At 43.1% G+C, this 121,896-nt stretch overlaps 3 protein-coding genes across 8 annotated transcripts; all 3 read right to left on the bottom strand.

Moving 5' to 3' along the window:
• Positions 1 to 2,659: 2,659 nt before the first annotated feature.
• Positions 2,660 to 69,570, bottom strand: LOC110508829 (choline transporter-like protein 5-A). 3 transcript variants are annotated; one of them, XM_090224961.1, is made up of 23 exons: positions 69,446 to 69,556; positions 40,560 to 40,636; positions 30,749 to 30,797; positions 15,701 to 15,774; positions 10,947 to 11,031; positions 9,971 to 10,055; positions 9,444 to 9,572; positions 9,191 to 9,251; positions 8,986 to 9,109; positions 8,784 to 8,867; positions 7,921 to 8,033; positions 7,636 to 7,767; positions 7,281 to 7,380; positions 7,079 to 7,171; positions 6,773 to 6,860; positions 6,392 to 6,654; positions 6,116 to 6,210; positions 5,918 to 6,021; positions 5,669 to 5,742; positions 5,501 to 5,571; positions 5,247 to 5,335; positions 5,070 to 5,154; positions 2,660 to 4,778 (listed from the first exon to the last, which is right to left on the bottom strand). In XM_090224961.1, exons 7-23 carry the CDS (start codon positions 9,570 to 9,572, stop codon positions 4,684 to 4,686), a joined length of 1,800 nt encoding a protein of 599 aa, XP_090081087.1. In that variant the 5' UTR covers positions 9,971 to 10,055; positions 10,947 to 11,031; positions 15,701 to 15,774; positions 30,749 to 30,797; positions 40,560 to 40,636; positions 69,446 to 69,556; the 3' UTR covers positions 2,660 to 4,683. The 3 variants fall into 3 exon arrangements, with proteins under 3 accessions (XP_090081087.1, XP_021445346.3, XP_021445347.2); XM_021589671.3 differs by lacking the exon at positions 15,701 to 15,774 and having other exon boundaries at positions 69,446 to 69,570; XM_021589672.3 differs by lacking the exon at positions 40,560 to 40,636 and having other exon boundaries at positions 69,446 to 69,570.
• A 6,241-nt stretch (positions 69,571 to 75,811) lies between these two features.
• LOC110508828 (epidermal retinol dehydrogenase 2) lies at positions 75,812 to 91,484 on the bottom strand. Of its 4 annotated transcripts, none has more exons than XM_021589669.3 (7): positions 91,325 to 91,484; positions 85,769 to 86,100; positions 85,204 to 85,335; positions 84,849 to 84,948; positions 84,074 to 84,218; positions 82,037 to 82,162; positions 75,812 to 77,035 (listed from the first exon to the last, which is right to left on the bottom strand). In XM_021589669.3, exons 2-7 carry the CDS (start codon positions 86,087 to 86,089, stop codon positions 76,939 to 76,941), a joined length of 921 nt encoding a protein of 306 aa, XP_021445344.2. In that variant the 5' UTR covers positions 86,090 to 86,100; positions 91,325 to 91,484; the 3' UTR covers positions 75,812 to 76,938. The 4 variants fall into 4 exon arrangements, with proteins under 4 accessions (XP_021445344.2, XP_021445345.2, XP_036822229.1 ...); XM_021589670.3 differs by having other exon boundaries at positions 75,812 to 81,135; positions 91,325 to 91,461; XM_036966334.2 differs by having other exon boundaries at positions 91,331 to 91,439.
• A 5,256-nt stretch (positions 91,485 to 96,740) lies between these two features.
• LOC110508827 (proenkephalin-A-like) lies at positions 96,741 to 101,234 on the bottom strand. The gene is made up of 3 exons (XM_036966924.2): positions 101,164 to 101,234; positions 100,798 to 100,938; positions 96,741 to 98,133 (listed from the first exon to the last, which is right to left on the bottom strand). Exons 2-3 carry the CDS (start codon positions 100,933 to 100,935, stop codon positions 97,600 to 97,602), a joined length of 672 nt encoding a protein of 223 aa, XP_036822819.1. The 5' UTR covers positions 100,936 to 100,938; positions 101,164 to 101,234; the 3' UTR covers positions 96,741 to 97,599.
• Positions 101,235 to 121,896: the final 20,662 nt, after the last annotated feature.

The following is a 121,896-nucleotide window of genomic DNA, read 5'->3' as shown; positions in this document are numbered from 1 at the left end:
AAGTTCTTTGAGAGACTAGTAAAGGACCATATCGCCTTCACCCTGCCTGACACCCTTGACCCACTCCAATTTTCTTACCGCCCCAATAGGTCCACAGACAACTCAATCACAAAAGGCGAGGTCAGTACAGGTGCATCAAAACTGGGACCGAGAGACTGAAAAACAGCTTCTATCTCAAGGCCATCAGACTGTTAAACAGCCATCACTAACATTGAGTGGCTGTTGCCAACATACTCACTGAAATCTCTAGCCACTTTAATTTTAAAAAATTGTATGTAATAAATGTATCACTAGGCACTTTAAATAATGTTTACCCTACATTACTCATCTCATATGTATGTACCGTACTTTATACCGTCTACTGCATCTTGCCTATGCTGTTCGGCTATCGTTCATCCATATATTTTTTATGTACATATTCTTATTCATTCCTTTACACTTGTGTGTATAAGGTAGTTGTGAAATTGTTAGATTACTTGTTAGATATTACTGCATGGTCGGAACTATAAGCACAAGCATTTCACTACACTCGCATTAATTTAACATCTGCTAACCATGTGTATGTGACAAATACATTTTGAGTTGGTAGGCTCGAGCTACTGAAACGAACCATCGTTGTACCAGAGAGGAAGAGGGTTCCAACACGGCCTGTCTCCCTCGAGCAGGTGGCGTGTTTTCGTTGTTTTAGCCCTCCATGCAAGGGCTTTTTGTATGGCGGTCAATGAGTGTTGAATTTGGTCAACAAAACAATGTATGGTTTATTTGATCGAGTTGAAGTTTCCAAATGTTTAAGTTGTTATGAGTGTATTGATTCATTACACTCTCATTCCATTAATATGGAGTTGGTTCCCCCCTTTGCGGCTATAACAGTCTCCACTCTTCTGGGAAGGCTTACGACTAGATGCTGGAACATTGCTGCGGGGACTTGCTTCCATTCAGCCACAAGAGCATTAGCGAGGTCGGGCACTGATGGGCGATTAGGCGATTAGGCCAATTCATCCCAAAGGTGTTTGATGGGGTTGAGGTCAGGGTTCTGTGCAGGCCAGTCAAGTTCTTCCATACCGATCTGAACAAACCATTTCTGTATGGACCTCGCTTGGTGCTCAGGGGCTTTGTCATGCTGAAACAGGAAAGGGCCTTCCCCAAACTGTTGCCACAGAATAGTCTAGAATGCCATTGTATGCTGTAGCGTTAAGATTTCCCTCCACTGGAAAAACAGCCCCAGACCATTATTCCTCCTCCACCAAACTTTACAGTTGGCACTATGCATTCGGGCAGGTAGCTTTCTCCTGGCATTCGCCAAACCCAGATTAGTCCGTCGGACTGCCAGATGGTGAAGTGTGATTCATCACTCCAGGGAACGCGTTTTCACTGCTCCAGAGTACAATGGTGGCGAGCTTTACAGCACTCCAGCCGACGCTTGGTATTGCGCATGGGGATCTTAGGCTTGTGTGCGGCTGGTTGGCCATGGAAACCCATTTCATTCAACTCCCGACGTTGCTTCTGGAGGCAGTTTGGAACTCGGTAGTGAGTGTTGCAACCGAGGACAGACGATTTTTATGTGCTACGTGCTTCAGCACTCAGTGGTCCTGTTGTATGAGCTTATGTGACCTTCACGGTTGAGTTGTTGTTGCTCCTAGACATTTCCACACAATAACAGCACTTACAGTTGACCGGGTCAGCTCTAGCAGGGCAGAAATTTGAAGAACTGACTTATTGGAAAGGTTGCATCCTATGACAGTGCCACGTTGAAAGTCTCTGAGCTCTTCAGTAAGGCCATTCTACTGCCAATGTTTGTCTATGGAGATTGCATGGCTGTGTGCTCGATTTTATATACCCATCAGCAACAGGTGTGGCTGAAATAGCCTGAATACTCTAATTTAAAGGGATGTCCACATACATTTAAAGGGATGTCCACATACTTTTGTATATGTAGTGTATAAGTAGGTCACTTGAAATCCCGGCAACTTTGAGAACTATACCAGAGTTGTCTTGAGACGGCTATGCATATTAATGGAATGTGGCTAGTAGCATAGCATCTCTCTACATTGAATACAGGCGGTTGATGTCAACAACCCTCATTGAATATTTAAAAAATATGACAATAAATGAGATTTGTCCACCAATCCAAAAAAGGATAGGCAGGAGCTAGACAACCCACTGTGCCGCTTTGTGGACAACGACTCCCATTGTTAGGGTGGAGAGACGAGTACCTTGTCAGAATTTCCATAATCTTTGGTTGAACTCTTGATCCAGCACTGGAAATAAGGGGGTGATTCAATCCGGATCGAGGAAGTTCAGCTCTACAGCTGGGATGAAATTTAAAGGCAATGTTCCCACTTTAGTGGAGATTGCATTCACGGTAAACGCTGCATATTTTGGCTCAATCGTAAATTACCTTAACATTTCTATAGGAGAATCTGTAACGCCTTCTGCTTCAGCGTTTCAGATTGAATAGAGCCCTCAGAGTTGAAAAGAAACTCAAAATGAGGAAGAATAGACGGGTAATTGGGATTTATGGATTCTACAGTGATTTTGATGTTTTACCTGCAATAGCTGTAGATTTGCACAACATTTCAATATTGCCCATGTTTTCACACTGTAGAAATGGTTGGTGTAAACGCATTACATGGCACATCAAATGCTGTAAATCACATGGAACTATTCAAATTTATTTTATTTATAAATGTCACTTCACATTCTCATTGACTAAATTTTACAAAAGAAAATCCCAAATTAAATATACATTAAATATTCATCCCAAAATGTAGAAAAGAGCATGTACATGTAATTGACATTATAAAAACATAGCACTTTTTTCATCTGTACTACCACTGAAGTACAAATTCTACCAAAATGACATTGACATCCTTCCATTGCCAGGAGTCTAAAAAGGTGTTTAGCCTAAAGTAAAAGCCTCCATTATCAACCAGCTAGGCACATTAACTAGAACCTGCAATTAAGTCGTACATAAAACCTTATGCTCAGCTAGGTAAACAGCATTTATTTTTCAATGGATCTTAAATTGCATTGACACAGACTTATCTGAATCTCCATAGGATCTGCCTTAGCCTTCTGTTTAATATAGTGGATGCTTTCGACCAGTGTTTTGTACACATTCTCTGTATTTGATAGTCTCCCCAAGTATTTGCCAGAACTGGGGTGGTCATCCAGGTAAAATGAAAAAAATCAGCACTTCAGACAACTGTAATCCACCATACAGCAACCAAAGCTAGGCATAGGGATTTTTGTTTGCTTGCAGGTTTTCCTATCACACAACATACAGTATGTCTGGATTATGGAGAGTAGTCCATTGGCCAGGGAGTAACACCATTCAGTTGTAATTAGATCCTATCAGGACCAAGAGATGACATGACTTCAAAATCAAATCCTGATTTGAAAGTGAAACCATCCGGTTTTGACGAAGTTGAAACAATAGGATTCAATATTCATACAGTAGGACAGGAGCATATCAGATATACAGAAGCCCTTATTCGGAACAGCTAGTCCCTCCAAACATACATCAAAGGAGGTTGGTGGCACCTTAATTGGGGAGAACGGGCTCGTGGTAATGACTGGAGCGGATCAGTGGAATGGTATCAAATACATCAAATACATGGCTTCCAGGTGTTTGATGCCATTCCATTTGCTCCGTTCCAGACATTATTAGGAGCCATTCTCCCCTCAGCAGCCTCCACTAACATACATGTACAGTGTAGTATCACACACACACACACAATACAGGCTACCCGTGCTGTACCTGAGCCCATTTGTGGGTGTAAAGGTGACCACAGTTTCACGTTTTGACCGCAAACTGCACTGTTGACTGCAGTAGTGTGACAGGGTCAAATTTCTCATGATTGTCCTTGACACTGTTGCTGCTTAGCCTTTAGTGGCTAAGTATTTGGAACTCCATTAGTAATGAATATGGACTTTGAGTAGCATAAATCAACTAGTTTGAGCATTAGCTAAAAGACAAAGTCCGCAGAACAAGAGTTGGTCAGACTACCATTTAGGGTTCAGTCAGAGTCTGCTGCACTTTTCTTTGCATTAAGGTCCCTTGTTCATGTAAACTACAGTTACAGTACAGCTGCTGCGGATGAATGAAGATGGTAGGGACAATAGCAGTGTCCTGCAGGTTGGATATGCATAGCCTCTGATGTGTTTGGAGCAAACCAGAAGTCTCTAAATCTCTCTCTCACTGCACCAGAGAGTTACGAGCTTGTTGGATTATCTGAACAAGTCACAGTGAAGTCTGACCACCTGACCTTGTTCCAAAAGAGTTGCTGCCTGCAAATTCCTAGTCTTGAGGTAAGGCAGTAGCAAAGTCTTCATGCTTAATAGTCACACTATTAGTCTCATTGTCTGTGTCCTGTACTTCTAATAATTATTTGAATGATCACAAATGTCATAGTCAATGTAAGAGTTCTTAAGAGGAGTCTCAGCATCCCTCAAAATCCCAGTCAGTGTTCATTCTGAAGAGTTGAGAAGGTTCTTGAGTTGCAATAGTCACAGCCAGTGGTCTCATCGTCCATTAGAGACTGATATTACTTGCTAGCTGATAGACAGCATAGTGTAGGTAGCTAGTGTTCAGCTCTGTTCAGTTGAGTTGAGTTTAAAGCATGCTAAATATCTCAGAAGAGTAAAGCTATTAGTTTGTAGGACAGTTTTGTTTTGTGTCCCTCAGTGGTGGTCAGTTTTTCTCAGAATACTGTGAAGCCCAGCGGACATGAGGAAAGGCTTCTCAGAGCTCCCATCATTCCTCTCCAAGTCCTCACCTGGAGGGGTGTATGGGAGGAGTGGAGAAAGGGAGAGGAGAGAAGGGTTAGAGGTGCTCAGATCAAATGTGAAGCAAGTGAACAGCCATGGGGGTTTTTACAGTTGTAAAGCAGCCAAAGCATTGATATTGGGATCGACTGAATAGCCAATCAAAGATGCCAGAGGTCAGGATGAGAGCAGGCGTATTCTTTCAGATGTGATTTTTTTTGCATTCAACCGTAATGAATCATCAACCAATACCACCGTGTTTTGGAAGCATATCTATGGAGGAATACACAGGTTTTACTTACAGAAACACAGAAACAGTGTGTCTACACACATTGCATATACACTGAAGAATCCATGAGCGATCAAATAGGACCCGAATATCACCGTCTGCCAATGAGAAGACACGATAATATACCATCAATACCCAGCTGAATGTAGGATATACCCACTGCTATACCCTTTCTATTTGGGCCTCTTACCAGTAACGGTACCCAGTAGTAATGCAAGGTCGGCACTTCTTCCTGAAAGATGGGCATTTTGTGTGTGAAGAAAAAGAAGGCTATGACGCCTGAAACACACAAACAACATTGTAAATACCCACAGATACGCTTCATCAAATATTTATACCTTTGACTGATTTCAGTCAAAGACAATATAAATTCTATTAATAACCTTAGACTAAAACGGTTAGAAGTCACAAGAACAAAAATATATGTTTTTTGCAATGACTCACCTACACTCCCTGCTATTAGCACTTTCCCCAGGAACAGTAGGAAGTCAGTCACTCTGTCCAGCACCGCCACCCTGCAGTAGAGAGGGGGGAACCCGGTGAGGTTAGCTCAGTAAGGTGCCACCAACTGGGTAGCCTAACAATCCAGCCCCTGGCTTCAGAGGGCCTTACCTGACTACGTTTCTCATCAGTAGGCAGAAGGCATCTCGAGCTGACATGCAGAAGCCCTTCCCATATATCGCAATCTAGAGTGAACACACAGACCATGGTACCATATTGAGTTACACTATAGCCTACAATTGAGTTGTGCGGTCATATTCAGCTACCCCTGACTCTGTCGCTAAATTAGCACCACTTCACACCGAGGAACTACTATGTAAGTGTCAGTGCATATGGACGCCCACAAACCACCATACTCACCATAATGTAAGCATTTCTGTTCATGAACTTGACGAAGCGCTCTAGACACCAGAAACAGCATTTGAGGCAGCAGAGCACGAAGCGTGCTGCCACGTTATTGGCACCTGAACACAGACCATTAGTGACGAGTTACTCCAGAGTCACATTCAGGACTAGATGATGTAATACTGTACTATACTGTCCTAAAGCCAAACTGACCTTTGAGTTTAGAATCTAGATACTCCAGGATAATTCGGGCCATCTGAACCACGGCCAGAATTAGAGCACCAAACGCAAGTGAGCCTGTGTGATACCTGTAACCCAGATGATCACACACGCACATCTGCTTTAGTCAGTCTATCATTAATAAAAATCATCAACTCCCAAACCCTCTAAACACATGGTTCAAACAACTCCTGAGCCCTAATGAAAGTCACTTTTCCAGTAACCCTGCTAATCAACTGTATTTGTGGTCTGGTATGGAAGGCTCCTTACCGTATGGCCCTGCTAAATGAAGAGAACAGGGGACAGGGGGGGATGTCCTGGGGCTTCCTCCGGGCCCAGTAGTAGGAAGCGAAGGCTCCAGCCAGGGTACACTGTCCCAGGGCGATGGTGAAGTTGACCAGCCACAGGAAGATGAGCAGGTTGGACAGCTGGAGGATGAAGAGGTAGCGGTGGTAGGGCGTCTCACCGCCGTAGAACGCAAATGTACACTGGGCTCCCGGACACGCCTTAGACACGTTGGTCTTGTTGAACGTCTGAGATGGAAATAGTGAAAATACCGGATTACCATCCATGCAAATCTGGGGTACTCAACCCGAGTTTCTGTGTGTGTCTGCAGGATACTTAGATTGAGTGGAGAAAAAGGGGACTTACCTCAGGATTACATGTCTTGTTTGCGTACATGCAGTTGGGCTCAGCAGCCATTACTTTATAGATGGCATCTCCAGAGGAGGCCAGGAATCTGGGTGTAATGCTGATTAAGGTTAAAAAAAAATTGCTCTTGTACAACAATACACAATAGAACACCACTTTCTTCAATTAATTATGTGTCTCTGTACTCCATAAGGCATTCAATACAACAACTGTATAGCATCTGGGAGTTGATGGTTATCATGAACAAAGAAATGCAAAAACAGCGCCCTCGAGTGGAGAAATACCACACCAGTAAGAGTAAGATACACAGAGGTGACGGCAAAATAGGAGCTGCAGACGGCCAGCAGCAGGAAAGTGATGATTGGATAGAAGAGTGTTGACATGATGTAGCTGACGGCCCTAGAGACCAGAGGCACAAGAAGAACATCAGTCATTGAAAATATACTCTTGAACTAAATGAAGAAATAAAGTGAGAGAACGCGGAAACTGTTACTATTAGTTGACTTACTTGCTTCCCTCTCTCAGTAGAGCGATAGCCACCCGTACTCTCCTCCTCAGGAAGATAAGAATGATCAGGATAGAGGCTTCTATGGTACCCAGAGCTATCACTAACAGAGAGAGTGGGGAGGAGAGACAGCAGAAAGTTAGCGAGTCTGAGCCAAACCATAGTATCAATCCTAACCAAACATTTTCTCAATTTGTAATGTGTAAAGTAAATGAAAGAATGTATTACAGAACAACCATATACTTTGAGAAATGTTTTACTTTTACTGAAACTGGTCATCAGCCTAAATGCTTTGAAAGAGACTCAGCCCTGAGATAAAGCTGAGAGAGAGATCGTCATGAGAGAGGTGATGACTCACAGAAGATGAGCCATGTCTGGCTGAGCTGCAGGTAAACCATGACATCTGTCTGGAAGCCGATGTCTACGATGGTCACATCTGCCCCGGGCTGCTGCCTCAGCAGGGAGAACTCCAGGTAACAGTGCCATATTCCTACAGAGTCACAGAAAGCAGAGGTTAAAGAGGTGAGAAGACACTGGTAACACACGCGGCTACGCACGCACGTACGTACATATGCACAGTTGCACATATTCACACAACCGCTTAAACACGCACGCAAGCAAACAGGCACACACACATACTGACCGTATGCAATGACCAGTATGACTGCAATGATGGTGAACCAGAGGAGGAGTCCGGCAGTGAAACGTAGCAGCAGGATGAAGATCAGACTGACCACCAGAGCCATTACCAGACCTCTGGAAATATAATATACAGTACACTCTCTAAATATAGCATTTTACAGTACCGTAAAAGTACCATACAGAACAATTCATTGTCCCTTATAATAACTCAAACCAGTGTATCTCTGCCAGTAAGAGTTCACACATGAAAAAGTACTATAAATACTATAGTATTACCCATTAGTGTTTTTGTAGACTTTACTGTAGTATTTACAGTTAACTGTAGTATAAATTCTGTAGTAAAATAAAAGCGTAGTATATACTATAGTAATTAATGTAGTGTTTTTGTAGACTTTACTGTTGTATTTACTATAGATCATGTTTTTTTTAACATTTTCTTTGATGAAGAAGTGCAGGCTAGAGAAATACTAAAAGAGCACATTTTCCATAACTTGTGGTAGGTAGGTAGGTAGGTAGGTACGTAGGTAGGACTGGGGTCTGAACTGATAGTTCATAGCTACTATTCTTTTCTATAGCCTGTAGGGTACACAATATATGGGCTATACTTGGCATTTAGGTTCCTCACTTATGGGTGGAGGGGAATGTACTGGGTATATGCAAATTCAATACTGAAGTATTTATTATTGGGTTTATGCGGACATTACTGTAGTATTTTTGTAGATAATACTGTAGTGTGTGGTAGATTATATACTAAGTATTACACATGATAGAGGGATACTACAGGATGTAGTAAAGTATTCTACAGTTTACTACAGAATCCTATAGTAAGTACTGAAGTATTCTAGTTTTCATGTAGGTTCTTACATTAAGATCCAGTTCCATGAGGCGGCGTAGTCCTCCACAATCTTCATCCCAACCTCCTTAGCATCCACCAGACCTGTGATGCCACTTTAGGAGACAATACTATTCTAAAACTGCCGTTCTTACAGAAATGTCTCTGTGTGTTTGTGTGTGTATGCATGAACACGCACCTCAACATGTGTGTGTGTCGGTCTTTGTAACTCACTTGGCAGCGTCTCTTAGTTCAGTCACACTGCGGGCTGTGTCCAGGGCATCTTTGAAGTGGGTTCTTTTGGCCACCGTCAGGGTTCCATTCAGAGTGATGAAGTCAGGAAAACAACGCTGCAGGACTAGTAGACAAGACAATTCAGTACCATCACTTCACAATAGCCTGCCAGTTGCCATCTCCCCCCCCCCCCCCCTGTACTTACATGGTCTGCTAGGCACAATCATCGATGGACAGTCCTCGTCTCGTAACACTTGTGCAATGGGCTGAAAATAAAAAGCAAAGATCAAGATGTTGCATTCAATGGAAAGTTCACATCCTAACAGTATCCTGCCTACACACTGCCTTTGAGAACCAGTATACTCACACATGCAAACAGCTTACATACATGGTACACATCCTAACAGTATCCTGCCTACACACTGCCTTTGCTTACAGCTTACATACATGGTACCTGCCTTTGTTGGGTTGTTGAATCCTGGTTTGCAGAACTGCCTGTAGTAGTCCCAGGGCGCGGCAGTGATTTGGTATTGCAACTGCACATCTGTATAGGTGGAAAATTTGTCCGGGCACTTGGAAACACACATCTGTTAGGAAACACACACACATACACACATTTTTATTAAAAGTCAGTAAAATGATATCACAGGAGGCTGGTGAGAGGAGGACGGCTCATAATAATGGCTGGGATGGAGTAAATGGAATGGTATCAAACTTCTGAAGAAGGCAGAGTGATGCCAAAACGTTGGTGATTTACCCAATAAATTACTGGGAGTGCGACTATATTTATTTTTAATATCAAACTCATGGAAACCACGTGTTTGATACCATTCCATGAATTCCATTCCAGCCATTACTATGAGCCCCAAGGTAAACTCATTCCGTGGCTGATATGACCCCCATGTCTGAACAGCCACTACACTTAAATACTTCATTACTCTGTTATTTTTTCTCTGATATCATTTGACCAATATGTTATGAATACCTGAGTGGTCGGGCACTGTAGGTTGATGAGGACAGCAGGGTTGGCACATTTCAGGATGTTGAAGTAGAACAGTGTGGATTTTTTTCTATAGAAAGAACAAACATTGACATGGTTTAGAAGCGATACAGTTCTACCACTAGGTGGCTGTGGAGCACAGAGGACAGATTCAGAGAAAAGCCGTCATATAGTCGGACATACAGTGATGTTAAAAAAGACTAATATCCCTCTTCATTTTTGTCAATTGTAGCCTGTATGCTCCAGTGTTTCAGTATAACGGGTGAGAGAGGGGTGTAGTCTCTTCTCTACACGTGTTTCAGGCTAAACTCCATCACAATCCCATAATCCTGGGAGAAAAACACAGTGCTAATTATGAGCTGCTGAGATCTGAGGGCCCTGGCTAGCTGGGAGTAAACACACTACTCCCTATCTCATAGCCCGGTCCCACAAACTGCCTTATCACAGCTTTACAGCCGTCGATAAAGAACGAATCCTCGCCATGGTTACAGCCTGTCAATCACGCTTGAGTTCTATGAGGGGAATTCAACACTGAGCAGTTTAGTGTGGGGATGCAGTATTAGACTTTGGATTCACTGGGTTTGATTTCACTGACAATGGGAACTGTGTGTGGGGGTGAGGTGCATTTTAATTGTAATGGGCAAATGGTCAATTGAATAGCATTGAAGTGCTTAGATAAAGAACCAGCCAATGGTTCAGAGGGCCACACTAGGGCTAGATGGAAGTTTAAAGTTAACAACAGATCTAGGATCAGATGATCCTTAACTGAATTCAGGGGGATGAAAAAGTATCTGACGCTGTATCAGTGGTAGTGGAAACCTCTGACAGGTGTGTTAATTGGCAAGTAAGCACCAATTAATAGCAGCAAATAAGGCACAGGGGAATTATCATGACCTCAAAAGGATCTAAGGCCTATTTAGTACTAATGGTATGCTAATCACTCACTAGAGTAATTACTCACGCGTTTGGAGTGCCCTTCTGCCCACAGAATTGTCCGTAGCTGTCTGTAGGGTAGATCACCTTCCTGGGGTCACCTTGTAGCCACGCTGGAGAAAAAAAAGAAGGAGTGAGAGAGAGAGAGAGAGAGAGACACAGAGAGACAGAATGAGAGAGAAAGAAGCAAACAGATCGAGAGAGAAATGGAGAGAGAGCGAGAGAGCGAGAGAGAGAGCCACAAAGAGTGAGAAAGAAGGAGATGGAGAGAGGAAGCGAGAATAAATCATCCTCTTTTACCTCTGTTTTCTAATACCGAAATAAAATAAATATAGATGAAAAGTCTGGATAGACTGAAGTCTTATTCCCACTCCCTGAATCAAAGGGTTCAGATTCTTTTGTATCGGAGAATCTCAACGTGTTCTTCAGCTCCTCTGGCAGGGTTTTAAAGACGAGGTCATTGTGTGTCTAACTGCTGCTCTGCTGTAAAAAACGCAATCACACTTCTCATTCCAGAGGCTACTGCTCTTCTCAGGCTTATTTTCTGCATCGTTTACAGCATTGTTCAGAAAGCATACAGGAAAGGAGATTTCGCTTTCTAAGACACCACGTGTGTGTGTGTGTGTGTGTATGTGTGTGTGTATGTGTGTGTGTATGTGTGTATACGTGCATGTTTGTCTGTGTGTGTCGATTCGTTTTGATCAATAGTAGTACCTTTTCTCTATGAATGAGAGGCTGTCAGTGACTACCTCAGTCGAACAGTCTCAGTCGAACCTCAGTCGAACAGTCTCAGTCGAACCTCAGTCGAACAGTCTCAGTCGAACCTCAGTCGAACAGTCTCAGTCGAACCTCAGTCGAACAGTCTCAGTCGGACCTCAGTCGAACAGTCTCAGTCGAACCTCAGTCGAACAGTCTCAGTCGAACAGTCTCAGTCGAACAGTCTCAGTCGAACAGTCTGAGTCGAACCTCAGTCGAACAGTCTCAGTCGAACCTCAGTCGAACAGTCTCAGTCGAACCTCAGTCGAACAGTCTCAGTCGAACCTCAGTCGAACAGTCTGACTAACGGAATCATTATGATAGTATTCCAGAACCATCAGATTCTAAATGGAATGCTTCTGTACAGTATCTGAAACACGTAGTGAACGACAGACTTCTAAGGAGATATAGCGATGGATGGGCATGTGCCGACCTAGCCCTGTTGATATATGGTATGGTTGCAGCTGCTCTACAAATCAATGCGAATCAGTAATTATGCTGAATAAATCATACACTGAATGATGTCAGAACGAATCTTCCTAGTATGGTCAACGTTTACTGTAAATCAGCACAGCCAGAGGATTTCCCCCAAACCACACAAGATGCCTCAGGGATGAGAGATAAATGGTGTGTGTTAGTGATGCCGGCTGTTTGTTCATCCACATCTGCTGCAATTCCTAATAACCCATCCGCAACCTCTTGACTATATGTGATAAAGTTCAGATCTGAGGCCCGCACCTGACCCTAACCCACTAATGGGGCGATAGAAAATGCACTGTTCAGTCAGAGACGGCAGAATCATTTGACAGGGGGTGCAGTATTGTTTTTGTTGTTGCCGGTTTTAAGGAAATGAAAAGCAGTGAAAACGACCCAACATGTTTCTGATAAGATTTCAGTTTCGGCTTGGATGCATATTTAATGTGGTAGATATACTATCAGCTTTTATGATGCTGATAAGATAGCACCTTTACAGATGGTCCCTAACTTCACGTTCTGAAATAAATCAATAATATTTCTCCACTCCTGTTCCTGTGTCAATTTACATTTGATGTATACATTTTACTGCAAGAAATACATAATTCAGCAGGAGTTAATATAAAGACAATGTGAGAGGTTATAAACCTCCAGTCAGTGTCCAGATGTAAGTTTCCATTTAACTCATCAGAACAGTAGGTTGAAGACCCCATCTTGTGACTGTCTAATTTGTATAGCGCCTCACAATCATCACACATAACATAGTCTGCTATCCTCCTCTTTTACCACTTCACCTCATCTTTCCCAAACATTACTTTTCTGGACCCTCATTCTCTTTATTTTCAACTCTCCATTTCGTAGCTTTTCTCTTATTGAATTCAACTCTGACATTGTCATTTTTGCCTCAGTGGATCGACGTTAAGATTCTGCCCAAGTTCCCAAAAGCATTTGGCGATTGGCGTGTATTTGGCACACGTACAGTAAGGCAATAAAGCTTAGGCTTACGCACTTATAGCAGATCCAAAATTATAAGAAAAAAAACCCAATGTAGCCTATAGATATGAATTGCACAAGAATTATACATTTATGAACTTTTAAAGCATTGTTGTTCAGCTTGCTACCCACCCGCACTTCATCCATACAATATTTTATGACCCTAAACCCGCCTGCGGATATAACCACAGGGACTGCAGGTTATGAGTCAACCCGAAAATCCTGTGTGTGTGTGTGTGTGTGTGTGTGTGTGTGTGTGTGTGTGTGTGTGTTTGTCTGCGCGAGAGAGAAAGGCCAAGGCAAAGAAAAAGAAAGAAGATTGAAGTGAGTGAGTGTTCCTGAGAGGATGAAGTCATTATGGATGTTTGTGTGGTGTAGATGGGCATGGAGTGGTGTAGATTGTAATAAGGTGTGTGTGTGTGTGAGTGAGTGTGTGTAATTTTGCACGTGTGTGTATTTTGTGTGGGTTTATGCATATGAAGGAGGGGGAGGGGGGCTCTCCTCTCCTGATGGCATGAGGTCATTGGTAGCTGGCAGGCGGTATGAAGAGTTAAGAGTGACTTCATCATCACTCCAATATCAAGCTCTCTAAACGCTCTATTGGTTTTGACTGCCAGCATCCCTGCTGCTCTTTAAAGAATGAGATCACACTAAAATATGAGACCAGAGCTCCACACGCCTTTACCGAGGTGAACTCAAACTAAAACATGAGATGGAATGGCCGTGGCATATTGAAAAATAATGAACTCATACAAAAATATATGAGTCTATAGCGCTGGGTTGCAGCAAAAGGGGGCAACTTATATTATAACGGTTCTGTATGACAAGGTTAAATAATGACATTGGAAGGAATAAGGCCAGATCGGCAATTAAAGGTCATGGGGTAGCTGATGGCCAGTAAGTTGCTTCTATGACCTTGAATCAGCTGCATCAAAGAAGGATTAGGATTGGGATGCTCCTCATCTCAAAGTTTCAGAAGCTGAATATATCAACAACAAAAAACAACTGATGCCTGCATTCACTTATTCTGAAAATTGTAGGGATTTATTTGTGTGCTGCCAAGGCCATTCTCTGGTTGAATTTGGCTACAGGACTAAATGTATGTTTTTATAGTGTGCAACTGAGGACTGCAAGTTAGGTTTTGATTGAATGAAGCTCTACGTTCTCAAAGGCAATGTCACAGTAGAAAACGTTCTCTTTTTCAACAGAGACCCCATGTTGAGACTGTCAAAAGGCCTGAACCAAAAGGATTTTTGAACAATGGCTTCTATCTTCTCTCTCTCCCTACCTGTTCTTTTCTGAATATCACTTTATTCAACACTGACCAGATATCAGTCATAACCCAACTCTACTACAAGAATCAATACACAGGATTGCTGTATTTTCCCTTTCTGCGTTTTATCCTTCTCTCTTTTCTCAACGATACATCTTCCTTTTATTGAGCTACAGTTGGGCATAGGGAGTAGGGCTGCCTATAACATCTAGTGGGGATGGTAATATAATGGGAACAATTGATTGCATTAATGAGTAAGTATTCACAAGGGGCGGAGGGGGGGGGGGGGGGCGCTAACAGGAGAACAGCATGCATAGTAAATAGCTGCTTTTATTCAATGTTGAAGCAACTTTATCTTCAGTGCAGTCACTCCAAAACCTACCCTTTTAATTCTTTAGCTGCTTACCATTTCTGAGATCATTACTATGAGAAAACGTACACAACTTTTGAAGCAGAACCAATCATTGAGCGATGGATTGATCTTTAGCAGAAGAGGGGAGAGCAAAATAATAGAGATAAGAGAGGGAAGCCCAGAAGCGCTTCATAGAGCTGTGGGAGGGACATGAAAACAGTCATTTCTACCATCTTTCAGAGGTGATGTGAACCCAACGTCTTCAAACAGTCTCTGAATAGAACAGATGCTACACACCTCTCGCTCTCTCTTTGTATCTCTCTCCAGCACAATGTATGATCTCTAGCTATGTTCACCATTTCTCTCTCACACTTGCTACTTTCTTTCTTTCTTTGCTACTATTTTTTTGCTACTTGTTTCTTTGACACAAACACGTCCTTTCTTGTGTTTATCTTACTACTCCGCCGGCTAACTAAGTAGTTAGAACCGACTGCTATTCGGTTTTATCTTTCTCTAACACGGTGGTGAGTATTGATGGTGGGATTTCAGAGTCCTCTGATCAAAGGTTCATCTACTGACTCCCACTCATGGGCCAGTGTGTTTGGGTTTGGGCCAGTGTGTTTGGGTTTGGGCCACTGTGGCATTATCATTGCTTACAATACAAATGTCTAAACACAACTCATGTAGCATCTCCTTTTCATTGCTTGTTTACACTGTTTTGAAAGTAACAGAACTTTGACTCCACTAGGGTGATGAAATAAAGGATAATGCTCGTCTCACATTGGCATAATTCCTAGACATTTGGGAATGCAAGACAGCTGGACATCGAGTTTTGTCCAATGCATGTAGACCTATACATCATGAAGAGTTGTGAGTTTCCATCTATAGACATCCTTACACTGTCCTGGTAATATAGTGGTTAGGGTCCACTCACCCACAGTCCCCAGTGCTATGTATCCAAGGATGACGATGACGAAGATCACACAGCAAAACAAGTCTGTGCAGCTTCTGTAGTGAGGGAAAAACACAAAGGGAAAAAGAGGTAGATACAGAGAATCTCAATTGCACACTACTTCTCAAAACCCATTGGATGAGAAAGCGAGAGGTCCCTCCCTCTGACCTTCTTCTCCAATGGGTTTTGAGAAAGAGGCAAGGGGAGAGGATGCGAGGAGTATGCAATTAAGATTCTCCCATTGAGATAGGGAGAGAGAGAGAGAAAGAAGAAGAAAAGGTCAATATCCTTGAGGCTTTCAACACCCTGAGAGAGAGGAACGAGAGGACAGAGAGATGAGAGAGGGTGTAAAGAGAGAGAGAAACGAGAGGACAGAGAGATAAATACACACCAAGGCCATGCTCATTATTCTGGTAAAGATCAAACAGCTGCAGAAGGGACCATGGTGATGATGAGATGCTTTCACAACGGAAATTAAATATTAACCTCAACAATCTGCTGCTATGACTCTCTCTAGACACATCACATTCCCATACTCTCTTTCCCAGGGTTTGGCAATCAGAATGGCTCTTGCAGTGTGTATACCTGTGTGCCAAGTGCTTACATCTTTCTATCCAACCGGGGACGGAAAAGGGTCACATATCCACAAACAGTAGTGCGTGTGTACACATGTGCTGAGGAAAATCAGCAACCTACAGTACCAGTCAAAAGTTGGGACACACCTACTCATTCAAGGGTTTTTCTTTATTTTTACTATATTCTACAATGTAGAATCTACAATGTAGAAAATTGAGTAGGTGTGTCCCAACTTTTGACTGGTACTGTAGGTCGCTGATTTTCCTCAGCACATAGTGAAGACATGAAAACTATGAAATAACACACATGGAATCATGTAGTAACCCAGAAAGTGCTAAACAAATTATATTTTATATTTGAGAGTCTTCAAAGTAACCACCCTTTTGCCTTAATGACAGCTTTGCACACTCTTGGCATTCTCTCAACCAGCATCATGAGGTGGAATGAATGCCTGGAATGAATTTCAATAATCAGGTGTGCCATGTGTTACGTTCCCCAGTTTATGTGTTGTAGTTTGTGTATTTGCATGTGTTTTATTTCAGGAAATGGCTTCCTGAAATCCCTCAAGCAGCTGATTGGTCGACTCCAGGGCTAATTGGAGAGCTGACCCCGCCCCCTCGTCAAGACACAGCTGTCTCCAGTTACATTCATTCTGAAGCTATATAAAAGCCAGTGTTCTGTTCAGGAGAGAGAGATTTTGGAGGTAGGGATTACTGAGAGAGATTTGCTGGGAGGTCATTGCAAAGCGATTGTTTGTGATAGAGATTTTGCTGAGGTCATTGCAGAGAGATATTGCTAGAGGTTGATTTTGATGGGAGTTCATTGCTGGGAAGTTGGTATTTTTTGTGAGTTTGTTGCTCAGATAGAGCTTATTTGATGTACTTTGTTTCTTAGTTTGTTTGTGAAATTGTTTAATATTCTGTTTCATTTGTTCCCAGGGGGAAAGGGGAAGGCACCTTGGGAGTGCTTAGGCAAGAGGCCCGCGGGCATACATATACCCATAGTATATTCACTGTCTAGGCACACTAGGTAAGACCTGGGCGGACCACCCCCTATATTTTGGTTAGGGCACCAGGTGGTGCTAAATTAGGTAAAAGTGGTTAGGCAGGTAAGATAAGGAGAGGGGGGGGCTTTGGGATTTACTTTCTTTGCTTTGGTTCCGTCCAGCCCCTTTTCCACATATTACCGTGTAAAGGAATAAAGTCCTTGTAAACGGTACCACATTCTGTCTGTTGTCATTCTTACTCGCACCTACAGTCCATACCTTTTTCACTTCACAGAGAGTTTAGTTGTAGCAGGGTGTTGCGTTCCCTCTTCATAGAGGCGTGCGTAACACCATGTTAATTTGTGGAATGTCTTTCCTTCTTATTGCATTTGAGCCAATAATTTGTGTTGTGACAAGATAGCCATATTTGGTAAAAGACCAAGTCCATACTACAGCAAGAACATCTCAAATAAGCAAAGAGAAATGACAGTACTTTATTATTTTATTTCACCTTTATTTAACCAGGTAGGCTAGTTGAGAACAAGTTCTCATTTCCAACTGCGACCTGGCCAAGATAAAGCAAAGCAGCACGACACAAACAGAATTACACATGGAATAAACAAGCGTACAGTCAACACAATAAAAAAAAAAGTCTATATACAGTGTGTGCAAATGGCGTGAGGAGGTAGGCAATAAATAGGCCATAGTAGCGAAGTAATCATAATTTAGCAGATTAACGCTGGAGTGATAAATGAGCAGATGATGATGTGTATTGGAAGCAATTTTGTAGATGACATCGCCGAAGTCGAGGATCGGTAGGATAGTCAGTTTTACTAGGAAAAGTTTGGTGGCATGAGTGAAGGAGGCTTTGTTGCGAAATAGAAAGCAGATTCTAGATTTGAGTTTGGAATGGAGATGTTTAATATGAGTCTGGAAGGAGAGTTTATAGTCTAGCCAGACACCTGGGTAGTTGTCCACATATTCTAGGTCAGAACCGTCCAGGATAGTGATGTTAGTCGGGCGGGCGGGTGCAGGCAGTGAACGGTTGAAAAGCATGCATTTGGTTTTACTAGCGTTTAAGAGCAGTTGGAGGCCACGGAAAGGGGTGTTGTATGGCATTGAAGCTCGTTTGGAGGTTAGTTAACACAGTGTCCAAAGAAGGGCCAGATGTATACAGAATGGTGTTGTCTGCGTAGAGGTGGATCAGGGAATCACCCGCAGCAAGAGCGACATCATTGATATATACCGAGAAAAGAGTCGGCCTGAGAATTTAACCCTGTGGTACCCCCATAGAGACTGCCAGAGGTCCGGACAACAGGCCCTCCGATTTGACACACTGAACTCTGTCTGCGAAGTAGTTGGTGAACCAGGCAAGGCAGTCATTTGAGAAACCAAGGCTGTTGAGTCTGGCGATAAGAATGTGGTGATTGACAGAGTCAATGGCCTTGGCCAAGTCGATGAAGACGGCTGCACAGTACTGTCTTTTATTGATGGCGGTTATGATGTCGTTTAGTACCTTGAGCGTGGCTGAGGTGCACCCGTGACCAGCTGGGAAACCGGATTACACAGTGGAGAAGGTACGGTGGGATTCGAAATGGTCAGTGATCTGTTTATTAACTTGGCTTCCTGCCCTGCCTTTAGAGAGGCAGGGCAGGAAGGATATAGGTCTATAACCGTTTGGGTCTAGAGTGTCACCCCCTTTGAAGAGGGGGATGACCGCGGCAGCTTTCCAATCTTTAGGGATCTCGGACGATACGAAAGAGAGGTTGAACAGACTGGTAATAGGGGTTGCAACAATGGCGGCAGATAGTTTTAAAAAGAGAGGGTCCAGATTGTCTAGCCCAGCTGATTTGTACGGATCCAGGTTTTGCAGCCCTTTCAGAACATCTGCTATCTGGATTTGGGGGGGGCTGTTGGCCGGGGTTGGGGTAGCCAGGAGGAAAGCATGGCCAGCCGTAGAGGAATGCTTATTGAAATTTTCGATTATCATGGATTTATCGGTGGTGACCGTGTTACCTAGCCTTAGTGCAGTGGGCAGCTGGGAGGAGGTGCTCTTGTTCTCCATGAACTTTAGTGTCCCAAAACTTTTTGCAGTTAGAGCTACAGGATGCAAATTTCTGTTTGAAAAAGCTAGCCTTTGCTTTCCTGACTGACTGAGTGTATTGGTTCCTGACTTCCCTGAACAGTTGCATATCGCGGGGACTATTCGATGCTATTGCAGGCCACCACAGGATGTTTTTGTGCAGGTCAAGGGCAGTCAGTTCTGGAGTGAACCAAGGGCTATATCTCTTCTTAGCTCTACATTTTTTGAAAGGGGCATGCTTATTTAAGATGGTGAGGAAATTACTTTTAAAGAACAACCAGGCATCCTCGACTGACGGGATGAGGTCAATATCCTTCCAAGATAACCGGGCCAGGTCGATTAGACAGGCCTGCTCGCAGAAGTGTTTTAGGGAGTGTTTGACAGTGATGAGGGGTGGTCGTTTGACCGCGGACCCATAGCGGATGCAGGCAATGAGGCAGTGATCACTGAGATCCTGATTGAAAATAGCAGAGGTGTATTTGGAGGGCAAGTTGGTCAGGATATCTACGAGGGTGCCCATGTTTACGGATTTAGGGTTGTACCTGGTGGGTTCCTTGATGATTTGTGTGAGATTGAGGGCATCTAGCTTAGATTGTAGGACTGCCGGGGTGTTAAGCATATCCTAGTTTAAGTCACCTAACAGAACGAAGTCTGAAGATATGTGAATTGATTGCCCCTCATCTATGGTGTTCAGGGCACAGCTGGGAGTTGAGGGGGGTCTATAACAGGCGGCAACAGTGAGAGACTTATTTCTGGAGAGATTCATTTTTTTAATTAGAAGCTCAAACTGTTTGGGCATAGACCTTGAAAGTATGACAGAACTTTGTAAGCTATCTCTGCAGTAGATTGCAACTCCTCCCCCTTTGGCAGTTCTATCTTGACGGAAAATATTGTAGTTGGGTATGAAAATCTCAGAATTTTTTGGTGGCCTTCCTAAGCCAAGATTCAGACACGGCAAGCACATCAGCGTTGGCGGAGTGTGCTAAAGCAGTGAGTAAAACAAACTTAGGGAGGAGGCTTCTGATGTTGACATGCATCAAACCAAGGCTTTTTCGATTACAGAAGTCAACAAATGAGAGTGCCTGGAGACACGCAGGGCCTGGGTTAACCTCCACATCACCCGAGAAACAGAGGAGTAGGATGAGGGCACGGCTAAAGGCTATCAAAACTGGTCGTCTAGTGCGTTGGGGACAGAGAATAAAAGAAGCAGATTTCTGGCCGTGATAGAATAGATTCAGGGCATAATGTGCAGACAGGGGTATGGTGGGGTGCGGGTACAGTGGAGGTAAGCCCAGGCACTGAGTGATGATAAGAGGTTGCATCTCTGGACGTGCTGGTTATTCATGTGTGGGGGGTGGGACAAAGGAGGAATCTGAGGCATGTAGAGTGAGTGTCACGACTTCCGCCGAAGTTGGCTCCCCTGCCTGTTGGGGCGGTGCTCGGCGGTCGTCGTCACCGTCCTACTAGCCACTACCGATCCCTTTTCCGTTTGTCTGTTGGTTTTGTCTTATTAGTTTCACCTGTGTGTATTTTAGTTAATTAGCGTCCTTATATAGTAGGTTGTCCCGCCCTTGTTTTGGGCGGGATTGTTTTTGTTATCCTGTTATATGGTGGTTTTTCGTGTGTTTTATTCTCCGGACTATTTTGGTCCTGTGTTAGGGCTGGGTATTTTATTCGCCCTGTGTGTTGGCGTGACCGTTGTTTGTGCGCCGGAGAATAAACTGACAAGTAACTGAAACCTGCTCTCTGCGCCTGATTCCACCCACCTTAGTAATTTGTGACAGAATCCCGCACCCGAACAATGGAATCAGCAGGAGCAGCCGCATCTCCTCTCCCATCAATGGAAGAGAGGGTCCTCCATCACACCAGGGTGCTTCACCGGATTGGTTCGGCCATGGACCAAATGATGGAGAGGATGGATCGATGGGAGAGGAGTGGCCTTCCCACCTCATCTCCAGCACCCCCTTCTTCAGCACCTCCTGTTCCTGCGACCACATCTGGCTCCGGGGCTCTTCGGCTGACGCTCCCACGGGAGTATGACGGAACGGCGGCTGGGTGCCAGGGTTTCCTTCTCCAACTGGAACTATACCTGGCTACCGTGCGTCCTGCTCCCTCCGGAGAGGAGAGCGCGAGCGCCCTCATCTCCTGCTTGACTGGGCGAGCCCTCGAGTGGGCCAACGCAGTGTGGAATGGCCCGGACTCGGCGAGGGATAATTACCCAGAGTTCACCCGCCGACTTCGAGCTGTGTTTGACCATCCACCAGAGGGTCGGGCGGCGGGTGAACGGCTGTTCCACCTGCGTCAGGACACGAGGAGCGAACAGGACTTTGCTCTGGAGTTCAGGACCTTGGCCGCAGGAGCAGGGTGGAACGACAGGGCCTTGATCGATCATTTCAGATGCAGTCTCAGGGAGGACGTCCGCAGGGAGCTGGCATGTCGGGACACCACCTTCACACTGGATGAACTCATTGACTTGGCTATCCGTCTCGACAACCTGCTGGCTGCCCGCGGGCGTTCGGATCAGGCCCTGTCATTTCCACTTCCCAGCCCTCCTGCCCCTATCCCCATGGAATTAGGAGGGGCGGCTTCGAGGGGGACCGGAGGAGGAGTGTCCTCCTGTACCAGTTGTGGTCGACGAGGGCACAAGGCCGACTGGTGCTGGAGGAACTCGTCTGGGAGTCGGGAGGGCAGGCGGAGCACTGCTCGATCACCCCAGGTGAGTAAGCACCAGACTCACCCAGAGCTTCCTGTCGGTCATGTGTATGTGTTGACTTCTTTCCCTGGGTTTTTTCCCCCTCTACAGCATAAGGCGCTAGTCGATTCAGGCGCAGCTGGGAATTTCATGGATCGTGGGCTTGCGTTAAGGCTAGGGATTCCCCTGGTGTCGTTAGACCTACCTTTCCCCGTGCTGTCTCAGCGCTCGGGCGTGCCACCCAAGCTCCGCCCGTGTGCTTTCTTTTCGAGCAAGCTCAGTCCAGCGGAGCGAAACTATGACGTGGGGGACCGGGAGTTGTTAGCTGTAGTCAAGGCTCTGAAGGTGTGGAGACATTGGCTTGAGAGGGCGAAACACCCTTTTCTCATCTGGACTGACCACCGTAATCTCAAGTATATCCGGGCAGCGAGGAGACTAAATCCACGTCAGGCTAGATGGGCCATGTTTTTTTACCAGGTTTCGGTTTACCATCTCATACCGGCCAGGCTCCCAAAACACCAAAGCCGACGCGCTGTCCCGCCTCTATGATACCGAGGAGCGGTCCGTTGAGCCAACTCCCATCATTCCACCGTCATGTCTCGTGGCACCGGTGGTATGGGAGGTGGACGCGGAGATAGAGGAGGCCTCACGGTTGGAGCCGGCCCCCCCTAACCGTCCAGTGGGGACTCAGTATGTGCCGAGGGGGGTCCGGGCCAAGCTGATCCGGTGGGCTCATACTCTCCCCTCCTCGGGTCATCCTGGCATCGAGAGGACAGTGCGGAGTCTGAGAGGGAGATACTGGTGGCCCACGCTGGCTAAAGACGTGAGATTTTATATGTCCTCCTGCTCAGTGTGTGCTCAGAGCAAAGCTCCTCGGCACCTGCCTAGAGGGAAGTTACAACCCCTCCCCGTTCCACAACGGCCGTGGACACACTTATCGGTGGACTTTCTTACCGACCTTCCCCCGTCCCAGGGAAGTACTACGATCCTGGTCGTTGTGGATCGGTTTTCTAAGTCCTGTCGTCTCATCCCGTTGCCCGGTCTCCCTACGGCCCTGCAGACTGCGGAGGCCTTGTTTACCCATGTCTTCCGGCACTATGGGGTGCCTGAGGACATCGTTTCTGATCGGGGTCCCCAATTCACGTCCAGAGTGTGGAGGGCGTTTATGGAGAGACTCGGGGTCTCGGGCAGCTTAACCTCAGGTTTTCACCCCGAGAGTAATGGGCAGGTGGAGAGCGTAAACCAGGATGTGGGCAGGTTTCTGCGGTCCTATTGCCGGGACCGGCCTGGTGAGTGGGCAAGGTATGTTCCTTGGGCTGAACTCGCTCAGAACTTCCTACGCCACTCCTCAACTAACTTGTCCCCTTTTGAGTGTGTGTTAGGTTACCAGCCGATCCTGGCCCCATGGCATCAGAGCCAGACCGAGGCTCCTGCGGTGGAGGAGTGGCCTCGTGGACTGGGAGGGGTACGGTCCGGAGGAGAGATGAAGGGTTCCGGTGGGGGACATTTTGGACCCTTCTCTCCTGAGAGATTTCCACCGCCTCCACCCGGATCGCCCTGCACCTCGTCCTCGAGGCCGGTGGTGGCAGCGCGCTGCGGGGGCCGCGCGTCGGGGGGGGGGGGGGGGTACTGTCACGACTTCCGCCAAAGTTGGCTCCCCTGCCTGTTCGGGCGGTGCTCGGCGGTCGTCGTCACCGTCCTACTAGCCACTACCGATCCCTTTTCCGTTTGTCTGTTGGTTTTGTCTTATTAGTTTCACCTGTGTGTATTTTAGTTAATTAGCGTCCTTATATAGTAGGTTGTCCCGCCCTTGTTTTGTGGGGGATTGTTTTTGTTATCCTGTTATATGGTGGTTTTTCGTGTGTTTTATTCTCCGGACTATTTTGGTCCTGTGTTAGGGCTGGGTATTTTATTCGCCCTGTGTGTTGGCGTGACCGTCGTTTGTGCGCCGGAGAATAAACTGACAAGTAACTGAAACCTGCTCTCTGTGCCTGATTCCACCCACCTTAGTAATTTGTGACAGAGAGACTAGCGGCTCCACTGTAAACTAAAACAATGATAACTATCCTAAACAACAGTATACAAGGCATATTGACATTTGCGAGAGACATAAAGCGAGGCATAAAGCAATCACAGGTGTTGATTGGGAGAGTTAGCTAAGACAACAACAGCTAATCAGCTAAGACAACAACAACAGGTAAAATGGTGATGAATGGGCAGAGAGGGTCGGTTAACTACACGAAGGGCCTGAGTTCGGGGCCGGCAGAAAAACAAGAAAAATAAACAAAATGGAATACCGTGATAAATGACCAGTCCAGCAGGCATCAGCTATGCAGCCAACTGATCATATGGTCCAGTGAACAGCAATAGATGGAACGGGGATGCTGTGGGGTAGTCGTTACTATGCTAGCACGCAGGAGACACGCCATTTAAAGTTAGCAGGCCAGGGTAAGTAGAAGCGTCTGCTCCGACATCCGGCAATGGCCAGTTGAGGGCACAGCGGATGGAGTTACGTCTGCGGCCCAGTCGTGGTTGTACTGCGGTACCACTTGAAGACATGAAGGTCAGTCAATGCGGAAACGTTCAAGAACTTTGAAAGTTTCAAGTGCAGTCGCTAAACAAAATCAAGTGCTATGATGAATCTGGCTCTCATGAGGACCGCCACAGGAAAGGAAGACCCAGAGTTACCTCTGCTGTAAAGGAATAGTTCATTAGAGTCACTAGTTCATTGGAATTGCAGCCCAAATAAATGCCTCAAAGAGTTCAAGTAACAGACACATCTCAACATCAACTGTTGAGAGGAGACTGCGTGAATCAGGCCTTCATGGTCCAATTGCTACAAAGAAACCACTACTAAAGGACACCAATAAGAAGAAGAGATTTGCTTGGGCCAAAAAACACGAGCAATGGACATTGCATGGAGGATGTGTGATGTTGTGGGAGTACTTTGCTGGTGACACTGTCTGTGATTTATTTAGAATTCAAGGCACACTTATCCAGCATGGCTACCACAGCATTCTGCAATGATATGCCATCCCATCTGGTTTGCACTTAGTGGGACTATCATTTGTTTTTCAACAGGACAATGACCCAACACACCTCCAGGCTGTGTAAGGGCTATATGACCAAGAAGGAGAATGATGGAGTGCTGCATCAGATGATCTGGCCTCCACAATCCCCCGACCTCAATCCAATTTAAATGGTTTGGGATGAGTTGGACCGGCCGCAGAGTGAAGGAAAAGCAGCCAACAAGTACTCAGCATATGTGGGAACTCCTTCAAGACAGTTGGAAAACCATTCCGGGTGAAGCTGGTTGAGAGAATGCCAAGCGTGTGCAAAGCTGTCATCAAGGCAAAGGGTGGCTACTTTGAAGAATCTGAAATATATTTGTTTAACACTTTTTTGGATACTACATTATTCCATATGTGTTATTTCATAGTTGTGATGTCTTCACTATTATTCTACAATGTAGAAAATAATAAAAATAAATAAAAACCCTTGAATGAGTAGGTGTGTCCAAACATTTGACTGGTACTGTATCTAGCGTCATGTTTAATATATCTTAATCAGCTTATATTTCAATTGAATGCATAGAAATCCCTGCCTGGCTTCCCAGTTGACTACTTAGAGAGCACTGAGGTAATGCCTGATTAAACAGACCATGACTGTCAGGGAGTGTGTTCAAGGAATAGAGACCAGGTTGTGATTGGCAGCACTGGGACAGGACTGTTAGAGGGTCATGTGTGTCACTGAGGTTATATTGCGGCGTCAGTGAGAGGCCTGGTGTTAAGCTGCACAGCAGGCTTTCACAAACATACAGCACAACGCTCCCTACTGCTCCCCAGCGCTCAATAATTCAGCCTTTAGCTGAGCTCAGGCAGCACTCTCCCCTGGTCTAACAGAAATGCATAGACACACAGAACCGTACACACACACACGGTGAGCAAGAATGTGAGGAGTGGTGGGACAGGTTGAAGTTAACTCTGTCTTTCCTAATCAATCAAAATGATTGTTCCTCTCCTTCTCCATGCGAAATAAACCCTCCTGCCTCCTAGTAGGTCTGTCCGGACTAGTCAGTGTTTTCCTGCTCTGTTTATGCAGTTCTGTCCTTTCCAATCCTCTGTAACGACCCTGCTTGATGCTGAATCTGCTGCGCTGCACATTCTGTCCTCTCCTCTTAACTCTCATTCACCAGCTGTTGAGCAGAGTTAAACACACTGACATTAGAGCAGAAACCTTGGCTAAACTCAGGCAGGGAGAGATGTAGAAGAGAAAGTGTGTTTGTGTGAGAGAAAGAGCTAGTTGTTCTAAAAACCCGGAGGACACTCAACAGGGCTGTGCTGCTTGCTGAGTCGCTGTTATGGACTCTAATTTCACAGGACAGTTTGAAAGGAAAGAAACAGTCAGTGAGAATTGATGCGACCTGGGATTCAATAGCCTGATCCCTGATCTGTTCGTGCTCTTTTGCCAACTTGTAACATTGAGTGACAAGCAGTTGGAAAGAGAACAAACAGATCTGAGATTCAATAGTCGACTGGTTTAATCTACGGCCATCTCTAAAATCACTTCATTAAACGACTCCATATCTCTCACTCAAAATAGACATTGAAGAGATGGAATTCATTTCTAGTTTCTAATTAAAACCGCTGATCCATTGATTCTGCAGGACTACTTTATATCTCTGAATCGGAACTCGGTTAATGATTCTAACTATGGCTGTGAACGGTAAAGAGAAGTTGATTAATGAATCCCAGGTCGCATCAATTCTCACTGACTGTTTCTTTCCTTTCAAACTGTCCTGTGAAATTAGAGTCCATAACAGCGACTCAGCAAGCAGCACAGCCCTGTTGAGTGTCCTCCGGGTTTTTAGAACAACTAGCTCTTTCTCTCACACAAACACACTTTCTCTTCTACATCTCTCCCTGCCTGAGTTTAGCCAAGGTTTCTGCTCTAATGTCAGTGTGTTTAACTCTGCTCAACAGCTGGTGAATGAGAGTTAAGAGGAGAGGACAGAATGTGCAGCGCAGCAGATTGGCTGTGAATGGTAATGAGAAGTTAATTAATGATTCTAACTATGGCTGTGAATGGTAATGAGAAGTTAATTAATGATTCTAACTATGGCTGTGAACGGTAATGAGAAGTTGATTAATGATTCTAACTATGGCTGTGAACGGTAATGAGAGGTTAATTAATGATTCTAACTATGGCTGTGAACGGTAATGAGAAGTTAATTAATGATTCTAACTATGGCTGTGAACGGTAATGAGAAGTTAATTAATGATTCTAACTATGGCTGTGAATGGTAATGAGAAGTTAATTAATTATTCTAACTATGGCTGTGAACAGTAATTTGACAGCTGGTGAAAAATGGTCTTGAAATTATACCTGCACAAAACAAGAACAGTTCAATATTTTTGTACTGTATGACTTTAAAACAGATAAACCACTTTCACAACCAATTTCTATGACTTCAAAACACCAAACATTCATCAAACAGGCTAGGTTTTCTGCATTCTCTATTTGCGCTAGTCTACTATTTGCGCTAGTCTACTGCTAGTCTACTGTAAATGAAAAAACAGAATAGACAAGATAAACAGACTAGCCATAACTTTGCCACTACCAACAAACTGCAGGTAGTACGTTTGCCACGGGTCTCTTTAGGACAAAAGATAAACAACAGCATTTACTGATGAAAGAGCAAGCGACACAAGCAGGTGTTTCCAGGTGTGAGTCAGCAAGTCTCTCCTGCATATCCTCCTACTGTGTTAGAGGTGAAAAGGGCATTGAACTGGTAAAGCTGGCAAAGCAGCACTCCAAAGCAGCACTCCAAAGCAGCACTCCAAAGCAGCACTCCAAAGCAGCACTCCAAAGCAGCAGCCTCGCTGCTTTAATATAACAACTAATTTGGTAGGTTCCCATCCACATCCAGATGGATACACCGAGTTGAGTCTGCAGCTTTGCAAAAACTCTAAAAGAGTTTGTCATCTGGGGAGGATCTCTGTATTGCTGGAACAAAGCCAGTGTGTCATCAGTAGTTCCTTTAGCTAATAAGATATCAACTGAGGCCTGAAATTACTGCTGGGGTGAAAACACTGATACAGAGAAATCCTAAAATAATCAAATAGAACAAGATAAAAGCTGGATGCCCAGAAACTTACTGTGTTTCTAAAACGTTTTGGTAATGGAATTATTTGAGTGTAATTTTTGCCACCAAAAGAGCTTCACAAGCAGCACCACACACACACACACAAGCTAAATCTATAATTGCATCTCTGCAGCTCCCTGCTCTGACTAAGGGAAGCGTTCAGTAGACGATCAGAGGAAGTGTTAAAATGGCAGAATTTTCTACCACGTCATTCCCCTGATCACCAATTAACAACATAGATTCCCCACAACACAACTCCTTCAGCAGAGTCCCACAACAAGACCCATCCATCCACCCACTTTCAACACCAACACACTGCAATCCTCACAAAAAAACAAGCCACTCCAGACTCTTTTATTCAGCCACTCTTTTCTCCTGGATGGGTTTTGTCAGTGAGGTCTAATTAAGGATTTAAAGGGTCCTCCTCATTTCTTATTTACACATACAACTCTACTCCGCTCCCCGCCACCCATCTCTGTCTGGGTTAGTGGGGCTCTTCTAGCCAACTGACCTGGTTCCAGTTCCAGCCGGTTTGAACTGCAGCCACACTGATTGCAGCCAGTTACCGGAGTTTCTAATAGCCATCTATTTCCTCCCTGCTTTTCTCCCTCTTTTCTTTGCTTTTATCTGTGACGCTGTCAGACAGGAGGGGGGGGGGGGGGGTGTTCTCTCCAGCTTCTCTCAGATTTAATGCTCTGTCTATGAGATTGGTAGGGAAGGGAGGGTCTGTATCGTCAATGAATGTTGGCTAGAGAATCTCAAATGTTTGGGTTTGGTTTATAATGGAATGGAGGTTTGGTTACTGCTTCTGACTGTTGTTGTGATGTAGTGGCAAATAATTGTATAACATGGATGGTATTAGAATAGATATAGAACATGTATATCTCTGTGGGTAATAGTCTGTCTGAACATTTTGAAACACCATATCCTATTATTGAATACTGTGGAATAATCTTCAGTTATGTCACCAAATATTAATCTCTTATATTACCTGAAATGTAATTGGTCGACACTGGGTTAAGCACAACTGACATTTCAGAGGGTCTGTATGAGTTTAGGCTTAGCTCACAGTAAATATTAGCTTTAAAGTTACTATTAGCTATAGCCTATAAATGTAATTTCCATGACAGTGTCATTTTCATTTCAGTCAGAGACCAGAGCAGACCATGGGTTCTGTCTCAAATCACACCCTATTCTCTGATTAGTGCACTACCTTTAAAAGGGTAAGGGACGTTGCCCTTAATTCATTTACATTTTCTATTCTATATCAAAATCCGACTACTGTCAATATAGCAAAGGGACTAGCCTGCCAGCAGGGCAGTTCCATGGTGACTACAGCTCTCTTGTGAATGTGTGTCTTTAACATTGATGTGTAGTATTAAAAGTTGTGTCGTACATCACCAAAGCCTTAAAGCATGTGTACTACAGTACATCACAAGTGGGACAGCCATTTGGCAGCACACTCTCCTTCATAATCACTCCTAGCTATTGGGTGTGTTCGAGTAGTAAGACTAACGAAGCTGACTGTAGACGAAAGTCGATGAGTGAAGTCTGTGACAGCCAAAAGTCAGAGACGGTTGTGGTTTTCAAACAGCAAGGCTCAGATCTGCATGGCAGTGTTACTTTATAAATGTTTAAATACAAATGTTCAATACTCCCACATCATACACTCACTGAATACATAACGTGTGTGCAAATAATTGGTTGGAGAGAGGTCTCAAATATAACTTTCGTTTGTAGCCCCTGTAGCTTTAGAATTTTGGCAAAGTTGGTTCCTGTTTCAGTAATGTCTTTGATCACGTTCGCGTGGTTCAACAAGAAACACCCTAATGAGTGGTTGACAAATAGCGCCTCCCACAATGCAGGTGATGGCTGCATGGTGCAGTTACTGAGACGCAACAGCGACTTCATCAAAATCTGCATGAACTTTGATCACATGTTTAGTCCATGCAGTCGACATTGTAGGCGCAAGTCGGAACATTGGTATCCCCATAATGCAACACACTGAAAGTTGGTGAACAACGATGGTCACGACTAGACAAAATGTATCCGCTCGAACGTGCCCATTGGCAGCAGTGTATTGAAGAGGTAGCCTTGCAAGCCGCCTGATTTTGCAAGGCTACATGAATGTTCGCTGGCTGGATCAGGTGGCTTGCGAGGCTAGTGAAGAGGCACTGAATCTATATGAAAACGCTCACGGTCTGGAAATGGGATTACACATTCAAATCTTAATTTTACCCTGCTTCTCACAGCAGAAAAATAATCCTGCAGCAACAGGAAAAGTGAATAATATGTGGATTATAATTCATGGACATTTTTACAGGGGTTGATACAAGTCAAGTCTGAAATTGTCAAATTGAAATTACAAACTTTTTAAACCTTGAATACACTACAATTTGCATTTCCTGTTGTGCAGGAAAATTCTCTGTGACATCAGAGTGATCAAATTAAGATAATAGATCTGTAGCAACAAGCCCTCAGTCACAGCAATGAAACAATCAAGACGCACAGTTAAACTGTGATAATGCAAAAGCAAAGTGAAACATTACCTGTTGCAGATTGGTCCTCTAAATGTTGGGTCAAACTTCCGAGGTTCTCCTGAAGAAGAGACATTTCCACATTAGTCAAAGTGATGAAGTGATACGAAGAATAACGATACGAAACATGATTAAGCAGGTGTCGGCTAAGCTAACTCAATGGCCGAACAGCAAGACCCAAAGCATGAATAGGTCCATAGACAAGAAGTGTAGAAACTCTGTAGTGTATTGGTCTTTGAAAAATAAATTATAATAAGATTGAGAAGTTCAGGACCAGAGTTTGAATTGATTGATTGAATTTATTTGACAATTTTTTAAATACATACATACATACATACATACATACATACATACATACATACATACATACATACATACATACATACATAAGGGAGCTCCAGCCGGTGACGCCTCCACATACAATTTAAGAAAATCATCAAAGATAACACAATGAAGCTTAAAAGCTTATTTCCATTATGGTCCTTTTGGAGGAGGGAGGGGGGGATGCAGCAAGGTGTTCTGCTAATAAATTCTGTATGGGTCTCCACCGGTATAGTTCCACTTGGTAGGAGATATGGTGTGTGGAGAGAGTAGTGTGTGCGAGCAACAGGTGAACCGCTTAAGAATCAGTCACTTTTTTTTCAATTTTTGCCTAAAATTACATACCAAGTTCTAACTGCCTGTAGTTCAAGTCCTGAAGCAAGGATATGCATATTCTTGGTACTATTTGAAAGGAAACACTTTGACGTTTGTGGAAATGTGAAAGGAATGTAGAATAATAACACAATAGATCTGGTAAAAGATAATACAAAGCAAAAAACAACCGTTCTTTCGGTTTTTTTTTGTACCATCATCTTTGAAATGTAAGTGAAAGGCCATAATGTATTATTCCAGCCCAGGCGCAATTTAGATTTTGGACACTAGATGGCAGCAGTGTATGTGCAAAGTTTTAGACTGATCCAATGAACTATTGCATTTGTATCAAGACTGCCCAAATGTGCCTAATTTGTTAATTAATAACATTTCATGTTCAAAATTGTGCACTCTCCTCAAACAATAGCATGGTATTCTTTCACTGTAATAGCTACTGTATATTGGACAGTGCAGTTAGATTAACAATAATTTAAGCTTTTGGCCAATATCAGATATGTCTATGTCCTAGGAAATGTTCTTGCTACTTACAACCTCATGCTAAATCGCATTAGCCTATGTTAGCTCAACAGTCCTGTGGATGGGACACCAATCCCAAAGAAGTTATTAAGAGATTGAAGCAGAGAAAGAGTTTGTGATTCTGGGCAAAAAAATTACTTCACTGTGGGTTGTTGAAGGTGACTTTTCTGAGTTTGTGTATTCACATTTTCACTCAGGTGAATGAACTATTTTATTCTCCTCTCTGGTTTCTGTCATCTTGTCTGAATAATGCAGTTGGATTTTGCAGAGTCAGTTTTTTCCCCCTCCTTAATTTACCAGGAAAGTTGACTGAGACTAGTTACAGGAAATGAATGAGCCATTTGGAAGCTGGGGATGATTAGGTGGCCATGATGGTATGAGGGCCATATTGGAAATTTAGCCATGACACCAGGGTTAACACCCCTAGGATAAGTGATATGGGATCTTTAGTGACCACAGAGAGCCAGGACACCCGTTTAACGTCCCATCCAAAAGCCAGCACATTAGACAGGGAAATGTCCCCAATCACTGCAATGGAATATTTTTTTGGAGAGCAGAGGAAAGTGTGCATCCTACTGACCCTCCAACACCACTTCCAGCAGCATCTGGTCTCCCATCTAGGGACTGACCAGGACCAACCCTGTTTAGCTTCAGAGGCAAACCAGCAGTGGGATGCAGGGGGGGGGGGGGGGGGGGGGGGGGGGTGAAATAATTGTGTTGAATGAGCAAAGCATTAAAAAAATATTCAGTTGATTGGCAGGACACATTTTGTAGAAAGAGCACCTAAATTCAAGGTGCCTTTAAAATAACTACTGCCATGCAGTACCTAAACTACAGTATACATACTTACTGCTGTCCAGCTACCATCAAACTACTCCCCCGGATAACCAGCATCTCCAACAGCATTCATTCCGCTGTGAAACAACATGAACCCTGACCCAAGATGGAGTAGGTAACTGAATAATCCACATTTCTCAAGATTAAGTGAAAGCTTGTGTAAACTACAGTACAGTAACTCAATAACTGTCCCAGTTTGTGCATCGTCCCTCCAGTCTGCTAAGCAGAGGGAACAGAAATAGGCCAGATAGTGTTACTCTAATTTCTTATTTATCACTTTCATAAACGGATAAATCCATAAGGGTATCAAAAGAGAAAAGGCCACTGTGGAGAGTGTGGGAGTTGATGATCAGGTTTTCCTGGCAAGGATCCTAGATCCTCTTTGTATGTCACTGTGATCTTTTCAGAATATGAGTAGGATCAAGAGATATTCCTGACGTGACCTCGACAGACATTCATATTCACAACAAAAACGAACACTCTTTCTCTGTCCGTCTCTCCTCCTATCCATCTTAAAGCCACTCTTCCTATTTTCCTTTCTTATCCATCTCAGCTAGTCTCAATACCTCAGGCTTACCTTGGAGTGGCTGTCAGCACCAGAAATCGATTTTTCTAGCCTAGACAGCTGACCCCCTGACCAAACTGCTGTGTGCAGTTGCATATATATGTGTGTGCGTGCTTATTCATTTGTATGTGTCTGAGCGCATGTGTGAGTATTCGTGCATGTGTGTAGAGAAAGAGCAGCAATATTGTGTTTCCCCCAGTCAGGCAAGACTACAGCGAAGAAGCACGGTGACTATTGATCGGATGTGCAGGTCCAAACCCCGCCAAGTGCCTGCTGGCTTGGCCCACAGACCCATATCATCCTTGGATTGATCTTTGTATGTGGCTGGGGAGAGAGCCTATACAGATTGGAAAGAGTTGTAGCAGAAGCACCGCAACAAGATTTTCATTTCCATAATACAGTGCCTTCAGAAAGTATTCACACTGCTTGACGTTGTCCACATCTTGCGGTGTTACTGTCTGAATTTAAAATGGCCTACACACAATACCATTATGTCAAAGTGAAATTGTTTTTTGTAATTATAAAAAATTTAAACATTTTAAGCTGAAATGTAAGTGAGTCAATAAGTAGTCAACCCCTTTGTTATGGCAAGTCTAAATAAGTTCAGGTGTAAACAAGTCACATAATAAGCTGCATGGACTCCCTCTGTGCAATAGTGTTTTAAATTATTTTTGAATGACTACCTCATGTCTGTACCCCACACATACAGATAATTGTAAGGTCCCTCAGTCGAGCAGTGAATTTCAAACACAGATTCAACCACAAAGACCAGGGAGGTTTTAAAATGCTTCGCAAAAAAGGGAACCTTTTTTTTTAGATTGGAAAACATTTAAAAAGCAGACACTGAATATACCTTTGAGAATTGTGAAGTTATTAATTACACTTTGGATGGTGTATTAATACACCCAGTCACTACAAAGATACAGGCGTCCTTCTTAACTCAATTGCCGGAGAGGAAGGAAACCACTCAGGGATTTCACCATGAGGCCAATGGTGACTTTAAAACAGTTACAGAGTTTAATGGCTGTGATAGGACAAAACTGAGGATGGATCAGCAACATTGTGCTTATTCCACAACACTAACATCATTGACAGAGTGAAAAGAAGGAAGCCAGTACAGAATAACAAATATTCCAAAACATGCATCCAGTTTGCAAGAAGGCACTAAAGTAATACTGCAGAAAATGTAGCAAAGCAATTAACTTTTTGTCCTGATTACGATGTGTTATGGGTTGTATTGGATTTGCCCCAAACATTACTGAGTACCACTCTCCATATTTTAAATCATAGTGGTGGCTGCATCATGTTATGGGTATGCTTGTAATCGTTAAGGACTGGATAATTTCTCAGGATAAACAAAGAAACGTTATGGAGTTAAGCACAGGCAAAATCTGGTTCAGTCTGCTTTCCACTAGACACAGAGAGATGTCCTTTCAGCAGGACAATAACCTACAAGGCCAAATGTACAGTTGCTTACCAAGAAGACAGTGTATGTGCCTGAGTGGTCAAGTTACAGTTTTGACTTAAATCTGCTTGAAAATCTATGGCAAGACCTGAAAATGGTTTATAGCAATGATCAACAACCAATTTAACAGAGCTTGAAAAAAATGCAAAAAGAATAATGGGCAAATGTTGCACAAAAGAGATGTTTTAGAGATGTACTCAGAAAGACTCACAGCTGTAATTGCTTCCAAAAATGATTATAACATGTATTGACTCAGGTGGTTGAATACTTATCTAATCAAGAGATTATTATTTTACAATTTAAAAAAAAATACATAAAACAATGGAGTATATCATTGACAAAAAATGACAAACTTTGTAGCACAACATGTGGAATAAATCGAAGAGTGTGAATACTTTGACGGCACTTTATGTACATTAACTTTTCAATTTACATTCGCAACATGTGTGAATGTCATGTGACGAGAGGGTACGGTGGCTTGGCAACAGACAGCTAAAATGTACAGTAAATATCCCAGTATAGCCTCTAACCAGTACACATGCTTTTAACCCTTAAGAGTCTAGACTATTAGATGGCAATACTAATACTACTACTAAGCTAACGTATGGAATTGTTTTAATATGGTCATAAGATGGACCCTTTAGCTATATGATTTTGAGTTTTAGGACCTCTGTAGGTATCCCCCAAAAATGTGTGATGAAACATTTGGTCTTACTGCTATCAGCCCATATAAACGCATTGAATAATACATCATACATGGCAAAAGATAGTCCAGAAATGAAATCAAAAGTAAGTATGGTTTGAGGTGTCTGAAATGCATCAGAGATATACAGGAAAGAATTAGGTACACAAAAAAAAGTTACATGTGTAACCCTGGTTCCCCAAAAAACAATTTGAGTCTATTCATTTTTTACCATACTGTGAAGCATTCAACACCATAGTTCCCTCCAAGCTTATCACTAAGCTTAGGACCCTGGGACTGAACACCTCTCTCTGCAACTGGATTCTGAAATTCCTGATGGGCCGCCCCCAGGTGGTAAGGGTAGGCAACACATTCGCCATGATGACCCTCAATACGGGACCCCTCAGGGGCACGTGCTGAGTCCCCTCCTGTACTCCCTGTTCACCCATGGTGGCGCACGACTCCAACATCATCATAAAGTTTGCTGACGACCCGATGGTGGTTGGCCTGATAACCGACGACGATGAGACAGCCATATAGGGAGGAGGTCAGTGACCTGGCAGTGTGGTGCCAGGACAAAAACCTCTCCCTCAATGTCAGCAAGACAAAGGAGATGATTGTGGACTACAGGAACCTGAGTCTGAGCATGATCCCATCCACATCTACGGGGCTGTAGTGGAGCGAGTCAGGAGCCTCAAGTTGATCGGTGTACACAACATAAAGGAATTATCATGGTCCTCACACCCCAACACAGTTGCAAAGATTGCACGAGCACGCTTCTTCCTCCTCAGGAGGCTGAAAAGATTTGGCATGGGCCCTCAGATCCTCAAAAAGTTCTAAAGCTGCGCCATTGAAAGCATCTTGACTGGCTGCATCACCGCTTGGTATGGCAACTGCTTGGCATCCGACCACACGGCGCTACAGAATGTAGTGTGTACGGCCCAGTACATCACTGGGGCCGAGCTCCCTGCCATCCACGACCTCTATACCAGGCGGTGTTAGAGGAAGGTCCTAAATAGCTACCTGGACTATCTATTTTGCACTAACTGGTACCGTTTATGATCTATCCTGTTGCCTAGTGACTTTATCAGTACCTACAGTACAGTGCATTTGGAATGTATTCAGACCGATTTACTTTGTCCACATTGTTACGTTACAGCCTTATTCAAAAATGTATTAAATAGTTTCCCCCCCTCATCAATCTACACACAATACCCCATAATGACGAAGCCAAAACAGGTTTATAGAAATTTTTGCAAACGTATCAATAATAAAAAACGGAAATATCACATTTCACATCACATCACATTTTCACATCACAAGTATTCAGACCCTTTCAACTGTGTTGAAGCACCTTTGTAGCAATTACAGCCTTGAGCCTTCTTGGGTATGACGCATCAAGATTGGTGTAACAGTATAATTTTAAACCGTCCCCTCGCCCATACCCGGGCGCGAACCAGGGCGAACTTCTGCACACATCAACAACTGACACCTACGAAGCGTCGTTACCCATCGCTCCACAAAAGCCGCGGCCCTTGCAGAGCAAGGGGAACTACCACTTCAAGGTCTCAGAGCAAGTGACGTCACTGATTGAAACGCTATTTAGCGCCCACGCTAACTAAGCTAGCCGTTTCACATCCGTTACATTGGCACACGTGTATTTGGGGATTTCCTCCCATTTCTCTCTGCAGATCCTCTCAAGCTCTGTCAGATATGATGGTGAGCATTGCTGCACAGCTATTTCCAGTTCTCTCCAGAGATGCTTGATTGGGTTCAAGTCCCAGCTCTGGTTGGGCCACTCAAGGACATTTAGAGACATGTCCCGAAGCCACTCCTACATTGTCTTGGCTCTGTGTTTAGGGTCATTGTCCTGTTGAAAGGTGAACCTTTGCCCCCGTCTGAAGTCCTGAGCAGGTTTTCATCAAGGAGCTCTCTGTACTTTGTTCCATTCATCTTTCCTTCGATCCTGACTAGTCTCCTAGTCCCTGCCTCTGAAAAACATCTCCACAGCAAGATGCTGCCACCACCATGCTTCACTGTAAGGATGATGCCAGGTTTCCTCTAGACATGACACTTGGCATTCAGGCCAAAGAGTTCAATGTTGGTTTCATCAGAACAGAGAATCTTGTTTCTCATGGTCTGAAAGTCTTTAGGTGCCTTTTGGCAAACTCCAAACGGGCTGTCGTGTGCTTTTTACTGAGGAATGGCTTCTATCTGGCCACGCTACCATAAAAGCCTGATTGGTGGAGTGCTGCAGAGATGGTTGTCCTTCTGGAAGGTTCTCCCATCTCCACAGAGGAACTCTGGAGCTCTGTCAGAGTGACTATCGGGTTCTTGGTCACCTCCCTAACGTAGGCCCTTCTCCCCAGATTGCTCAGTTTGGCCAGGCGGCCAGCTTTGGAAAGAGTCTTTGTTGTTCCAAACTTCTTTCATTTAAGAATGATGGAGACCACTGTGTTCTTGGGGACCTTCAATGCTGCAGAAATGTTTTGGTATCCTTCCCCAGAAATTGGGCACCCGAGCAGCACAGCGGTCTAAGGCACTGCATCTCAGTGCTTGAGGCGTCACTACAGACACTCTGGTTAGAATCCAGGCTGATTCACAACCAGCTGTGATTGGGAGTCCCATAGGGCAGCACACAATTGTCCCAGCGTTGTCCGGGTTTGGCCGGTACACGCTGTCATTGTAAATAAGAATTTGTTCTTAACTGACTTGCCTAGTTAAATAAAAGGTTACACATACAGTTGAAGTAGGACGTTTACATACACTTAGGTTGAAGTCATGAAAACTCTTTTCATCCACTCCACAAATTTCTTGTTAACAAACTATAGTTTTGGCAAGTTAGTTAGGACATCTACTTTGTGCATGACACAAGTAATTTTTCCAACAATTGTTTACAGACAGATTATTTCACTGTATCACAATTCCAGTGGGTCAGAAGTTTACATACACTAAGTTTACTGTGCATTTAAACAGCTTGGAAAATTCCAGAAAATGGTGTCATGGCTTTAGAAGCTTCTGATAGGCTTATTGACATAATTTGAGTCAATTGGGGGTGTACCTGTGGATGTATTTCAAGGCCTACCTTTCAACTCAGTGCCTCTTTGCTTGACATCATGGGAAAATCAAAAATAAATCAGCCAAGACCTCAGAAAACAAAATTGTAGACCTCCACAGGTCTGGTTCATCCTTGGGAGCAATTTCCAAATGCCTGAATGTACCATGTTCATCTGTACAAACAATAGTACGCAAGTATAAACACCAAACACTGTTTGGCCATAATGACCATCGTTATGTTTGGAGGGAAAAGGGGGAGGTTTGCAAGCTGAAGAACACCATCCCAACCATGAAGCACGTGGGTGGCAGCATCATGTTGTGGGTGTGCTTTGCTGCAGGAGGGACTGGTGCACTTCACAAAATAGATGGCATCATGAGGCAGGAATATTATGTGGATATATTGAAGCAACATCTCGAGACATCAGTCAGGAAGTAAAAGCTTGATTGCAAATGGGTCTTCCAAATGGACAATTACCCCAAGCATACTTCCAAAGTTGTGGAAACATGGCTTAAGGACAACAAAGTCAAGGTATTGGAGTGGCCATCACAATGCCCGGACCTCAATCATATAGAAAATGTGTGGGCAGAACTGAAAAAGCGTGTGTGAGCAAGGAGGCCTACAAAACTGACTCAGTTTCATCAGCTCTGTCAGGAGAAATGGGCCCAAATTCACCCAACGTAGTGTGGGAAGCTTGTGGAAGGCTACCCAAAACGTTTGACCCAAGTTAAACAATTTAAAGGCAATGCTACCAAATACTAATTGAGTGTATATGTAAACTTCTGACCCACTGGGAATGTGATGAAAGAAATAAAAGCTGAAATAAATCACTACTATTATTCTGACATTTCACATTCTTAAAATAAAGTTGTGATCCTAACTGACTTAAGACAGGGAATTTTTACTAGGATTAAATGTCAGGAATTGTGAAAAACTGAGTTTAAATGTATTTGGCTAAAGTGTATGTAAGCTTCCGACTTCAATTGTATGTGCCTCGACACAAACCTGTATTGTAGCTCTACGGACAATTCCTTTGACCTCATGGCTTGGTTTTTGCTCTGACATGCACTGTCAACTGTGGGACCTTTTATAGACAGGTGTGTGCCTTTCCAAATCATGTCCAATGAATTGAATTTAGCACAGGTGGAAAAAGTCAAAGGGTCTGAATACTTATGTAAATAAGGTTTTTCGGTTTGTATTTTTTATACATTTGCAAACATTTCTAAAATCTTGTTTCCACTTTGTCATTATGGGCTATTGTGTGTAGATAATTGATGAAATCATTTATACCATTTTAGAAATAGGCTGAAAAGTAACAAAATGTTGAAAAAGTCAAGGGGTCTGAATCTTCCCGATATCATGTATCATTGTGTATTTATTCCTCCTGTTATTCTTTTATTTCTCTTTTTGTTCTCTCTGCATTGTTGGGAAGGGCCGTAAGTAGTCTACACCTGTTGTTTACGAAGCATGGGAAAAATAATATGTCATTTGATCATTTCCTGGTATGGACGCCATGTTGTTGCCAAAAGAAGACATCACAGTTATACGGCCTTATGATGAAGATATCAAGTATCATGTCCCCTCTGTCTATAGGCATGTTTGTTCAGCAAAACCTTCTCTGCAACACAGTAAATGTGTTCAGTGCTGAGGACTCAGGCCTAGTAAACACACCCAGTCATTCAGACCCTGCATGGCTCAGGCTGTGTCACACAGTGTAACTCAGTGACTTTAATCCTGACTCTTCTGTAACAATCCCATTAGCAACACCATGGCAACAATCTGTGCTGGTGTCTCCTAAATCCCTGTTTAGTTTGGCCTGCCGCACTTGTTTACATTAGCCTTATGTTCCTCAGTACAACACACAAGTCAGGGCTACAGGTCAAAATGGACCAAGCAAGGTCTATAGGTCAAGCAAGGTGAGACTAACAGGGGTGTGAGACACACCAGTCTTAAACATCTTGATAAGACAGTGGACCTTTACAGCCAAGGGAGGTGACAGTAAGGCAGGCTTGCACAACAAGATCTTCAAGTGCATGTTTGTTTACTTACAGTGATGTATTCGTAGATGTCCAGATCCCACTGCTGCCACCAAATGTAAGACAGTGGACTCGATCTTACAGGAAGGCCTGTCAAGTTACAGTACTTCAAGTTAGTATTCGGTATGAGTTCCCTCTCTGAGTTCTCCTTACTTACCTGCTTTGAGTCTCCCCACACCTCACGCACCACACGTTCCCCAGCACATTAACTACCAGGAAGTCTCCCGGGTTTAATATTGCTTTAATTCCCTGGTCTACAATAAAAACACACATTAGGACTATTATTGCATGTCAGGGGCAGCCCAGAGGAATCACAAACCGCCAATGTTCCTCCTGCAAGCAGATTGCTGTGTAGCGGTGTGCAGAGAGGATGATGAGGAGGAGTGGAGTGGTTCTGCTCTGGGCTGGCCAATCTCATGGTCAGACGCTCACAGTCAAGTGGGTGCTAAGGGTTCTCACAGCTAAATGGTCACGGTCAGACAGATTGACCGTGGGTGGAGTTGTGTGGTTGAGTGGTCAATTGAGTGTAATGAGATGTGTTGAATGTAGTGCAACAAGAGTAGAAGTTGCAGTGACACAGCAATTTCTACCTGGCGCATCACAACACACAGGTGTTGTAAAAAAAATTAAAAATAAAACGTTTTGTTGTTGCAGTCTTTCAGTTAAAAACATTTCCGGGACATAAGCCTCAACGTTTTTTTCTTCACAGAAGTGCAGCTCCCAATACTGTGGTTGTTGTTGTTGCGTTTCATGGTCAGGAGGGGTTAACCAAGCGAGTTACCGGTCGTGAAGGCCACAGGACACGCTGTCTACGACTGAGGGTTAACAAATCCCGTTGAAAGTTAATGAATGAGGGAGAGACATTGACTTTCACTACATTCCTCAACAGCTATTTAAAAGATGTCCGCTTGTTAATTAATGTGTTATAGCTAGCTTTAAAATGCAAATGACTGAAGTTGGAATAGATGCCCAACATCTCTAAGATAGCTTTCACACATGACAACATTCCAGGTAGGCCTAATGAACATGTAGCACTTTTATCCCAGGTCTTTTACCTGAGACACTGACGACAGGACGACTGCAATGGCTCAGTGCTACAACAGTAAAACCCACTTACAGCTAGCTACCTTCAGCGGAGATACAGAGGGACTTGATATTGTAACAAAGACAGAGGAAGCTTATTCCAATGTGTTGGTCTCCCCTCCCAGTACAAGCAGTGATAGATTGAGGTGCTTTGTTCCAGACAATCTGAATCAAACACCAACACCCAGCGTCAACGACTCTCCACCTACAGAAGCCAGATGGGCTCATTCAATCATAATAACACAGTGAGGTAGAGGAAAAACACTTAGTCCTGTCTTGGCTGTCTCCACTTCCGGCCCTCTGAAATACATCACACAAACACACACAGACAGACAGACATAGCCCCATTGAGATAGAGATACAGAATGACATGTTGAAAGGTGTTGCTGTACTACCATGATCAACTCTCAAATATTGTCATCAATCGACAATGTCTCTGTGCTTAATCAAAGAACTGAAATTGGAACATTAAGTTTGCAGTTCAATGGTTTGTTTGCTTGGAAGCTTTGTTGGTAATGGATCAAAAACTAGCTTGTTGGGGAATCTGCAATAGTGGAGAAAATTAGTGTAGAATTGCTATGGGGAGCAAAAAAACATAAGTAGTCGAATAGTGGAGGTAGTAGAAATTAAAGTTATAGAAACACGACTGAATAGAATAGAGCTTGGTGGTGTTCACATTCCATCAGTCTAAAGTGGCTCCATGTAAAATGTGTGATTTAGGCATTATAAACTGTTAGCCATCATAGACCCTTTCCTCTATTTTCTAGTGCCTTTACAAGTACACTTTCTGAAGTGTGAATTTAGAGCAGGTCTTGCTGTGTGGTATATAGAGTGTGATACACCCAGCTGTGTTTGTAATAACATTTTTCCTTTCTCCTGCACCAAACGTGAGGGAATATAATGCTGTCTAACAATTCATTTTACATGGAGGGTAACAGTCCCTCTTATCATGCTGGCACAGGACGTCTTACCCATTAATAACAGAGTTTCATCTCTGCTGATTTTGGGGCTTATCGCTCTCTCTTTATTTCCCTCTGTCACTCACTCTTACATTATCTATAGTATTTCTCTCCTTCTTGGCCTTTATCTCCCTCTCCCCTTCTCTGCTCCATGCATTTATTTGGCTTCGGAGTTTCATCCACACAGTGGAGTATTCTGGGTAAGAAGAATAAATGAGAGGTATCCATCCATGACGACGGTACAGTAGGTATAAATATATAAGCTGGACCTAACTCATCTGACACCTGCGAGGCAGGCACTCAGAGCACTGTGGGGTAGCTGTAGTCTCAGACCCCCTGAGTTTATCCACTGCTGGGCAATACAATGGGATACAGTGGAGGTTAAAAGTCAGATACTTTCACCTTCGAAATCAAAGCAGGGTCAGAGTTCAAAAGCACCATCTGGACCATGGATGGACAAGATGGCCGCCTTGATGTAACACCACACATTCTGGCTTTTAGAAAATCAACAACTATAAGTTGTCTTATTGACTGAGGCTCACTGACTGTACAGCCCATTGACTGCAGAATACACTGGCTGTATTAGTGCCTTTGTAAGCAATCCAGTCCATGTTTGTGCTAATTGTACCAGTTGGCCTCAAGTGGAAACAGGCGAAGTTGGCTGTCACACTGAGTACCACCTGCTAATGTATCTTGAAGCCTCACGCTTCAGCCAGGAAGAGTATGTCAAGAGCAATGAATGTAGAGAGACAGAACCAGACTAAGAGAACTTGAAGGAAACGTCCAGGTATAAGTCATTTTATACTAGATCACCATTACCTTGAAGTGTTTAACATTTCTATACATAGCAATTTAACCCTTGACGATTACCCAGACCACCCTTGACGATTACCCAGACCACCCTTGACGATTACCCAGACCACCCTTGACGATTACCCAGACCACCCTTGACGATTACCCAGACCACCCTTGACGATTACCCAGACCACCCTTGACGATTACCCAGACCACGCTTGGCTTTTAGTTGCGGTTTCATATACAGTGTCCAAGTTGATGAGACTGACAACTCCGGATGACATTGACAAGTCCTGCAGAGACTGAGGCTGTGCCAATATGAACACCATATCCATAGGGCCATTTCAAAACTGCCTCTACAGCTCTAAGGTAGAAAAAAAAAGAGAAGAATCGTGAGAAAAACACTTGAGAGATGGAGCTCCACACAGTAATGGGATCTAGTTTGTTAGCACGTATTAAAGTTGAATATGATGCAGCCTGTTCTAAACTAGGTCACATCCACTGGCTGTGTAGATCATTGTTATGGCAGAGGGAGAAAGTATACTACTCTTTACCTTTCCTTTTCCCTTCCCCTCATATATACACACACACACACACACACACACACACACACACACACACACACACACACACACACACTGTCAGTCATAAGAACAGAAGTGAACATTTTGCCTGTCCTGGGAACGTTTATTTTACGGTTGCAAGGATGTTCTGAGAATGTTTTACTCTGGTTCCTTGAAAGTTTTATTGTTACTCTGAGAACTGAAATTATAGGTTATTTAGAGGTTTTTTAATAACTTCCTTAAACATTTTACTGGATGTTTCAATAAGACTTTTAATAACACTGCTAGCTTACTGTGTGTGATTTAAAAAAAACTCCAAGCACAGATAGGACACATGGATTTTGGTGTTTTTTTTAATGGAAAGTTTTCTAAACATTCTCAGAACATGACTTTAAATAGAACCCTGAGGAAACCTGTAAGAAACGTTATCCTGATGTACTGAAATTCCCACAGAAGAACGTTGTTTCTTAACGTTCTATGAACTATTTGAGAACATTCCCAATGTCAAACCAGTTGGAGAATGTTCCTAGAACATGACCAAAATGTAAATGAAATGCAACCATGTTCGAACTTTTAGGAAACGTTCTGTTTAAGTAATGAAATACCAAGAAAATAACTTATTTTGTCAAGTTCCTTAAATGTGATGAGAATGTTCAAAAGCCAGGTAGCTATTTTGCACCATTCCGCAAAAGGTAGGATGTATGCAAAATAACTATAGGACAACCACTCTCGACAACTCTAACAAACATATGGTTCTCAGAACGTTATGTGCTAGCTGGGACAGTATGTGTAGCAGTTTAAATATTGATTGTTGTCAAGTCACTTTCAAAAAAATATGCCGGATCCCTCCATATTTCATATTTTCAAAAATCAACGGATGACAAGCTTCTGATTCTTCATTATGTCGATAACAGTGCCTTGATTAGGCGTAATGGGCAGTGCTCTATTTGACATGATACAGGATCATTAACTATCAGCCATTAGACATTGATTAAAAACCATCAATTACTGTGTATAAAACATTAAGAACACCTGCTCATTCCGTGACAGACTGACCAGGTGAATCCAGGTGAAAGCTATGATCCCTTATTGATGTCACTTGTTAAATCCACTTCAAATCAGTGTAGATGAAGAGGAGGAGACAGGTTAAAGAAGGGTTTTAAAGCCTTGACACATTTGAGACATTGATTGTGTCTGTGTGCCATTCAGAGGATGATTGGGCAAGACAAATGTAAGTGCCTTTGAACGGGGTATGGTAGTAGGTGCCAGGCGCACAGGTTTGTGTCAAAAACTGCAACGCTGCTGGGTTTTTCACGCTCAACAGTTTCCCCTGTGTATCAAGAATGGTACACCACACAAAGGACACCCAGCCAACTTGACAACTGTGGGAAGCATTGGAGTCAACATGGGCCATCCCTGTGGAATGCTTTCGACACCTTATAGAGTCCATGCCCCGATGAATTGATGCTATTCTGAGGGTAAAAAGGGGGGTACAACTCTATATTAGGAAGGTGTTCTTAATGTTTTGTTCAGACTCACTCACTACCAAAGCATATACTCCTGTTTGTACACATGCCTTAGCCAAGTTTAAACATGTAAGCTAGAGCACTGACATCTCCTTGTCTGGGTCTCCAGTGTCACTATCGATGTGACAGAGCTGAGGAAAGAGAATCCCTGAGCAGGAAGGTTAATCTGAACAAGTAGTGAGGTCCCCTAGACAACCTAAATCAGTGTCACCACTCGCTGAAGTGGTAGGCTTCTACTGTAACTCTGTCTCTGTCAGTCTCTTCTTCATTGATTCATTTCCAGTCTCCACTGTCCTCCTGTCTGTCTATCCTCCCGTTGTCTGTCCGCCTGTCCTCCCACCTGTCCGTCCGCCTAGCCTGTCCTCCCGTCTGTCCGTCCACCTAGCCTGTCCTCCCGTCTGTCCGTCCGCCTAGCCTGTCCTCCCGTCTGTCCGTCCGCCTAGCCTGTCCTCCCGTCTGTCCGTCCGCCTAGCCTGTCCTCCCGTCTGTCCGTCCGCCTAGCCTGTCCTCCCGTCTGTCCGTCCGCCTAGCCTGTCCTCCCGTCTGTCCGTCCGCCTAGCCTGTCCTCCCGTCTGTCCGTCCGCCTAGCCTGTCCTCCCGTCTGTCCGTCCGCCTAGCCTGTCCTCCCGTCTGTCCGTCCGCCTAGCCTGTCCTCCCGTCTGTTCGTCCGCCTAGCCTGTCCTCCCGTCTGTTCGTCCGCCTAGCCTGTCCTCCCGTCTGTTTGTCCGCCTAGCCTGTCCTCCCGTCTGTTTGTCCGCCTAGCCTGTCCTCCCGTCTGTTCGTCCAGCTAGCCTGTCCTCCCGTCTGTCTGTCCGCCTAGCCTGTCCTCCCGTCTGTCCGTCCGCCTAGCCTGTCCGCCTAGCCTGTCCGTCTGTCCGTCCGCCTAGCCTGTCCTCCCGTCTGTCTCCCATCTGTCTGTCCGCCTAGCCTGTCCGCCCGTCTGTCTGTCCGCCTTGCCTGTCCGCCCATCTGTCTGTCTGCCTTGCCTGTCCTCCTTGCCTGTCCGCCCGTCTGTCCGTCCGCCTAGCCTGTCCTCCCGTCTGTCTCCCATCTGTCTGTCCGCCTAGCCTGTCCGCCAGTCTGTCTGTCCGCCTTGCCTGTCCGCCCATCTGTCTGTCTGCCTTGCCTGTCCTCCTTGCCTGTCCGCCCGTCTGTCCGTCCGCCTAGCCTGTCCTCCCATCTGTCCGTCCGCCTAGCCTGTCCTCCCGTCTGTCCGTCTGCCTAGCCTGTCCTCCCGTCTGTTCGTCCGCCTAGCCTGTCCTCCCGTCTGTCTCCCGTCTGTCTGTCCGCCTAGCCTGTCCTCCCGTCTGTCTGTCCGCCTAGCCTGTCCTCCCGTCTGTCCGTCCGCCTAGCCGCCTAGCCTTTCCTTCCGTCTGTCTGTCCGCCTAGCCTGTCCGCCCGTCTCTCTGTCCGCCCGTCTGCCTTGCCTGTCCGCCTTGCCTGTCCGCCCGTCTGTCTGTCCGCCTAGCCTGTCCGCCCGTTCCCCTAGCCTGTCCGCCCGTCTGTCCGTCCGCCTAGCCTGTCCTCCCGTCTGTCCGTCCGCCTAGCCTGTCCTCCCGTCTGTCTGTCCGCCTAGCCTGTCCTCCCGTCTGTCCGTCCACCTAGCCGCCTAGCCTTTCCTTCCGTCTGTCTGTCCGCCTAGCCTGTCCGCCCGTCTGTCTGTCCGCCCGTCCGCCTTGCCTGTCCGCCTAGCCTGTCCGTCCGCCTAGCCTGTCCGCCTAGCCTGTCCGTCCGCCTAGCCTGTCCTCCCGTCTGTCCGTCCGCCTAGCCTGTCCTCCCGTCTGTCCGTCCGCCTAGCCTGTCCTCCCGTCTGTCCGTCCGCCTAGCCTGTCCTCCCGTCTGTCCGTCCGCCTAGCCTGTCCTCCCGTCTGTCCGTCCGCCTAGCCTGTCCTCCCGTCTGTCCGTCCGCCTAGCCTGTCCTCCCGTCTGTCCGTCCGCCTAGCCTGTCCTCCCGTCTGTCCGTCCGCCTAGCCTGTCCTCCCGTCTGTCCGTCCGCCTAGCCTGTCCTCCCGTCTGTCCGTCCGCCTAGCCTGTCCTCCCGTCTGTCCGTCCGCCTAGCCTGTCCTCCCGTCTGTCCGTCCGCCTAGCCTGTCCTCCCGTCTGTCCGTCCGCCTAGCCTGTCCTCCCGTCTGTCTGTCCGCCTAGCCTGTCCTCCCGTCTGTCCGTCCACCTAGCCGCCTAGCCTTTCCTTCCGTCTGTCTGTCCGCCTAGCCTGTCCGCCCGTCTGTCTGTCCGCCCGTCCGCCTTGCCTGTCCGCCTAGCCTGTCCGTCCGCCTAGCCTGTCCGCCTAGCCTGTCCGTCCGCCTAGCCTGTCCTCCCGTCTGTCCGTCCGCCTAGCCTGTCCTCCCGTCTGTCCGTCCGCCTAGCCTGTCCTCCCGTCTGTCCGTCCGCCTAGCCTGTCCTCCCGTCTGTCCGTCCGCCTAGCCTGTCCTCCCGTCTGTCCGTCCGCCTAGCCTGTCCTCCCGTCTGTCCGTCCGCCTAGCCTGTCCTCCCGTCTGTCCGTCCGCCTAGCCTGTCCTCCCGTCTGTCCGTCCGCCTAGCCTGTCCTCCCGTCTGTCCGTCCGCCTAGCCTGTCCTCCCGTCTGTCCGTCCGCCTAGCCTGTCCTCCCGTCTGTCCGTCCGCCTAGCCTGTCCTCCCGTCTGTCCGTCCGCCTAGCCTGTCCTCCCGTCTGTCCGTCCGCCTAGCCTGTCCTCCCGTCTGTCCGTCCGCCTAGCCTGTCCTCCCGTCTGTCCGTCCGCCTAGCCTGTCCTCCCGTCTGTCTCCCATCTGTCTGTCCGCCTAGCCTGTCCTCCCGTCTGTCTGTCTGCCTAGCCTGTCCTCCCGTCTGTCTGTCCGCCTAGCCTGTCCTCCCGTCTGTCCGTCCGCCTAGCCTGTCCTCCCGTCTGTCCGTCCGCCTAGCCTGTCCTCCCGTCTGTCTCCCATCTGTCTGTCCGCCTAGCCTGTCCTCCCGTCTGTCTGTCTGCCTAGCCTGTCCTCCCGTCTGTCTGTCCGCCTAGCCTGTCCTCCCGTCTGTCTGTCCGCCTAGCCTGTCCGCCCGTCTGTCTGTCTGCCTAGCCTGTCCGCCCGTCTGTCTGTCCACCCGCCTAGCCTGTCCTCCCGTCCGTCTGTCCGCCTAGCCTGTCCTCCCGTCTGTCTGTCTGCCTAGCCTGTCCGCCCGTCTGTCTGTCCGCCCGTCTGTCTGTCCGCCTTGCCTGTCCGCCCGTCTGTCTGTCCGCCTTGCCTGTCCGCCTTGCTTGTCCGCCCGTCTGTCTGTCCGCCTAGCCTGTCCGCCCGTCTGTTCGCCTAGCCTGTCCGCTCGTCCGCCTAGCCTGTCCGCCCGTCCCCCTAGCCTGTCCGCCCGTCTGTCTGTTCGCCTAGCCTGTCCGCTCGTCCGCCTAGCCTGTCCGCCCGTCCCCCTAGCCTGTCCGCCCGTCCCCCTAGCCTGTCCGCCCGTCCCCCTAGCCTGTCCGCCCATCTGTCTGTTCGCCTAGCCTGTCTGCCTAGCCTGTCCGCCTAGCGTGTTCGCCCGTCTGTCTGCCTAGCCTGTGCCATGTGGGACTTCAAAGAGAGTTGACACACGGTTGTGTCTCAGCTTATTGTGTATAATACAGTAGCTAGTTACAGAGTTACAATAACAAGTTACAATATGATATTGTATATACTAAACAAGTGGTTATAGCCTGCTCAGATACGATCAAATTAAGGCACTGTCAGGGCCTGCCTGGGGCACCTATAGTATTGATAAGGGATGTCTACAAACACTATTTCTGGTGGAAGACGAAGAGTTTAACTGGATCAAGTATGTGCACAAAGGCAAATATTGGCTCACAAAGTAAATATTTGTTTACATAGAATTAGAGAAATAGGCTAATTATCCAAAATACAAAACTAGAGAGCCTAAACAAAGTAAACATGGTCTTTTAAAGACATCTTCTTGGTTGTATCTGAGTGTAATAATTTGAGTGCCTGGGAGGTAAATGAGATTAACACATAGAGTCTTAAAGTAATAGAGAGTGAGTGGGTGGCAGTGTAGCCCACAAAACAGGATAGATACGGAGTTGATCTTCACTGGTACAGTATAACAAGACTGTGTGTGAGTGAGTGATACCCTCCTACACAGACCTGTTGAAGACTCCACTCTCATGTATTTTCACAGTTAAACATTGTATCATTACTTCCCGGGGCCACCTGTATGTAAAATATATGCACATTTGACTGTTAGTCGCTTTGAAATAAAGCATCTGCTAAATTACATTTATTATGTTAGAGAGAGATTCAAATAATGTTTTGTCAAAGTGGAGAGCACCCATGGCCCTTCTTTAAATCAGCAGTGTCATATCATATTACCCTCGCCCACACTACAGCATGACGCGCACACACACACACACATCTGAATGAGACCCTCTGCACAAAACAAATCAGGAATCAAAGCCTAATTAGGCACCAGATTGCTGCTTAATTTCTCTCTTTTCAACAGAAGACTGGCAATTAAAAACTGCAGTAGCATCTAAGCTGCTGAAACAACAGCTTTTTACATGAAAGGATGTGAAGATTTATTAAGGGGGTGCTGGATGATTGAGAAGGAGGACAGACAGTGCAGTGAGCCTTGTGGTTGGCAACTTGTCCAACCATTTGTGAGGTGTGTCTATATTTCTCTGGCATCGTCACTCAAAATGTGTGTGCACAAGACAAAGGCGTGTGTTTGTGCGTGGATGTGCATACGTCTGTGTTTCCCAAAGCCAAGAAAGTGTTGACAATCTGAAACATCAGCAACTCCAGCTCTCACTCACTTATCATCCCTGTCAATCATACAGGCTATCACACAACATTTCAACATGAATGAATTGAAAGTCTTGAGACAACCTAAGTGAAGAGATAACCCACTGGACGGACGGACGGACAGATACACACACACACACACACAGGTTGAATCAATGTTGTTTCCATGTCATTTCAATTAAATTACATTGAACAAACGTTGAATTGATGTCTGTGCCCAGTGGGAAGACAGTGACAGGGAGGATGTAGATCCCCATCATCATTGTCCTGCTGAGGTTTGATTGTGAATGAGTGCTCTGGTGGGTGTGCAGTGTGTCTCTGTTCCAGCTAGAGGCGTCGCTGGGGGAGAGAGGTCGCCTCAGGAGAGAGAGACAAGGCCTCCAGGGCTTCGGAAGAACACACGGAGAGAGAGAGAGAGAGAGAGAGAGAGAGAGAGAGAGAGAGAGAGAGAGAGAGAGAGAGAGGCTGTCAACGCGAGCCTTTGAGACTGTCTGACGCAGAACGAAAACAGAGATGTAAGGAGATGGGGGGGCTGGCTAGAGGAGTTTTGAATAATAAGAAAAACAGAACAGAAACAATATCAAAGAGTTTTAAAAAAATGGGGGAAAAATATCAAGTGGAGTATTTGGGGGAATAAAGAGGGAGAAAGAAAAGAGAGGCTATTACATAAAAACTAAGGCTCTGGGCCAGTCAAACTCTCCTGATGCCAACTGGTAACGTTATACAAAATCTAGCTGGAAAACGTGATGAGGTCAGCTTGTATTTGTGTGAAAAGGAAATGGAGCACTTTGTTAGATACAACACCTTATTTTACATTTATATTACTATGCGTTCCCCAGGGTGAAATGAATGTACCCCGTAGTTAAACATTTAGCAATCAATTTGTAATAAATGGCACACACACGCAAAGTCACACATAGCAATAATGACACAATTATGCAATTCTAGAAAGTCATTCAGTGCAAAGAGTATCTCTAATTGAACCGCTATTGATTTTGTGAAAACCAAAAGCAATTTCTTATTGCACAGAATGTGGCAGTGTCATTAGATTACTCTACTCAGAGCCTCCGTTTCACTCATTTTGGCATTCTCATTATTAGCATGCACTGAAAGGAGGCCATTACTGCAACACAAAGCACCATCCTCAATCAGCTGTGAAAATCTATTTTGTTTTGTGTACGTGTGTAAGCCCTGCACTACCAAGGGTATTTGAATTAAGAGTAGGATGCATACCCTGCAAAGTTACGAAATACGCATTTCTTCCAAAATAAGTCAGATAGCATCATTTAGACAGAGACATACATTTTTTTACATACACTATATAAAACAAAAGTATGTGGACACCCATTCAAAACAAATATATATGTATAAAAATTAAATAATAATAATAATTTTAAAATCGGTGGATTCGGCTCTCAGTCACACCTGTTAGTGACAGGTGTATAAAATCGAGCACACCGCCATGCAATCTCCATAGACAAACATTAGCAGTAGAATGACTTTACTGAAGAGCTCAGTGACTTTCAACGTGGCACCGTCATAGGATGCCACATTTCCAACAAGTCAGTTCATAAAATGTCTGCACTGCTAGAGCTGCCCTGGTCAACTGGAAGTGCTGTTATTGTGAAGTGGAAATGTCTAAGAGCAACAACGTCTCAACTGCGAAGGCCACACAACGGGACCGCCGGGTGAACAATGACTGTATGTCAGGACCTTCATCAAATTGGTTTCCATGGCCAAGTGTCGGCTGTAGTAGGGTAAAGCTGCCACTGGACTCTGGAGCAGTGGAAACACGTTCTCTGGAGTGATGGATCAGGCGTCACCATCTGGCAGTCCGGCGGATGAATCTGGGTTTGGTGGATTCCAGGAGAACACTACCTGCCCCATTGCTTAGTGACAACTGTAAAGTTTGGTGGAGGAGGAATAATGGTGCAAGGCCCCTTAGTTCCAGTGAAGGGAAATCTTAAGGCTACAGCATACAATGACATTCCAGACGATTCTGTGCTTCCAACTTTGTGGCAACAGTTTGGGGAAGGCCATTTCAGGTTTCAGTATGACAATGCCCCCGTGCACAAAGCGAGGTTCACACAGAAATGGTTTGTCGATCAGTGTGGAAGAACTTCACTGGCCTGCACAGAGCCCTGACCTCAACCCCATCTAACACCTTTGGGATGAATTACAATGCCGACTGCGAGCCAGACCTAATCGCCCAAAATCAGTGCCCGACCTCACTAATGCTTGTGTATGAATGGAAGCAAGTCCCCAAAGCAATATTCCAACATCTAGTGGAAAACTTTCCCAGAATAGTGGAGGCTGTTAGAGCAGGAAATGGGGGACAAATTCCATATTAATGTCCATGATTTTGGAAGGGGGATGTTCGAAGGGCAGGTGACCATATTATTTTGGTCATGTAGCGTATTTCAATATATGTCTCTGGCAATATATCTGGCATTACGCATGTAGACAGAAACCACAAAGCAGAATAGAGTATTGCACCTTCTCTGTCACTGTCCATTCTCAGACAGCCCTGACCTTTAGAGCTGTGAGTTTAGTAGTACACTGGAACGCTACCTCTGGTGATATAACCAAAGATATCCCCCTGCAGTATCTGTCAACTCCACACTAAGGTCACCTCCAGTAATAACATACAGTTCTGTCTCATCTCAGCACAGAGTGTGACTCACCTCCAATACTGACATACAGCACTGTCTCCTCTCACCTCCAAATAGGGTTGCAAAGGGTCAGAAACCTTCTGGTAAATTACTGGAATTTTTCCATAGGAAGTTTGGGAATATTGCTTAAATTCATAAAAAAAAGTTAGCTTAAAACAGTGAACCTTTTTTGTGGGATACACATAAGGCAATTCTAGGTCTTGTGGCATATTTTGTTTAAATTATCCCCAATTCAATGGAATTGCAACCCTCTACATGCACAGTGCATTCTTCCATCACCTGTGCAGTGCACTCTTCTATCGCATGTACAGCTGATTCTCAAGATCTTGCACACTAATGAGATGCTATTGAACCCACGCTATTACACTGTCTGAGCCAAGGACTACATGCTTTCCGGTAAGTTTTAATTACAGTACTGGGTGGGGTGGATATATTTTATATGACATACATTATTTTTTGTTAACTAGTAAATAGTAGCCTACAGCAAAGTGTTTTAAAATCATTTCTAACTTGTTAACAATTTCTGCTAGTTCGTTTTTTCTACCATGTGGGTTTTAGCTTGCTTGAACCTGCTAACTGAGGAGTGTTAATTCACCTGTTTCCATACATGTTAAAACATTTATCTTACAAAGGAGTTGATTAATCTAACTGCTTAACTATTTATCTGTACATGGAATTGTATTTGGGTTTCTTCTTAACTCATTTTTTTTCTAATCTTTACAGGAAAATGCCACGGGCACATTTCACTGCAGCTAATATAGAAGGAAAAGCTGTGTACATTTGCAAATACTGTGCCCAATTATATGCGAAGAATGCAACAAAGATGCAGAATCATCTGGGCAAGTGCATCAAGTTCCCTCAGAGCACATAACCTCTGACAAAAGTCCCTCTACCTCTATTCGAGGTGAAAATTATGAATCAGACACCTTATCGATAGCAACAGCTGGAATCAGAAGTTTTTTTGACTCAATGGAGGAAAGTAGTCAGAGAAATTCTGATGAGTGTCTTGCTCGAGCTGTGTATGCAACTGGTTCCCCTATGATGCTCACAGGCAATGTGTATTGGAAGAGATTTCTGAATGTTCTTCGCCCAGCATATACCCCTCCAACCAGACATGTTTAATCTACTCATTTGCTGGATGCAGAGTTCAGAGTTTAAGTGAAGGTCAAGCAAATCATAGAGAAAGCAGACTGTATTGCAATCATCTCTGATGGGTGGTCGAATGTTTGTGGGCAAGGAATAATTAACGACGTAATCTCCACCCCACAACCAGTATTCTACAAGAGCACAGACACACCGGTCTCTACATTGCAGATGAGCTGAAGGCAGTCATCAATGACCTTGGACCACAGAAGGTATTTGCACTGGTGCCAGACAATGCTGCGAACATGAAGGCCGCTTGGTCTAAAGTGGAGGAGTCCTACCCTCACATCACACCCATTGGCTATGCTGCTCATGCATTGAATCTGCTCCTCAAGGACATCATGGCACTGAAAACAATGGATACACTCTACAAGAGAGCCAAGGAAATGGTTAGGTATGTGAAGGGTCATCAAGTTATAGCAGCAATCTACCTCACCAAGCAAAGTGAGAAGAATAAGACACACTGCCCCAGACCATGATGGACCCTCCACCTCCAAAATCGATCCTGCTCCAGAGTACAGGCCTCGGTGTAACGCTCATTCCGTCGACGATAAACGCGGATCCGACCATCACCCCTGTTGAGACAAAACCGTGACTCGTCAGTGAAGAGCACTTTTTGCCAGTCCTGTCTGGTCCAGCGACAGTGGGTTTGTGCCCATAGGCGACGTTGTTGCCGGTGATGTCTGGTGAGGACCTGCCTTACAACAGACCTACACGCCCTCAGTCCAGCCTCTCTCAGCCTATTGCGGACAGTCTGAGCACTGATGGAGGTATTGTGCATTCCTTATGTAACTCGGGCAGTTGTTGTTGCCATCCTGTACTTGTCCCGCAGGTGTGATGTTCGGATGTACCGATCCTGTGCAGGTTTTGTTACACGTGGTCTGCCACTGCAAGGATGATCAGCTGTCCATCCTGTAGCGCTGTCTAAGGCGTCTCACAGTACAGGCATTGCAATTCATTTGATGGCCACATCTGCAGTCCTCATGCCTTCTTGCAGCATGCCTAAGGCATGTTCACTCAGATGAGCAGGGACCCTGGGCATCTTTATTTTGCTGTTTTTCAGTCAGTAGAAAGGCCTCTTTAGTGGCCTAAGTTTTCATAACTGTGACCTGAATTGCCTACCGTCTGTAAGCTGTTAGTGTCTTAACGACCGTTCCACAGGTGCATGTTCATTAGTTGTTTATGGTTCATTGAACAAGCGTGGGAAACCTTTTATAACAAACCCTTTATAATGAAGATCTGTGAAGTTATTTGGATTTTTACAAATTATCTTTGAAAGACAGGGTCCTGAAAAAGGGACCTTTCTTTTTTTGTTGAGTTTATATCCAATGCAAAAAAACATATACATTTAAATGGTATTAATTTCTATACATTTCAGTTAATTCTCATATATTTTCGTTAGTTCCCATATATTCTCGTTAATTCCCACGGAAAGTTTCCACCTCTGAATATTCCCCAAAATGTGCAACCCTATCTCCAATACTGACATACTGCCTCATCTCATCACAGAGTGTAACTCACCTCCAATAATAACATACAGTTCTGTCTCCTCCAATAATAACATACAGTTCTGTCTCCTCTCACCTCCAATAATAACATACAGTACTGTCTCCTCTCACCTCCAATAATAACATACAGTTCTGTCTCCTCTCACCTCCAATAATAACATACAGTTCTGTCTCCTCTCACCTCCAATAATAACATACAGTTCTGTCTCCTCTCACCTCCAATAATAACATACAGTTCTGTCTCCTCTCACCTCCAATAATACCAACAACATACAGTACTGTCTCCTCTCCAATACTGGTATGCAGTACTGTCTCCTCTCCAATACTGGCATACAGTACTGTCTCCTCTCCCCTCCAATAATAACATACAGTACCATCTCCTCTCCCCTCCAATACTGGCATACAGTACTGTATCCTATAACCTCCAATACTGACAGCTACTCTCTCTCCTGCTACTCATTGTACCACAACACCTGTTACAAAAATCTTAAATTCCAAACATCCACAGTACAGTATGCAAACGCATGTAGAATCACGCATGAATGCAGGAGCATAGATCAGGCACGCACATACCATTCCCTTAAACACACTCCCACCCCCATCCATGTAAACTCAATGGCAGGGAGGGGGCAGAGGACTACTGGTGTGTCTGGCAGGTGGCTCCAGCAGTCCAGGACAGCCTGCCCCCCTGGGGTGCCTCGTTCCTGGGTACCCTCCACGCTCCGCCAACCTTCTCTGATCCATCCCTTAGGGAATCCCCTCCCCGGCTAGCTCCCATTTTCCCACTGCCTCCTCCTTTTGACTTTGTGATGCCTTCTCTCTGCAGTTAACCATCACAGTCATGTCAAACTGTAGCCTGACACTTTCCTCTGTTAACTACACTTCTCCTCTCTTTGACTTTGTGATGCCTTCTCTCTGCAGTTAACCATCACAGTCATGTCAAACTGTAGCCTGACACTTTCCTCTGTTAACTACACTTCTCCTCTCTTTGACTTTCCTCACTCGCTGTCTCCCCTGTCACTCTGCAGAATAATACCACTGTAATCCAAAGTTCCTCGGTGGTTAAGTTACAACTTGCCCATCACATTGAAATGAGTCATTTACTCAAATAACTATGAGACATCAGACAGAAAATAAACATAACGTAACACCAAGCACAAGATTCAGTCAGGACGCAGCCATCACAGAAGGGTCTATAGTCCACAGCTTGTGCTGTAACCATATCCATAGAACAGTGTTATTGTGACCAGCTGCTTAGTAACCGATGACAGTGTCTGTAGGAGAGAGACCTGAGGGGCTGACGGTTGTCTGTGTGTTACTGTTAAAACTTCTTTGGGATAGCGGGCAGCATTTTCACTTTTGGATGAATAGCGTGCCCAGAGTAAACTGCCTCCTACTCAGTCCCAGATGCTAATATATACATATTATTATTAGTATTGGATAGAAAACACTATGACATTTCTAAAACTGTTTGAATGATGTATGTGAGTATAACAGAACTCATATGGCAGCCAAAAACCTGATAAAAAATCCAAACAGGAAATGGGAAATCTGAGGTTTGTAACTTTTGAACCTATCAAATACACAGTGGGATATGGGTCATTTTGCACTTCCTAAGGCTTCCACTAGATGTCAACCGTCTTTAGAACGTTGTTTCAGGCTTCTACTGTGAAGGGGGTCAGTCACGCGCATTCACATGAGGTAGCTCTCGTTTCATTGCTTTTCTACAGACAATGGAATTCTCTGGTTGGAATATTATTGAACATTTATGATAAAAACATCCTAAAAATTGATTCTATACATAGTTTGATGTTTCTACGACCAGTAATATAACTTTTTGGAATTTTCGTCCTACCTTTCCGCTGGAAGTTGCACGCACGTTTCGATTTGTTTACCAAACGCCCTAACAAAAGGAGGTATATGGACATAAATGATGAACCTTATCGAACAAATCAAACATTTATTGTGGAACTGGGATTCCTGGGAGTGCATTCTGATGAAGATCATCAAAGGTAAGTGAATATTTATAATGCTATTTCTGACTAATGTTGACTGCGCAACATGGCGGATATTTCTTTTGGCTGGTTTGGGCTCTGTGTTCTGTACTCAGATGATTGCATGGTATGCTTTTTCTGTAAAGTTGTTTTGAAATCTGACACAGCGGTTGCATTAAGGAGAAGTGTATCTAAAGTTCCATGCATAACACTTGCATTTTCATCAACATTTATAATGAGTATTTCTGTGAATTGATGCTGCTCTCTGCAAAATCACCGCATGTTTTGGAACTACTGAACATAACACGCCAATGTAAAATGAGATTTTTGGATATAAATATGCACTTTATCAAACAAAACATACATGTATTGTGTAACATGAAGTCCTATGAGTGTCATCTGATGAAGGTCATCAAAGGTTAGTGATTAATTATATCTCCATTTGTGCTTTTTGTGACTCCTCTCTTTGGCTGGAAAAATGGCTGGGTTTTTCTGTGACTTGGTGGTGACCTAACATAATTGTTTGTGGAGCTTTCGCTGTAAAGCATTTTTGAAATCAGACACTGTAGCTGGATTAACGAGAGTTTTATCTTTAATATGGTGCCTAATACTTGTATGTTTGAGAAATGTGATTTCTGAGATTTCTGTTGATTTGTATTTGGCGCCCTGCAATTTCATTGGCTGTTGGCGAGGGGTTCCGCTAGCGGAATGGGGTTCTAGACAGGTACACATTGTGGCATCCCATCCAGAGTTCTGTCCTCTTGTATGAATCTACATTTTTCATTCGATTAATCCCTCTCACTGTCGATTAGCTTCTCCACAAGCCAAGCAAACACGCATGGTTACTAACTGAACAGGCATACACACATACATGCACGCATAGTTACTAATAACTGTACTCGCACACTGTACCCTTACAATCCAAATGTCACTCAACAAAACCAAGACATGAAAATGCCAGCATCAGTCCAACATGTTCTGTAGGCCTACCCTCTCTACCTAACACAGACAACCAAACTGTTAGTATGGATATGGCCTACCCTCTCTACCTAACGCAGACAACCAAACTGTTAGTATGGATATGGCCTACCCTCTCTACCTAACGCAGACAACCAAACTGTTAGTATGGATATGGCCTACCCTCTCTACCTAACGCAGACAACCAAACTGTTAGTATGGATATGGCCTACCCTCTCTACCTAACACAGACAACCAAACTGTTAGTATGGATATGGCCTACCCTCTCTACCTAACACAGACAACCAAACTGTTGGTACGGATATGGCCTACCCTCTCTACCTAACACAGACAACCAAACTGTTAGTATGGATATGGCCTACCCTCTCTACCTAACACAGACAACCAAACTGTTAGTATGGATATGGCCTACCCTCTCTACCTAACACAGACAACCAAACTGTTGGTACGGATATGGCCTACCCTCTCTACCTAACACAGACAACCAAACTGTTAGTATGGATATGGCCTACCCTCTCTACCTAACACAGACAACCAAACTGTTAGTATGGATATGGCCTACCCTCTCTACCTAACACAGACAACCAAACTGTTAGTATGGATATGGCCTACCCTCTCTACCTAACGCAGACAACCAAACTGTTAGTATGGATATGGCCTACCCTCTCTACCTAACACAGACAACCAAACTGTTAGTATGGATATGGCCTACCCTCTCTACCTAACACAGACAACCAAACTGTTAGTATGGATATGGCCTACCCTCATCTTAAAATGACCATGAAATCAGCTAAAAATGAGTTTAATTTAGGTAACGGTATAACGGTATGTGATTATGTCTCAATGTAATCAAGGTAAGAATTTATTGTTATTTTCAAATACAATCTCTTTTTGGTTGTGGTCAATTTGCAGTGTACAAATTATTATAATTAGGTTCCGGCACACGACCATGCGATCCAACAAAAATCAGCCAGCGACTGAATCTAGTTGCCTACCCCCGCCATAGACAAACAAACCCATCTAAGAACCCATTACAGTTCATTCTAATCTACAGCGCTCAATAAAACCTTATGAAAGGGAGATCCTCTCCTTTCTGGGTTTACCTACACACAGACCTTCAATCCACCTCGCTAAATCTCTCCAGAATCCCTGGGAAATCCAGCAAACATGACAGCTAATAGCACGTAATGAGCGTTAATGAAGTCAACGCTGAGCTTGACACTCCCACTTAGTAGCTGAACGCCCGTGGGAATTGTCACTTCAAAGACCCAGAATCTGGAATCCAGATTGATTAACCAATTTAGAATGTCTTAGATTCTACGGATTTATAATTTCTTAAATTCTACTGAATGTCTTACAGTAGACAAGTGTAACAGTTTAGGTTACTCTCCTCGCCCCTACCTCGGCTTGAACCAGGGACCCTTTGCACACATCGACAACTGACACCCACGAAGCATCATTACCCATCGCGCCACAAAAGCCACGCACCACCGCTAACTAGCTAGCCATTTCACATTGGTTACACTCACCCTCCTTTTCCGCAGCAACCAGTGATCCGGGTCAACAGCATCAATGTAACAGTATTGCTTCCGTATTGCTTCTGTCCCTCTCCCCTCCCTGGGCTCGAACCAGGGACCCTCATGCATACATCAACAACAGCCACCCTCAAAGCATCATTACCCATCACGCCACAAAAGCCACAGCCCTTGTAGGGCATGGGGAACAACTACTTCAAAGCCTCAGAGCGAGTGATGTCACAGATTGAAACGCTATTAGCGCGCACCACCGCTAACTAGCTAGCCATTTCACATCGGTTACACAAGGACAAAGCTAAGTTCAGCTGGCCTGTCTGGGAGAGAGAGTATGTTGAAGAACATGCATGATGGGTTTCGGGGGCTTATACAGTGGAGCATTTATTTTTGCCTGTGGATGTGCGAGTCCGTGGGAATGACCTTCATTTTCTCAACAAATTAACAAATTTCACTTCCTTAGACCGAGATTTGAGCGAACATGCATGTGCATACAGAATACATACATACACACCACGGATGATAGTCAGCTGCTAGCATGATACTAGACTTGAACTGTCACTCCCACAGAGTTCTCCTCAAGGACCCAGTCCCACAAACAATCCAAAAATATCAGCTCGTTCCCTCTAGTCTACACAAACACAGCATCTCTCACGCAATTAACTTGTGTTTACCTTACAGTAAGATAAAGTACCTACTAGTTACTCTCCGAAGGGAAGTTTATCAAACAGACTGTTGTTTACTCTGAGTCAAGCCTACAGGGAGTCTTCCAGCAAGTACACTTGATGACGGAGCAATCACAGCAGTCCAGTCCAGAACAACAAAAGCATCCAACTACAAAACAAACAACAATCCAGCAATAGATTCAAGCCTGTTGTTGAGAATCGTAAGAGAAGTGTTGAACTATGGGAAAGTTCAGTCATACACACTGCTCATTTATGTATTAAATGCCACCCCATACAGAACGCTACTCACACCCCCCCCCCCACACAAAAAAAAGAGGAATAGTCATTTAAGGGCACTACTATTTTCAATGTATTTACGTATGTCATTTCACATGGACCATGCGTATTAACATAATATTTCCAGTTTCACGTCACTGTAAAAGTTCTGAAGATATGGTAGTTATTCAGTTCATGCATATTCCCTGTGAGGATGTCAATGAGCAAAGAGGGGACAGAGGCACTAGGAGACAAACAGACAACAGAAACCATCTTCAGTGAGGTCCTCCCAAACAGGCCTCTCAGAGAAACAAGTCAAGTGTACAGTGCAATGGGAAAAATCTCATTTATGCAAATTGCTCTAGCAACAGCTCACATCCATTTTTCTGAATAGTGGTAATGTACCCTGAACAAAAATAAAAATGAAACATGTAAAGTGTTGGTCCCATGTTTTATGAGCTGAAATAAAAGATCCCAGAAATGTTCCAGATGCAAACAGCTTATTTCTCTCACATTGTGAGCACAAACCTGATTACATCCCTGTAAACTTAAACGTAAAACATTAGTGAGCATTTCTCCTTTGCCAAGATAATCCATCCACCTGACAGGTGTGGCATGTTGAGAAGCTGATTAAACAGCATGATCATTACACAGGTGCACCTTGTGCTGGGGACAATAAAAGGCCACTCTAAAATGTGCAGTTTTGTCACACAATGCCACAGATGTTTCAAGTTGAGGGAGCGTGCAGTTGGTATGCTGACTGCAAGAATGTTCACCAGAGCTGTTGCCAGAGAATTGAATATTAATTATCTCCAATGTCGTTTTAGAGAATTTGGAAGTCTGTCCAAACGGCCTCACAACCACGCCAGCGCTTCACATCCAGCTCCTTCACCTGCGTGTCACACCCTGATCTGTTTCACCTGTCTTGTGTTTGTCTCCACCCATCACCAGGTGTCTCCCATTATCTCCTATGTATTTATACCTGTGTTTTCTGTTTGTCTGTTGCCAGTTCGTCTTGTCCTGGCAAGTCCTACCATCGTGTTCCCTGTGCTCTTCTTAGTCTTGCTAATTCTGACCTTTCCCGACCCTGATCCTGCCCACCGTCCTGTACCTGCCTGACTCTGACCCGTTGCCTTGACTACCCTTTTGCCTGCCCCTTGTACTATAATAAACTGAGACGTACTATCCGCCTCCTGTGTCTGCATCTGGGTCTTTGCCTGAGTTCTGATACTGTGGGATGGTCTGAGATGAGCTACCCAGACAGCTGATGAAACTGTGGCTTTGCACAACTGAAGAATTTCTGTACAAACTGCCAGAAACCATCTCAGGGAAGTTCATCTGCATGCTTGTCATCCTCACCAGAGTCTTTACCTGACTGCAGTTCGGCGTCGTAACCGACTTCAGTGTGCAAATGCTCACCGTCGAGGGCTACTGTCACGCTGGAGAAGTGTGCTCTTCACAGATGAATCCTGGTTTCAACTGTACCTGGCAGATGGTAGACAGCGTGTATGGCGTCGTGTGGGCAAGTGGTTTGCTGATGTCAACGTTGTGAACCGAGTGCCCCGTGGTGGTGGGGTTATGCTTAGGGCAGACATAAGCTACTGACAATGAACATAATTGCATTTTATCGATGACAATTTGAATGCACAGACATACTGTGAAGAGATCCTGAGGCCCATTGTCGTGCCGTTCCTCCGCCGTCATCACGTTTCAGCATGGAAATGTGGCATGTCGATCTGTACACAATTCCTTAAACCTGAAAATGTCCCAGTTCTTCCATGGCCTCCATACTCAGACATATCACCCATTGAGCATGTTTGGATGGACATGTAGGACAGCGTGTTCCAGTTCCTGCCAATATCCAGCAACTTCGCACAGCCACTGGCTGCGTTTCAAACTCAAAGTAGACAGCCCTCGGCCCTAAACCCTCAGCCCTTGGGGGAATCCCCGCAGTCATATGTCGCCGGTCCAAATGATTAGCAAAGCAAGTGAAGTTTGCAACGTAAGCCCCTCAGCCCTTGTTTTTAGTAATGGAGTTTGCGAGTGTAAACGCCCCATAATTAATTTCACGATGACTGTACATCCGCTAAGATAAGTCAGCCAAAACGTAAAACCTCAACGTCAATATGGAGTCAACATACAAGTGTAAGTAAAAATCGAATGTAAATAAGTTACAAATTGTGCTACTAATGCACAAACTCATCTCATAAAAGTAATGATGCTTTTGTTTGGTTAGCTTTTGGAAATTGTAGAAACAAAACAAATGTTCATTCAGAATCAGCTAGGCAGGCTAACCTTAGTTAGCTCATTCATTTGCTAGCTATCATACAGTAGGCGTATATTAATAATGATATAGTTAATATAAGTAGACAAGCAATCATAATTAACTGTAGCGCATATAAAGCACCCACAAGCTACCGGTGGCTGAAAACACAATCATCGCTGGATGAACAAGTTATGAATTTCCGGGCAAGGGCAGTCCATTTAAAAATCATTCCTTCCTCCCTCCCTCGCCCCTTGCCCTGCAAGTGTATACTCGTCAGACGAGTTTACCAAATGGTGGTCACACCAGATGCTGACAGGTTTTCTGATACATGCTCCTACCTTTTTTTATGCATCTGTGACCAACAGATGCATATCTGTATTCCCAGTCATGTGAAATCCATAGATTAGGGCCTAATTTATTTATTTCAAATGACCGATTTCCTTATATGAACTGTAATTCAGTAAAATCGTTGATTGTTGCATGTTCCATTTATATTTCTGTTCAGTGTACAGTAAATAGGGGCCAGAATATATGCCTGTTTTCACAGACTACATGTCGGTGGAAGTTTGAGGGCTATTGGTGTGGTGTTGTCAATGATGTGTGTGTGTTGATGTTTATTTGCTGGCAAGGCCTTATCTGTCCTCAGACAGTGATTTGTCTGAGGACAGAGATAATCCCGGCCTGTCACCCAGAGATAATCCTGCCTGTCCTGCTCCCTCCGTCTGAACACACATCACCTGGGAGAAGGTGTCTTTCACATACATGCATCATGTTCTCACTCTTTCTCTCAGAAACCATCCCTCCCCAACTCATCTTGTCTTAAAAACGATGTTCCAAAGACAATCCCTCACTGCCCCACATCCAGATACAAATCTTACAGGGTGGCTACTTTGAAGAATCTCAAATATAAAATATATTTTAGTTACTACTTAATTTCATAGTTTTTATGTCTTCACTATTATTCTACAATGTAGAAAATAATAAAAACAAAGAAAAACCTTTTAAATAAGTAGATGTGTTTTGGGACCCTTCCCCAGAGCTGTGCTTCGACACAATCCTGTCTCGGCACTCTACAAACAATTCCTTTGACCTCATAGCTTGGTTTTTGCTCTGACATCCACTGTCAACCGTGGGACCTTATATAGACAGGTGTGTGCCTTTCCAAATCATGTCCAATCAATTTAATTTACCACAGGTGGACTCCAATCAAGTTGTAGAAACATCTCAATGATGATCAATGGAAACAGGATGCACCGGAGCTCAATTACAAGTCTAATAGCAAAGGATCTGAATACTTATTTACATAAGGTATGTTTATTTTTAATACATTTGCAAACATTTCTAATAACCTGTTTTCACTTTGTCATTATGGGGCATTGTTTGTAGATTAACAAAAATTATTTGATCACTCATCAATTTTAGAATAAGGCTGTAACGTAATGCTGGACATGCAATTGCCAGTCAGGATCTCTAGTCTCCACCGAGTGTTGTAAACACCCCATGGTTCCTCTTATCCAACAGTCGGTGGAGAAACAAGTTTGAGTGTTCAGAGACAAAACAAGTTCATCCGACTGGCATGGAAGTGCCTCGAGTCTTCAGAGGTGTAAGGATAATTAGGAGTCTGAAACTAGGGAATTTGGTGCAGTGATACTGCTTTTGTTTCTAGCAAGAAAAGGAATGGCCTCCCACTGTGATAAGTAGCTATCACCAGTCTGTGATAAGTAGCTATTGGCAGTGAGAATCTGTGTGTTTCATGCTTTAGTTTTTATCTGGGGGCTCTGTAAATCCTTTAGGTTTAGGGAGTGAGGATGAAAGGTAAAGATTCTCTATTTTCTTAGAAAAAACAGCTTGCAGCTCTTTATTAATCTGATAACAATTGTTATCACAACCAATTTCTGTATACCATACATATCATAATGATCCGCCCTCATACAATCATTACCGTACAGTCAATAACATACCAAAGAAACAGAACTCTGACTGAAGTATTGTCTACTATTATCATGTAGGATCAGTGCCATTCAGCATCCTTGGGACATCTCTACCTAACCAGAACCCTTACCTGACCCTAGAAATGATCATTTAAAATGTAAACTTCAATGGGGTAGGGATGTCTCAAGGATCTTTCCAGACTGACAACTCACAAGGTAAAGACATAAATGTGTAACCACAAGTGAAAACTGTCATTTGACAGCAAGAAAAAAGAACACCAATAGACAATGCAAAAAAAACTACCTACCTATGGTGTACCGTTATATTCACAAGGACAAGCGATTCATGTCCTGTCTTTGTTCCATAAACCATTTTCCATTTGTGTGTGTTGCCAGACTTCTCAAGATGACTTCCACCCATTTGAGGGTAACCAGGTGTAAAATACAGTAGAGATAGATCCTCCTTTACTACACAGACATTTAAAATATATATTATTGATGTCACCTCATAAAAAATTAAATCTCAATTCCTAAAACACTGAATAATTCAATACTTTTAGTCTCTAGCCTCACCTAAAATATGTTCATTCACATCTGTGATTTTACTATTTGGTGAGAAGTTTACAAGCATAATGAGGAGATGTTACTGGTGGCAAAAACATAAAAACTGACTCGGGAAGGGAGTGAACACAACCTGACTGCCACACATGAATAACCAAGAGTAAGGTTGCAAAATTATTTCCAAAAATTCCCAGGTTTTCCAGAATAACTATTTCCTTAAGCCGTACACTCTACAGAGCTGGGATTTAAGGAAGAGCGGACAGAAAAAAAGCCATTGCTTGAAGAAAAAAATAAGCAAACATTTCCCCAAACACATGGAAGAAGGTACTCTGGTCAGGTGGTCAGGTGAGACTAAAATTGCGCTTTTTGGCCATCAAGGAAAATGCCATGTCTGGCGCAAACCAAACACCGCATCACCCCGAGAACACCATGAAGCATGGTAGTGGCAGCATCACACTGTGGGGATATTTTTCCCATTGGCAGGGACTGGGACACTGGTCAGAATTGAAGGAATGATGGATGGCGCTATATACAGGCAAAATCTTGGGGGGGGTGAATAGTTATGCACGCTCAAGTTATGTTTTTTGGTCTTATTTCTTGTTTGTTTAACAATAAAAAATATATTTTGCATCTTCAATGTGGTAGGCATGATGTGTAAATCAAATGACACAACCCCCCCCCCCCCCCCCCCCTCAAAAAAAGAAATATTTTAATTTGAGGTTGTAAGGCAACAAAATGCCAAGGGGGGTGAATACTTTGGCAAGCCACTGTAAGGAAGACAGCACAAACCGATCTGGGAACATGGCTTGTTGAAGCATACAGGATTTAGCCAGCTTGTCCTGGGTCAATAGCCTCACAGCCTTTTGGATTTAATGTTTGAGGTTCTCTAAAAAAAAAAACACATCTGGAATGATGCAAAGCCAGAACAAACTGCAGTCAATGGACTAAATCCCTGTGGCTATTCCAGTAACTATATTACACAGGACTCAAGCAGTTGATATGGTCTGCGAAAGTGTGTATTTGGTTGGTCTGTATTGGTTGGTTTCTAATGTCTTAAGCATATTATCTCTTGTAATGTACAGTGTCCTCTCACTGGAATTGAGCCTTTATTCTCAAACAAATGTTTCCGGTCATTAATTTCCTCACGGATCATCATTATGTTAATTTCAATGTGGGCACACACACACACACACAAAGCAAGCTTTAAACTGTGAGAAGACAGAAATGAAAAACAGGAACAGAGACAGGGAAGCAGCAGCATGCAGAGAAAATATGTTCTTCAGAAGAAAGAAATCATTCAGAGGAGATAGGAGCCTTTGAAAATCATGAGGAACCACACAGCTACCGTATCCAGCAACCATTAGGAGGACTGTCAGCGGTTTCCCTCCCGCACACACCGTTGCCAGGCAGCTCGAGGGGAGAAACTAACAGATTAAAACCACATCTCTGGTTCAGAACGATGCAGCAGAGACACCACGGGGGAGCTGCTTCATTATTCATAAGCCTTTGTAAACAGGGGAGAGAAACTTCTCCAAGTACAAAGACACACTGGCCTACTCTCTTCCTCGCTACACTGCACCACCTCCAGCCCTACACTGTAGTCACCTAGGTAATGACACCCAAGCCAGTGATGTCTGTTTTTTGGTGTTTGTAGTGTCACCCACCAAATACTGAACCCTGGTCATCAGTGTGAATCGAGACTGTGTTAGCCCATTGAACTAAAGCCTTGACACTGGGATGCTTCAGGTCTCAGGCAAGGTTAGCTTAATCTGCATGGGCAAGAGAGGAAGTGCCAGGCTTTGGCAATTTAACCCTGATGAAATCACTGTCAGCAAACAGCTGGACTTTGACTCAAGGACCACAGAAAGAGTACCAGTGCGTTACACTCCATGTAAATGTGTGAAACTGATCTGAGGCCCGTAACACACCCCAGAATAGAGCTGGGACGATAAACCGCAAATGAGCAATACCGATCAAACCGACCATTTATCACTGACATTTTAATGATAACATTCCTCTAGGAAAGGCTACTTATCGTTAAGTTAGAAATAAAATAAGTCTGCTAATATGGGTTAACGGGACAATGATAGTCACAACATTGAAAGTAGTAGTAGTAGTTTTAGGGGTAATATTTAAAAAATTACTGTGCGCATTAATGTTAAACTTATCGTTGAATTAACCGTTATCGTAATAAACCAGCCAATATAGTGATATAGATTTGTGTCTATATCGCCCAGCTCTACCCCAGAACACATTCACACACCTCACCGCCACACCTGCACTGCTTTAATGCCTCCAACAATGGATTGTTCAAGTGAGAGAGAACCATTTACCCACTTTGCTAAGGAATGAGGCATTCGGGCCAGTGAACATAATACTGGTTTATACTGGTCTGGTGCACATCCAACTCTTTCACTCAAATGGCAGACTATACACATGCACACCAGAGGCTGGTGGGAGGAGCTATAGGAGGACACCTCATTGTAAATGGCTGGAATGGTATCAAACATACCAAAACCACATAATTGATTCCGTTTGGTTCATTCCATTCCAGCCATTACAATAAGGCCATCCTCCTACAGCACCTCCCACCAGTCTCCTCTGATGCACACCTGACAATAGTTGACAGATTATTTTGACTGAGCAGAATGATACTGCATTCCAGAAACAGTGCAGGTTGCTGTAGCCAGCGGGCACTCCAATACCAATCCACTGTGTCACAGAGAGCCTGGTATTCAGTAGAGCAGAGGGAAATATCCTGTAATTATGAACAACACAGCAACAATAGCCAGTAGACTACAGTGTTTCGTGGTGGCTTAATGTCCTTGAAAACCAGAAGTAGACTAGGAATGTTTTTTTTGTGTGGAACGCATCAGAAAATAGAGAAGGTCATTTTAATGTTGACAATAATAGAAAATATTTCTTGCATAATCTTAATTCTCTGCGCACTTAAATGGGTATAGACTGCCTGTGTGATTTGTGCTCAAGGTTTAGTGCGCAAAGGGCAACCGTAAAATAATTTGGATCGTCTAGTTATTAACTCAAATACAGTCATTGGCCTATAAAAGTAGCCTAAAAAATTATGAATAATGTTAAATACAGAGGGTTCCGTTACAGTTCACTGTCAGATGAGGTTGCAGTACAGTTGCCATCCTGCATATATACGGCGCCGAGATTTGCCCTGTGCGCGAGCGGCACACGACGTCTTAGCAACAAAGTTGCATCCCCGGCAATATGCAGGCGAGCGGCTCGTGCCATTGGTTAACCTGCGCCGCTTCGATTCGGACGCCGGACCAAAATAGCAAAGCTAAGTTAATGCGGAGTTGTTATGTCATAGCTAGCGTTCATCATGTCCCATAGACCAACATTTCATAATCCATGTATTTGGATGGCAGGTGGAATGCTCAAGGAGGCTCGAGAACGCGCTAGAATTAGTAGTCAAATTAACACCATAATACCCCGATACAAAAATAGACTTAAAATCCCCTTTCCCTGTTGCTTTGAGAATATTTGAAAACTATTTCCCCTTATGCAATAGAAATATCATGTGCCAGCCGGGTAGGATATCTGAGGGTACAATTTCTCACCTTTGCTATTGCTACATACGCTGTTAATGTGCCATATTTATTTAATAACAGACCCAATCAATGTGACACACTTTACGTCAATGAGCCTAGGTTAGGCTACTCACCGTAATAAAGGGAAGGGACGTCCGTTTTTCTTGCCATTTCACTGTGGACGGTAGAATTGTCTGGTGTGTAGTGATGCGATGGCATGGATGTTGAGTCAATGAACACTCCCGTATTTGGCTCCAAGTTTATAGGAAAGGTCCTCTCACCTGTGTGAAGCTAGCCACAATAAGGATTAGCCACAATTGTGGAATTTGTGGCTCGCCTTCAAAATAAAAGTCCCTCATTGAAAGCGATTCAAACGGATACCGTATGCCATATTTGGACAATATAATGAATGCTAAACAAGGTCGGAATGTTATATAATTTCCACAAAATAAAATAATTGTCTCATTCCTTCTAAATGGTGCCTTTTGTCGCCAGAAATATCACTACTTAGTGTAAAAATAGTGTAAAATCTGGATTCCAAAAGGCTTTCAATATCAGGTAAGGTGTCCTTTTACCTTAAAACCACTAAATATGAATATTGAATGGAATTTTATTTATTTTGAACAAGTATTTTATTTCAGTTGATGTAGGAGTTTTTGCCATGTCCCCAGCTGTTATTCGTCAAGTTCCACAAGAAATAGTAGCCATAAAATAAACCATTTAAAATACATCCTTACCTATGGATCTTGGGTCCATGGAACGGGGTATCAGCCTACTCAGTTACTCCAACAGATTACAATTCTGAAACGTTTATATAAATAAACGTCATAGCTCTTTGTGGGACTGTGAAACCACATAGTAGGTTTACTGGTGATCTTTTGTGTCTCATTTCACAGTTGTTTCAGAGTCCTACAATAAGAGCTCGGACGCTAACATTTGTTTAAACTCTTCACAGCTGTGTTCTGTTGGTGTCACCGAGTAGGCTGATGCCCCATTTCATGGACCCAAGATCCATAGGTAAGGCATGCTAAATTAATGTTCAATAGGCTCGAATAACCCGTACCCCTGCATATTTGACTCGGTACCGATACCCCCTGTATATAGCCTCGTTATTGTTATTTTATGGTGTTATTTTTTAAAACTTTTGTATTTAGTAAATATTTTCTTAACACTGCATTGTAAGTAAACATTTCACGGTAAGGTCTACTACACCTGTTGTATTTGGCGCAGGTGACAAATACAATTTGAATACTGAGGTGATTTCCCACAGTTAAAGTTCCCTAATATGAGCTACAACGCTAATATGTGTGTAAACTCTTCACAGCTGTGTTCTGTCAGTGTCACTGAGTAGGCCGATGCCCCGTTTCATGGACCCAAGATCCATAGGTAAGGCATTACATAGGTAAGGCATTACAGTGCATACAGTATGCCCCCAATGCAATACTAAAGTATAATACATCCACAGTGTGATTTCAACAGATTTGTGTTTTGTTGAATTGATACACTCACCAGCCAGTGTATCACCCAAGTCACAGACAGTTCTCTCTGCTACCGCATGTCAAGCAGTACCGGAGCGCCAAGTCTAGGACCAAAAGGCTCCTTAACAGCTCCTCTCACCAACCATAAGATTGCTGAACAATTAATCAAATGGCCACCAGACTATTTACATTGACACCCCACCCCCCCCCCCCCCCCCCTTCATTTGTTTTGTACACTGCTACTCACTGTTTATTATCTATGCAGTCACTTCACCCCTACCCACATGTACATGTCGATCACCCTGTACCCCAGTACATTGATTCGGTACTGGTACCCCTGTATTTCGCCTCGTTATTGTTATGTTATTGTGCTACTTTTTACTTGAGTTTATTTGGTAAATATTTTCTTAACTCTTCTTGAACTGCACTGTTGGTTAAGGGCTTGTAAGTAAGCATTTCACGGTAAGGTCTACACTTGTTGTATTCCGCGCATGTGACAAAAAGTTTGATTTGATTAGGTACACCACCCCGTTCACGAAAATTGATTGCTCCCTACAAGACAGTGAGTCACGTGGCCGTGGCTTGCTGTGTAACACAGGCAGACGGGTATCAAGGCATTCAGTTACTGTTCGATTGAACATTTGAATGGGTAAAACGATTGACCTAAGCGACTTTGAGCGTGGTATGATCAACGGTGACAGGTGTGCCGGATCCAGTACCTCAGAAACACCCTCTTGGGCTTCACGCACACATTGTTTAAGGTTTACAGAGAATGGTGTGATGAATAAAAACCATCCAGTCAGCAGCAGTCCTGTGGGCAAAAACAGCTTGTTGATGAGAGAGGTCAAAGGAGAATGGCAAGAATCGCGCAAGCAAACAGGCAGGCCACACAGACAAATAATGGCGCAGTACAACAGTAGTGTGCAGAACGGCATCTCGGAACGCACAACTCGTCGATGCTTGTCACAGATGGGCTATTGCAGCAGACGACCACACCGGGTTCCACTTCTATCAGCTAAAAACAAGAAGCGGCTCCATGGGGCACGCGATCACCATCACTGGACAATTGAGGAGTGGAAAAACTTTGCCTGGTACATGACAAAGTTCAATTTACTAGAGTGGCCTGTGCAGTCCCCAGACCACCACCCAATAGAGCACCTTTGGATGAGATGAAATGGGTTGTTCGCAGCATGAATGTACCGCCTTCCAATCTGCAGCAACTGCGTGATGCCATCGCATCAGCATGAACCAACATCCCTTTTGGACATCCCTCCCCCTGCTACTACTTTCCCTATTTAGCCCATATCCCAATGCCCCAGGGCAGTGATTGGGGACATTGCCCTGTGTAGGGTGCCGTCTTTTGGATGGGATGTTAAACGAGTGTCCTGACTCTCTGTGGTCACTAAAGATCCCTTGGCACTTATCGTAAGAGTAGGGGTGTTAACCCCGGTGTCCTGGCTAAATTCCAATCTGGACCTCAAACCATCATGACCACCTAATAATTCTCATCTTACAATTGGCTCATTCATCCCCCCTCCTCTCCCCTGTAACTATTCCCCAGGTCGTTGATGTAAATGAGAACGTGTTCCCAGTCAACTTACCTGGTAAAATAAGGATTAAATAAAGAATATGAATCTGGAACATTTCCAACACCTGTAGAATGCCCTGAAGAATTCAGGCTATTCTGGAGGCAGGTCTGACCCGATACTAGATGGGTGTACCTAACAACATTAAGACATTGTTCAGCATTTCCTAGTTCAAATATGGCATTATTCCACTATTTGTATCACTTTCAATGGGGGACCTCTATTTTGAAGGCTAACTGCAAATTCCACTATTGTGGCTAATCCTTAATGTGGTTATTTTCACACAGGTCCTCCTCACCTCTCCAAGGATGCATGCACGTACATAGCTCAGAGAGCCAATTTATGCCTTGCACCTCTCAAATTTTGTAACAATGCGGAGAGCTCAGTATAGCTCCGCATTGACATAATTGGTTGATGGTAGTTGAGGGCGGGAGGTCCTGTATAAAACACAAACTCACTTCCTTGACAACAGCTCTGCGCTGCTCAGCGAAGGTTAAGAAGTATGAATGCCCTGACCTCAGAGGCCACATCGCCATAAAGGCGCTGCACGGTCAATCTGTGTCTGCTTTGGCCGTGCAGCATTTGTGACTCTACTTTGTCTCTATACTGACTCTTAGCTTGTTTGATTGCCTTGGAGGGAATAGCTCCATACTGCATCGCGGTGCACCTCCCTGACTTCCCTGCAGAAGTCAGGGAATTCATACTTCTTGCACTTCACTAAGCAGTGCAAAACTGTTGTGAGGGAAGTTGTCAAGGAAGTGACTGTGTTCATACAGGACCTCCCACCCTCACCTAGTCAACCAATCATCAACCAATCATGTCAATGTGGAGCTATACTGAGCCCGCCCCGCCACATTGTTACAAAATTTGAGAGGTGCACCATGATGCGGTATGGAGCTATTCCCTCTGCAAGGCAATTAAACAAGCTAAGAGTCAGTAGACCCACTCCAATTTGCTTACCGCCCCAATAGGTCCACAGACTACGCAATCACACTGCCCTAACCCATTTGGACAAGAGGAATGCCCATGTAAGAATGCTGTTCATCGACTACAGCTCAGCATTTAACACCATAGTACCCTCCAAACTTGTCATTAAGCTCGAGACCCTGGGTCTCGACCCCGCCCTGTGCAACTGGGTCCTGGACTTCCTGACAGGCCGCCCCAGGTGGTGAGGGTAGGTAACATCTCCACCCCGCTGATCCTCAACACTGACACCCCACAAGGGTGCGTTCTCAGCCCTCTCCTGTACTCCCTGTTCACCCACGACTGCGTGGCCATGCACGCCTCCAACTCAATCATCAAGTTTGCAGACGACACTACAGTGGTAGGCTTAATTACCAACAACGACGAGACGGCCTACAGGGAGGAGGTGAGGGCCCTCGGAGTGTAGTGTCAGTAAAATAACCTCATACTCAATGTCAACAAAACAAAGGAGATGATGGCGGACTTCAGGAAACAGCAGAGGGAGCAGCCCCCTATCCACATTGACGGGACAGTAGTGGAGAGGGTGGAAAGTTCCTCGGCGTACACATCACGGACAAACTGAAATGGTCCGCCCACACAGACAGCGTCGTGAAGAAGGCGCAGCAGCGCCTCTTCAACCTCAAGAGCCTGAAGAAATTCAGCTTGTCACCAAAAACACTCAAACTTTTACAGATGCACAATCGATAGCATCCTGTTGGGCTGTATCACCGCCTGGAACGGCAACTGCTCCGCCCATAACTGTAAGGCTCTCCAGAGGGTAGTGAGGTCTGCCCAACGCATCACCGGGGTCAAACTACCTGCTCTCCAGGACACCTACACCATCCGATGTCACAGGAAGGCCATAAAGATCATCAAGGACAACAACCACCCGAGTCACTGCCTGTTCACCCCGCTATCATCCAGAAGGCGAGGTCAGTACAGGTGCATCAAAGCAGGGACCGAGATAATGAAAAACAGCTTCTATCTCAAGGCCATCAGACTGTTAAACAGCCATCACTAACATTGAGTGGCTGCTGCCAACATACTGACTCAACTTCTAGCCACTTTAATAATGGAACAATTGATGTAATAAATGTATCACTTGCCACTTTAAACAATGCCATTATACTGTATAATGTTTACATACCCTACATTACTCATCTCATATGTATATACTGTACTCTATACCATCTACTGCATCTTGCCTATGCCACTGAGCCATCACTCATTCATATGTTTATGTACATATTCTCATTCATTCCTTTACACTTGTGAAAATAAGGTAGTTGTTGTGAAATTGTTAGGTTAGATTACTTGTTAGATATTACTGCATGGTCGGAACTAGAAGCACAAGCATTTTTATACACTCGCATTAACATCTGCTAACCATGTGTATGTGACCAATAACATTTGATTTGAGCTCATTTTGGCTTCGGCATCCCTCTGGAGGCTCCGCAATCGCGTCACACAATCCATACGGCGCCTCTGACCACATATGCAGATCAAGCATAAATTGGCTTTAGATGCTGCACGGCCAAAGCAGACGTTGGATTGACCATGCACAGCCTTTCAGCGTGCACTGCTTAGAGCATGTAACATCATCAAGAGAGCCAGGGAAGGGATGTATGGGCATTGCACACCTTAGAGAATAACCTTAATCACTTATGATTTGCATTGTGAAATGTCTGTTCTGGAATACAGTATTCCCACATAAATGAATGCATTTAAACTATCAATGGAATACATTTCTGTACAAGAGAAAACATTTTTGGTACCAGACTAGAATTTTTGTTGCACTGTATTTCAGGCTGCTTGGCTTCTGAGGGTTCCAAGAACGGTCTATCCCCTCTGTATGACACCAGTGACCTCTAGTGAACAAAATGTAGTACTGCAATGTCCAAAATAATCTCACCTAAACTACATACAAGACTATGCAAACCTACACCAAGGTCAGCATGAGTAAGTCAACTGTACTTCACATCTAGATAACAATATTGCAATTCTCTCCAGATGAGATAACAAACTGAGTAACAACTGAAGGGTCAGGAGGTTAAATCAGATGTTTAAAAGATTATCTAACACATCAAATCTCCCCAGATGCATCCATTGTATTTGGAGACATCTGGGTTTGAATCCAACTTGTCATTCACTAGCCTGGCTGACGTGCAGACCGACATGGTACACAGCGAGGAGAGTGATGTGCAGCCCGAGTCTGTCCCTTTAGTCAGGAAAGTGACTTTATCTTGGCCAGGTCGCAGTGGCAAATGAGAACTTGTTCTCAACTAGCCTACCTGGTTAAATAAAGGTGAAATAAAATAAAATAAAAAGTAATTGACAGGACTAGAACGGGTTTTAAAGTCTCCACAAGATGGGGCTATGATCACACAATCACCAAATAACCACATTTAGTACCTCAGGGATCATTCCAGAACCACCGGAGATATAAAATAAAAAAAAATGCATGACAGAAGACTTTGATTTCAAACTTTTTACTATTAATAAATGTCCCATATCATTTGGCTTTCAACACAAACACGTTTAAAAATGGATCATGTTCAGATACCAACAGTTACACACAACATGATACTAAAAGAGCGATAATTAATATGTAACATGACATGGTTGAAATAAAATGATTAGCTCATATTGTCAACTCTTCAGTGTCAACAGAAAACATATTCCTTTAACCAATAAACAGCTCAGTTGTTCAAATGTAAAGGGTAGGTCCAGAGGACAAATACTGTATATGCAAACTCTGATAATTTTCCAACAAAACAGAACATTATTTATCCTAACCTTCCGATCCAATGCCTAGCACCTCTGTACAGAGCCACTGAATGCATGTGCATTATTACTTCATTGATTATCCTAATGGCAGTAGAGTAAACCGTCATCTGGCTACTGTAGACTTAGAGAACTTCACAAAACTAGTCCAGTACACACAGGTAATTATCCTTCACATCCTTCACATGACAGTTTTCTGAGCTTCTCTACTAGGCCTTTTCTAATGTGTATTGTGCATGTGTGCGAATGAGGTAATCTAAACGCTAATGACAACATTGCAGTATACTGTACCTCCATACTACTCTGTGAAGTTGACTTCAATTCAACATCTGTGGTTCTGGTTATCACTGTGGGTGACACTGGTTCGACCTCAAAACAATGGACCTTTTAAAACAAATTAACATAAAAAACCAAGTGCGTCAATAATAATAAAAACCTTCAATTTTCCTTTAGGCCAAAAAGAGGACGTATTCCACTGAACGGTACAAGAGTGAAATAGCTACCAAATGTAGCAATACTTACGTGTCAGTGTAGTGAACTAACACCATATGGTTTATACTACAAAACACAATGTTACATCAACTTTCTTTTTTTAAGGTAATACATTAATTATTTGATTACCAATACAGCCTACACATATAATTTGTCTGCAGAGTTAAACTAGTAAGTAGGCTTTTCTTCACACACTAAAATGAATTATAAACAAGAACATGTTATAAAACAAGTAAAAAGAGAAAATACAGAAACATAACAGGCACTATTAATCTCCTTTGAGGCACTAATATTACAGAGTATGTTGTCTCTTTTTCCTCTTCGCTACTCCACCTTCTTGACGCGTCCTTTGAAAGCATCCATAAAGTTGAAAGCTCCCAGATACATCCCCAGCAGAATCCCAAGCTTGACGGGTATAATACTGGTGATAAAAACAGTCAATTAGGCTACATATTATCAATGATCACTGCAATGCGCAATTTATAGCTTATTAGGAGAACAAACATCGTCTAGAAGAGAAAGTGAGTCCAAATTACTTCATTGGAACTTCATTAGAACCAAGTACATTAAGTCATCTATTCTGTTAGCCAGCCTAACTAACAGAATAGATCACTAGCCTAACTGGTAATCACAGTGGGACTAAATTAAACCCCTTAAAGAAGAAAACACTGATGAAAATCCAATGAATTATTCAGGATATAATCGACGCTGTTTGAATGTCTTCCAGTCCAGTAAGAAAACGTATTTCGAAGGGCATAATAACCTCATAATTGCACTACTTATCATGTTAAGAGAAGCCATTTCATGCTTTAGTCATTTTGTCTAATTGGTGGCGAGTGATTGCGTCTACTGTATTCGTCATGGCTGTATTGTGTTGTATTCGTCATGGCTGTATTGTGTTGTATTCGTCATGGCTGTATTGTGTTGTATTGTATTCGACATGGCTGTATTGTGTTGTATTCGTCATGGCTGTATTGTGTTGTATTCGACATGGCTGTATTGTGTTGTATTCGACATGGCTGTATTGTGTTGTATTCGTCATGGCTGTATTCGTCATGGCTGTATTGTGTTGTATTCGTCATGGCTGTATTGTGTTGTATTCGACATGGCTGTATTGTGTTGTATTCGTCATGGCTGTATTGTGTTGTATTCGACATGGCTGTATTGTGTTGTATTCGTCATGGCTGTATTGTGTTGTATTCGTCATGGCTGTATTGTGTTGTATTCGACATGGCTGTATTGTGTTGTATTCGTCATGGCTGTATTGTGTTGTATTCGTCATGGCTGTATTGTGTTGTATTCGTCATGGCTGTATTGTGTTGTATTCGTCATGGCTGTATTGTGTTGTATTCGTCATGGCTGTATTGTGTTGTATTCGTCATGGCTGTATTGTGTTGTATTCGACATGGCTGTATTGTGTTGTATTCGTCATGGCTGTATTGTGTTGTATTCGTCATGGCTGTATTGTGTTGTATTCGTCATGGCTGTATTGTGTTGTATTCGTCATGGCTGTATTCGTCATGGCTGTATTGTGTTGTGTTGTATTGTATTCGTCATGGCTGTATTGTGTTGTATTCGTCATGGCTGTATTGTGTTGTATTCGTCATGGCTGTATTGTGTTGTATTCGTCATGGCTGTATTGTGTTGTATTCGTCATGGCTGTATTGTGTTGTATTCGTCATGGCTGTATTGTGTTGTATTCGTCATGGCTGTATTGTGTTGTATTCGTCATGGCTGTATTGTGTTGTATTCGTCATGGCTGTATTGTGTTGTATTCGTCATGGCTGTATTGTGTTGTATTCGACATGGCTGTATTGTGTTGTATTCGTCATGGCTGTATTGTGTTGTATTCGTCATGGCTGTATTGTGTTGTATTCGTCATGGCTCTATTCGTCATGGCTGTATTGTGTTGTGTTGTATTGTATTCGTCATGGCTGTATTGTGTTGTATTCGTCATGGCTGTATTGTGTTGTATTCGTCATGGCTGTATTGTGTTGTATTCGACATGGCTGTATTGTGTTGTATTCGTCATGGCTGTATTGTGTTGTATTCGACATGGCTGTATTGTGTTGTATTCGTCATGGCTGTATTGTGTTGTATTCGTCATGGCTGTATTGTGTTGTATTCGTCATGGCTGTATTGTGTTGTATTCGTCATGGCTGTATTGTGTTGTATTTGTCATGGCTGTATTGTGTTGTAGTCGACATGAAGCCAACGACTCACTCTTTCATTCACTCATTCTCAAAGGCCTCAAGGAAGTAATGTAGCCATGGAAATCATTCCAAATCAAAACTTCCCCACCAGACACACTCAGCTTGTTCAAACTTCTAAAAGCCCTCTTTCTCAAGGACATTTCCATAACGCAAAAAGCCTTGTGTAGATTTAAAATCTTGAGGTTGCAGATCATTTGTCAACTGCCGTCCTAATCAGGTGTAGGTCTGAATAAATCTGTTGTATCCAGCTAAATGTAGTCTTGCAGTCCACTCAACCAGGTGCTTCTATAACTGCTCATTGGCATCCGTACTTGACATAAATGCATAAGTAAGTGTTTAGCAACAGCCCAAAGGCTGGCAGATGGCGATCGAGTCATTTCCATCTTACCTTCCAAACGCATTGTATGAAGCCGGTAATAGACTTGTATTCTCCTGGACTGGTTCGTAGCTAAAACATTATCCAGTCAGGCTGCAAAGGCATCGATTTCCTCCTTAACTAAATTTAATGGCAGGAAGGCCAGAATATATGCATACTTTCTTTATGAAAACACCCTTTTCCACCACCAAGCTAAAGTGGCTAATGCCTAGGAATGCTAGTCTCGGGTGTTACGTATCACGTTCAGCCAATCAGGTTGCGGCAGTGTGGTTTACCCCTGACTGAAATCAGGGTGCAACAGGAAGTAGCATTAGCCACTAGCCTGGTGGAGGAAAATGGTGTTTCAAAGAGCGTACTCATATCTTCTCAGTTTATTTCCTCCTTCTCGCAATTAAAATGTAGGAAATCAACACCTTTGCAGCCAGAATAGAAAATGTTTTAGGTATGGACCGGGTGTATTGCCAGCTGCATACAATGCGTTTGGACCGTAAGATGGAACCATCAATTCCAGATCAATAGCGCCATCTGCCGGCCTTTGGATAGATTGGTAAGCATTTACCGGTACCTGCCAGCCTTACGGATATACAAAGGCAGCCTAATTCTGATCTTTTTTTCCCCACTAATTGGTAATTTGGCCAACACCTCAGAACTTTTCACATAAGATATTTTTCAGAGCTGATCGGATTGGGCAAAAAGACCAATTAGTTAAAAAAAAAGATCAGAATTCAGCTTACTGTTGAAATACAGCCAAAGACAAGGTGTTGTGATGTCACGTTGGCAGAGGAGGGACAATGATGACCTTTTGATAGCCTTCAAAATAAATTGAAAATGTGATTTTTTAAAAATATGATCGATGCAATATGCTCTGGGGTGTACCCAAGTGGCCCTGCCATTACAACAAACAGTTTCCCCATTTCTAGGGGCATGTTCAGGAGGGTATAACATTACAAAAAGTTCTAAAAGATTTGTATGGTGTAGATAAGAAAATTATTGTCGTACAATGAGAATCATACCAGCTGTGTATCAGGTTGTTTCCCTTCATTAAATACACCCCTGTAACGACTGTATTAGCGCTGACTAGGTTTGCACTGGGTATGAGTGAGGGTTGGCTGAATGATTGTAGAGCCTTGACTAACATGACTTCATCTTGTCTTACAAAAACACAACATTTTTTTATTATAATTCTTGAAGTAGTCACATCCCAATGGGATTTACAGTTATGGCCATATAAAACATTGAAAATACACCCAACCACAAAAGTGCATTTCTACATACTGTAACAGGTATTTCATTGATGCACAATGCCTCTTTAACAACGGCATTAGGCCCAAGTGAAACATTCAAACAGCTTTGACAGATTTCCGTAATTCAGTAGTCAAAAACAAACTCCCGCACTCTCACTAGTTCCCTAAAATATGTATCTGTATGCAAATTCATCAATGCACATGAACAATCCTTCTACAGGGCTTTGGGTGAGGTCTGTTTCACAAATAAAGTGACAGAATGTACCGTCAGTACTAGTGATAATGCAGTAACACTATGCAGATTCAATTTTCACCAGAGGTATCAGGGAATTCAATGCTGACCATTTACCTCAAGCTGTTGGATAATGTAAATGTTATGCTAACAGAAATCACCTCGGAGCCCTCTCTTAACAGTGTGAACTGTAGACATAACCGTTAAATCTACATGTTGCTATTGGCAGCCAGTGACGCTGATGCACGAATGGCTTCATATGTTACAGAAAACACAATTCACACCCTGAGGGTGTGTGAGTTTGTTGACCATAGGCATGGGTTAAACGAGGGTCAGAGTGCAAGGGGCTGAAGTGAAGATCAGTGCAGCTTAAGGCTTGTTGTCTCACAGTGCTCTGGGTTCTCGAAGGCACCCAGGTACTTCCCCAGGAGAGCTGCCTGCTTCCACCTCAAGGAGCTATAAGGACACGGTGAAGGGAGGTCAGCAACTTTATAAAACACTCACTTCACTCTTTGTGCATTAACCATCTAAGATTAATAACCAACCATAGTGGATCTGAAGTTACATTTTCAACCAGAACCTGTGATCATTAACGTGCCCCCCAAATAACCACATTGTGTCACAATGTCTTAAGATACATTCAAGTGCATGTGGTATGTTAGTGAAAAAAACAACATGGAACAAGTTTCTTTGAACTATATCAGAGCTGACAGAACTGCCTGATGTAGTGAAGTAACAAGCTTCATAAGTGCTCACAGTTTAGCCTGGCAATGCATTCGTCCTTAGACAAAATACTAAAGCTGTTGCTTGGCAACCCAGCTCAAATGCTTGGGTCCACATACACCAACAGTATAAAAATGCTTTGACTTAAAGCTTGGGGTGGTTTGGTTTCGCTACAAGTGCTAGTCACAAACCAGATGTTTGTTTGTCCATCCTTCCTCGTCAATTACTACAGTAAATAATTCACCATCCTGTCCGAGACTTGAAGACTCACTAACAGGCTAGTTTAGGTCACGAACAGTAAAAACAAGCCGTAAAAAAGTAACATTAGGGAAGATGTGGACTATGCTAATTGAAAGACTTGTACGTAAACAACTTGTGGCAGGGAGGGAGGCTAGAAAACTAGACAGAGGGCACCCTACCTGGGCATAGAATAGTGAAGGAAACCGTTTGTGACCAGGGGTATGACATTACTGTGCATTTTGAGCATGTAACCATTTCTGAGTATTGGAATGGAGTGACTGACAGTGTCATTGTGCGTGTTTGTGCAGCAGATCTGAGGCAGTGCGACAAATAGCTAAACACAGCATGCTATCCCATCATGAAGTGTAGAGTGGAAGAACATAAAGGGACTCACTTCTTCAGGCCTATGATAAGATACATGGTCCTTGGGAGCAGAAGGTAGACCTGGTCAGTTAAAATGGCTTCAATGATCTTGTTTGCTACGTAGTCTGGATCCAGGATGGGCAACAAGAGAGGCCACCTGTGGGGGGAAACAATTTATTTTACCTACCAGCACAACTGTAGCCAGTCCATAGTATGTAATGTTTATTCTTGTGTACAGTACACACTTCTGTTTGTTGTTGATAGTGATAAATTCAAATCAAATTTTATTTGTCACATACACATGGTTAGCAGATGTTAATGCGAGTGTAGCGAAATGCTTGTGCCTCTAGTTCCGACAATGCAGTAATAACCAACAAGTAATCTAACTAACAATTCCAAAACTACTGTCTTGTACACAGTGTAAGGGGATAAAGAATATGTACATAAGGATATATGAATGAGTGATGGTACAGAGCAGCATAGGCAAGATACAGTAGATGGTATCGAGTACAGTATATACATATGAGATGAGTATGTAAACAAAGTGGGGTATAATCCTGGATGCCGATTGGTTAGAACGGCATTCCAGTCGGTATCCATTCCACAAGTTACCACTGGTTAAATATATGACGTTCAAATGCCTATTTACTCTGTTCCATCGCACGTCGCAATCCACTGTTTTATCAGCCCAGCCAGGCAATTTATAAACTCGATCTCCACTATAAAAAGCATCTATTCATGATCTCCTATTTATTTTATACTAGCATTGATTTTTGAACTGAGATTTGTATAAACCTTGCTGTCAGTCTACGACATTTGCAACATTGTTTCAATATTGAAATTTGATCTTCTGGTGTCCCATAATAATGAACATGTCAGGAGGAGACAGACATGCATCTTTTCTTAGCCAGTGTAAATCATGAATCAGCTGGCATCATTTTTATGGATATATACAAAGAAACAGCTTCAATTTCAGCTTCAATTTTTTTCAATTTCCAGCTTCAATTTAAAGTGATTGTGTTAGCTGTGTTGTTGGCTAGCTCCTCTGAACAAGTGTCCCGACGAGAGAGCAGATTTCCTATGCCAGGTGAAATTGAGCATCGTTAGCTCATTGTTATGGATGTATCCAAATAAATGTCACTAGAAAACAGATTAAACAAACGCAAATGCAGCTACTTCGCGGTTATTCTGGCTGCACTGTTTGACGTTACTGTAAGTTAGCCGTAATTGGGTAGCTAGCGAGCAAGCAAGGGATAAAAACGTTGCCAGACCGTTCTAAATGTTCCATTGCCATACTAACGACTGGGTCGCGTTTCCGGCAACTGAACCGATAGAACGAACGACCAGCCGGCTTGGATAGAAACCCTAGATTTGTGTCAGGACTATATCGAGAGGATGAAATAGTATGAATAAATTAATCAAAATTATATGAATGAAAATATGTCAATTATTATTTGAATATGTTGGTAACTCATAGTATAAAGGTGATAATGCCTTTGAAGCCAGTGTTTGGAGGATATATTGGAACGATTTGCCTAACACCCCTGCCAATATATCCTCCAAACGCCGGCTTCTCTGGCATTATCACTTAATTGTACCATAGGGCTAGCAATTTTGACTAGCAACGTTGAGTATCAGTCCACATACTTGACCTATGTGCGTGACCTTTTATACATAGTGTTGTGACAATAGGCATTAGTAACTCACAAGCACACAGCTCAGAGAGGAAGTCTCCCAGAACTTTTGTAAGTCCTGCCTCAACACAACCTATTTTGCCCTGTCAATGCTGAGACAAGGTCATAAAAAATAAAAATAAAACAATTTCAAGTCTCTCGTAGGGAGTTTCAAAGGAACAGAACTGGCCCTGGCATTTAAAGAGATTGCATATTAAAGTCGTTTTCTACGTGGATGCAAACCCTTTTAGCAGGATTCAATCTCAAACTTTTAATGAGAAACTTTTTTTTAAATATATGCAAAGAGGATAACCCTTTATAAAAGCATTAAAAATAATTGGACAACTTTAAAGTCTAATTAAATCCCGTATAACACCTTATGGCAAATAACTTACTTAGTATTGCAGCCATCGAACATGCCAGTATTGATGAAGAATGGACACACTATGGTAGTCTTGACTCCATCCTTCCCAGTAGCCAGCAGCTCCAGAGCCACAGACTCAGCAAAGCCAATAGCAGCAAACTTACTGGCACAGTAATCTATCAGGAGAGGGAAACATGTATTTGCAAACAGTTTTAGAGCAGGTTAAACAAAGGTCTCTACAGCAAGATAATGTTTGTCTTTACTAAATTGTGAAATTGCATTGGCAATGTCAACGTCACTTAAGTATTGAAATAGACTGTCCTTGAACCATTTTTCAGTCCATCTACCTCAGTCTGTTTTTGGAACTTTCAACTACAGTAGTACAATAAGTTACACATTAAACCTCTACCCCATTCGAGGTCGACTGCTAACATGTGTATCGATCAGCTCCATGATAGAAATCTGATTGCATAATGTACTGGCCAGAGTTTACAGCATAGACAAAGGTAATGTTCTGCACAATGGCTAGAGGGTGTGTAGCACTGTTGGGAAAAGGACCTGTAACTAAGCATTTCACTGTTAGTATACACCCGTTCTTTACAAAGCATGTGACAAATAAATGTCCTTAGATTTTCTGTGCAGGCTTTTGTTCTTGCATTGCACCAACACCTGATTAAGCCAGTCAAACATTGATTAGCCATCAGGTGTCTTGGTGCTGGACCGGAACAAAAGCCTGCACATCCCGTCGCTCTCCAGGTCCAGTATTGAGGAACATTGGAGTAAGTCATGCATAGTGGGTGATTTACCTGCTAGCCCATTGACACCAATCAGACCAGCTGAACTGGCAATGCTGACCAGATGACCGTGGTTGTTGGCAGTCATCGCTGGGAGAAAGGCTTTATATGTCTAGAGAGAAATTAGCAGGAAATATGAATCAGTACACAGATCTGTGTTCATTTGATGGGTGAGGGTGGAATTGACACTACAAGGGACATAGGCCTACAATGAGGTTAGAGCCATCAAATGTTTAGAAACATATTGGCGGATTTAGGATAATGCTTTCACATTTAAAATGCCTGCACTGACAGATAAAGACAGCAAGTGAGCGAAACCAGACAAGACAGTGTGCGCAGATGTGCACTAGTCATCTCATTTGCTCACCCAAAAGTGTGCCATGGTGTTAACTTCGAAGGTTTTCTCAATGAGGGAGTCTGGTGCATCCATGAACTTCCTGCCCGTGACGATGCCTGCGTTGTTTATGAGAATGCTTACATCCCCCACCTCTCTCTTGACCTAAACATAGACATATGTTAACTTTTACCACACTACTTCAAAAAACACACGTTGACTCGACACACACATCTTTTTGTTTCCTACATCCTGGCGACTCACTTATGGTAAGGATTATATAACATTTTTGCTGAGTAATTATGGACATGGGTAACAGGTTGAACCTGGGGGGGGTATTTTAAGAGGGACTGAACTGGTCGATTTCTCATCTGTTTTTCTGTTGCTCAGATTTCAGTCTTGGGGTTGTGGTTCAATGTGGGTGTGTACCCTGGCAGTTTGGGGCAGTTTTCAACGCTCCGGAATCTATTTAATATCACTGCCATCCAATCACAGGAGACCATAAGGCTTGCTGAGAATTACCCAACAAAGCAGCAACACTAATTCAGCAAAGTATAGTCTTGATGGAAGACTAGTTGATAAGAATCAGGTGGATTACCTTGTCAGCCACTCTGTAGACTTCGGACTTGTCACTGCAGTCACACAAGTAGTAGTGGACCTTAGTCGCCCCTTTCTCCTTCACTAGCCTTGAAGTCTCCTCCATGCCCTCCTGGTTGATGTCCCACAAGACCAGAGAAACGCCCAGGGGGGCAAACTTCTCAGCCAGGAGCCGGCCAATGCCGCTGCCCGCCCCAGTGATGAGGACGATTTCACCGGTGACATTTTTGTTCTTGGGTGGGATGAACAGTCGGACAAACGCCTCCATGTTGTAATAGATCGACATTACGATCACTTGAAGGGTTTCCAGGAGGAAATTCATTCTTCTGATCCCTGGAAAGACAGTTGTCACAATTAAAAAGTTCATTTGTTTGCTAACTTCTGTTTGATTTAATTGTTTTATTTGTTTGTCTATTGAATAGATTGGGCTATAAAACACTCATCTGCAAACTTTGCAGTTTAGTGTTCTGCTTTTGTAGTTAGTCAAATACATTTCTGTAGCCTATAGGATCAGCCTTGTTTGATCTGAAAAGGATAACTTTCAACTGATAATATAATGCATGAAATGCCACTAGGCTATTCATGAAATCACACGACAAACTCAAAAACACACAAGTTTGATTGTGATGTAAACAAAATGCATGTGCACTAAATTAGGGCTGGGCAATATGGAAAAAATATCATCACGGTATTGAAAAAAATTGGATGTATGACGGTCGTTAATGTTTTTGAATAATAAAAAGTTCTACATTTGCTTTATGAGTAACGCGCGACCCTAGGGTGCTAAGGATTACAAAAATCAGTTTTCTCCATTCTGATTGTTTTATATGGTTCAATGCAACTTCAACCCAAAATCATTTATACATTTTCTGCACTCATTTGAGATCATTTCCACACTGCCACGTAGGGCTGCACAATATTGTCAAACCATCTAGGCCTCATTTCGAACCAAATGTTGCAATTGCAATTTGACTTGCGATTTAGAGCAAAACACTTGGGAGGATAGAATGATAATTCAAATTCTATAGTTGGAATATAATAGTGGGCACTTTGAATACAGTGTTTTTACAGGACAATGAATGAAAATGCAACGGGGAGGAGTTATTGTGACAGGGTAGACACCAAAGTGTTGACAAGTGTTTCCTAGGGGACCCTATAATCTTTGGCTACATTGAATGTTCTCTTAACTACATGAAGTAGCTAACATTCTTACATTGCACATTGCTCTGATTTAGAAGTCACAGCTGCACAAACATGCTGATCTAGGTCTACACAAACACTGGTATTATCAGGCTGTATAGCCAATTTGCTCTGATTCAGTACATTTATTAGCTAGAGATTAGCAGCTTTACAAGATTTAGGCCGAACTTGCTAAGAAAAGACAAACTAGCTGTTGGCAGATGTAAGAAAAACGAATAGTGTAATTATAGAACGCTAGTGGATTTATATTAAAAAGCAAAGTGAATACTGCATTGTTGTCATCAACATTGTTGCATGCGCTGCATTGACCATGAAGACTGAACGCAAGAGTCGTGGTCGAGGAACAACAAATGTGCTCCTTGAGTGACAGAGGGCAGGGCTAAGTCTGTGTGGAAAGCGGCATGGAGAGAGAGCCGACTGAAGTAGCGCAGTAAACTATTATTTTTTTTAAATGGACATTACACATGCCGTATCACATTTAACAAACATTCAAATACCGTTATAGAAGGTAAAGTAAAAACCCAAACCGGTCCGTGCATCAATACCGGTAGATTATAAAATACGGTATACCGCCCAGCCCTACATGACAGGCCAGAGCAAATACAAAGTAGCAAAATATATGTATGTATATAGGTATGTGTGTATGTGCGTCTGTTTGTGTGAATGTGTGTGTGGGTATGTGTGTATGTGCGTCTGTTTGTGTGAATGTGTGTGGGTATGTGTGTGTGTGCGTCTGTTTGTGTGAATGTGTGTGTGGGTATGTGTGTGTGTGCGTCTGTTTGTGTGAATGTGTGTGTGGGTATGTGTGTGTGTGCGTCTGTGTGAATGTGTGTGTGGGTATGTGTGTGTGTGCATGTATGTGTGGGTATGTGTGTATGTGCGTCTGTGAATGTGTGTGTGGGTATGTGTGTATGTGCGTCTGTGTGTGTGAATGTGTGGGCGTGAGAAGTCAGTATAAAATGAATTGTTTTGTATTCTTGACTTTAGAACGTTCCCGTGAATAAACCTTTTCTATTTAGCTGGGCCTCCGTCTGTTTCATTCGACCAGGATCTTACACATTATGGTTTGCAGACAGAGTAAATATAATTAAATTGGGTGATGTACCTGGAGAACATAATTCTCCTATCACATTTTATAATTTATGAAGAATACAATTGAACAAAGCTGAATAAAATAAAGGATATTTTCTCTAAACGATTTGAGGGAGTGCGCACACGCGGCTATTCTGTGTTTTGAGCAATTAACAAATAAATAGGTATTCCACACACTTCATAAGTATCTAATTCACAATTTGATAATGTCTAGAATTTCATGGCGACATTCTCTGTGTGGCCATAATGCACCCTAAAAAAATCCATTCCTATGGTGGCCAGTGGCCGTTGTGCCCTTGGCCCAGAATGGTGCGCGCTCCGAAGCGCCTCTCACTAACATGGCTCTCCATCAAGTGATCGGGTCTTTCTCACAGGCTACAAGTGAAGACAGACATCGGGGAAGCAACTGCGCGCGTCCTGATCCATTTTTTTTAAATGTAACCTTTATTTAACCAGGTAGGCTAGTTGAGAACAAGTTCTCATTTACAACTGCGACCTGGCCAAGATAAAGTAAAGCAGTTTGACACATACAACACAGAGTTACTCATGGAATAAACAAACATACAGTCAATAATAGGGTAGGAAAAAAAGGATATATATATATATATATACACACACACACACACACACACACACAGTGTCTGCAAATGAGGTAAGGGAGGTAAGGCAATAAAATAGGCCATAGTGGCAAGGCAATTACGATATAGCAATTAAACACTGGAGTGATGGATGTGTAGAAGATGAATGTGCAAGTTGAGATACTGTATTTATTTATTTTGCACCCCAGTATGGGGATGGGGTAGTTGGATGGGCTATTTACAGATGGGCTATGTACAGCTGCAATGATCTGTGAGCTGCTCTGACAGCTGGTGCTTGAAGTTAATGAGGGAGATATAAGTCTCCAGCTTCAGTGATTTTTGCAGTTCATTCCAGTCAATGGCAGCAGAGAACTGGAAAGAAAGGCAGCCAAAGGACAAATTGGCTTTGGGGGTGATCAGAGAAATATACCTGCTGGAGTGTGTGCTGCGGGTGGGTGCTGCTATGGTGACCAGAGAACTGACATAAGGCGAGGATTTACCTAGCAAAGACTTGTAGATGACCTGGAGCCTGTGGGTTTGGCAACGAGTATGAAGCGAGAGCCAGCCAACGGGAGCGTACAGGTCGCAGTGGTGCGTAGTATATGGGGCTTTGATGACAAAACAGATGGCACTGTGATAGACTGCATCCAATTTGTTGAGTAGAGTGTTGGAGGCTACTTTGTAAATGGCGTCGAGGATCAGTAGGATAGTCAGTTTTACGAGGGTGTGTTTGGCAGCACGAGTGAAGGATGCTTTGAGGTGCATATTGAAGATATTGGAAAAACTGTCCACATTTACTTTGCCATCCAACAACATAAGTAGGCCTAACGAACAGCAAAAGCGCTAGCACTATCCTATGTCAATCTACTATCCCCCATAGTACAAAAGTCAACCTATTCTATGCGAGAAATAAATATTCCAAAGTCTGGGAGAGTTGTATTAATTTGGGATCTATTGCATCCCACAACCACTAGCATTAAAAAAAAGTTGTATTTATAAGTTTGTAGTCTTAACATCTGGCACAATTGCCAGAAAATAGCATAACATCGTTTTGAAGTTCTTTCAAGTGTTTCTTGCACAGAGATTTCGAGATCCTCTTTTCAACACTCAAACTCTATTGTCGGATTTGTCTATAGTTAATCGACATCCATTGATGGAACATTATCTGTTTAATAAGGGCAATTAATATTTTAACTTGCGACATTCTTCAACTCACAATTTTTTTGATTGAAAACCAAATTTGCTGGTTTTTAGGAGTCTTAAAATTTTAGCTAGACCTGGCAACCCTGATCTTTGTTAATGGTTGAGAAAGGCAAGGGACAGCAGCAAAGTCCTGTATGGCAAAACTTTGAGAAGTTAAATGAGAAGGAAATACAAACTTTGCGAGGGGCAATTGAAATACAGTAATGCTACTACAGGTGCAATGCTTAACCATCTGAAATTGACACACTGAGACCCAAACTGTTGCAGCAGCATTGTGATTTCACGTGGAATGTTTTAAAAACATTTTAACACATTTTACCAAATTTCATCTTGTTAGTCACCCTAACTCAGATATCACTTTCAAAACTGCAAAATGTTTCTCCACCCAAAGGCAAAATTGGTAGAGTAGCAGGAAATGTGTTATGAAATTGCTAAATATTTTACCAGCCCCATGGCAAAATTGCAAAGGCTAGGGCTGGCACTGACTTCATAATTTTTATTTGTCAAAACAGCAGCCAGGACTCAATCATCATGTCACCAGAATAAGAACCTCGATATTTACTGGAAAGGAGCATCAAGATCATTACCGTGCACTTTCACCACCCTGTGAAGTTAATCATAATTTATTTCCTCTGTAGCCTAATAAACTGCATGCTTTCCCGAGTCGTAGTGGGAGAACCACACACCTGTATCGTGTGACTTTCGATAGGATGGTTTAATATATCAGATGGTCTATTATATTGGTAAGATAGTCAAGTGACCGCTCTAAAAATGGAAATACATGTCCTCAAAGAAGGAAAGCAGGCGAGAACAGGTGAATTGTGGATTGATGGCTCATCTTTGTAGCCCTCAGTGGCAATGTCCATACTAATGAGTCCATCGCTCTACAACAGGCGCAACTGATTAAAAGTTGTATTTCCACAGTTGCCGAAATGCCACGTGCGTCCACTTATAGCAGGGAATACCAACCTAACCATTGTGAAACTTCTATTCGATAAAATAAGCCTCACGTAGCGAATGATCAATTACATTTTGTTTAACCAAATGCAACACACGGACCTCCATACAAACATTCCTCACTTCGTGGACATATTTTAGTTTGAGTAAAACCTCTCGCTTCGCCTCTTCCACTCTGAACATCAAAATCTGTGAATAAAGGCGTTTCCGCCGTAATTTCTCGCATAATTCATGTAGCCTATTTTGTCGACATTTGTCAAATTCACCGACAAATTCAATGTTTCCATCATGCCAATCGTGGCACTCTAACATACACGTCCTTGACTCACATTAAAAATGCTGGATGTAAAACTGATTTCTTAATCAGCTTCAACCTTACATATTTTGTAACAACTATCGCTACATTTCAACACTGTAAATGCGGGTCTGTTAACGACCTATGCACTCGCGAATCAAAGCAACAAAAAAAGACGAACTGAAAAAGGATTTTGTCTCCTTATGTTGAGATTTGTCTTCAGTGACGTTACCTGCACCTTCAGCGTGGTTTATTCGTTGCTTTCCCGTCGTCAAATGCCTGAACAGTGCAGCCTACTTTCCTTGAACTGAGCTGGAGCCTGGTTATGTAACGTCACATGACCCCCAATCAAAGCCACTGATCAAAGCCAGAAAGGAAGAGAGAAGCCCAACGGGGGGAAATCTGTCTCCCTCCAGCAGGTGGCGTTTTATCGTTGTTTTGCCCACCAAGCATGGAGTATGGAGGTCAATGAAAGTGTTGAATAGTATTATTATTATTTTTTACCTTTATTTAACTAGGCAAGTCAGTTAAGAACAAATTCTTATTTACAATGATGGCCTACCAACAGGCAAAAGGCCTCCTGCGGGGACAGGGGCTGGGATTAAAACACATGACAACACAGCATGGCAGCATCACAACATGGTTGCGGCACAAACATTATTGGGCACAGACAACAGCACAAAGGGCAAGAAGGTAGAAACAACAATACATCACGTGAAGCAGCCACAACCGTCAGTAAGTGTCTATGATTGAGTCTTTGAATGAAGAGATAAAACTTATAGTTTGAGTGTTTTTTGCAGCTTATTCCAGTCGCTTGCTGCAGCGAACTGAAAAGAGGAGCGACCCAGGGACTTTGTCAACGAATAAATAATGGCTTATTTGCTACGTGAGGTTCATTTGATTGAATAGAAGTTTCGTAATGCTTAAGTTGTTACAAGTGCACTGATATAAGTAGGGTACGTGACATCACGGCAACTTTAAGAAAAAAAACACTTTATATCGGATGAGGCAGTAGCATCGTGTCTCTCCATTGAATACAGGCGGCTGACGTCAACAGCCCTCATCGAATATTCAAAAATGATTGGGAGCTAGACAGCTTGTTGCTTTGTGGACAACGACTCCCATTGTTAGGGCACAGAGACCTGTATCTTGTCAGTATATCCATGTTCTTTGTCAAAACTCGAGCTCTGGAACTACACAGGGAATTGTGGGATTTATTGATGTTTGTCATTCACAAGTGCCTGCAGACTATATTTTACAACATTATTTCGATAGTTTCTCTTGTAGAATGTCAAAACAAAAATTTCCACACAAAAAATGACCGACTACATAATCACATGGTACATAACAATTCAAATATTCTGAAGCATAGACCTAATGTGAGATTAATGAGGGTTGACAAGACATTCAATTAATAATAATTAATTAATTGATTAAATTCATATCATATTTTTTATATATATAATATTGTATTTTCCCTATATTCTTTTTTTTAAATGTACATTCCAAATACAAACTTATACATGCAAACAACAACTTACATACACACACAAACAATGACTACATCTCATCTGCCCAGACCCCTATGCTCACACCACCATCCCTATTGCCTACATTATTGTTTGAAACTTGGCCTTAAATTATACCAATTTGTTTTTCTCAGTCACCCATAATATTTCAATAATGAATCATTAGAATTTTCCATTGTGTCAATGAAGGCTGATTGATTGACATTCCAGTTTTTAGTATATGTCAAGATGAGTGATATATTTTGACAACACATTATGAACCACCGCTCTTTCAATGACATAGATAGACTGACCAGGTGAATCCAGGTGAAAGATATGATCCCTTATAGATGTCACATTTTTTCATTATTATAAAAAATGTACCTTTATTTAACTACGCAAGTCAGTTAAGAACAAATTCTTATTTACAATGACGGCCTCCCCCAGCCAAACCCATACGATGCTGGGCCTCCCCCAGCCAAACCCATACGATGCTGGGCCTCCCCCAGCAAAACCCATACAATGCTGGGCCAATTGTGCGCCACCTTATGGGACTCCCAATCACGACAAGATGTGATACAGCCTTTATTTTGTTAAAGCCACATCAGTGTAGATTAAGAGGAGGAGACAGGTTAAAGAAGGCTTTTTAAGCCTTGAGACAATTGAGACATGGATTGTGTATGTGTGGCATTCAGAGGGTGAATGGGCAAGACAAAAGATTTAAGTGCCTTTGAACCGGGTATGGTAGTAGGTGCCAGGTGCACCGGTTTGTGTCAAGAACTTCAACGCTGTTCTTTTTTAAGTTCAACAGTTTCCTGTATGTATCAAGAATGGCCCACCACCCAAAGGATATCCAGCAAACTTGACACAATTGTGGGAAGCATTGGAGTCAACATGGGCCAGCATCCCTGTGGAATGCTTTCGACACCCTGTAGAGTCCATGCCCCGATGAATTGAGGCTGTTCTGAGGGAAAAGGGAGTGGAGAGCGGGCAACTCAATGACAGAGTTAATTAAGAAATAAACATCCCATCATGCTTAGGTTCATGTATTATTTTGGCTACCTTAGAAGAAAAGATCTCAGTGACTTTTAAAGAGCGGTCTCAAAGGAGCATAGGTGGATAATGTTTTTCTGTGTGTGTGTCTGTGTCTGTGTGTGTGTTCAGATCTCAACCCAATTGAACACTTATGGGGGTTTCTGGAGCGGCACACGAGAAAGCGTTTTTCACCACCATCAACAAAACACCAAATGATGGAATTTATCATGGAAGAATGGTTTCAGACACTTGAAGAATATATGCCAAGGTGTATTGAAGCTCTTCTGGCGGCTCGAGGTGGCCCAACGCCCTATTGTGACACTTTATTTAGGCAGTTACCTGTATTTATACCACAGCATAGTTGAATACTAGTTTCTGATTGGCTAGAAGGGCATTATAGAATGGACATTAAGTAAGGGATAATCAACGAGGGGCTATGCGTTCCATGGAAAGTGTGTTCCACGACGTGCTAGTGGAGTGGAACTGACCTTCCACGGAGTTGCATTATATTCCAAAGAACCCATAGAGCCTCGAGTTGATTATCCCTTTTATACCATGACTGCATGTAGAAATGTGTTCATTTGCAGGTAGAAATGTGTTCAACATCCACTGAAGTGGATTAGATTACTAGTTTACTAGTTAGCTACAGTAGTTGCCGTGGTAACTAAACAAACAGACTTGCTAGTTTAGCTAACCAAACCATCAGTCCTAGCTTGCTATTATGAAAATCAAATTCAACAATACCAATATTCTATTCAATTCGACTTTTGCTTTTAAAGGCAGCTTAAACAAAACATGCACAAATGAACTAGCCATTGAATTCTACCGTGCAAATATACCATGCATTATAGGGGAAATAATGCATTCTCTAGAATGCCCTTCAAGCCAATTAGAAAGGAGTATTCAACAACACTCTGGTATATTCTGGTTGCTAGCCGGCTAGCTAACATGCAAGGGATAAGAACATTGCCAGCGAGCATGGCAATGGAACATAAAGAACGAACGACTGGGTCGAGTCCATAAATATTGAACTATCAGGAATCAAGGTAAGACCCAGGTGCAGACTGTGTCAAAGTAACAATGTTTATTACAGCAACAGGGGCAAAGGTACAAGACAGCAGGCAGGCTCAAGGTCAGGTCAGGCAGAGGTCGGTAATCCAGAGGTGGGGCAAAGGTACAGGACAGCAGGCAGGCTCAGGAGCAGGCAGAGTGGTCAGGGGGCGGGTACAGGGTCAGGACAGGCAAGGATCAAAAACCAGGAGGACGAGAAAAGAGAGACTGGGGAAAAGCAGGAGCTGAATACAAAAACGCTGATTGACTTCACAAACAAGACAAACTGACAACAGACAAACAGAGAACACAGTTATAAATACACAGGTGATAATGGGGAAGATGGGCGACACCTGGAGGTGGGTGGAGACAATCACAAAGACAGGGGAAGCAGATCAGGGTGTGACAGAACTAATCAAACGAACAACTGGATCGTGTCTCTAGCAACCAAAAGATGAGAAAGTATGAAGTTGCTTATATAAATTAAAATATCAACGACAACATTTTATTTATATTCGGTAAATGTGTGTATTAGTAATGTTTTCTTTGGCAACTGGTATAAGTGGGATAAATCTCTAGCAACCAAAAGATGAGAAAGTATGAATTTGCGTTTAAAAATCTAAATATCATTGAAGAAAAGTATTTTTACCAGTAAATGTGTTCTTTCATATTGTTTTCTTTGGCAACTGTTATAAGCAGGATAAACGCCAATGTTCTGTACATAGAACCCCACAGTGGAGGTGTCATAAGACCCATAAAACCTAGCGGTCAAACAGGGAAATGGTTCCAATCGTTTTTAAACCATTCATTTTTCCTATAGGAAATTTTAGAAACACTTAAATTAAGGGCTGTGTAGGCTTACCCTGGCGTGACTTTTTGATAACATGTAAATCTCTCTCGGACAAGGTGACTTATCAATATATTCAGCTCTATTTACTCTCAGATTTGAAAATTATAATTAGCATCAAAGTAGGCCTCATGCAAAACTACAAATCCCTGCAAGCTCCTGCACATCATCTCTAGCTGACACCTTTGCTAACAGGTATTGTGTAAATTTAAAACTTGCATGAGACAGTTCACAGAATTGTCCATTTAAAGAAATGTAGCCAAATTATGAATTACTACATTTTGCCAACATCAGAGAATCTTACCTTTACTCCAATTCGGCAGTCTCATCCAGGTCATCAGCCAAAATAGCCAAATTAGTAGCCAATTAGCAGTTCATTTTTGGGGGGTAAATACAGGTGAATATACTGATAAAAGTCACCTTGTCCTAGTGAAATTTTCAAAACGTCATGCCTGGGTAAACAAACACAAAACACTGCCTTTATTTTACGTTTTTCTAAAATCCACTTTGGGAAAAATGAATGGTGGAAAAACGATTGGAATAATTTCCCTGTTTGACCGCTAGGATTTATGGGTATTACTATGGTACTCTATGATCTTGGAAAAATTAACTACACAAAGGAACTCGGCTTTGCCTCGTCCCGCTGCGTCGTCCATTATTTCCCAAGGTAATGTACAAAACGTCAGCGTTTATTCCTTACATTATGTATGTATCTGCCAACATTTTGGAAGTTAATGGCTGTGGATATGGTGGTGCCTTTGGAAACAACTACCATTGAGAAGTGAAGTTAGAGAAATGAATGATATAAATTAATGTGTCAGACAGGAGAGGGGGCTATTTATCCTGTTTTGTAGATCTAACTTGTGAGTCATTTAAAATACTGCCTTATTGCGAGGAAGAGCATTCTTCATATAAAACTCTGGGGGGAGATTAAGTTAAGCAAAATATCAATCAGTGAAGTTTTGGTAGTCTGAGACATTAGGGAGCTAAGAAACTAAAAACTGTTAATATTTTGCGCTCACTTGAGCAATCTGTACAAAAAACAGATAGACATAGGGCTGAGTGAAGCTGAGTGAATGTGTCAAATAAATACAATCCTCACCATTAACACCAGAGTTATTATCTCAGGTGGGCTTGGCAGAGTGAGGCAGGAACATTGGCTCCACTTCCCAAGCAGAAAAACACATCAAACAGCCAGTGGAGTCCACTTATTTTTGCAGGATACATGGGTTTATTATGTTTTGTACAACTAATTGGTCTGAAATGCTGCTCTGTTCTCAATAGAAAGAAGAAAAAATGAGGGCATTTATCGACTGAAAGCAACATGTTTCAACATCAGCATACTGGGATAAGTGTGAACACTGTGGAAAGAGCAATATGGTTATTATAATAACAATGAAAAGCGACCGACACACTGCCATTAGATGGATGACTACAACACACGGGTATAGCAGTACTTAGAGTAGGGTACCTCCATGTTCCAACAACAAAGCAGATAACATTGATGGGCCCTTCAGTTCCAAAGACCAAACCACCAATGGGAAGGCCACAATAGCCTTCTCCCCCATAGTTACAGCCTTTTGTGAGACTTTGTGGTGGAAATGGAAGCTTCAGGAAATGTTCTATGGCCACTTAAAGGGATAATTAACTTTTTTGAAGCTGTAGCTTATTTTAATGTTAACTCGCCAGGAGAGTCTGGCCATTTCTAAATAACCAACTAACAAACTTAAAAATAGTTTGGATGACAGTTTTTAAGTGGAAACTCAACTAACATTTAAAAAAAGTGAACTATCCCTTTAAAAACCAATGGCAAGACAAAGGGAAAGAAAACAAACAGGTCATGCCACGATTTGTTTTCCACACATGCCCCAGCCTCGTACACCACAACGAACACAGGTTATTTTATAAATAACCAAAACCATAAAACATACAGTACTCTTTTTTTTGTCACATTATACCCAATCAAACAAAAAGCATGACAGTGAAGCTCTACAACGGAACAAGAATGGATAATCTAATCAACATTGAGAGTCCAGACTCAGGAGAGGTTGGAGGAGGGGCCGACCCCTAGTCCATGAATCCTCCATATCTCTTCTGTATTTCAGCCAGGGGGGAGTCACCCTGCTCCCCCTCCCAGGAGCGCTTCAGGAGACCCCCCTGGTTCTTCTGATCCTCCAGCCACTCAGGCCTTCCCACCCTTCTCATGAAGCCCCCGTAGCGCTTCTTCAATGGCCTGCCCACCCCCTCCAGGCCCCCCAAGTCCCCCCCTCTTCTCACGTACCCCCCATAGCGCTTGGCCACTTCCTCATCCCTCTGGCCCTCAGCCTCTGCATTCAGAATCTTCAGGATCTCCAGACTGATGTCCTCTTCCTCAGCCACCGGGCTGTTTTCTCCTCCCTGCACTCGCCCCTCTACGGGTGAGCGCCTCCTGATCATGAACCCCCCGTAGCGCTTCATGAAGCCGCCATACTTCTTGGCCAGTTGGTGCTGCTGACCCTGCACCTCTTCCTGTTTGATGTCATCTACCTCCTCCAATAGGACGTCTCGGCAGAGGCGGAGCTTCGTGGTGTCCAGGCTGCCCTCACATTCTATTGAGCATGTCTGTAAAGACAGGAAGGGAAGAGGAACCTCAAAACACAGAGGTGGCTCAGCGGCTCACAAACCCATACCATACTGGAAATCTAGTTTCATTGGAGACTTGTCTCTATCAAGGGGCTCATGGTACACAGCCGTGAAGCAGCAATGGAAAGAAAAAGTATGTGAACCCTTTGGAATTACCTAAATTTCTGCATAAATTGGTCAAAACATTTTAAGTCACAACAATAGACAAACACTTTGTGCTTAAACTAATAACACACACGTTATTGTATTTTTCTTGTCTATATTGAATGCATAATTTCAACATTCACAGTGTAGGTTGGGAAAAGTATGTGAACCCCTAGGCTAATGACTTCTCCAAAAGCTCATTGGAGTCAGGAGTCAGCTAACCTGGAGTCCAATCAATGAGTCGAGATTGGAGATGTTGGTTAGAGCTGCACTGCCCTATAAAAAAAAACACTCACAACATTTGATTTCCTATTCACAAGAAGCATTGCCTGATGTGAACCATGCCTCAAACAAAATAGATCTCAGAAGACCTAAGATGAAGAATTGTTGACTTGCATAAATGTGGAAAGGGTTACAAAAGTATCTCTAAAAGCCTTGATGTTCATCAGTCCATGGCAAGACAAATTGTCTATAAAAGTTCCTCACTGTTGCTACTCTCCCTAGGAGTGGCCGTCCTGCAAATATGACTGCAAGAGCACAGAGAATACTCAGTGAGGTTAAGAAGGATCCTAGAGTGTCAGCTAAAGACTGAACATGCTAACATCTCTTTTGACGAGTCTATGATACGTAAAACACTAAACAAGAATGGTGTTCATGGGAGAGCACCATGGAAGAAGCCACTAACTGTCTAAAAAAACATTGCTGCATGTCTGAAGTTCGTAAAAGAGCACCTGGATGTTCCAGTGTGCTACTGGCAAAATATATTCTGTGGGCAGAGGAAACTAAAGTTGAGTTGTTTGGAAGGAACACACAACATTATGTGTGGAGAAAAAAGGCACAGCACACCAACATCAAAGCCTCATCCTAACTGTAAAGTATGGTGCAGGGAGCATCATGGTTTGGGGCTGCTTCGCTGCCTCAGGGCCTGGACAGCTTGCTATCATTGATGGAAAAATGAATTCCCAAGTTTATCAAGACATTTTGCAGGAGAATATAAGGCTATCTGTCCGCCAATTGAAGCTCAACAGAAGTTGGGTGATGCAACAGGACAATGACCCAAAACACAGAAGTAAATAAATCAACAACAGAATGGCTTCAACAGAAGAAAATACGCCATCAATAAAGACATGAAAGCATATAATTGTTTGCATGTTATTAGTTTAAGCAGACTGTGTTTGCTATTTGTTGACTTATATGAAGATCAGATCAAATTTTATGAACAATTTATGCTTAATTCCAGGTAATTCCAAAGGGTTCACATATTTTTTCTTTCCACCGTATCGACTGGAGTGACAGTGATATATTTTTTTGCAATACAAAAGGCATATTTTACATATAAAGTAGTGTTTAATTAAACAATATTTAATATTTTACTCTGGGTGTGGCTGTTACTCTCGCCAATGTCGGAGAGACACGGTTGGATGTATGAACAAATTCATTCTATTTGCCAGTTCCAATGTGATGTTCACCTACTCGTTTTAAGAGTCATTATATTTAAACAGATGGAAATACACTTATCTGGTGCATTTTACCACTTTTTAGAATCACAGTTAATGAGACATGATGTTCCTCAAAGCCTACATCTTTAATGCCTCATAAACATGTATTTTTATGTCTGAGCTGTCAAAGCAGAAGAGAAGAGTGCTTTTGTATAGCCTACATATAATTCTAAATACATTATCTGATAGAAAATAACTTCTCATATGAATGTTTATTTTATTGGGGGTATTTGAATGATATGAAAATATGCTATCTACCTACATTTTTATTGAGGCTATATTGAACCACCAACATGCTCCCTGATGGAGCTAAAACATACTAAGGGCCACAAATAAAGACAGGTTTGATGGAGATACTGAATTTATGCCATTGTGGTAAGATTTTAGACTTTTTGTTCGATGTTGAGCATTTGGGATAGGCCAGTACTATTGAATGGCTAATCAGACATGGATTCAGCCACTCCTCAATTGCCTTAGTAGCCTACATTTCAAGAATCGAAGTGACAAGGCTCCCATGAAATTGATTATGCGCAACAGTCTTGGTTTTACTACAGGCTATATGTAATAAATGAAACCAAATCCTCTTCTAATTTCAAAACTTCATGAAGCATGGCAAAAATAAATGCCTCGTGGTCTCATGTTGTCGCCAGTTAGACCAACAACACAAGTTGCAGCCTAGATTAAAATCCAACCGACATTAATCATTAATGTCATATTGATGCAATTGACATTATGGGTTGCCTAATTTAATTGGTATTACATTGTCTACGTGAATCAAAATAAATGAAAAAGAGTTTAATAAAGTCGTGTTCCAAGGATACACGCACCTCATGGAATATTGCCTATCTATCCATTGCTTATTTTGGTGACCAAACAACACAGGTGCGTAGCCTACTGCGCAATCTTTCCCTACGAAAAAGTTAGACGCGGGAAACAGTATCACCCCGTTACTTTACTTGAAATATATGCTTTAAAACATGTCCAAATGTACTTGACCTACCAGAGTGGTAATCGCCGTCTGATGCCCCCGTAGACGGTTGAGGCAGAGCGCACAGTCCTTCTCGCAGTCTGCTCCGACCGTCAGCGCAAAATACGCACCGAAAAGCAGTATCCATAGTGAGTTCCCCGGCACAGCCATAGACTAGAGAAAATATTTTGGGCAGAGAAGTCAACACATATCATGGATTAGAATACGTTTGTGATTAAGAGTTTTACTTACTGTTAATTTCTCACGAAGTGATAAAACATGGACAATACGAAAAAGCCATGTATGTGCCCAAGTGGACACTAAATTAAACTCAATGGTCTTCTTTCCAAAGTAACAAAGTTGCCAAGAAGAAACAAACCAAGAAAAGCCCATACTTGCCTCTGTTTTTCTGTTTAGTCAAAGTCCTGTTGTGTTGCTGTAGGAACTGTTGATTGTGAGGCTTTGTAACAAATATATTACCCTCTTGCCGTTAGAAAAAAAGCACTTGCGATTGAGCCAATCAGCTTTCTCTGAAGTCGCACAGCTGGACAAGCTTGTGGGTCACGAAGCCAAATATTCAGGAGGATGCTCAAAATGTATACTGAGTTAAGTATACTGCGTCTGAGTTAAGTTCAAAACGCAATTTTTGTGTCTTGATAGGTATAAGTACTTCTCCAAAAACGTAATCATAATGTATCCAGTTGTCAGAAGAGAATTTCACGCATAAATGGACACAATTCTTTAGATTTATTTGACCTTAGATAATAGGATATTTGTGAAATTGTACTTTGACATGTATTATAATATGCTTTGTGTTTGCATGTAATAATGGAGTAAGTATGTACATTTACATAATGAAAATGTTCACTGGATAACGGAGATCAATAACATGACTTCTCAGTCATAAAACATGAGATGATGATCCTGATGCTGTCACACTAGGTTCTGTCATAAGGTAGGGTGCTAGACATTGCAGCTGAGATATTCACAGACATACTCATCCTGCTCTGAGAGATTATATCACATAGAGCCAAGAGTTAGCAGCTGTATAAGATACTGAATATGCACCTACATAAAACATAAAAGTCCAGATGAATCATGAAGTTAATGTTTGATTGTGCATTAGCAATCTCTTCAGTCAATATATGTTTCACACAGGGATTTGTTACAAAAGCATCCATTGAAATAGGTCTAACTGAGTCGTTAGAAAAAGTTTCCTTGCTGAATTTTCTTCTAGGAACCATATCTGTAGAACAGTCCTAGTCAGTCAAGGACTGATCGTTTTGTATTGGGCTGAATGTAGGCCATCATCTCTCTTTTAGTTAAAACTGTCTTGATACTGTTAACAGCCTTGTTAACTGTGACGATGTTTGCTGGGAAAGAAGAGCTACAGGCAGATAAAGTTGAATGCGGTCAGTTGCCATAATGATGGTCTACAGCTGTCTTGTCCTTATCACAGTTTGCCCAGTGAGTAAACAGTCAAAAGGTAGAGGACAGGTTGGGAAGGAATTAAGCAATTACTTTCACCTCTGATGATTGCTGATGTTGCCTCTGTCTAGGGTATTAATAGACCTGAATACTATAGTTCATAGAAACCAGAAACCCTAGACCCACTCCAATTTGCATACCACCCCAACAGATCCACAGATGATGCAATCTCTATTGCACTCCACACTGCCCTTTCCCACCTGGACAGAAGGAACACCTTTGTGAGAATGCCATTCATTGACTACAGCTCAGCGTTCAACACCATAGTGCAGTCAAAGCTCATCAATAAGCTAAGGACCCTGGGACTGTACACCTCCGTCTGCAACTGGATCCTGGACTTCCTGACGGGCCGCCCCCAGGTGGTAAGGGTAGGTAACAACACATCTACCACGCTGATCCTCAACACAGGGGCCCCTTAGGGGTGCTCGCTCAGTCCCCTCCTGTACTCCCTGTTCACTCATGACTGCACGGCCAGGGACGACTCCAACACTATCATTAAGTTTGCCGATGACACAACAGTGGTAGGCCTGATCACCAACAACAACGAGACAGCCTATAGGGAGGAGGTCAGAGACCTGGCAGTGTGATGCCAGGACAACAACCTCTCCCTCAACATGATCAAAACAAAGGAGATGATTGTGGACTACAGGAAAAGGAGGACCGAGCACGCCCCCATTCTCATCGACAGGGCTGCAGTGGAGGAGGTTGAGAGCTTCAAGTTCCTTGGTGTCCACATCACCAACAAACTAACATGGTCCAAGCACACCAAGACAGTCGTGAAGAGGGCTCGACAAAACCTATTCCCTCTCAGGAAACTGAAAAGATTTGGCATGGGTCCTCAGATCCTCAAAATGTTCTACAGCAGCACCAACGAGAGCATGGTTGTATCACTGCCTGGTATGGCAACTGCTCGGCCTCCGACCGCAAAGCACTACAGAGGGTAGTGCGAACGGCCCAGTAATTCACTGGGGCCAAGCTTCCTGCCATCCAGGATCTCTACACCAGGCGGTGTCAGAGGAAGGCCCTAAAAATTGTCAAAGACTCCAGCCACCCTAGTAATAGACTGTTCTCTCTGCTACTGCACGGCAAGCGGTACCAGAGCGCCAAGTCTAGGTCCAAGAGGCTTCTAAACAGCTTCTACCCCCAAGCCATAAGACTCCTGAACACCTAATCAAATGGCTACCCAGACTATTTGCATTTCACTGTTGTATTCGGCGCATGTGACTAATAAAATTTGATTTGATAACTGTGTTTAAAAAGTTAATCCTATTGAAGTGATATGAATGTGCACGCTGTTGTGTGAGGCAATGCCAATGATTATGCAGATAATGATATTGATGACAATGATGATAACGACGAAGGTGAGAATGATGGTGACAATGATGAAGACTAGTCCTGGTTGAGTCACAGTTTATGTAAACCCATGGTGCTATTACACCCACATTACAGCACTCAGCTCTCCTGATGAGATCGGCATGTCAGATGGCACCCGTAATAGCTGTTATTTCATATAAATGTGTTATTTTTCCTGGAGCAAGGGAAGCCAGTTGGCCAACAGGCTGGGTAGATGACATACCACTGTGCAACAATATGGCTTCCCATGTCCCTGATGTAATTCTATTCTAGAACCCTAATGGAAGTCTCAGTGGTTGGATGGAATAATTTCAGTTTAGCTATTACCTTGTCGCCTACACAATTTTCTTTATCGTTTTTTTTCGTTCAAAACTATGAACTACGTGGCCTCCCGGGTGGCGCGGTGGTTAAGGGCGCTGTACTGCAGAGACTCTGGGTTCGCGCCCAGGCTCTGTCGTAACCGGCCGCGACTGGGAGGTCCGTGGGGAGACGCACAATTGGCCTAAAGTCATCCGGGATAGGGAGGGTTTGGTTGGTAGGGATATACTTGTCTCATAGCGCACCAGCGACTCCTGTGGCGGGCCAGTGCGCGCTAACCAAGGTTGCCAGGTGCACTGTGTTTTCTCGGACACATTGGTGCGGCTGGCTTTCGGGTTGGATGCAGGCTGTATTAAGAAGAAGTGCGGCTTGGTTGGTCTCCCGAGCCCGTACGGGAGTTGTAGCGATGAGACAAGATAGTAGCTACTAAAAACTATTGGATACCACGAAAAAGGGGTAAAACATTTTTTTTAACTACAAGCTTAGTCTTTAAACACAATTGAAATGGTCATTCCCTTATTTTTGCAGTTTGTGTGTAATGTGAAAGTCCACTCCAATCCAGTGATATCTGATTTCTAAACTAAATACAATGTAGCTCAACCGTGTGTGATGTGTGTGCGCCAAACATTAATAGTGTAATCCTTGTTAAGCCATTCACAAAAATGTCCACTGTACAAACAAACCATCCCCGATGATGACTACTAATATTCAAACACATCCCTGTTTACAATACAACATGTGTTCACAGCATCACAGGAAATGATTATCCTGGCAACACAGCTTCTAGGAACCTACTCAATATGAGAAGTCTATTAGTTATGGGAAACAAATACTCTGTGTGCGTTCCACATGGTGCCCTATTCCCTATGTAGTGCACTACCTTTGACCAGGGCCCTCTGGTAAAAAATAGTGAACGTTATAGGGAATAGGGTGCCATGTTGGACGCATCCAGAATGACATCATGCTAAACAAGATCAGATATCAGTTTTGACTGCACATCCTGGATGCTGAGCCATATTATGAGGTTTTGCGGTTGTGAAACCATTAGGATTTAACCAATCCTGTGTCATGTTGCATTTGATCATTGTGATCCCCTTTTTTAGGTTTATCTGTAGTATTAGCTGTAACAACAATTCCCTCTCCTTATATAAGCTACTGTCCATCTTTGAGTTGTGGGCTTTTACGTCAAAGAGACCCTAGTACTGGTCTCTGCTCTATGCTACCGCTGTCATACGATTTACATATGTAAAATGATCAAATTACTCATCTGATTTAAACAAACAAACCCCTTGGTTTTCCACTCTGATGGGAATGATAGGTTGTGTTATATGCCCACACATTGTAAATGTCAACCTTTGTTTTCTCATCATAATTTTCACTATTTTCATCATGTTCATCTCTTTCTCTCTTTCCAAATTGCTGTATGCTATTGTCGAATGCTACATTGTTATCAAAACAATGAACAGATGCATCATCCTGTTTCTGAGAAAGAGCCTGTTACGCACACTATGCAGTATGTGCATGAATGTGAATAAAGGATCTTTGTTGGGGTTTAGAACGTCAATTCCAGAATCTAGATTATACCCTTTCTTTATTTCTGTCTATAGGTCCCTGTCACCCCCTTCTCTCATTACCTCAGTAACTTTGATTTTAATGTAGGCCATTATTCAGTATTCACACTTTATGATTAAATAAGCTAAAAGAACAATAAACACAGCGTCTCTTGCAATTAAACTGCCAGACAATAGTCAGGCTCTAGTAAAGTGCAGTGATGCGCTGAGCAAGCAAACCTTTAATATTCTCCCATATTCAATTTCCTGCGATGTGGGAGAAGCAGGGGGGGTTCAACCTGGTAATGACTGTGTAGGTAAGACTAAAGCATGGAGAGATGACAGGAGAGTTAATAGGTAAGACTAGAGCATGGAGAGATGACAGGAGAGTTAATAGGTAAGACTGGAGCATGGAGAGATGACAGGAGAGTTAATAGGTAAGACTGGAGCATGGAGAGGTGACAGGAGAATTAATGAATGTGTAGGTAAGACTGGAGCATGGAGAGACGACAGGAGAGTTAATAGGTAAGACTGGAGCATGGAGAGGTGACAGGAGAATTAATGAATGTGTAGGTAAGACTGGAGCATGGAGAGACGACAGGATAGTTAATAGGTAAGACTAGAGCATGGAGAGATGACAGGAGAGTTAAATTTCAGTGTAGGTAAGACTAGAGCATGGAGAGAGCCCTGGCTCACTCTCTCACATGCACACACACGCATGCACAGGATCATGCACATCAGTGGAGGCTGCTGAGGGGAGTACGGCTCATAAAACATCTGGAACTGAGCTAATCCGAAACCATGTGTTTGATGTATTTGATACAATTCCATTTATCCCCCGTGACCACAAGCTCGTCCGACCCAATTAAGGTGCCACCAACCTTCTGTGGTGCACACACACACACACACACACACACACTCACACACACACAAGAGACTGCAGGCTGCATGTAGGGAGTCAGGTGCACTCTAACATTTACGTAGGCCTGCTGAACTGTATGGAGTCCCAATGGCAATTCTTTATTGCCATTACACTAGTAGCTACACATGGATGTTCTAGAGTTGTATGAGTTGCACTCTCTGACTCCCTCTGACTGAAGACAAACAAGACAGATGAACACTACCCTTCCACCCCAATATAGTACAGTACAGAGGAGACATATTGTCATCCCTGTTTGGTTTGCATGTTAAATAGGGCACACGGTTGAAGTATTCACTATCTTCATCAGCAAAGTGCTTGGCTCAAGAGTAACTGTTTTTCCTGAAGAGAGTTTTTACTATAGATGCGTCATATAATTAGTCATCAAACGGCCTGTTCTATCTAATCAACCACTCTGCACTGTTCCCCTGCCCGGTGTTGAATAGAATATGATCCTCTCTTATTACTATAATGGTAACTTAAAGCTGCAATCAGCAGTAGAAACAATAACAAGGCTTTTTCCCCTGCCCATATTTCGTTAAAAAACTGAGGGATGGGGCTGGAGAAATGTAACCACTCAAAGTCATAGACGGAGTTATGGATGCAATCACTAACCACCCATGATATCGACATTAGAGTTTGAATCATGTTTTGAGGCTATATGGTGTTTGTTTACATTTACTTTGTTTACAGACATTGGAGTAAAACATGCTTGAGTTCTGATAGGGTACAACAGTTGAACGTAAACTCATGCAGCATTTTTTAATACGTTATATTCTTTAAAACTCAATGGGTACATATCATGAATTTCTAAATCCAAAAATGAATGTAGCAACTGCTGATTGCCCCTTTAAATGTCCTGAAAACAATCCATTTCTATCTAAGGCGGATGATTTGTATAATTGCAGTCTTAATAGGAACCTTATTTAGTTATACCTTAATGTACTAATTCAAAGTTCAACATTTACATAAAAGAGGGGACAATAACAAATCTGCATGAGTACAGGACACAACTGTGTAGGCTTTACGTTTGGGTCACCGCAGAAGATTGTCTGCGAAAGGGAAAGTGAAACACTTCATTAACAGAAAGAACATGGTTAAGGGGGATGCTTAAACAGAGTCAGCACGAGGTCCTGTATGTTTTTCATCTAACTGCCTGTTGAAATTCAGACGTTGATTTAGAGTCTAGACTCCAGAGCTTTGTCCTAGTTTGAAGAGATATATTCAGCAATAACCCACTCAGTAATGAAGGAATGTCAACGTGACTTACTGACTGATTCAACTCCCCCACTCTAACAGAATGTGAAACCAAGATGCCATTTGAGTGAGAAGGGAAGGATTCGATTTTTGGCTTTGTTTTTTAAATCCTGAAAATCTATTTGGGGTCAGCCACACTTCGAGACAGTCTGTGGCTTTGCTGAAGGTTTTTCAGACACACATCTCACTCATGTATTATTCAATGTTGGGACATTCAATCATTTTTTCAAGTTCAGGAGGGTCATGGACACCGAAATACATAGGTATGGATGGCTAACATACATTTCTTTTACAATTACACTCAATCTAGAAGACTCAAAATCCCTCTCCTCAAAGTCCCTCTCCTTGTTCGGGCGGTGTTTGGCGGTCGACGTCACCGACCATCTAGCCATCACTGATCCATTTTTAATTTTCCATTGGTTTTGTCTTGTCTTCCATCACACCTGGTTCCAATCCCATCAATTACATGTTGTGTATTTAACCCTCTGTTTCCCCTCATGTCCTTGTCGGTGATTGTTTGTTGTATGTATTGGTGCTATTAGTTTCTGGTGTGCGGCGTGTTTTGTACCCACATTCATTATTTTTGTATATGTTGGTTTTGGGAGTTTGTGAGCACTTATTAAAGGACTCCGTATATACTAAGTTCGTTGTCCTGCGCCTGACTTCAAAATCAAATCAAATTTATTTATACAGCCTTTCGTACATCAGCTGATATCTCAAAGTGCTGTACAGAAACCCAGCCTAAAACCCCAAACAGCAAGCAATGCAGGTGTAGAAGCACGGTGGCTAGGAAAAACTCCCTAGTAAGGCCAAAACCTAAGAAGAAACCTAGAGAGGAACCAGGCTATGTGGGGTGGCCAGTCCTCTTCTGGCTGTGCCGGGTGGAGATTATAACAGAACATGGCCAAGATGTTCAAATGTTCATAAATGACCAGCATGGTCAAATAATAATAAGGCAGACTTCCCTGCCACCAGCACGCACCCATTACACCCATTGTGTCATCTCTCTTGTTTCTGCTGGACATTATCTGCTATACATGTAGGCTAGCTAAGGGATGATTGTCAGTGTAGCATTACACTCTACCCATGTTTTATGCTAAATGCATTGCCATGGCCATTGGTTCAGGGAGAAATTACAGTGCAATCGGAAAGTATTCAGAACCCTGGACTTTTTCCACATTTTGTTACGTTACAGCCTTGTTCTATTGATTAAATAAAAAATAAAAATCCTCATAAATCTACACACAATACCCCATAATGACAAAGCAAAAAAAATGTTTGCAAATGTATTAAAAATAAAAAACAGAAACACCTTATTTACATAAGTATTCAGACCCTTTGCTATGAGACTCGAAATTGAGCCCGGGTGCATCCTGTTTCCATTGATGATACTTGAGATGTTTCTTGATTGGAGTCCACCTGTGGTAAATTCAATTGATTGGACATGATTCGGAAAGGCATATAAAGTTCCACAGTTGCCAGTGCATGTCAGAGCAAAAACCAAGCCATGAGGTCGAAGGAATTGTCTGTAGAACTCCGAGACAGGATTATGTCAAGGCACAGATCTGGGGAAGGGTACAAAAAAACGTCTTCAGCATTGAAGGTTCCCAAGAACACAGTGGCCTCCATCATTCTTAAATGGAAGAAGTTTGGAACCACCAAGACTCTTCCTAGAGCTGGCCGCCCAGGCAAACTGAGCAATCGGGGGAGAAGGGCCTTGGTCAGGGAGGTGACCAAGAACCCAATTGTCACTGATAGAGCTCCAGAGTTCCTCTGTGGAGATGGGAGAATCTTCCAGAAGGACAACCATCTCTACAACACTCCACCAATCAGGCCTTTATGGTAGAGTGGCCAGATGTAAGCTACTCCTCAGTATGGTGAGTCCAGTGAAGCATGGTGGTGGCAGCATCATGCTGTTGGGATGTTTTTCAGCAGCAGGGACTAGGAGACTAGTCAAGATCGAGGCAAAGATTAACGGAGCAAAGTACAGAGAGACCTTTATGAAAACCTGCTCCAGAGCGCTCAGGACCTCAAATTGGTTCACCTTCCAACAGGACAACGACCTTAAGCACATAGCCAAGACAATGCTGGAGTGGCTTCGGAACAAGTATATGAATGTCCTTGAGGGGCCCAGCCAGAGCCCGGATTTGAACCCAATCGAACACCTCTGGAGAGACCTGATGATAGCTGTGCAGCGATGCTCCCCATCCAACCTGACAGAGCTTGAGAGGATCTGCAGAGAAAAGTGGGAGAAACTCCCCAAATACAGGTGTGCCAAGCTTGTAGCGTCATACCCAAGAAGATTCAAGGCTGTAATTGCTGCTAAAGTGCTTCAACAAAGTGCTGAGTAACGGTCTGAATACTTATGTAAATGTGATATTTCAGTTTTTTATTTTTGAACACATTTGCACAAAAACAATACTGTTTTTGGTTTGTCATTATGGAGTATTGTGTGTTAGATTGATGAGGATTTAAAAAAAATACATTTCAGAATAAGGCTGTAACTTAACAAAATGTGGAAAAAGTCAAGGAGTCTGAATACTTTCTGAATGCACTGTATCCCAACTAGATTTTCAGATTTTCACACCTCAAAAGCAGTGTTTATAGAGTAGATAAGGGGTCCCCAGAGCCCACAATATCTGCTGCTTTCAGCTCTTGCCTTTTTAAAAGTGGTTGATTTAGACCTAAGAAATCAGACGTGTGAGCTCTTTGCCTAGTCTTAAAAACAGAATTGCCCATAATGCATCAAAGACGCAGGGGTCCGTACACCTCTGAGTGGATAAAACATTAAAACATGGATTTGAACCACTAACATGTCTTTAAATCTATATTTACATGCAACACCAAATTAGCAGAAGGCTCCACGTTTTCCCGGAAACAAAAGTAAACTTCTGTCAAGGCAAATCCAAATAGGGTGACCTTTATGAGATGAATTGGAATAGCAAGGGGCTACAACCTTTGCTTAAATGGGAACCCTCCTATATTAGCCACTTTGACATTTGGTAAGGTTAAGTGTCAGTCTGAGCCAGAGACTGTCCACTGAGCTATGGCTGCCGGATAATTACCACACTGCATAATGAGCAATTACACTAAATGAAATTAACAAAAGCACCGGTCAGTCATCATATGGATGTAATTATCATCATGCCAAGCCATGCAGCCTAATTGTTTGCATAACTGTTAAGTGTAAAATAAATATTTGTTTAGATACTTTTCGTAAATATATTGAGCGCTAATTGTAAGCATTCATTAGGTCTGAGTGTAAAAAATATATATAATTGCTCCTGAAGTATGTGAACCAACTCAGAAATCTAACCTTGCTTGATATCAACAGTGTCTAATCATTAGGGATCCAATAATAAAATTGTTTTTCAAAGATGAATAATGACAAACAACATTGTTGCCTAAGTGTTTTTGTTTTAGAGCAATTTACCTGAAAGGTACAGATCAATGTTGTTCTCAACTGACCAAGGCAAACAGGTATAGATGTGGGATCTTAATTTGAGCCAGTTTGCTACAGCAGGAAAATAATCCTGCAGCAACAGGAAATGTGATTTATTTTTGTGGGTTATAATTCATGGACCTTTTTGTAGGGGTTGATAGATTTTACGTCAGGGCATATCAGGTCTGAAATGTCAAATCAAATTTTGGAAGCTTTTTAAAACTCAAATACACAGCAAGTTTGCAAAATTATCAGATACAAAAGATTGATCAAATGAATATCCTACATCGGTGAATGTGTAAATGAGCTATGAGTAATGACAGTCATCCTCATCTCGGAATGAGACCTGTCAAACGGAACTATGGATTTGAATAAATCTTCTATCAAGAGTGATTGGGCTAAAAAACTTCACAGAACATTTCTCTATTCATTTATACACATGTAATTGCTGGGTTTGCTTTCTGCAGACTCAGATGACTACGTTTCTCGATCTCCTCCATCTTTTCACCCACTGTTTGAATATATATGAAGAGGACAATCTGTCACTGCTTTCTGTCTCTCAAATAGGTTCAATTACTGAAACCCCAAGACAAGACTTGATGTCTTAAGCACAGCCACCATCCATTTATTTCCCAGTTTGCACATTGACAAAGACAACTTACATATGTACCAAGACTGAAGGGTTCTTGATAACGCATTCCACTATCAATTTAACACACACAAAAAAAGAATTGTGTTTGAATAACAGTGATTATGGCTAGAGTCTGATTTCTTATTTTAAATGGAACATAGGGCAGAGAACATCATTCTGCGTATTGTTACCATCTTTTGACCGGACACAACAAATTCAAGAGGTGGAGGGTGAACTCTTAAAAAAAAGGTTATATCTAGAACCTTTCCACAGATGGTTCTAAATGGAACCAAAAAGCATTCTTTAAAGGATTCCCCCACGGGGACAGCCAAAGAACCCTTTGAGAACCATTTTTCCAGAGTGCAGATAATGGTAGAAAACACTTCCAAGCCCATCTACAAGGCTGAGTGCAAAGTGCATTCTGGAGAGGATCTTTGGTTTGGCCAGTAGGTCAAAAGGACCTGTGATGCACTGAGGAGCCATACTAATCCTCTCCAGAGAAAACACATGCATTTTCAGACAATGATTAATGACATGAGTAAAATATAACGTACAGTGCCTTGCAAAAGTATTCACCCCTTTGCCATTTTTCCTATTTTGTTATCTTACAACCTGGAATTGAAATAGATTTTTGGGGGATTTGTATCTTTAGATTTACACAACATGCCTACCACTTTGAAGATGCAAAATATGTTTTATTGTGAAACAAACAAGAAATAAGAAAAAAATAATAATAATTGAGCGTGCATAACTATTAACCCCCCCCCCCCCCCCCCCCCCCACCAAAGTCAATACTTTGTAAAGCCACCTTTTGCAGCAATTACAGCTGCAAGTCTCTTGGAGTATGTCTCTATAAGCTTGGCACATCTAGCCACTGGGATTTCTTCCATTCTTCAAGGCAAAATTGCTCCAGCTCCTTCAAGTTGGATGGGTTCCACTGGTGTACAGCAATCTTTAAGTCATCATACCACAGATTCTCAATTTGATTGAGGTCTGGGCTTTGACTAGGCCATTCCAGGACATTTAAATGTTTCCCCTTAAACCACTCAAGTGTTGCTTTAGCAGTATGCTTATGGTCATTGTTCTGCTGGAAGGTGAACCTCCGTCCCAGTCTCAAATCTCTGGAAGACTGAAACAGGTTACCCTCAAGAATTTCCCAGTATTCAGCGCCATCCATCAGTCCTTAAATTCTAAACAGTTTGGTCAATAGGAAAATCTCCAAAGGGGGTGAATACTTTTGCAAGGCACTGTATATTGTCAATGAAAGGAAACATTCTGTTGCCTTTCATTGACAATATACAGTGCCTTGCGAAAGTATTCGGCCCCCTTCAACTTGGCGACCTTTTGCCACATTTCAGGCTTCAAACATAAAGATATAAAACTGTATTTTTTTGTGAAGAATCAACAACAAGTGGGACACAATCATGAAGTGGAACGACATTTATTGGATATTTAAAACGTTTTTAACAAATCAAAAACTGAAAAATTGGGCGTGCAAAATTATTCAGCCCCTTTACTTTCAGTGCAGCAAACTCTCTCCAGAAGTTCAGTGAGGATCTCTGAATGATCCAATGTTGACCTAAATGACTAATGATGATAAATACAATCCACCTTTGTGTAATCAAGTCTCTGTATAAATGCACCTGCACTGTGATAGTCTCAGAGGTCCGTTAAAAGCGCAGAGAGCATCATGAAGAACAAGGAACACACCAGGCAGGTCCGAGATACTGTTGAGAAGAAGTTTAAAGCCGGATTTGGATACAAAAAGATTTCCCAAGCTTTAAACATCCCAAGGAGCACTGTGCAAGCGATAATATTGAAATGGAAGGAGTATCAGACCACTGCAAATCTACCAAGACCTGGCCGTCCCTCTAAACTTTCAGCTCAAACAAGGAGAAGACTGATCAGAGATGCAGCCAAGAGGCCCATGATCACTCTGGATGAACTGCAGAGATCTACAGCTGAGGTGGGAGACTCTGTCCATAGGACAACAATCAGTCGTATATTGCACAAATCTGGCCTTTATGGAAGAGTGGCAAGAAGAAAGCCATTTCTTAAAGATATCCATAAAAAGTGTTGTTTAAAGTTTGCCACAAGCCACCTGGGAGACACACCAAACATGTGGAAGAAGGTGCTCTGGTCAGATGAAACCAAAATTGAACTTTTTGGCAACAATGCAAAACGTTATGTTTGGCGTAAAAGCAACACAGCTGAACACACCATCCCCACTGTCAAACATGGTGGTGGCAGCATCATGGTTTGGGCCTGCTTTTCTTCAGCAGGGACAGGGAAGATGGTTAAAATTGATGGGAAGATGGATGGAGCCAAATACAGGACCATTCTGGAAGAAAACCTGATGGAGTCTGCAAAAGACCTGAGACTGGGACGGAGATTTGTCTTCCAACAAGACAATGATCCAAAACATAAAGCAAAATCTACAATGGAATGGTTCAAAAATAAACATATCCAGGTGTTAGAATGGCCAAGTCAAAGTCCAGACCTGAATCCAATCGAGAATCTGTGGAAAGAACTGAAAACTGCTGTTCACAAATGCTCTCCATCCAACCTCACTGAGCTCGAGCTGTTTTGCAAGGAGGAATGGGAAAAAATGTCAGTCTCTCGATGTGCAAAACTGATAGAGACATACCCCAAGCGACTTACAGCTGTAATCGCAGCAAAAGGTGGCGCTACAAAGTATTAACTTAAGGGGGCTGAATAATTTTGCACGCCCAATTTTTCAGTTTTTGATTTGTTAAAAAAGTTTGAAATATCCAATAAATGTCGTTCCACTTCATGATTGTGTCCCACTTGTTGTTGATTCTTCACAAAAAAATACAGTTTTATATCTTTATGTTTGAAGCCTGAAATGTGGCAAAAGGTCGCAAAGTTCAAGGGGGCCGAATACTTTCGCAAGGCACTGTACATTATTACTCATACTTAAACAACCACCTCACCAGGTAAAACTAGTCTATAGTCATAAATGCCCTGTTATAGTGTGCATTACACCATAGCTCTTAACCCGCTAGTGCATTCTTATTGGTTAGAAAACAGGTGAGATCTTAAGAAGACACCAAGGTATCTAACCAATCTTGACACCATTATAAGGTCACAAGGGAAATTAGAGGAGAGGAATTTGCAGGTAAAATGATTGGCTATAGGTCTAGTCCACTGGTTTAACATGGCCAGGCAGCTCCACTTACTTTATTTACTTTGAAAAACAAACACTTGTATATTACTTCAGTGTATTTTTCTGACTGACAGACCTGTACCATGATACCCCCAGTCAACTCGCTCCCACTATCTCAAGACAAACCTATTGTTATGATCACTTCACCAGAATGCTCTTGATACCTACCTCAATCCAGTGGAGGCTGCTGAGGGGAGGACGGCTCATAATCCTGTCTTGAATGGAACGAATTGAATGGCATCAAACACATAGAAACTACGTTTGATGTATTTGATGCCATTCCACCTATTCCGCTCCAGCCATTCCCACGAGCCCATCCTCCCCAATTAAGGTGTCACCAACCTCCTGTGCCCCAGTCACTCCAGTACAGTGTTTCTTGCTTTTATTTCCTTCTTTTTTCTGTTGTTGGGAAACAGCTTGCAACTTCGCAAGTTAAGCATTTCACTGTATTGTTTTACACCTGCTGTATCCTGTGCATATGACAATAAAACGTTGAACTTGACCTTTGAACTTTGATACCCACTGTGCTGAGAGGGGCTGAGGGTGGGTGGTGCCACTCAAGGCGGTGGCATGCTGAGAGAGGCTGTAATGTAATGTCTGCCATGCCACCTTTGAAGTCCCATTCTTCAGAGTGATGGGACGAGGCCTAACGCTCTTCTATCACTCTTCAGCTCCTTCTTCCTCACTCCCTCCCTAGAGTCCTTCTCCTGTGTTATTCACTCTGCCTCCTCTCTTCACTCACTCTAAACCATAGAGATATTCCTTCAAGATGAAGAGACCTCAGGGCTTCCAGAGCATCTAATTCACTGAACCTTCTGATGTGCTTTATTGATACGTGAAACTGACTAGACATAAAGCTTCTCAACAGAGCTGAGATTGACAGATTTAGATTAATAGTATATCGGCAAAGTGCATATAGTGAATTCCATTCTTGTACTTTTAGATGTGTGTGTATTCGTTTTGTTAGATACTCCTGAACTGTTGGAGCTAAGAACACAAGCATTTAGCTACAACCGCAATAACATCTGCTAAATATGTGTAATGCTACCCAACACATTGGATTTGATTTAGGCTAAACTAAATGTTTAAATATAGATTTTTTCTGATATTAGTAGTGGAACATAGTCTCCCTTGGCAGAGAGGTTGCCTCCCACAATGTTCACAATGTTCCCTAGGTCTGTGATATCTGTGATTAAGTTGGACATAACAGGTCTTCACTACACAGTTAAAAGTATTTGTTTCAAACTATTGAAATGCACACGCAATGGGACTATGGGGAGACAATTTGCTACAGGAAACTCTGGGGTTCCAATGAGAAGAGGAAGGTAATTAAGCAGAGTGGTAATCTGGCTCAGACAACACTGAGTCAACTAACAGGAGTTTGTACAAAACCCCCACCCTGGATACTTCCACACACAGACCACAGATTAACAAAGGAAAGTAGGCTTATCACTGTCCATTTGCGGTCTTAGTGAGATGGTGGAATGTTCTAGACTAGTGATAATGACACTTACCAACAAAGAACACCCAAATGTAAGTAAACATATTGAAACACAATATAACAAAAGTATCACTGGTCATAGGTCCAATTTACATTGAGAGATCCATATTTGCAACAACATTACACATCATATACACTACATGACCAAAAGTATGTGGACACCTGCTCGTCAAACATCTCATTCCAAAATCATGGGCATCAATATGGAGTTGGTCCCCCTTTGATGCCAAAACAGCCTCCACTCTTCTGGGTAGGCTTTCCACTAGATGTTGGAACATTGCTGCGGGGACTTGCATCCATTCAGCCACAAGAGCATTAGTGAGGATGGGCACTGGTGTTGGGCGATTAGGCCTGGCTCACAGCTGGCGTTCCAATTCATCCCAAAGGTGTTTGATGTGGTTGAGGTCAGGGCTCTGTGCAGGCCAGTCAAGTTCTCCACACCGATCTTGACAACTATTTCTGTATGGACCTTGCTTTGTGCACAGGGGCATTGTCATGCTGAAACAGGGAAGGGCCTTCCCCAAACTGTTGCCACAAAGTTGGAAGCACAGAATAATCTAGAATGTCATTGTATACTGTAGAATTATGATTTTCCTTCACTGGATCTAAGGGGCCCAAACCATGGAAACCCATTTCATGATGCTCCCGACGAACAGTTAATGTGCTGAGGTTCCTTCCAAGGGCAGTTTGGAACTCGGTAGTGAGTGTTGCAACCGAAGACAAACGATTTGTACACGCTACGTGCTTCAGCACTCAGAGGTCCCGTTCTGTGAGTTTGTGTGGGCTACCATTTCGCAGCTGAGCTGTTGTTGCTCCTAGACGTTCCCACTTCACAATAGCAGCACTTACTGGGGTTGACTGGGGCAGCTTTAGCAGAACAGAGATTTGACAAACTGACTTATTGGAAAGGTGGCATCCTATGACGGTGCCACTTTGAAAGTCACTGAGCTCTTCAGTAAGGCCATTCTACTGCCAATGTTGGTCTATGGAGATTGCATGTCTGTGTGCTCAAATCTATACACCTGTCAGCAATGGGTGTAGCTGAAATAGCCGAATCCACTAATTTGAAGATGTGTCCACAAACTTTTGTACATATAGTGTATATTTCAAAATATGGTATCCCCAACTAGATTATACCCTACACATGTGAACAAGTGATCCTCTTACGTATGAAGAAGGATGGTACTTGCGAGAGACAATGGGCAGGGTAGCCTAGTGGTTAGAGCGTTGGACTAGTAACCGGAAGGTTGCAAGTTCAAACCCCTGAGCTGACAAGGTACAAATCTGTCGTTCTGCCCCTGAACAGACAGTTAACCCACTGTTCCTAGGCCGTCATTGAAAATAAGAATTTGTTCTGAACTGACTTGCCTAGTTAAATAAAATAAAAAGTCAAATGATCTTTTAAGTGGGCAGCAGGTAGCCAAGCAGTTAAGAGCGTTGGGCCAGTAACAGAAAGGTAGCAGATTTAAATCCCCAAGCAGATGAGGTGAATAATTCTATATACTGTAAAACAACTGTTAAGGATGTACTGTAGCATAGCACTACTAGTACAAATGGCTTTGACCATAATGTACATTAAAATCCTGCTGGAAACCCTGTTTCCTATATCTTATGAGTCCACTTACTTTGGTCTCGTAAAATACATGAGTTCACTCAACTTCTCCAGAATCCTTTGCTTTGTACCTTTCAGGCATGAACTCAGGGTGGGTTGAGTCTCCCCATCTGCTTCACAGCACATGCAGATGGTTTGGATAATTACTACACTATATGCCTGAGGAATACTACTCATTGAAGCAAATATTCTACGCCAACCTCTTTCTTACTGTCTATCTGTCTATCTGTATTTCTGTCTATCTGTCTAGCTGTCTTTCTGTCGTTCTAGCTGTCTTTCTGTCTATCTGTCCTATCTAGCTGTCATTCTATCTGTCATTCTGTCTATATATCTGTCTTTCTGTCTGTCTTTCTATCTGTCTTTCTGTCTCTGTCTTTCTGTCTCTGTCGTTCTCTGTCTTTCTGTCTACCTGTCCTATCTATCTGTCTATCTGTCTTTCTGTCTATCTATCATTCTGTCTCTGTCTTTCTGTATGTCGTTCTGTCTTTCTATCTATCTATCATTCTATCTGTCTTTCTGTCTATCTGTCTTTCTGTCTGTCTGTCTTTCTGTCTTTCTTGTTTCCTTATCTCCATGTGTATGTGTCTCTCTCTCATTTACACAATCTAAAACTAGATCGACCACACAATCTAAAACTAGATTGACCAATATCTCTTTATGGTTCCTCCCTATGAACAGCAAACAGCAGCACAGGAGGAAGTTAATTAACAGTTACAGTGAGGGACCAATAAAGTGAAGAACCAGCAGTGTCACCTGTCCGATTATCATCTCCAAACGAGTAGCCAGGCACATTCAAATGTGTGTTTTGTCACTATCTGGGTGGCCTCCACCTTTGCTTAGCCTGTGAGGATGTGTAAATGTTAATTTGAAGAAAGGATGACATCATCTCAACTATCAGGCCGGGACAATATTCAATTAAACACTGTTACAGTTTTTCTCAGTCGCTTTGGTGCATTTCTTAGATCAAAAGTGCAATTCTTGATTCTACTTCTACTCTACTACAAATTCCAAATCATCTAGTCACTTGTGCACATCATTAAAGCAATTTCTTATTCCTTTGAACAAATTGCAATTGATAATGTACAAGTGTCAGCTTTTTTCCACATTATCAATTGCTCATGTCATGTTGATCAAAATATAGTAGATGGTTCTCTGTTGAATAGTCTTACCCCTCAAAACATCTAGGCATTAGTTCCTTCCATAAGCCATTACATGCAAAATGATTGAACTATTTGTCATAAACTGTCAAGCATAGTTTTACACATTTCTATTAGACCTTTTGTACAAAAACGTGAATTGATGAATCGTGCAGGTGAAATTGACCCTCACTCATGAAGGAATGTAAAGTGTTAGTTCAACCAACAATCAACCAGTTGTCTAAATTGCTCAAAGGTGCATCTCATGAAGAATCAATTGGCAAGCATATATAGACAGACCACAACACAGAGTTGCAATTTTCCCATAATGGATGGACCAGGAAACAAACAGGGTCAACAGCCAAGAGGAGGAAGAAGAGGAGCAAGGATGCGTGGTGGAAGGCAAAACAGAGGAAGAGGCAGAAGAGGACATAGGTGCATATCTGATGACATAAGGGCCACTATTGTAGACCATGTTGTCAGTCATGGCCTTACAATGGCTGAGGCGGGTCGAAGGGTGCAGCTGAATATTGGGAGATCAACCGTGTCCTCAATAGTTCAAACGTTTCGAAGAGAGAACAGGTCTGTCCACCAATGTACAGTGCACTGTTACTGTATACAACAGTGGTAGGCTTGATTACCAACAACGACGAGACGGCCTACAGGGAGGAGGTGAGGGCCCTCGGAGTGTGGTGTCAGGAAAATAACATCACACTCAACGTCAACAAAACTAAGGAGATGATTGTGGACTTCAGGAAACAGCAGAGGGAACACCCCCCTATCCACATCGATGGAACAGTAGTGGAGAGGGTAGCAAGTTTTAAGTTCCTCGGCATACACATCACAGACAAACTGAATTGGTCCACTCACACAGACAGCATTGTGAAGAAGGCGCAGCAGCGCCTCTTCAACCTCAGGAGGCTGAAGAAATTCGGTTTGTCACCAAAAGCACTCACAAACTTCTACAGATGCACAATCGAGAGCATCCTGGCGGGCTGTATCACCGCCTGGTACGGCAACTGCTCCGCCCTCAACCGTAAGGCTCTCCAGAGGGTAGTGAGGTCTGCACAACGCATCACCGGGGGCAAACTACCTGCCCTCCAGGACACCTACACCACCCGATGTCACAGGAAGGCCATAAAGATCATCAAGGACATCAACCACCCGAGCCACTGCCTGTTCACCCCGCTATCATCCAGAAGGCGAGGTCAGTACAGGTGCATCAAAGCTGGGACCGAGAGACTGAAAAACAGCTTCTATCTCAAGGCCATCAGACTGTTAAACAGCCACCACTAACATTGAGTGGCTGCTGCCAACACACTGACACTGACTCAACTCCAGCCACTTTAATAATGGGAATTGATGGAAAATGATGTAAATATATCACTAGCCACTTTAAACAATGCTACCTTATATAATGTTACTTACCCTACATTATTCATCTCATATGCATACGTATATACTGTACTCTATATCATCGACTGTATCCTTATGTAATATATGTATCACTAGCCACTTTAACTATGCCACTTTGTTTACATACTCATCTCATATGTATATACTGTACTCGATACCATCTACTGTATCTTGCCTATGCTGCTCTGTACCATCACTCATTCATACAGTGCCTTGCGAAAGTATTCGGCCCCCTTGAACTTTGCGACCTTTTGCCACATTTCAGGCTTCAAACATAAAGATATAGAACTGTATTTTTTTGTGAAGAATCAACAACAAGTGGGACACAATCATGAAGTGGAACGACATTTATTGGATATTTAAAACGTTTTTAACAAATCAAAAACTGAAAAATTGGGCGTGCAAAATTATTCAGCCCCTTTACTTTCAGTGCAGCAAACTCTCTCCAGAAGTTCAGTGAGGATCTCTGAATGATCCAATGTTGACCTAAATGACTAATGATGATAAATACAATCCACCTGTGTGTAATCAAGTCTCCGTATAAATGCACCTGCACTGTGATAGTCTCAGAGGTCCGGTAAAAGCGCAGAGAGCATCATGAAGAACAAGGAACACACCAGGCAGGTCCGAGATACTGTTGTGAAGAAGTTTAAAGCCGGATTTGGATACAAAAAGATTTCCCAAGCTTTAAACATCCCAAGGAGCACTGTGCAAGCGATAATATTGAAATGGACGGAGTATCAGACCACTGCAAATCTACCAAGACCTGGCCGTCCCTCTAAACTTTCAGCTCATACAAGGAGAAGACTGATCAGAGATGCAGCCAAGAGGCCCATGATCACTCTGGATGAACTGCAGAGATCTACAGCTGAGGTGGGAGACTCTGTCCATAGGACAACAATCAGTCGTATATTGCACAAATCTGGCCTTTATGGAAGAGTGGCAAGAAGAAAGCCATTTCTTAAAGATATCCATAAAAAGTGTCGTTTAAAGTTTGCCACAAGCCACCTGGGAGACACACCAAACATGTGGAAGAAGGTGCTCTGGTCAGATGAAACCAAAATTGAACTTTTTGGCAACAATGCAAAACGTTATGTTTGGCGTAAAAGCAACACAGCTCATCACCCTGAACACACTGTCAAACATGGTGGTGGCAGCATCATGGTTTGGGCCTGCTTTTCTTCAGCAGGGACAGGGAAGATGGCAGCAAAAGGTGGCGCTACAAAGTATTAACTTAAGGGGGCTGAATAATTTTGCACGCCCAATTTTTCAGTTTTTGATTTGTTAAAAAAGTTTGAAATATCCTGTTACGGTGCGTGAAT

The sequence above is a fragment of the Oncorhynchus mykiss genome, chromosome 28 (assembly GCF_057628025.1).
Source record: "Oncorhynchus mykiss isolate SJ-2025 chromosome 28, ASM5762802v1, whole genome shotgun sequence".
Taxonomy (NCBI): domain Eukaryota; kingdom Metazoa; phylum Chordata; class Actinopteri; order Salmoniformes; family Salmonidae; genus Oncorhynchus; species Oncorhynchus mykiss.
This window is presented reverse-complemented; position numbering and strand designations above follow the sequence as displayed.

Coding starts and splice junctions, on each gene's coding strand:
- LOC110508829 (XM_021589671.3), bottom strand. CDS start 69,530: ATGCCATCGCATCACTACACACCAGACAATTCTACCGTCCACAGTGAA. Junction 8,034..8,783: donor TCATGGAACTGGATCTTAAT/GTAAGAACCTAC, acceptor TTATATTTCCAG/AGGTCTGGTAATGGCTCTGG. Junction 5,572..5,668: donor CTGATGAGAAACGTAGTCAG/GTAAGGCCCTCT, acceptor TCTCTACTGCAG/GGTGGCGGTGCTGGACAGAG.
- LOC110508828 (XM_021589669.3), bottom strand. CDS start 86,089: ATGAATTTCCTCCTGGAAACCCTTCAAGTGATCGTAATGTCGATCTAT. Junction 85,336..85,768: donor TCTACAGAGTGGCTGACAAG/GTAATCCACCTG, acceptor GTCTATGTTTAG/GTCAAGAGAGAGGTGGGGGA. Junction 84,949..85,203: donor ACACCATGGCACACTTTTGG/GTGAGCAAATGA, acceptor ATTTCTCTCTAG/ACATATAAAGCCTTTCTCCC.
- LOC110508827 (XM_036966924.2), bottom strand. CDS start 100,935: ATGGCTGTGCCGGGGAACTCACTATGGATACTGCTTTTCGGTGCGTAT. Junction 98,134..100,797: donor AGACGGCGATTACCACTCTG/GTAGGTCAAGTA, acceptor CTGTCTTTACAG/ACATGCTCAATAGAATGTGA.